This window comes from Vicugna pacos, chromosome 6, assembly GCF_048564905.1.
Source record: "Vicugna pacos chromosome 6, VicPac4, whole genome shotgun sequence".
In the NCBI taxonomy this organism is placed as follows: domain Eukaryota; kingdom Metazoa; phylum Chordata; class Mammalia; order Artiodactyla; family Camelidae; genus Vicugna; species Vicugna pacos.
In genome coordinates, this window is record NC_132992.1 from 81,587,088 (window position 1) to 81,711,436 (window position 124,349).

Below are 124,349 nucleotides of genomic sequence, written 5' to 3' on the forward strand. Positions count from 1 at the left end.
TCCTCTGTGTGATGCCTTCAAAGAATGCGATGACCAACTGCCACAAGGCTTCCTCAGAAATGCACTGTGGCCCCAATAAACACACACGTAATTTGATATTTCTTTGACATTTACTGGCTTCCCAGAGGCTCATGGTATATGAAAGACAGGCCATTTGAATTTTAAAGTGTATCCTCCTGACACAGTTTTGGTTAATGTTTAAAAATCCTTTTATCTACCCACAATTTCCACAATACAAGATGAAAGAAACAGGTATTGAGGAACTATGCACGGATATTGACAGCTGCTTGAAGGCTGGTGGAGGCAGACAGCCATCTCTCCCCCGCAGGATGGAGAAGCAGCACTGTGGAAGGTGATGCGTCTGCCAGGAGTCTGACTGCCCATCTTATGAGAAGGAGCCCATCGCTCTAAGGGTTTAAAGGCATTCACTTTGTTGGGGGTGAATTTAACAAACTGCATTAGCCAATACATAAGGGTCCTCTTTTCATGTAAGTGACAATTGTGCTATGATTGACTAACATCACTTTCGGGCCCAGAGTCAAGTTTCCCCATTGGAACCACCTGCTCCAATAGTTAACAGAAAGTCTCCAGGGAGAAGCACCAGGCCGAGGCGCTGACATACTGGCTTCTGACATCTTGCACCAACATGCTCCTGCCCATCAAGGAAGCCGTTTCTCATCTTCAAATGGCTGAGCTTTTGAAGCTCTTAAGAAACGCTATTTATAATTGTAACCAGATTGCTCCCCCCTCAAAACACCATAGAATCTGGTAATAAAGGGAATGTTCTTCTATAAAACAACAGTTTCACAAAATGATCAGAGCCTGGCCAGTGTCCTAAACACTTACCTATCCTCTGAAAGTGCTGGATTAGATTCGAGTGCCATGGGGACATAACTGATGTCATGTTTCAGAATCATAAATGCAGGGGCAGGGGTTTTAAAGCCGGATAATGGAGAGAATGGGCTAATGCAATAAAAGCTGGCTCAGACGCTGAGCCTGCGATTCTTGATTTATTGTTTTAATATAATGCCTTAAAGGCCATGCTTGGATGTACAGCAGTATTTTATTTGTCTGATAGTCGGGATCCTAACACTGGGTGTTTAACAACGGCTTTCCGCTGGGAACGGGGGCACACAAAGGAAGCTGGTCCCAAGACACTCCCTGAGCAAGGTGTCAGAGCAGCAGGGAGAGGTGGAGAGACTGTGTTTCAGGGTCACCCGAGAGCCCTTCTGAAAGACGTAATTCGTCACTTCTCCAGCCTGGCTCTGTGGCTTTAGAACTGCCACCCAGCCCTGCAGAGCTCAGCAAACTGGACACAAGACAAAGATCCTGGGTACCGATCACAGCCCACAGGACTGGCCTTGAATCTATAGTCCTGGATCCTCCTGAAAACCAGCAGTGGGGGGCGTGCACAGCAGGGGAAGAGGGTCACAGGAAGGTAGGGAGAAAGCAGCACCCCGCCTTCCCCATCTCCCTGAAGACCCAGCTCTGCCCTCTTGGAATGTGCCAGAAAAAATGCCAATGGGGCCAAAGTCCCACCTCATTCCAGGGAGCTTGTCAAGTGTCCTCAGTCAAGAGCTAGGGCATTAGTATTGGCACATTGGCTGACGTTGTTCTTTCTTAAACATTTCAAAACCCACCCCCACTCTGAGCCATTTCCAACAGCTCACTGGCAGACTGTCCGGTGGTGGGGTCTCTGTTGGCTTCCTCCGCAGAGCAGCACAGTGGTTCAGAGAAGCTCTGGGCTCAAACCCCGTGTGACTCCTGACTAGTTTTGTGACCTCATGCTGATCAGTGAAGACTCTCCAAGACTTAACGTCTTCATCTTTCAATGTGGATAGGAAGATGACCCACCTTGGAGAAAGTTAGATAAAATACCGTATCAAACCAGTGATGCTGGAACAGGAGTGGTTCAAAGGTTATCATCCAAGCTCAACACTTTCCTCGAGAATGTATTCAGCGGGGGAGGTTTTTTTTCTTTGCACGTGATGGAAGTCTGTCAAAACGATGGCGCACAATCATTGGGCCTTAGATAATAAAAAACCCTCCAATCACATCTCAAATACAGTCTCAGTTCAGAAGCTGGAAGTTCAAGTTCTAGACTATCATCACATGCCACTTGTCTTCGAAGCTTCTCCCATCCCCAAGCCAGTGTCCATTCCATAAAGAACCTGGTCCGTCTAGATGGTCCTCTTGGGCGAGTCTCTTCTAAATGACCGTAGATCCAGTGTTCCCACCAGTCTGCGCCTCTGGCCAACCATTCATGTAACTTTGACAGACTTCCCTATTTCCCCCTCCCCTCCATCCACTCTCCCACGTCAGACCCACCCAATCTCAATGTGCCCCCAAACTGTCAGCACTGACCCCCTCAAATTCCCCAAGTAATCTCATTGAAGCCCCTAATTGTAGGGGAGGAAGAAAAGGAATTTGGCAACAGCTGTCTCCAAAGAAATTCTTTTTACAAATCCACTCTTTCTATGCTTTTATATCCTCCAGGTGGGGGTCCACACCATCGAGCCCCTCACCCCACTGACAGTCTGCACTTGCTTTGGCTTCTTACTTCGAGCTCCATATCTATGGTATCCTGATGCCTCCGTTGACATTTCTAGTTTACTTCCTGTCACATGTATGCAGAGAGGCTAGCACATGCCTGCCATATAGTAAGTACTTAATAAATTCATATATCCATAGTAATAATACGAATCATAAATTACAGCACTTAGACAGCACAATAACATCAAGTTCGAAACATGATCAGGATCCGTCTCCACTTGACTAAAATCCGCAGGGGCCTCCGTTGCTCTGAGGATAAGCCTCCCCATCACTCACCCTCCAGCCCCGCCCGTCTCCTCTACCTCATCTCCTACAATCACCTCTTGGTGTGTTTCCTCCAGCCACGCTGGGCTCTTTCTGCTGTGGTTCCCCCTGCACCCTAAACTCTTTCCCATCTCAGGACCTTTGCCCTCCTGCTCCCCCTGCCTGAATACTCCTCCCAGATCCTTGCTGTCACACACATCCCAGCCCAAAGAAGCTCACCTTGCCTACCCAGTGGGAGTAGATCTCTCTGTCCCACCACAATCCCAGGAACAAACGAGCACATTCTCTTTTTTTTTTTTTTATTAATGAATGAAAGATTCTTTCAATTCTATAGTGCTTTACAATTTTCTAAAGTTTCACACATGTGATTTCATGCAATCGCATAATAACCCTTTTTTTCTCCCGCCTCTATATTGTCCCTCCCCATTTCCCTCTCCCCACTGGTAACCACTAGTTTGTTCTCTGTATCTGTGAGTCTGCTTCTGTTTTTAAATTATATTCACTAGTTTGTTTTATTTTTTAGACTGTACATGTAAGTAATATCATACAGTATTTGTCTTTCTCTGTCTGACTTATCTCACTAAGCATTATGTCCTCCAAGCCCATCCATGTTGCTACAAATGGCAAAATCTCGTTCTTTTTTATGGCTAAGTAATATTCCATTGTATACATAATGGAATACACACACACACACACACACATATATGTATATATATCCCACATCTTCTTTATCCATTCATCTGTCGATGGACATTTAGTTTGCATCTGTATCTTGGCAATTGTGAATAATGCAGCTATGAACATGGGATGCATGTATCTTTTCAAATTAGTGTTTTGGGGGGCTTTCTGTGGGGGGATATACATCCATGAGTAGAATTGCTGGATCACATGGTGATTCTATTTTTAATTTTTTAGAACTCTCCATCCTGTTTTTCACAGTGGCTGCACCAATTTACATTCCCACCAACAGTGGGTCTCATTTTCTCTACATCCTCATCAACATTCACTATGTGTCTTCTCTTTGATGGTGGCCATCCTGACAGGTGTGAGGTGACATCTCATTGTGGTTTTGATTTGCATTTCTCTGATGATTAGTGATGCTGAGCATCTTTTCATGTGCCTGTTGGCTACCTGCATTTCCTCTTTGGAAAAGAATCTACTCAGTTCTTCTGCTCATTTTTTTAATCAGATGGTTTGTTTTTGTTTTCTTTTTTTTTCTGTTGAGTTATATATATTGGATATTAACTCCTTACCAGCTGCATCATTTACAATGATCTTCTTCATTCAGCAGGCTGTCTTTTCACTTTGTAGATGGCTTCCTTTGCTGTGCAAAAGCTTTATGTTTAATTAGGTCCTATTGGTTTATTTTTGCTTTTGTTTCCTTTGCTTTAGGAGTCAGAACCAAAAAGTTATTGCTGTGCTTTAGGTCAAAGAGTGTTTTGCCTGTGTTTTCCTCTAGGATTTCCTGTTAGGTGTTCCTCTGCAAGCTCATTCTTATGAAACATTTTCTTCCTGGCATTTACCACACTCTGTAAACATCTTAAATTTTCTGTTTGTTAACTGTATGGACTGAATGTCTGTGCTCCCCCAAAATTCATGTGTTGAAGCCCTAACCCCCAGTGTGATGGTATTTGGAGATGGAACCTTCGGGAGAGAATTAGATTTAGAAGAGGTCGTGAGGGTGTGGTCCCTATGATGGGATTGGTGCCCTTGTGAGAAGAGGAAGAAAGAGCAGAGTTGCTGCCTCTGCCATATGAGGACACAGTGAGAAGACGGCCCCTGCAAGCCGGGAAGAGGGCCCTCCGCAGAACCCAACCTTGCTGACACCCTGACCTCGGACTCCAGCTTCCAGGACTGTGAGAAATAAACGTCTGAGTTCAAGCCATCCGGTGTGGTATTTTGTGATAGCAGCTCCCGTCAGCTGAGACAGCTTATTGTCTGTCTCTTTCCCTCCCCTGAATGAGCGACTCCTTTACAATTTCCAGCTAAAGACGAACATCTCCCTCTTGCCAAGTGCATGGTGATCTCCCGAGCCCAGCAGCTATAAGGGGATAATAATGATGAACGTGTGTTGAATACTCATGTGGGAGGCAAATGGCCTTCCAGGTATTAGCCATCACACAAAACCTCATCAGATAGTTACCTTTTTTAGGCTCATTTTCTCCCGAGGAAAGGAAGGCACAGAAAGGTTAAGTATACCTTTCATAGTCAAGGTCACACAGCTAGTAAATGGTGGGGTCAGCATTTGAGCCCAGGCCACCAGACCTCAGAGCCTGGCCTGTGACCCACCATGCAGGCTGCCACCTTGTACTTCTCATCCATCACCTCCATGAGCAGCAGGGAGTTCTGCCTCCCAGAGGGGAGACGGGCGCGATCACCTCTCGCCACCCCACCCGCTCCCTGCCTTTCCAAATTCTCAGCACAGCCACAGGCCCGGGACTGAATTTTCACACAAATGCACAGAGTAGTCGTAAATTTATAGACGTAAGACTCTAAGCTTTTCCCATTCAAATTCCTTTTCACTTAATCATCATTTTACGATGTTTCTCTGAATGTTTTTTCCAACAGCATCTGCTCAGCACTGGCTTGAACGCAGACTACGAAACCTGTCGGTTGCTTGCTCGTGGTGCCACCCACACCCACGTTGCTCGCCCGCGGGATGGACGTGACTCCCAGGTAGCTTCTCTTTCCCTTTCTTTTTTCTTTCTTTCGTTTCTTTCTTTTTGTTCTGAGAGAAAGCAGAGCAGAACTACAGGAGGCAGCCTCCAAAACATTTACTTCTGGGCTCTATCAAAACAGTGACAGAGACCATCTACCGAGGACTTTTATTGCCAAGGGGCAGTGGAGGGCAGTGGTTAGAAATGTCGGCCAGTCATGCTTCGAACACTCACTAGAAACTTTGAGCAAGTTATACCTTCTCTCAATACCTCTGTCCCCTCATATGAAAAATGGGGCTACATCCGTCATAGAATAGTTTGAATATTAAAGGAATTAGTAGATACAAGGTGTTTAGAGCAGAGCTGGTGTAAAAGTGCTATATTAATGTGATAGGCCTATCAGTTTGGGGCAAGGGAGTGCAAAAGCGGAGAGTGTCAGAAGAGAAGGGGGGCCCCAAAAAGAGGAGGAGAGGGGTTCACCTGGCCCATGGATTGGTGCAAATTGGATGAAACATACCCCCAAGAAAATGTATTTACAAAATAAAAGATTTGCCGAGTTGAGATGAAATCTTACAGCACAGGAAAGAGAGAGAAATTCTTTCACTTTGGGGCACTACAATTTTCCCTCCTGTCTTTCATCTATAATTGCAGATTCTAAATGCCCACAAGTCCCCCCCAAGGAAGAGTCCAGCCTGTGCAAGAATCATGCTCTACTGTTCCCAGCTCTCGAGATGTCCATGTCTGAATCCTCAGAATGCCTGAATCATATAGCAAAGAAGGACTTTGCAGATGTGATTAAGTTAAGGGTTTTGGGGGGGGGGAGATTATTCCGGAGCCTATAGGGGGCCCAAGGGTTTGATTCACAAGCATCCTTGCAAGAAGAAGATGTGAACATGGCCGTAGGAGACTTGATGATGGAAGCAAGAGACTGAGTGATAAGAGGAATAGGTCAAAAGCCAAAAACGGCAGGTGGCTTCCAGAAGCTACAAAAAGCAAGAAAATGGGTTCTCCCCAACATTCTCCAGAAGAAACCAGCCCTGCCTACATCTTGGCTTTACCCAGTGAGGCTGATTTCAGACTTCTGGCTTCCAGAACATTAAGAAAGTAACCTGGTGTTGAGTCTGCAGGTTCCTAGTCCTTTGTTATAGCAGCAATAAGAAACTAATGCAGACCAGACCACCATTATGATTACTCTCAACACAGTAGTTCTCCCACCCTCGTGCCTGCGAAACACTATGCCTCTGCATCCTGATATTCCATTGCTAAAGCTGAAAAATAAATAAAGTTAGTAGAGAAAAAAATATAATGTTTATCAGTTTTTGAAAACATAGTACTATTGCCTTAGGACGTTCAGATATGTACAACATACCACAAACGGGTCACTTATAAACAACACAAGTTTATTTCTCATCGTTCTGGAGGCTAGAAAGTCCAGGATCAAGGTGCCAGCTTGGCTGCCTTCTGGTGAGTGACGGCCCCCTTTCTCGTTCACAGCTGGGTCTTTCCACTGTGTCCTCACATGGTGAAAGGGGACAGAAATCTCTCTGAAGCACCTTTTATAAGGGCACTAATCCTGTTCATAAGGGCTCCACCCTCATGACGCAAGTACCTCCCAAAGCCCCACCTCCAAAGGCCATCGCCTCTGGGAGTTAGAATTTCCACATATGACTTCTAAGGGGATGGACTCAGACTGTAGCGTCTGTTAAGGAAAAGCAAGTGCTTCCTGGTATCATTTCATTAAATTTAGTCTTCATGACAATTCTCTTTCTAGATGAGCAAACAGGTATAAAGTGGTTAAGGAATTTGTCCAATGCCGTAAAGCTAATTCATAGTCAAACGGGAATTCAAACCCAGTTTGAGTCCAGAAAGGATTACATTGAATGCAACACAGGAAAATAGGTAAAATTTAAATTTTCTCTCAGTGCTCTTTCTTGCAATTTTGGGGTCTCCTATCATCTGTCCACTGGCCTGGGCTAGCACAAAAAAGAACTAGAAAGAACAAAGATTAACAGCAAAACTCAGGATCATCCACGCCTCAGACGCAATGGCTTATTTAAAAATACTAGGTATTTGGACTAGGTAAGTAAGGGGTACCTTCTGAGATTGCTATGTGTATATTAGTCCCTGTATTATTTTCAGGTGCCAGGCCACGATAAGCATTTAATTCTCACAACTACACTATGGTTTTTATTTTCCTCATTTCACAAGTGGGGACACTAAAGCTTGGAGAGCTCAAATAACTTGCCTGAAGTCGCCTGAACAGCGGAGCCCTGGCTGGAAGCATGGGCAGTCTGCTTCCAAAATCCACGCCCTTTTCTGCAGCCCCACTGAGAGGGGAGAAAACTGTCCAACTTTATCTGCTATTCCCCCCGCCAAAAAAATGCCATCCAGAATAACATTCCACCCCACCCTCAGACCTCGTTTTGCGGGTAGTGTAACAGGAAGCTGGGGCAGAGATGTGGCAGAAAGGCTGGACACAAAGTGAGAACCGCTCCGTGCACGGTTCTGTGATGCTTGACAGAGAACACGGTGACTTGCAGTCAGGAGACACCCAGAGCTGAAAGGGCGCTGGGTTTGTGGAGCCCAGGTCTGTTTGAACGTGACCTCCCCCTCTTCCCTGGATCTCGCCTCTGGGTCACAGAGAGCAAGCCTGCTCCCCGTCCAGCCGAAGGAGCTTTCACGCCTCCTGAAGTTTTTTTGTCTCTGAGCCAAATATACATCTCTTCTTCAACCACCCAGATGAGACAGGGTTTCTGTGTCAGGATCTGTCAAAAGGTGACCCCTACCTGGCTGCTGCCTTGATTTGTGTGCTGTCATCTCAGCAAGAGGGATGCCTCAGGATACGGAGAGAGAGATGGGTCAGGGATTTGGGGTGTGTTTTTGTTCTCCTTCAGTCACCAAAGAGAGCGCAAGGCAGCATTTAGCCCTGCTAGTCGCTGCTTCCAGGCCTTGGTCGAGGGAGCGATGACTTGAAGGGCAGTCGTGGTCCCCTAAGCCGGCACCACTCACTTACACACAGGGGGCGACACCCAGTGGTGGCCCACCTCCCACAGGCAACCCTATCGCATCCGAGGCACTAAGGGGAAGTCCCTCTCCATCTCCAGAGATGCAAATTGGCACAGCTTCCAGGTGTCTTGTCACAGGAAAGCCATAAATATCCCACGGGAAAGGACCCCGAGCACACGGACAAGAGCCTCACTGGGTTAAGCCAGATTGTTCTCACGCAAAAGGGAAGTTACTCCTTTCAGGTGAGCCTCACTGAGCTCTTCAGTTCCCCCGAAGGGAATCTGAGCTGTGCCCTCCTCCAGCAGTTTCCACTTTCACATCCCAGCTCCCCTCTGGATCATTCCACATAGGATGGCCTAACTCACAAAGCCACACGTAAGTGGAGGTGTTTAAAAAACTGACTTAACAGCGCATTCTCCTCTAAGAGACATGGCACCACAGAAAGACCTCACCACCCCCCTCAACCAAAATCCCCTAAAACAGACCTGTACTAAAAGAGACGCGCACAGACTTGATCTGGATTCCACCACAAAACGAGCTATTTAACACCCAGTGACCCAGAATGAAGACGCCACGTTGGGAGCCAGCTGCAAGGCTTCTGCCAAGCAACCCCCGACTTCCCGACAGCACGCGTGGGGACCCGGGGTCCTCGTGGACCTTGGCCCCCTGGCCGTTTGCACGGCATGTGGGCGCTCTGAGGCCTGCAGAGCAAGCGGGGTCAGGAATCCAGGGCCCAGGTCCTGCCCCTGCTCGTGTTTCACGCTGGGGTTTTGCACGAAGCCCTCGTGCTCCTGAGCTCTGAGGACCTCGTCCGGGAATTGTTGTTCCTTCCCGCAGTGCCTGCCCCGCGGGGCTTTTGTGAGGAAGCTGCTGCGCTGCACCAGCGTTACTTGTGAGATTCCCTTCTCTCTCTCTCTGGTTCTACGGGTTGACCTCACAGAACCGGGTTTTTCTTACCCCTGTATCTGATTTAGGGTAAGTCTCATGATTCATCTGAACATTTTAAAGAAATAAATTAACTCTTGGCTGCAAAATTCATAACTTTGGATCCCAATGAATAAGTACAGACGTCTACCCTGTTGGTCTGCTTCACGGCCCCGCCGCGTTCACAGAAGGCCGGGGGCGGGGGGGGGGGGTGCCTGCCTGGGACAAGGCGACGTTGGTCTCCTTCCCACCTCACGCATTCACCCCTTCTCCTCAAATCTGTTAATCGTGGTTTCTGATGTTTCTGGACCAGAGTGTGAGAGAGGGGCAGAAGAAAGGGGGGTCTCGTCTCAGGATGACCTGGTGCGGGCCTCCCTCGCCCCACAGCTGGGGGGTTCTCTCCTGCAGTTCTGTGGACGTGGACGGATGCCCCGAGGTCTCCCTTCCAGCTGACACTTACACATCCTTCTTCAGCCCCTGGAAATCCAGACTCCCCCGCTCCCCTCAGGTGGGAGCCACCTCGCCCCTGCCATTGGCCATCTTGGTCAGGACCTAAGGCAGCCCCGCCGCTCACAAGCATGGGCCCATCTGCTCCATGGGACCCACCTCCTTTGCCTAGAGAAATGCTGGGAGTCAGCCAACGCCAGGGCAGCAGCAATCTCTCCATCACACCGTTGTCTCAGCAGCTAGCCAGGCAGTCGGTCACACTCTGGATCCTGGAGGTGAGACGTGTGCCAACCCATGGCGTCCACCAAACTGCCAGGGACAAGTCATTACATTCTCGGAGTGGACTCCATCCAGCCCCTCTCTCCGGACCTGAAGTGAAGCACCCAACCCTTTTCCTTCATGGTAGTAACTCGCCCCGCCAACAACTCCATCCACAATTCTCTTCCTCATCTCCCACCCTCTCACCCATCTTTCCAACCTCTGTGAAGCTGGAGGTGAGTGGTCAGGAGCGAGTCAGAATGCAAGCTTTGTTCACTTCCTCTCTCAAGTCTTGCTTGTGAGTTTGCACCTCACTGTGGACGGGGGCCTCTGTTGACAATAATAGTAACATGGCAGCCAGTATGGATCAGTCATTGAGATGTGCTGGGCACCAAGTCAAGTGCTGGGTGAGTCTCTGCCCACTGGATCCTCACCACAATCCCTGAGGAAGTGGGGATGTCTGCCTGACTTGACAGATGAGGAAACTGAGGCTCAGAGAGGGCCAGCTGCCTTGGCTGGGATCACAGAGTTCACAAGGGACATTGGTCGGATGAAAAAGCCGTTCGGTCTGATTCTGAGGCCAGTGCCCCCAACTCTCCCCTTACCAGACACTACAAAGCTTGTGTAATCATCAAATCAGTCATTTATTTAAGACTCTATGGGAAAGCCTTTTGTAAAACTAGGAAGTAGTCTTCAATTATTTATATTGTTATTGTAGTCATAAAAACAATCATTTTTATTATTCCATTCTATTGGTAGGGCTTTAGGCTGCTTATATAAGATGCATTAAACACCCCAAAATGATTTAAACTGAGACTGGGATTGGGAAGTGATAGAGCAAGTGTTGCCCACTGAAACATCTTAAACATTAAGGTTCCTAAGAATGGAATATTTAACTATATTCAGATCACCAAATTAAACCGGCTGTTTTCCCAAGCATGCTCTCCAGTAATTGCCACTTGATTGACTAGTGAACTGAATGGACTGACGTGTAGGGAACACATATGCTGTTCAGACCCCACCCCCATCATTAGGTACTTATAGCTTTAGTGATGACTCAGAAGACAGAACACCTATGCTTTGCTCGAGCTTCATACAAACATCGGAAATATTTGCACAGATTGCCCTCCACTCAGAAGGATTTAAGAAGAAAGTTTCCCATGAAACCATTTCGTGGGTGAAAAGGCTAATAATGTCAGCTGCTTGCAGGGGCTAAGTTGACACCCTTTGCCAGGCATTGGCCTGAGTACCTCGCAGGAATGGATTCCTTCAACACTCTTAACAACACTCTGAAGGAAAACCGCAAGGATTCCTGAGTCACAGAGGGGACTTAGGGTAGTCACCACAGTAGGCGGAGTAATTCCCCCCAGAGATGTCCACATCCTCGTCCCTGGAACCTGTGAGGATGCTACCTTACAGGGCAAAATGACTTTGCAGATGAGATTAAGTTCAGGATCTGGACATGGGGAGATTATACAAGATGCTCCAGGTGGTAATCATAAGGATCCTTAAAATTGTGATGGAATCACCTAAAGGACACTTACACTGTGGAGGAGGAAGGCGGAAGGCAGAAGCCAAAGTCAAATTCAAAGAGAGATTCAAAGAGGTTACGTGGCTGGCTTTGAAGACAGAAGAAGGGGCCACAAGCCAAGGAGTTCAGGCAGCTCCTAGGAGCTAGAAAAGGTAAGAAATGGATCCCCCCCAGAACCTCCAGCAGGAACACAGCCCTGCTGACCCCGTGATGTTAGCCCAGTAGGACACATTTTGGACCTCTGAACTCCAGAACTCTGAGATAGTAAATTTGTATTGTTTTAAGCCATTGAATGTGTGTAACTTGTTACAGCTGCAATAGGAAACTAATACAGTCACCTCACATTAGTAATAACTGAGGGAGGCTGGATTTGGACCCTGATGCTGGACTCCAACTTTCATCCTGTGCCTTCTCACTGTTGTGGGTTGAAATGTGTCCTGTTTCCCCTCCCTGAAAAAAAAAAATGTTGCAATCCTAATCTCCAGTATCTATAAATGTGACCTTAATTAGAAATAAGGTCTTTGCAGATAATCCAGTAGAGATGAGGTCACTAGGGTGAGCGCTAATCCAAGGTGACTGGCACCCTTATAAAAGAGGGAAATTCACCCAGAGATGTGCACAGAGGGAAGACGATATGCAGAGAGCCAGGGAGAAGACAGCCGTCTACACGCCAAGGAATGCCTGCGGCCACCGGAAGCTAGGAGAGATGCCTGGGACAGGTTCTCATGCCTTCGGAGGGAACACGGCCCTGCCACCACCTTGGTTTTGAATTTCCAGCCTCCTGAACTGTGAGACAATAAAACAAAACTGTTCTAAGACATCCAGTTTGTGGCACTTTGTTTCAGAAGCCCTGGGGAAATAGGACACCCACGGTGCAGAGCAACTTCATGGCACTTGAGTCTACAGTCTGAGGGAGACACATTCTCCACAGCCAACATTAAGGAGGTAATTCATAACACGTTGAAAACAGCACCACTTAAAATGTGCACCTAAGTTTTTATCTTGTGGACACTTTTCACTAATACGAAGTTATCTGATCATACTATAGGTAAGCAAGGCAAGGATCGTGTCTCCAGCGTGGCTCTCCCATAGTAGCATGTATGTTTCAGACCCCAACCTTAGACTGCAAATCCTGCCCCAGTCACTGACTTGGGAGAGTTAACAGTCTTTGATGTGCCTCAGGTTCTTCATCCATGCAATAGGAATAATCATAATAGTTCCTCCTCAAAATGTTCTTGAGATGGGTAAATTAGATACCACATGTGAAGTTCTCCACCCAGCCCATAAGAAGCCCCCAGAGAACCCTTTGATACAGAGAAGCATGTGGCTAAGGACATTTGGCTCCTAAGTCACAAAACCAAGACTAAAATCCAAGACTTCTAATACTAAGGCAGAATTCTTTGTACCATAATATCCCGCCTCTTTATTACCTTTCATTTTCATTATTCTTTGAGTTTAAATCAATCTGAACCATTTTCTCCTTTGAGCAATTCTCAGTTTCATTCTGCTTCCGAAGCCCACCCCAGTCAGCCAAGGAGGACTACAGATTCCGTAAACCACTAAGTCTTCTCACCCAACTCTTCTATGAGTTGCTCTATCCCAAAAAGTAAGTCATCTTTCTGCTGAACAGCGAAGCAGTTCTTTCAAGATAATGCCTTCCCTAAGTAAAACACCAAGTCATAACAAGATGGAAGGCACCGCAGCCCCCATCGCCAGCCCCCAAACTGCTGACTCCCCTAAACCCACCATATTGTGTTCCTGGGTCACCTCTGCTTGGAGGGGGGGTGGCTTCGATAACCCATGAGTTCTTCTGGTGTTTGTAAATAAACTCAGCACCCTGCAGATTGAAAAGCCGCCTTGGGACCTCACTTCCCCTTTCTTATATTTTCTGGTTGCATTTAGCCAGCCATCTCAGAAAGTGGTTCTCCTTAAAATTATGGGAGGCAGAATGAAAAACCCATCAGGATTTAATGACCATATTTCAGCATCTTGGTGCTTAAAGGAACTTGACTTTTTCAGCACTTTTGCAACTGTGCAGACTGGAAGCAGATCAAAAAGGTAGAGCAAGTGTTCATTTGGTTTTTTTTTTAACCACCACAAACCATCCATCAGAGTGAAATTATTGAAGGAAAAAGGCAGAAGGGAGGAAGAGCCATGAGTGAGGAGGATTGGAGAATATTAAAAAAGACAATCTCTCAGTCTAATAAAATACAATTAACTGAATTTCATCAAGGCTCCTATAAAAAATACACAAAGAATCAATATTAGGCATAAAACCCAAAAGTGGGTTGTTATCTCTAAAGCAGAGAAAACATTTCATTAGGCTGAAGGATTTTATACTCCCATTGGGAAAATTGCTTTTTCCCCGCACCCCTCCTTGGCTTACTACAGAAACTCAATTGAAAAGTCAATCATCAAAATCACTTAGCAAATGTCAAAAGGTGCTGCCACTTTCTGAATATATTTGTTTCTTTACGGAAAATTCGTGCCCTGGGAGCCATGGCACCTTTCCTCCGGACTGACTCACCATCTTCCACCATTTTGCTGTTTTTACTTTTTCTCAGTTTTCTTTTTTCTGTTTGTTTGCTTGTTTTTGTTGTTGTTGGAAACAGAAAGCCTGTTTTATAAGGTTATGGCGAACAGCTTTTCCCTTTAACATTTCGATGTTCTTTAATAGCCACTGCAGCCGTGAGCCCTCCCGTCGCCCTGGGTTACAAGTAAACATCGCTCTCAGGTCTCACTCGCCACAGTGAGGAAAGCCTTTTCCAGCCTAATCGCAGGAGGTAGGGTCTTTTCACATTTCATCTTTGGAAAATCCTGTTGCTTAACTTACCCTCTGCCCAGCAGTAATGCTGGTTTGGTTTACCGTCCTGCCAACCCTAGATGGACAAGGCATGCCCCCTCCATCCCTGACTCACTGAAACACAGGTGGGGCAGATGCACAGAGACCCCAGGAGCAGAGTGTGAAGACCAGGTTCACACACGGTCAGAGCTGGAACTTAGAGAATCACCTGGAGACCTCAAGTCGTAAACTACTGGACCAAGAAGAGCACAGTGTAAGACTACTATGCCTGGGACCAGTCACCTGGCTCCTAGTAAATAGGAGCCTCAATAAAACAGCAGTTTACTGGGTGCCTCCGACGTGCACTCAACACGTGCATCGTTCCGCCTCTGACGTCTCTCCTCACTGGCCAGCTGCAGCAGCTGGGGTAGATTGCTGCATTTTCTGGACTGCACTGTTGTTAAACTTCCAAGTGTGTCTGAACATGCTTTATCAACCATCGTGTGCTTTACGAAAGGGAAGAATTATTTTGCCTAGCACAGTTACTTGTTCTGTTCATCAACCCATCTGTGTGTGTAGTCATTTATTTAGCTAACTAAATTAACCAGACTGTCTGCATATTTCTAACATTTTGCTTCGTCCATGTGGATGTCTCCTAAAGCTGACAGATGGTGACAACAGCGGACAGCTGTAACACGGTCCTGGTCCCTAATGAACACGTCTGGCGTTGGTCTTCTCATAATAATCCTTAAATTTGGAAAGCCACCTCTGATGCTCTCAGCTCCAAACCCTGTTCCCAATTACCCAGCTATTTCCAGAACTATAACTAATGGGAAAAGTATCTAAACCTTAAAAGGACTTGTGAAAAAGAATTTACTTTATACTAAAGGACGTACTTTAATTTACCCAATGTCCTGGTATATTTCATTAGCATGTAAACTCCATGAAAGTCTTATTCTGCACTGCCAACAGCTCACACACGACCCGACACTCGGCAAAAACATAATGACTTAACCTATTGCATCCATGAAATATCAAAAATCGGATTATAGGTAACATTAAATCGCAGCAGAAAAGAAAGCAGTTGACTGCATCATACAACTGAGTAAAAATTACGATCGACCAGCAATTAGCAAGATCCCAGCTGTGTGCAAATGCTGTAGACTAAAGCCATTTAATAAATAAACAGTCTCTGCCCTTTGAAGAAGGTAGTTTCAGCCAGGCAAAAGTTGGGATTAGGCAAGTAAAGGTGATGGTAGCCAACAAAGGACTTCCAGCCATAGCATTACAATCACACATAGCACATAGCATTGAATCACACGTGGATCTAAGTAACGTTAGTAAGATTTACAGTTAAGAATGCCAACATGATATCTCATACAATAATAGTAAGACTTAAATATCATATATATGTAGTAGAGTTTATAATATTTAACAGCATATTCATATCCATAAAACGTTTGAGTTCCAGCCTCTGATCAGAGTAATAAATCTCCTTTTCTAGGCCAAAGCAAGCCAGTATGAGACTTTAACCATAGTCATGCTGCCATCTAGTGGACATCCCTTAGAACTGAGGTTCTTCCATCTAGAAATTGTCAAGAAAGGATTTGAAGTCCTAAGGTTCGCGTCAGACATTTATCTTCCTTTAGGAGACTAATTTGTGGGATTCCCTTAGCGATTTCCTTGAGTGTGTATCAGAGAATTTTTACACTATCCCTTTCTCCTGTCTTAGTAGGACGATATTTTCAAATGTGTCAGTGACACTCAGTGAGCCAGAAGAGAATTTCTGTTTATCTGTTTTTGTCTAAAAATGAGGAGCTTTTCACAAGAGAAAAATGTGTCCCCTGGAAAGAAATGCCATCAGAGGCAATCTCCTGCCTTTCTTTAGCTCCATGGTGTGTGCATCTTTGAGAAACTAGACCTCCAACAGAAACACTAGCTGATCGCATCCTCCTTTTTTTTTTCCCCCTTTTTTGTTTTCCTGAGACATTTATGAACACTGTTGTATGACAAACGTGCTACTGTTTGGAAAGAGACATTTTACTTTAGCCCCTTCCTGTGCATTGCTGCAGGACTGAGGACATGCCAAGGAGGAGAGAGGACGTGGATGAAAAAGCAGAGAGGCTGGGCTCCTCTCTCAGCTGTGCAGCCTGAATGAGTTATCTCGTCTCTCTGAGCCTCAGTTTCTCCTTCTGCCAAATGAGGAGGGACATTAGATGACAAAAGTAACAGCTCCCTCAAAGGCAGGCTCGGATACATCTGTATAGGTGTATGTAAATGCCCTACGATCAATGCAAGTACCATGCCGGGATTCCAAACATATATAAACACAGAAACATGGAATATTTATGAAAACATAACATACACAATGTATTATTGTATATCTTACCTGTTATACATAAATTAGTATATATCACATATAATTATTTATATACATATGTATTTGCCGAAGTGATAAGCTGAAAAATGCTGTCTTTTTAGTGTTTTAATTAACCTGTACATTTTCATAGCATCTCAGACAGATCATCAGAACGCTGGGTGGACTCCATCATTACTTGGGAAGGGCAGCTAAGACGGCTTCCTTACCGCAAACTGCAGAGAAGTCCAGGCTTGGCAGGTCCTGCTGGCTTCGCAGAGACCCACGGAGGAAGAACTGTTTCACATGCGCAGCGCAGGAGTGTGACGCGTCTCTGTTCTGAGACGCGTCACACTCCCAGGACACAATCATCAGCTGCCCTGGCGGCCACCTTACCTCTGTTTGCTCTGCAGTGTCCCCATTCACCCCACAGGAAACGCGAGCTTTTGGGGTTATTTTATTTTATTTTATTTTATTTTTCAGGTTTTTCACTGAAGTATAGTCAGTTTTCAATGTTGTGTCAATTTCTGGTGTACAGCATGTTTCAGTCATATATATACATACATATATTCGTTTTCATATTCTTTTTCATTATCGGTTACTACATGATGTTGACTGTAGTTCCCTGTGCTATACTGTAGAAATGTGTTGTTTATCTATTTTATATGTGTATATATTAGTTAATATCTGCAAGTATCGAACTCCCAGTTTATCCCCTCCCACCCTCTTCCCCACCCCCCCGTAACTGTAAGTTGGTTTCCTAAGTCTGTGAGTCTGTTTCTGTTTTGTAAATAAAGTAAGCCAGAAAGAGAAAGAAAATACTATGTGATATCACTCATTTGCGGAATCTAAAAAAAAATTTTTTTAATAAATAAATTTTAAAAATAAACTTAAAATATAAAAAAATAAAATAATAATAAAGACCCAAACGAGGTTTTGGTTTTAATTTCAGTGCAAAACTGGCCCTTTACTGACCTAAGGCTGTTGACAGGACTCCCAGAGGCACCCAGGTGGGTGCCCCTTCCAGTTCCCTGAAGCTCTCATTTCTGAGAAATCCTGGGCAGCTGGACACGGCCCTGCAAGGTGCTAGCCTGCGGGCCTGGGCCACTTGCCCCGCCACCTCTCTGTGCCTTACTTTCTGCAAAAAGTACATTATAGAATTAAATGAGTTCACAGTTAGAAAGTAGCAGAAGCCGAGTTTGCCTCCGAGATGCTGACTCCGTCTTGTCCCTACTGGAAGGGATTTCTGCCCTGTTCCCTGGTCCTTCCCTTCCTGCTGTAATGCATAGGTCCATCCAGAAGGTAACCAGGTCTCCCTCTGCCTCTCTGCTGGTTCTCCAGAAGCGTGGGAGCCCCAGTCCTCCATCCCCCAAACACCTCAGCTACTAAGCCCTCTTCCCAGCCCCCGTCAAAAAGACTCAGTTCTTGCAGTTTTCCAAATCTAGAATCCCTCGGCTCCGTCTACAGAAGATCCCTGCAATGTATATAAAAACCAGACGCAATCAAAATGACTAAAAACAGGGTCTGCAACCTCAACTGAATGTTAAATGGCCACTAAAATTATAATTATGAAACCATAAAGAAAATACATCCAGAACATTTTGCAAAATGCCAACTATAGAATAATGCTTTGAACACTGATTACGATGTCAAAATGTGTCTATATCTGGGCAAGGGATCCAAAATAAGGAAAATTGCTGTTTTGTTAGGGTGTAAGTATTGTGAGTGAATTATTTTAATTTTTCAATTGTTCTTTCCATTGTTACAATGTGTTCTTTTTTTATTAAAGTATAGATGACTTACAATACTGTGTTAGTTTCTAATGTACAACAAAGTGATTCAGTTATACATATATATATACATATTCTTTTTTATGCTGTTTTCCATTATGGTTCATTATAGGATATTGAATACAGTTCCCTGTGCTACACAGTAGGACCTTGTTGTTTATCTATTTTATATATAGCAGTTTGCATCTGATAAAACCAAACTCCCAATTTATTTCTCCCACCCCCTTTCCCCTTTCATAACCCTAAGTTTGTTCTCTGTCTTTGAGTCTGTTTCTGTTCTGTAAACATGTTCACTTTGAGTCATATTTTAGATTCCACATATAAGTGATATCATATGGTATTTGTCTTTCTCTCTGACTTACTTCGCTTAGCATGATAATCACCAGGTCCATCCATATTGCTGCAAACTGCACTATTTCATTCTTTTTTATGGCTGAGTAGTATTCCATTGCATAGATACACCATAACTTCTCTACCCAGTCATCTGTTGATGGACATTTAGGTTGTTTCCATGTCTTGGCTATTGTAAATAGTACCACCGTGAACATTGGGGTGCATGTACCTTTTTGAATTAGAGCTTCCTCCAGGTATATGCTCAGGAGTAGGATTCCTAGGTCACATGGCAACTCTATTTTTAGTTTTTTAAGGAAGCACCATAATGTTCTCCATAGTGGCTGCACCAATTTACATTCCCATTGACGTGCAGGAGGGTTCCCTTTTCTCCACACCCTCTCCGGCATTTACTATTCATAGACTTCTTGACAATGGCCATTCTGACCAGTATGAGGTGGTACTCCAATGCAGTTTTAATTTGCATTTCTCTAATAATTAGCAACGTTGAGCATCTTTTCATGTGACTGTTGGCCATCTGTATGTCTTCTTTGGAGAAATGTCTATTTAGGTCTTTTCCCCACTTTTTGATTGGGTTGTTCGTTTGTTTGTTTTTGTTATTGAGTTGTATGAGTTGTTTGTATATACAATGTGTTCTTGTAACAAATAAAATTTGACCTAACAGGCAGGAAGAGCAGAATTTATTTAAAATACCCATCTTAAATGGTTAAAATAAATAAAACACTAAAAATAACTGTGCTGAATTAAATATGTATACTACAAGTTTATAGGAATAAAAGCTATCATTTACAGAGTACTTAGTAAATGCCAGACTTAACTAAGTTCATGCATTATCTCACTCAACCTGAATAACAATACTCATAGGAGTAATTAACCTAGTTTCACACATCAGGAGCCTGTAGGCCAAAGAAGGGAAGTGTTGTGCCCAAGATCAGAGAACAAAAGGCAGAGGTGAGGGAGGCTTGTTTGAATTTCAAAACCCCAGATGGATGCAAGGTTTTCACCTTACACTGCATGCTTCATTCTGAACACAGCCAGGCACCTAAGGAGTATTAGCATAAAATTTGGTAAAGTTTTCTGCCTCATTTAGCAGTGCAGGCATGCCCAAATACTTCATTTGGGTAATTTATATGAGTGGAAAATGCTTAAAAGCTGATTACACTTTTCACTTTGCCTATCTCTAAAATGCACTTAATGGGCTACAGGTAAACTATGTGATACTTACAAAAATGGACTTTTGTTGCATCCTAAAGAGCTGTGGTAGCTTTCCTGTGAATTTTAACTTTGCACTGCCTTTATTTCCACTCTGAAAATACAATTTATAGGATTCCTTGCTAATCCAGTTCTTGTCTGATTAGTATTTGATGACCCAAGCTTAGCAGCTGACACATACCAATGAGTCTGTCTGTGACAGCGGAACGGGGGAGGGCAGGGTGACCCGCTCCCAAGAGCACCTGTGATGTTGTAGACTGAGTAACATCTGCAAAGTCGCCTGAGACTTCAAGAAAACACTGTACTCACGTCTTGTCATTTGACCGCTCAGAACTTTGCATGAAAATATAATTCACCTTACACAGCTGGTGTCTTAGATGTCCCAAGTAAAACAAGTTGCTCTTATTGGATTGTACGCTACAGCCTCTGAATGAATACTGTGGAAGGGGTCCTACATTCCAAGCCACTGCGGAAAAGCACACCCTCACCCCCCATAATTTTGTCTGCTAAAATTAAAGTGTCTTTGATAAAGGAGGAGGTGGCAATCTATCATAAGATGACAACTAGAGAGGAAGGTAATAGAGAGGACAATCTGATTATTTGCTTTGTTAAGAGTGGGGGGTAGTTACAGTCAGATTATTTGTCTTTTAGTGTCCAGACTTCATATTCTACCAAAAGTTAACCGAGACTCCGTGACACATGGAGAGCCCATCACTGGTGTCACCACACCTCTGGTAACCTAGACAAGATTGTAATTACCATTTCACTTCAACTATCCACAAGATTTCTGTTTCTTCATGCCTTTAGGTTGCCTCTAATTTACAGTCCTGCTTCTGAAGAATTTGCTAAATTTCTACGTTATCTACGTTAGCACCCAATCCCTGTTCTGCTCTGCACCAGCCTTCCAGGAGTCATCTCAGTTTCTTACATCTGCACAAAACCATTCCATCGCTTTCTCTGTCTCTGTCAATTTTCCTCACACACACACCCATACATGCTTACATACATAAATAATACTTACGTACACACAACCATGCACATGTTCACATGCACACATACACTCATACAAGCACACCATTCAGAAAAAACATACATATGTGTGCACAACATTCTTGACTAAAGATTTCAACAAACTGGGAGCAGGGAGAGTGACATTACTAATGTGTAGCCCCTCCATACTGGGCACCTCTCATCTCTGTGCATAAAATTCCCTTGAGCTCCTCACCAACAGGGGTGCCATGATGGTTAATCGTATGTCAACCTGATAAGACCACAAGATACCCAGATATCTAGTTCAACATTACCTTGGGTGTGTCTGAGAGGCGGTTTCTCAAAGAGATGAGCATTTGAACTGATGGACTGTGAAAAGCGAATGGCCCTCCCCAGTAATGGGGGCAGCACCCAATTTGTGGAGGGCCCGAATAGAAAGAAGAAGGGAAGGGAGGTTGAATTCACTCAGCCTGACTGTTTGAGCTGGGACAATGGTCTTCTGCCTTTGATACCCTTGGTTCCCAGGGCTTCATACCTTGTCTGGAATCTCTGTCTTGCAGACAGCAGATGATAGGATTTTTCAGCTTCCATAATTGTGTGAGCCAAGTCCTTATAACAAATCTCTTTCTAGATCCATAGCCATATCCATATCCATATCCATATGCATCCAGATCCTGTTGGTACTGTTTCTATGGAGAACCCTGACTAAGAATAAAGGCTCTTCATACTCCTTTGTCCTCTGCTCCTTCTCCAGTTCCATCCTCCCTTCTTCCCCCCAAGTCTTGATATCTATGCACAGCACTTTTGAAATTCCTCAGGTTGTCCTGACCCCTGAAAGCCCTCGTTGTTTCCTCCTCCATCCCCAGATGACTTGACAAGATACTTTCCTAAAATAGCTCCCTTCCTGGGAATATTTCTGGGAGCAGGTGTTAAAATAAGACATTCTTCTGTCACCTACATGCTTCTCTCTCCCCTGTCTACTTTTTTCATGCCTGCTTTCCTCCCTAACTACTTTGTCCTGGCAGCCAGGACAATAAACAAATACTGTATTCTGGATTTGATAAAGCCCAGGAACACAAAGAATCATTAAGTACGTTTAAAACCATTCCACCTTTATGGGTATCCCACTAATCTAAAGGACTTCCCTGGCCTAGGCTGTGTTAAACAAGGGGCTTACCTGTATACTTCTTGGCTTGGGATCCAAACCATCCAGAGGCCCATGGATTTCATGGCTCGCAGCTCTATTTAGGGACAGCTGGTCATTCCTCAGCCACAAGATCTGAAGCCTAGAAGACAAATGTTCAATAACTCAAGAAGAAGGATAAATTAAGAAAACAATCCCATTTATAATTGTATCAAAAGGAATAAAATACCTGGGAATACATCTAACCAAGGAGGTAAAAAAACTTGTACTCTGAAAACTATAAGACACTGATGAACTTGAAGAAGATGCAAACAAATGGAAAGATATACTGTGCTCATGGGTTTCAAGAATTAGTATTGTTAAAATGACCATAATACCCAAAGCAATCTACAGATTCATTCAATCCCTATCAAAATATGAATGACAGTTTTCACAGAACTAGAACAAATAATTTTAAAATTTTTATAGAAACACAAAAGACCCCAAATAGCCAAAGCAATCTTGAGAAAGAAGAACAAAGTCAGAGGTATCATACGCCCTAATTTTAAACTATGCTACAAAGCTACAGTAATCAGAACAGTATAGTTACACAAACATAGATACATAAATCAATGGACCAGAATAGAGAGCCTAGAAAATAAACCCACACTTATATGGTCAATTAATCTACAACAAAAGAGGCAAGAATATACAATGGGGAAAAGCAGCTTCAATAAATGGTGTTGGGAAAACTGGACAGCCACATGCTAAAGGATCCAAATGGACTACTTGATCACACTGTATACATCCAAGATGAATTAAAACTCAAAATGGATTAAAGACTTAAATCTAAGACCTAATGCCAAAAATGCCCTCCAAGAAAACACAGGCAGTATGCTCTTTGACATCAATCTAAGCAATACTTCTTTTGGATGGTCTCCTCAGGTAGGGAAAACAAAAGCAAAAATAAACTAATGGGACTACATCAAACTAAAACTCTTTTGCACAGCAAAGGAAACTATCAACAAAACAAAAGGCAGCCTCTAAATGGGAGAAGATAGTTGCAAACCATATATCCAATAAAAGGATAACATGAAATAAAGAATTTACACAAATCAATATAAAAAAATTTTTAATGGGTAGGGGATGTGAATAGACATTTTTTTTCTGAAGAAGACATACAAATGGCCAACAGATACATGAAAAGATGCTCAACATCCCTCATCTGGGAAATGCAAATCAAAATCACAATGAGATACCACTTCATACCTGTCATAATGACTATTATCAAAAAGACAAGAGATAACAAATGTTGGCAAGGATGTAGTCAAAAGGGAGCCCTCATGGACTGGTGGTGGGTATGTAAATTGGTGCAGCCACTATGGGCAACTGTATGGCAGTTCCTCAAAAAGTTAAAAATGGAACTACCATATAATCCGGCAACTCCACTTCTGAGTATTTACCCAAAGAAAACAAAAACGCTAATTTGAAAAGATACATGCACCCCAATGTTCATTATAGCATAATTTACAATAGCCAAGACATGGAAGTAACTTAAGTTTCATCGATAGATGACTGGATAAAGATGTGAGATACATACATATCATGTGAGATACATATATACGAATATTATGTGACATTATATATATATATAATGGAGTATTACTCAGTGATTAAAAAAGGAGAAATCTTGCTATTTATGTCAACATGGATTGATCTAGAGAATATTATACTAAGTGAAATAAGTCATACAGAGAAGGACAAATACTGTATGACCTCAAGTGTATGAGAAGTCTAAGAAACTAAACAAGAAAACCCAAACAAAACAAAATAAAAACAGACTCATAGGTACAGAGAATAAATGGCTGGTTGCCAGAGAGGAGGTGGGTTGTGGGGTAAGTAAAATAAATGAAGGGAATTAAGAGGTACAAACCTCTTATAATAAATAAGTCACAGGGATGTAATAGACAGCATAAGGGATATGTTTAATAATATTGTAATAAGTTTGTATGAGGACAGATGGTTACTAGACTTAAAGTGGTGATCATTTCATAATGTATGTAAATGTCAAATCACTATTCACCAGACCCAAAACTAACATAATATTATATGTCAACTACATTTCAATTAAGAAAAGACTTCGGGTATTGGAAATATTGGGTAGAGAACATAAATTATTTTTGATATATTTCTAAAAGTAGGAGTTGAAACATAAGTAAGAAGTTATAAACTAACAAAATGACCAGTATAAATTTTTAAATAAATTATTAAGAAACTGCTCTGACTATTAAAAATATTATCTTGTGATGATGGATATTTATACATTAGCTTTAAAAATAGTCTGCTCTCCAGAAAACAGCTTAGTTTTTTATTAATTGGGGGGTAGGGGGAAGCATCCCTGTAATAGTCTATTTAATGGTTTAAAACATAAAATTTCAATTTTTATTTGGTTTTTTAATTTGCCAGCCAAGGAAATACATACCTGTTACATCCACGCTTTCATAAGTATGCCAAAAATAAGTGTATTGCATATAAATTGAAGAGCCCCAAAGACTGAATTTAACTGGAAGGGACTTTTAAATAGGAAGACACGTGATTATCTTCTGTGAAGAAGTTTATGCTTTCCTCCTTATTCTGTTCTATTACTGGGAACATTGTTCCCCAATACGTGTGAATTCTACAGCGCTGACTAAAGATCTAAACTATTCTCTGTTTACACAGAAGTCACGCCCTATATCAATGCTTGCAAATTATATTTATTAAATACAAAGAAAAAAAAAGAATCCAGGAAGAGGACTGGGAGGAGGTACCAAGTGCATTGATTCTGCGTCAAAACAGACACCCACCCAAGATGCTGCTTCATGGAAACCAGATGCGGCCGTGCCAAGCGGGAGGGATTTCGGGCTCATTTCACAGAATTGGGCACGGAGGGGCCAGCTAGGGTGTCACTTTCAAACTTTAGTCCATCGTGCCAAACACCCAAACTGAACAGAGTAGGAAAAACTAGAACAAAGCTTTGAGCAGATGTGGGCTCGGAGTACCAGGCATCACCTTCATGCTGATGAAGAAAGAAGAGAGGAAGGAGGGGACCAATTTCCTGGAACCATGACATTAAACATGGTGCCAGTTCTAGGTCAAAGACACTCAAGATGATGCCCAAAAAGCCTGCCGCATCCAGCTCCAGAGTTTCTGCCCGAGTCCTTCTCCTTTCCCCCACCTGCTCAGGCCCTTCTCTCTCTCTTCTGCCCACCCTCCCTCTTGCCCCACATTTGTCCTGTGCACACAACCAGCTGCTCAGAAAAGACCGTTCCTGGTGCTGCTGCCTCCATGGGAAGCCAAGATGCTCCCCGCACCCCCAGGGTAGCTGCATTTTCACTGTGTGAGAGGAGAGCAGCTCTCTTGGCCAGGAGAGCTCATTCTGTCCCAGGGAACAAGGAAAGGGGGCTGGGAGGTACATGATGTGCCTATATTTTTGTTAGAAAATGTTCCTCTCTGTTCCAGAAATCATTCTCCGACTCTGCTGGCTTCCTTTTTCAGTACCAAGGGAGCAGCTTAGCCAAGGATTATGAGCAATTTGGGAGGCACAATTTCCCTGCCAAGTTGCAAAGAAAAGGCAACTGGTCTGGTGATAAAAGGATCAGAAGAGTGATGGTCTGGGAGTTTGCTGAAAGCAGTAGCAGGAACCACAGGGGGACATGAAATGCAGGGTCCAAGAGACAACGCAAAGGACTCTCCGGCTGAGCTCCAGCTTCTGATCACAGGAAGCCCCGGGTGCAGGGCTTAATAAGCAGACGTTCACAGCCTGCATCCTGGTCGCCTCCCCAGCAACATCGGTCTCACCATTCACATGCCCCACCCTGAGCCCATTCTCCCTTGCCCACGTCTATGAAATTAGCCTGAAATCCCTCCTGCTGGCCACTCCTTCTCGGTCTCCTTGGCTGGTCTCTCCTCTCGCAGTTCTTCTCTTCCTGGCCTCCAAACTCAGAACATCCCAGGGCTCCACTCTTGGACCTCTCTTCTGCACAATTCTCAAACCCTAGCTGATCTCATCCATGCTGCAAGGACCATCCACGTGCTGATACTTCTCAAATTTGTAACACCAGATATCTCCCCTTAATCTCAGACTCGTATATCCAACTGCCTACTCAGCATCTTTACTTGGGTGTCTAAACAGGCATCTGAAACTTAGTATGTCCCACACAGAACTCTTGGTCATCTGCCCAAAACCTCCTCCTCCTCTCTTCTTCATCTCAGTGAATAGAAAAGCCATTCCTCCAACTAATCAGACTAAAATCTTAAGAGTCATCCTTGGACCTCCCTCCTTCTCACATACCTTTTATCTAGACCGTCAGCAAAGCCTATCGGTCAACTTCTAAGTCTATCCAGAAAGCAACCACTTCTGCCACCTCCTCACTCCCATCCCGGTACCAGCCACCATCCCTCTGCGCCTGGACCATCACAGTAACCTTCCAACGGGCCTCCACGTCTCCATCCTCCTGCAGTGAGCTCCACTGGGGCTAGGAGTCAGAGCAGCTCATTCCCCTGTTTAAATCTCCCAAGAATTTCCAGTCTCACTCAGCATAAATTCCTACATGATCTGCTCTTCACCATGTCTTATTTTTATCCTTAGCACTCAGTCATACCTGCTGTATTATATATCTGTTTTATTGTCTAGAACAAGAATCAACAAACTGCAGCACCCAGGCCCACCATCCGCTTCATAAATAAAGTCCTATTGCAGACAGCCATGTCCACTCATTCATATTTTATCTGTGGATATTTTAGTGCTAAAATGGCAGAGTTGAGAGTTGTACACAGACACTGCATGGCCCGCAAAGCCTGAAATATTTACTAGCTGACCATTTACAGAAAAAATTTTGCTGATCCCTGATCTAAGAATGTAAACTCCACAGAAATAGGGACTTTGTAAGTGTTCGGTGAATATGGGTTAAATAAATAATAAACAAATTTAAGTGCAAAGCGATGACAGGGTTTCTAACCAAGATATCAGAGCGTGACATCCAAAGCAGGGCTGTCCTGTAACAGTTGTAATGATAAGGTAATGGGGGTAGATCTCGTTGACAATAAATCCAAAACTTTTGATGCTGTAAATGGTTTCTGTCTCCTAAGGGAGGAGCCTTGACTTTACTTTCAGGGAAGACTGTGTTTGGCTTTAGGAAAATCTGTCTTAGCAGGTTCCCACCCGTTGCCCCCGGGGAAGACGTTTGCTGCACAGGGAGTAACCTGAACGCCAGGCTGTTTCCTTTAATCGGGCAAATAGGCTGTGTCTTTCAGCAGAGGTGTGGGCTTTAGCTTAAGGTAAGGCAAAACTGAAAACAAAAACAAACCCCCCTCTTCTCTTCTGATGCTAAGGTAAATTTGTCCTGGGCCCTGAGGGAGGGAGATGCCTGGGGCCTTCCCAGCTGCCCCCTGTGAGCTGCCCCCTGTGACCGGGTGGCCGGCCGGGAGGTGGGCAGGGAAGGGGCTCTGAGAGGAACCCATCTGGGCCCAGAAGGCTGTGGGTGGTTTTAAGTTATTCTCTGTGGTTTCTGGGTCTCTGATGTGCTCCTGGGAATTAGAAGAAGAGCTTGGTCCAGGCCAAGCGGGAAGAGCCAAGGAGAGAAAGCATGCTCCCCTGAAGCCCAAGGGGGCGCCGGAGAGGGGAGCCGTGCTCATGGAGGGCAGTGCTCCGAGGGTCACCAGGAGCTGGGGCAGCAGAATGAGCACATCTCAGAGGAGTGGGTGGGGCTGGGGAACAACAGAGAGAACTGGGGGCAGTTTTCCCTGAGCGCCGTTGAGACACAGCCGGGCAGACCACTCCCAGAATTCCCCCGGGGAAGGGACTCCTACGGCTGAGGCAGTGCCGAGCATTACCGTGTGCACACTTAACAAGGAAAATATGACCTGATTTGGGGTCACACCTTATTGAGACCAAGACATTTAGTTTATGGTAAGATTAGCCACTTAAACAATACTGTTTTAATAACAACCATTGAGTGTTCGTGTATTTATTTGTTCAATAAATACTGATTGAATGCCCTTCATTGGGCTATTATTGGAGATAGAATAGTGAGTCCAACAGACATGGCTGTGCTTTTGGAAGCTTATGGTCTACGGGAGAAGGCAGGCAATAAACAGAAATTTAAAAAATATTTATGTACCTGGTATAAATTCTACAAAGGAGAAGAATAGAGAGGGAAACACAATGAAAAAAAGAGAGAGAGAGGGAGGGAGGGATGGAGGGAGAAGAGGGGAGAAGAGGGGAGGGGAGGGGAGGGAGAAAGGAAGAAACAAGAAAGAAAAAACAGTTTTTCTAACTTCACACTCCTAAGTTCACCAATCCATTGTGATTTTTCTGGTCTAAGGAACATGCCTCATTCAGAGCTAACCGGCTGTGTAACTTGATCTTACATTCAGAATGCACCTCCTTCCTTTGACCAGGAAAGGAACCCCACTCTTTGCAGACCCACAAGCCCTGCACACACACACAGCACGGTGAGAGCCATCTCCCCCCACCACCTTCACCAGACCAAGTGACTTCTAGGTGACTTTTGAAAAATACGAGAATGACCTAGCCTCCCAGGCAGCCTCCATGACGGTGCAGTTCCGTGGATTCATCCACTGTTTTACAAACATGACCAAAGTAGCTGACTCCTGGTGGTCCCTCTCTGGTGGCATAATCATGAAGTGGACTTATTTTGCCCAGTAACTGCCCTGCCCCCAAAGAACCAGCTCTGCCAACATCTCCCTGCTGGCGAGAAGGGGACTGTGGGAATATCTCAACCATCAGTTCGTTCCTTCGCTTTGGGGTCACTTCTAATCATTAGAACAGTGTCATTCCAGTTCCTGAAGACCCCGTCTTCATTTTAACTCTTCAACTCACACTTGAATCAGAGCCCCCACTGCAGGGCAGGCTAGACCCCCGCCCTGAGGCGCCCCCACTCTCCCTGCGTCTCTTTCCCGGCTCCTGCGCGGTGCGGGTGGAGCAGGAAGGCAGGGAGGAGCCCAGGCGCCCAGCGCTTGAGCTGCCTGGGCCAAGAGCCAGCCCTATCCGTCGGCGGCCTCGGCTTCTCTGTCTAACCCTGACGAGGTGCCAGTCCTCGCCATGGGGTGGGGCTGCAACACTGACTCTTGGGAGCACATTTGTGGATCCTTGTGAGGGAGGGTGGTCTCAAGGGCCCCTTCCCACAGGAAGTCCTACTGAGTCTCTCCTTGTCCTTGCTCCCTAGAGGATTTGTCCTGATTTTTGGAGCATAGCTGGATCAAGAGGGAAATGTCAGGGGGAGGTGAGATGAGGAGAGACTGCATCAGCTTTTCAAATGAGACTCTAAAAGAGCGTCTGCTTCACCTTCTCATGCATAGGAGCTGAGGACTCCAGAAATTCCCTACCATAGACTAAACAAATACCACTTTCCAAAACGTCTATGCTACTGACCTTTCTCTATTCGAAGGGCTTTGAAGTGGGACAAGAATTACACTTTCTGGGGGTTGATTCTGACCTAGAATTATAATCAACTGGTGGCAATTCTAGAAAGGTAGATTCGGGGCTGAAAACAAGTGATTGCTAATGACTATAACTCCTACAATGAAGATATCTCTCGATGAGTAGGGACACCTGTCACTCAAGGGGTCAGGCAGAAGCTAAATCATCACAGATCAGAGCTGCAGGGATGAGAGTTCTCCCCTCATTCAGCCTCCAAAGCATCTTCCAAATAACTCGGAGACTTGCTGATTCTGGTTTGAAGAAGGTACCACTCGTTTGGATGCCTCATTTCCAACACATTTATTGAACAGTAATCTCCAGGGTCCATAGGTCATCATAACATGAAGAATCTGCCGAAGAGCACTGTTTATAAAACGAGCTCATGTACTGAATCATCCGTTAGCTGTCTGAACCTCTGGCCAAAGGACTGGAATTCTTGCTCTGGGACTTCGGTGATGGAGGAAAAAAGGTTGCTGTCATAAATATAAATAATATAAGCTTCTTATCTTTATGTCCCTATTGATAAAGAGAGGCGCTTTCTTCCCTCAAAACTGCTTTTTGAAACTTTCCATTGTGGTTGCCATGGTGACCTGAGCTGGTGCCTGACTCCTGCTAGGAGACCCCGGCTCCCTGCTGTTCATTGTCCAGCATGTTCTTCATGGCTAACACTCTGTTTCTCTTCAGGGACCCTGGGGCCCTGTCTGCCAGTCATGGGATGTGCCTTATTTTAGTTAAAATAATAAAAGGAAGGAACTTAAACCCTGGCTTTTGGGGGGTTTTTTAAGCAGGTTATTTTAAAACACTACATGGTACATTATAAACACACATAGATATCCATGCACGAAGACAGTGCAGACGAAGTAAAATCGCCTAAAATTCCATTCAAAGAGGACTTGGTTAATATCACGATCACACTCTGAAAAATTCTCTTATTGCCTCCATTATCTGTGTGTGTGCTCACATGTACACTGCTTTTTAAACAAATGGATCATAATGTACTTGATCTTTTGAAACCTTTATCAGTCCCTTGAAATGTCATGTGATAGTCCCTGATGCTGAGGAACAAACATGACATCTAATATTCACTTAGAGCTCCAAAGGAGGCATCGCATTAACTCCTTTAACTCCCATAAAACCCCAGCCAAGAAGGTTATTATCTATTATTATGTCTACTTCGCTGATATTACCTCTGTTTCCCAAATGGCAAAACTGATAACGTTCGAAGATCTCACAGCTCACAAGGGGTAGAACCGGGGTTCAAATTCAGGCTCTCTAGTTCTAAAGCCTGTACACTTAATTGCCACATGACAAGGTCCCTGAGGCATGCCCTTCTTTTTCAAAGGCTGTTTTGTGGTGTAAATATACCGTCCCTTATTTTCTCAGTCCCCATTTGAAGGGCATTTAGATTGTTTGCAATATTTTGCAACTAAGAGCAATTCTCTGATGGCAACACTGATGCTTGGGTATGCCTCTTGCTACCTTTATGAGATGATTTCCTTCTTTGATGGATGCTCCTCGAAGCAGGACTGCTAGACCAGGGGGTTGACCTGCCCTTGACAAAGGTTTCCTTACTTTACAGCAGCACAAAGGTACCTCTTCCCCCTACCTCCTGGCCAATACCAGGTTTGTCATTGGTGATTTTGGTTGCAGTTTTTGACTATAATAAGACTGACAGCTTTTCATTTTTATTGCCCTCTCAATTTTCTTCTTTTGAGTTACATGTTTTTCCCTTTGAGTTACATGTTTTTCCTGTCTGTTTCTCACTTCAAAACCCGGTTCTAGTGTTTCACCATTAAGCAAAGGCAAAAAGCCTTTGCCTGTTTTTTAAATGAGCACACATACCTTTTCCTGGTTAGCTTCTCAAAGCTCTCACTGTGTATGTGCCAGGATGCATAATTATAGGCAGTAGATTGGTTCCTTCCACATCTGCCCTCACCTCCTCCTGTTCCAGGAGAACTGATAATCACACTTTCCAGACTCCCTCGGAGCTAAGATTTCAAGTGCACTGTCATTCTACAACTGGCACATGCTGGCAGGAACCGTGGCTAAGAAACTGAGTCAGCACTCCGGGCATGTGTGGCATTCATGTTTGCTGCTGTGGGGTCCCTGGGCTCAGTGGGGCTCACGAGTCAACAGTTCAGGCTGCAGCTTCCTGGTCCTGGGCTCACAGCTGTGACCCTGCGACCCAGTGGCCGCAGGAAGAGATGTAGCGTCTTCCTCTGCAGCTTCCTGGAGAACCAGAGCAGCACCTGCCCCGGCAGGCCAGCTCTGAGATCTCCTTCTTCCACCCTTCCGACAGTTCAGTAACCACTTAACTCCTTGTATTAAATCCCTTCCTGCTTAACAAGCCAGAGTGGATTCTGTAATGTGCAGTTGAACCCTGACCACTAAATGCTAAACTATGCTAAACATGTCTCAAAATATTTTCCCAAGTTTGCCATTTGACTTTCAATATAGTTTTGGCAGTTCCCTTGCCATTTAAACAATTTTTTGTTTGTGGTCATATTTTAAAACTCTCTCTTCATCCTCATTTATAGCATCCCTGAAAAAACTTTTTCCATGGCAAGCTGATAAAATCTGTATTTTCTTTCAGTATAATTATTGCTTACTATTTGCAATTTGTATGTGTGTATTGTAGGAGGAAGGGGGCGCAAGAAATATGACAACTGCTGTCGTCAAATAATCCCAGGGACATTTAAATGTCATCTATAGACACTTGAATGTGGACTTTATTCCACTGCCAGGGTTGGCAAACTTTTTCTATAAAGGAACAGACAGCAAATATTTTTTGGCTTTACTGGTCAGTCTCTGTTGCAACAACTCAGCCCTGCCTTTGTACCTGAAAGCAGCCATAGATAACGTGTAGGTGGATGGGCACAGCTGTGTTTGGTCTGCCTGCCTTAGACTGCTGACCTCTGTTCTACATCCTCCATTTGTTTAATCCTGGGCCATCACCATGCTCACTGCATTACAACTTTAAGTTCTTTTTCATTATATTTCTTTGCAGATCTTATCTGGCTCTTCTTGAATATCTATTCCTCTAGAGTGAATTCAGAATTCTTTTCTTCAAGATAAGAAAATCTTGTTGGAATTACAATTGAAGAATGGCTTAATTCATCTATAAATGTAGAGGGATGCCATGCTTACAAAATTATCTTCCAATCTCCACTTATTCAAGACTCCTATTATCAAGAATTTCCTTCCTAGGGGGCACAGTGTAGGCACAGATTCCGATTCCCAGCTCTGTCATTTCCTGGCAGTGTGACTTTGGGCAAGTTACTTCTCTGTGCTTTTATTTTCTCGTTAGTAAAATGTGAATGGTGGCATGTCTCTTGCCGGGTGTTGGGAGGATTAAATGATTTGCCTGGAACATAGACAGCATGGTTCACCTGGTGCTCTAGACTTACTACATCTGTTAAATCAGAGTGGTTGTTGCTGTGGGCATCCTGTCTGTTTCTCACTTCAAAACCCGGTTCTAGTGTTTCACCATTAAGCAAAAGAAAAATAACCTATGGAAATTTTCCTAATATGATCTGTTACTATTATACTGTTTTGTTTATCTAGAATGTACATTGACTTTTGTCAAATGCCTTTGCCACATCTGTTGAAATCAACATACTTTTTCTGCTCCTTTATCCATCAAAATAGAGAATTACATTAAGAGATTTCCATTATTGATCCATTTTGGTTTATTAAAATAAGCCTCTCTTGGCCGTGGTGCTCTCTTTTACACATTGCTAGACTCTTTGCTTAGCTTTATTGGGGCTTTTCATATCAGTATTCTTAGGAAAGACTAGATCTCTTAAATAATTGTAAGAGCTACCCTACCCATTGTTTTATACCAATGGTGTGCTTGCTTCATGAAGATAATTCAGAGGCTTGACTTCTTTCTCTCTGTTCTAGAACACTTTTAAATAGCCTGAGAACCATCTGATCCTCAATAATTTAAAATTCCTCTTGAGTCAGTTTTATTAAAGCCTTTTCTTAGAAATGTATTCATTTAGCCTAATTTTTCCACTTGTTAGAAGATAATCTGTGTTCGGATTTACTGGTGACAGAAAAACCATAAAAATTTTCTAGTTCCCATTTGTTTAGTTTTTGTTATTTATTTCCATAGGTTTACTTATTAATTGTTAATTAAAAAGAAAAATAAGCCTTGGTTATATACAGCTCACTCTGTGCTTTTCATAGACAACTTCCCTGCTCTGCCCTCCCCACCCCAATCAAATGCAGTTTTTGACCGTCCTTATCAGTGTCATCCAATATGAGCAGAAGCCCTCATGCTACATGAGTCAGGGTGCAGGAAGGGGAGAAAGGCGAAGAAAAGCCATTGTCAGTGGGGCAGGAGCCTTGAGAGGCTACGAGAATGACTCTCAACACTAACCACACATCAGAATCACCTGGGATGCTTCTAAAATAAATGATAATACCTGGACTTTTGTCCAAACTAATTAAACCTGACCCTTTGCAGGTAGAACCTGGGTATCAGCATTTTAGGTCTCCTCAGATGACTCTAATGCGCACCCAAGGTCGAGAATAAATATGGAGCAAGAGAAGAACAAAACCTTCCAAGGAATGTGGCCACATCATCTCTATCCCACATTCCCTCAAAGACTTGGGCCCTAGACCCAGTCGGTCCCATGTGTCTGCTCTAGAGACTCTGTTTTCAGACACAATGTTTTAGGTGTCTCTGCAGGGGTCTGAGAAACAGGGTCATGTCCTCACCACCTAACACAGGCTTCTGGCATTAGAAATGCCTCAGGCAAAAAAGAAAAAAATTCCATACACAAAAATACAAAAATTCTGTCCCAACAAGGTGGAAGAGCAGTGCCTGCGGCACAGAAACCGCAGAGAGCCGATTCTTGTAGCTCACTGCTCTCCTCTGCTCCCAGGCAAACGCACCATTTCCTCTCAGATAGATTTAGCATCCTAGGAATAAATCCTGGGAGTAAAATCTCTATGACTCTCATCCATGACCTAGAAGTGATAACAAGGCAGGAAGGCAGTTTCAAACTGGATATATGGCTCAGAAGAAGGTCTCTCGACTCTCAATCAAGATAGGGTTGAAACTTTATTGCATAATTATTTGCCACGCAACCTCATTCCACTCCCCACAAAATAACCCAACCATCTTTAACTAACCCAGCAGGTCAGTCTTTTCCTGTTTTATTCTTCCATTTTTTCCTAAGGCTCAGTCACTTACCTTTAGTGCTGCATGACATGTCAGCTAGTCAGGCTTTTGAAATTCTCCATATTTAATCCAAGAGTAATTTTAAACATTTCACATGACAATCAATGTCAACCCCCCAAACTCCAGCCTCCCTAGTAATTCAGGATGGAGTCAGACAGGGTAGTCCAGGTCCCAGCACTCACTGTGTTTGTATCCCTGGACACATTTTCAAATTTTAGTTTCAAATACTACCTTCCTCATGGGACAGTTATGAAGATGGAATGAGATAACTCATGAAAAGTGCTTAACAGTGCCCGCCACCTCGTAAACACTACGTCCACTCATCCAACAGCTGTTTATCTGCTGTGTTATGCAGTACGCATCAAGGGCTAGGCTGGGCTAGGATATGGTGAAGCGGAAAATCAAACTTGATCCCGGCTTCCATGGAGCTTACTAACTAGTTCTCAATAAATGCCGGCTGTTATTATTTCAAGATGCGAAGAATGGGAACGACCCTTTTGCTGCTAAAAATGAACAGTGTGAGTGGTGCAGCAAGAACTTGCAACCTTTTACCTGGGCTTACTGACTCCCAAATGGCAGGTATTTGTACGGTTAAGTTTCATGGAAAGAAACAAATGCTTCCCTGAAGGGCTGGAGAGCTTTCTGACTTTGATTAAACTTGAAGGGACAGGGATCGGGGAGGTGTAGATACAGGCTGAGATGACTGACCAACTTCCTGCTCCCAAGAAGTCTTCCCAGGGCATTGTAACTTCCACTTAAGTCACTTCGCCTCTCTGGGCTCTGGTTTCTTCCCCTGCAAAGTTCAGAGACTCTGCCAGACTCTGTCTAAGATCCCTGCCAGCTCCAACATTGTCCAGTAATTTTAATTTTTTCCTAAAACAATGATAATCCGGGTCTGCCAGATTTCATACGGCAGTACTGAAAACAACTCGGCAAAATGCTTTTCCGCAGACTGAGATTTTAAGTAACATTAACAAAGATACACACACGGAGGCTTGTAGTTACCTGCTCCAACATTCACTTTCCCTTTCTCCTGAGCAACTGAACCCAGTTTTATCTGGAGTGTCAACGTGCCCAGCTTGCAAGACCTTATTTCTCAGCCTCCCTGGTGATGCTGGCTAGGATGTTACCAAACTCCAGTTAGTGACATGTAAATTGGTCTTTCCAGTACATCTTCTTAAATGGGGAGGGTCAGGCCTTTTTTTTTTCCCTCATGAACAACAAAATGAAAGGAATATGTGGGAAGAAAAATGCTACTGAAATATGCAAAAGAGTTATACTCAAAAGTCAATCTTTTAAATAAGCTTTTTGCTTAAACATCACCATAACCCAGCAAGCCATATGCATTCTCTCTAGAGGATAAGATGAATGGTTCTTACACCCACCACACTGCTAGGGGGAAAAAAATGTCATAACAGACTAATTGCATGCTTTTCATCCAACATCCATTCACAAATGTTTATGATCATTGAAGATTTCCCATGCACTCTTCTGTCGTCTATAAAGAACAGCCAAAAATCCTTATGTTCTAAGTTCCATTTTTATTAGAAAATGTAATGCAGTTACTCCAAATGGAAGATTTTATCTACTTTCATTTAAGAATTCTAAAATGCACTTCTAGGATAAAGGCAGCTGCATTAGTCAGAGTTCTCCAGAGAAAAAGGACCACCAGGATGTATATGTCTAGAAAAAGAGATTTATTTTAAGGAATTGGCTCACACAACTAGAGAGGCTCTGCAAGTCCAAAATCTGCCAGGTAGGCAGGTCAGCAGGCTGGAGACCCAGGGAAGAGTTGAAGTTCAAGTCCAAAGACCGTCCTCTGGCAGATCTCCCTCTTCTCCCAGGGAGGTCAGTCTCTTTTTTAATCAATAAGGTCTTCAACTGACTGGATGAGGCCCACCCACATTATGGAGGGTAATTTGCTTTACTTAAAGTCTATTAATTTCCAAGTTAATCTCGTCTAAAAACCACCTTCACAGAAACATCTAGAATAATATTTGCCCAAATATCTGGGTACCATGGCTTAGCCAAGCTAACACATAAAATTAACCACTACAGCATCTTAGGTAGTTTTATTTGCAAACCTTACTAATTTGTAAAGATAATCACAGTTTATGCAAATCTGTCGTAGAAGGTACGCAGGAAGGGACCTCAGTGGGGTCTGTGGCCATACTGGTCAGGGGCGGCTGTACCTGACCTTCCACTTACCCAGTCTGGCAGTAAACTCTCAGATGAGTCTGAGGTTGTTACCAGTTACACATAAGGAGTAGCCACGCACGTATCTAGTCTCCCAAGCAGTTGGAAAGAGACAGGAGGGTAGAGGCACCCTGAATCCTTCCATCTGTCAACAACCTAACCAGATCCCCACCCACATCAGACGGTATCACAAGCAGCTGAGAAACCTCATGAGCCTTCAGGGCCAGAAACTGCACCAGCCCACCTGGGAGGACGCCACGGCATCCCCGACACTGAAGAGCCATTCACAGGTAAGTTTAGTATCACCTTCTTACTTTAAAGGAAGAAGTATCTTCTGCCTGTGTCGAGCAGGGTCTTGCAATTGATTGGCTGATAGCCTGTTTGGAACCAAATAGAGCAGTGAATCCATGGCAGCAAAGTCACAGGTGCCAAAGTCCACACTGAGTGCCACAGCACCTGGCACCACCCTGCATAAAGTCTTTATCATGGGCTTAAAAACTCTCCCTGCATCGTGCTCAGTACATACCACACAATTCAAAAACGTTCATCCCAGTGCAATCTGTTAAACAGGTGGAGAAAGTAATAAACTGTCTTTTCAGTATAATTTTCAAATCGCTCAATTTCATAACGTTTCCCTCCCCCAGTGAATGTGAAAATTATAAATATCCTGTTGGAACAAAATCACTTCAGATTTCTTGTCCAACATTCCCCACAGTTTCTAAAAGTATCTGCATTTTTTTCCAGTTGAGTAACAAGTATCAATTATATGGATATCCAGTTGTTTTATTGGAGAAGGAAGGAAAAAGGCAGGAGGTAAAAAGAAGGAAAAAGAAGACAGAAAAGGAAGAGAATGTGGAGGAGGAGGTGGAGGTGAAGGAGAACATGTATTAAATGTTTCAAATTATCCATGGGCTTGAATTAAGCAAAAAGGCTATTTTCAGATTAGTAGGATCAAATTATAATACTTCTGACATACAAAGAAAACAAGCGTTTCTTTCAAGTGAGAGTAAAATATTAATAAAAGAAAAATTAAGTGTTAGGAGGAATCCACCCATGAACAAAGCTGTGGTGTTTAAATCATGCCTCTTGACTACTGCTTGACTCCACAAGGTGTGGACCCCATGACAGTCTGAAAGATTACTCATGGTTCTGTGAGACTGATAAAGTGGGCTTCTTTAAGCAGGTCACGTATCTAGAAGAATGGAGTCTGCCACTGCAGTGTCTGATCAGCTTCAGTATGGAGACAATGGCAAACCATATGGACTTAAGGAAAAAGAAGTTACCTCTTCAGGTAAGTAAGATTTGAATTAAATAAAGAAACACAGATTTACAGGTCACAGAATTATAGGGTAAGAGCTGGAATTTGTCTCAGTGACCAGCCTCGTTTCTTTGTTTTCTAGAAATTGCGGCTTCAGTCCAGAAGGCGTAAGTGATTCCACCGGTCAGATAAGCAATAGAGCTGGCATTTAACCCAGACCTCAGGGCTCCAGTTCAGTCCTTTAAGTGGTGCCCCCCAAGCTGATACTTCCAGGTGGGTGCTATGATCTGAATGCTCATGTCTCCCCCAAATTCATACGCTGAAATCCTAATGCCCAATATGAAGTTATTATAACACGGGGAAGTGATTAGGTCATGAGGTTAAGGGGTTGTTACTTTTCATAAAATTGCCCCAGAGTGATCCCTAGCCCCTTCCATGGTGTGAGGACACAGAAGGAGCCGCTATGAGCCAGTAAGGGGGCCCTCACTGGAAGGCGAGCATGCTGGTGCCTGATCTTGGACTCCCCAGCCTCCAGAACTGTGAGAAATACAAGTCTGCGGTTTATAAGCTACTCAGTGTATGGTGTTTTGTCACAGCAGCCCAAGACAGTACGTGAAGTAACTCTGGCCATTTACAAAGTGTTTTCATCGAAAAGTTTAGCTTCTCTGCTTCAGTAAATACAATTCATGGTTACCAGTGGCCTCATAAAAATTGAGCATATCAAATCAAGTCTTTGCTGACAACTCTTCAAAAGTGTGCACCAATACAGGGGATGTCAGAGCTTGAGACACATTCTTTACCCAAAGAATTAAAAGTTACTTGAGAAGATCAAGCTATACCTGAAACAGCATCGAAGTCATGATATGTGGTTCCAATTATTAGTGTTAAAAGATTTCAGAAAAGGTCATGAAAGTTAAGTCTTAAATGAGTAGAGAGTTCCACTTTCAGCCATGAAAGAATAGTAACTGGAACTGGACCAGTCCTTTCACTATAAGCAAATGTTTCAGAGAGTGGACAACACACCTCAGGACTGTGATCCCTGAAAGACGGAAAGTAAATGAGGTGAGCCGTAGGAGCACAGGTTTCTATGACGTGGAGGCATTCACCAGATTCTGGTACACAGAGGGCAAACACAAAGTCTGGAGGAAGCAACGGTCTCGGAGAGCTTCAGAGAAAAGGATCAGAGTTCACGGAGGCTGAGACATCTGAAACCTGCACTGCAGGGCACCTGAGAGGAGGGAGCTATGCAGGAAGAGAGGTCCAGAAACCTACAAAGGGGTCCATTTGCATCTTCGGCTCTAGACTAAGCTGCATATTCATGGTGTGAAACTCCATGAGCCAGGCAAAGAATTACCAGGGAAAACAGTTTCCAAGGACCCGTTAGCTGAACAACTATCAAAATTCTCACAGGGCTGGGAGACGTCCAAGATCTGAACTATAGCGGAGTTATATGGTGAAGCCGTTGAACTCCCAGAGAATTCCATGCCTTACAAACAGGGCCACTCCAGACCTGGAGTAAAGGCTCCTCTGGACCTGCCCTGATGAAGCTTTAAAAGCTCCAAAAGAATCAAACTGTTGGGACTGAAAGGAGAAACAGGAAACACACAACTGTATGCGGACACTTGAACACTCCCCTCTCAGTAAGTGACAGAACAAGCAGACAGAAGATCAGTAAGGACACAGAATTCTGAAACAACACCATCAACCAACACAACTTAATTACTATTTTTAAATGTTACAGCGAATCACTGCAGAAACTGTATTCTTTTCAAGAGACATTGGCTAAGATAAACTGGATCCTAAAACAGGTTTAGGTACATTTTAATTGAAACCAGAGCGTCTTCTCTGACCACAACAAAATGAAGCTAAACATGAATAACAAAAAAGAAATCTGAAACATCCTCAAATAATTGGAAATTAAACACCATGCTTCTAATCAGCACAAAGATCAAAAACACAAGGGAAATTAAAAAAAAAAACATTTTGAACTCAATGAAAATAAAAACATGATCTATCAAAATATGTGAGGCAGTTAAATTAATCTTTGGAGAAAATTTTAGTATTAAAAGCCTACATTTAAGAAAAAGAAGACCCAAAATCAAAATTAAGCTGACATCTTAAGAGGCTAGGAAAAGAGGAAATTAAACCCAAAGTTGAAGAAGCTAAATAGCAAAGGTATAAACAGCAATCAATAAAACAGAAAGCAAAGAAATAAAAGGAAAAAAATCAAAGTAACCAAAAGCTGGTTCATTGAAAGATAAATAAAATTGACAAAACTCTTAACTATACTAGTAAAGAGAAAAAGCACAAATTGGCCATTTCAGGAATGTCTTACAGATGTTGAAATAAGTAAATATCATAAACCGGTTTATGCCAACAAATAACTTACAAGAAATAGAAAATTCCTTGAAAAACACAAACTGCCAAAATTGACATAAAAAATTTTAAAGCTCTCACAGTGAAAAGAAAAATGTGACATTGAATATATGTATGTTCATGTATAACTGAAAATTTGTGTTCTACACTGGAAATTGACACATTGTAAATTGACTATAATTCAATAAAAAAAATTTTTTTAAAAACTTTTTAACTGAAGAACCCTGTTTCTGTCAGTTTCTCAGCCCCCAGTCCCTCTTCTTTGATCTGCTTTGTGACTGTGGATCTGGGCTCATAAACACTTCTCTTTTGCCGCCAGCATGGAGGGTACTGCAGGGACATGGAGAAGGAAGGCGACTTCACCCTTGAGACAGCGTGCTTTCTTCTTACTCCTGTGGTGTGTGGCTGCTGGCAGCACTGGGGACATCCTGTGATGCACCCCTTCCAGCGAGAGCGGGGACAGCCAGTGGTACTTACCCTCCAGTGATTGTCATCAACACTCCGGGTGCTTTCCCAGGAAGTTTCACCAGCATCACAAAGGAGAAGTTTCCAGAGTTTCAGCAGCAGCTGAGGAGGCAGCTTTCCAGGGAGTCTCAAACACACCCCAGAAGACAGTTTCCTGCTTGCCAGGATCAGCATGCGCCATCTCAGCAAACTTCTACGCCATCCACAGTGTCACAGCCACACCCTTTCCAACGAGACCTGAATCTCAGTCTTGCAGGAAAGCCCTCTTCCAAATTTGCTCCTTCCTTGAGTCCTCTGCCCCAGCCAAGGAAGCAGCTGATCTCTGTATCCACCATTTCTGTATTCTTCAGGGTTCTCTTTACCCCTTCGTAGTTAATCATGCTATTAGTTAATAAGTCTTTAAGGTTTTTCCTAGTGTGGCTTCTGTCTCCTAACTCTACCCTGACTGACAACTGATGTAAGATTTAAGAAACTCACAAAACCTTTCAGAAAACAAAGGAGAGGAGGGAATACTTCCCAACTGATTTTACAAATCATCATCCTGTTACCAAAACCAAACAAAGATACTGAAAAAAAAAAGTTAGATCAGTATTCTGCATAAACATAGACAAAAAGAACCCTTAACCAAATACAGGCAAATCAAATTCACTACTATATAAACAGGGTAATAAGCCCCACGTGGTCATGATATATAGCTCAGGAATACAAAGTTATTTTAATATTTAAAACTCAAACAATGTGATATACCACCTTAATAAAATATAGGAGAAATATCTTATTAGGTGTAGAAAAAGTATTTAATAAAGTCAACCTCTAGTCATAAAAAATTCTCAACAAATTGGAAATAGAAGGTAACCTTCCCTAGACAATGGGAATCAACAAAAACAACAAACCCTCTATAAGCTAACATCACACTTGATGATGAAAGACACTTTTACCCTAAGATCAGAAATACGGCAAGGACATCTGCTCTCATCCCTGCTTCCCTACCTTGTACTGGAACTCTCAACCAGTTCAATAAGGCAACAATATCAGAAACAAAGCAGATGCACAGGAAAGGAAGAAGTAAAACTAACTGTATTCACAGGTGACATTACTGTATATGTAGAAAATCCTGAAGAGTTTATTTTTAAAAAAAGCTACTGGATACATCAGAAATTGACACAGCATACTATACTTCAATAGAAAGAAAAGAAAAGAAAAGAAGAAAGAAAGAAAGAAAGAAAGAAAGAAGGAAGGAAGGAAGGAAGGAAGGAAGGAAAGAAAGAAAGGTAGAAAGAAAGAAAGAAAGAAAGAAAGAAAGAAAGAAAGAAAGAAAGAAAGAAAGAAAGAAAGAAAGAAAGAGAAAGAGGGAGAGAAAGAGAAAGAAGAAAGAAAGAAGGAAGAAAAAGAAAGAAAGAGAGAAAGAGAGAAAGAAAGAAAGGAAAAGGAAGGAAGGAAGGAAGGAAGGAAGGAAGGAAGGAAGGAAGGAAAAAAGAAAGAAAGAAAGAAAGAAAGAAAGAAAGAAAGAAAGAAAGAAAGAAAGAAAGAAAGAAAGAAAGAGAGAGAAAGGAAGGAAGGAAGGAAGGAAGGAAGGAAGAAAGAAAAGAAAGAATGAAAAGAAAGAAAGGAAGAAAGAAATATCTACTGGAATAAGTGAATTTAGTAATGCAGTAGGATTGCAGGTCAACATAAGAAAATCAACTGTATTTCAATGTATGCACAAAAAACTGAAAAATGAAATAAGGAAAAAAAACCCATTTACAATAGCATTGAAAAACCTAAAATATTTAACGATAAATCTAATAAAATATGTACAAGACCTGCTCACTGAAAACTATAGAAATAGCTAAGAGGTATTATGGGAAGCCTAAAAACATGGAGATGTAACATGTTCATGGATTGAAGGGTCAATATCATTAAGCTATCCATGCTCCCCATCTATAATTTCAATGTGCTCCCAGTCAAAATTCCAGAAAGCTGTTTACAGAAATACATGAGTCTAAAATTTATGGAAATGTAAAGGACCTAGATTATCCAAAGCAATTTTGAAGAACAAAGTTGGATAAACTGAGTTCAATATTTACTACAAAGCTACAGTAATGAAGACAGTGTGGTATTTGCCTAAAGATAGACACATAGATCAGTAGAATGGAATACGGAGTTTATTACTGGCTGTACAGTCAATTGATTTTTGACAAAGGAAGGTCTTTTCAGCAAATGGTGCCGGAAAAACTAAATATCCATACAGGAAAAATGAACCTCAATCCTCACCTCTCATCATGTACAAAAAGTAATACAAAGTGGATCACAGAGCTGAATGTAAAAGCTAAATATATTACACTTCTAGGAGAAAATTCCCGTGAACTTGGGGTAAACAAAGATGTCTGAGGATACCAAAAAAACACCTACCATAAAAGAAAAAAATGATAAACTGGACTTACAAATTAAAATTTTATACTCTTCAAAAGATATAGACTTGGAGAAAAAAAATCTCCTCGAAATGTATAAAGAGCTCTTATAACTCAATATGAAGACAGAGAACAAAATTTTTTAAATGAGCAAAAGATTTGAACAGACATTTCACAAAAATATATGAATGACACATAAGCCCTGGAAAAGATGCTCAGTATCTAGTGCACATATTACGAAGCCACAAGAAAGGATTAAAATTGGAAAGAGTAACAATAGGAAGCCTTGACAAGAATGTGCAGCAACAAAAACTCTCAAACATTGCTAATGGGATTGTAAAATCACATAATTATTTTGGAAAACAGTTTGACAATTTCTTATAAAGTTAAACACACACTTCCAAAAGATTGAGCAGTTTCACTCCTTGGTATTTACCCAGAAAATATGAAAACATATGTCCACACAAAGACTTGTACACAAATGTTTGTAACAGCTTTATTTGCAATACCAAAAACCGGGGGACAAATTGTGTTATACTCATACCACGGAATAATCTTTGAAATAAGGAGCAAACCGTCGATATACATGGCACATAGACAAATTTCAAAAGCTTTATGTTGAATGAAAGAAACCATTCACAAAAGAATACCAAGTGCATGATGTCACTTTTATAATGTTTTGGAACAAAGAAAACTTACCAATAGTGATGGAGATCAGATCAGTGGTTGCCTGACATCGGGGTCGGGGGTGAGGGAAATGACTGCACAGGTGTACAAGAGAGCTTTCTAGGGTGATGGAAATGTTCAATATCTTGGTTGGGGTGTTGGTTACCTGGGTGTATCCATTTATCAGGACTCACTGAACTGTACACTTAAAATGGGAATATTTTATTGTATGTAAATTATACCTCAATAAAGTTAATTTTTAAAAATATGTAGGGACCTAAACTGGAAATCACTTAGACTTGAGTTTAAACTTTAAAATTTTCTCCGTAATCTAATTTATTCTAATATTTAGTTTCTTGTCTCTAACAGTAATACAAAATTTCATGTCAGTTTAGTCTACGTTAAACCACTACAAACTCAAAAATTGTAGAATTCATTCAACAAAGCTTTAAGCTTTCATTATAAAGAATTCCAGAATTTACTTTATCCACATGAATAACTGAGCTGTTTCTACGAGATACACTAATGCTTTGACGTAAATTACACTGCATTAGAAATCTGCTCACCCGTGCTTAAACATATTTGTACTTCAACGAAATAAATGCATCTAACCAAACAAAATGTTAGAGGATGATCCAATTCTGTGAACTAGCTAAAGGCTAAGGGTTCTTCTTCCAAGCACAAGGTGATAAATGTATTCATTCACCATTTTAGTCTGTCTCCAGCGCCACAAGAGAAGACAGATCATTAAAGGCACAATGAAATGAAACACAAAAAAACTGCTACAATTTACCTCTGGACTCGCTTCCAGCATTGGCTATGTGGGGGTTCCGTCCTCCTTTCAGCCGCAGAGAGTTACAAGGGTCACAAGACCAAAAGTTGGATTCAAAAGAAATAAAATTGCAGATGACTCAATTAATCCACTGATATTTATTAGTGTAGAAATAGCTTTGGAGGTAGTTTATTAATGAGGCATTTTTCAAATCATCCCACTCATCATGTCTATAATTCAAAAGCATCATCTTAAAAAGGAAAAGACAAATACTTGTTAGTGTGTAAGCATAACACGTTGAAGTGGTTTTCAAAAAGCAGAACTTCCAGTGTCCTTCAGCTTCCTGGTGCGGCAGCGTCACCTGCGAGGAGGTCGCCAGCTCCCTTGGACACGCGGTCAGCATGAGGAAGTGCATCACAGTGATGATCACATTGCTGCCATCTGCATGGTCACTTGCAAGTAAGATGATGAGAGCTCCCTCAGCTTAACACGAGGCTTTGAGGTCTGAACACCCAAGCCACTCCTAAGGACAGGACCGACGTACCCAGGGTCCTGTCTGCAGGACATTACCAGGTCACGTCAGAGGTTCATCCGTTTCCCCTTGGAATTAGTTAAAAAAAAAATCTTCCAGGGGGTCTAGCAAAAATATGTTTTTCTCCCCATTTCTCTTCATTATTTTTAGCCTCCAAAAGGCTCATCTATCGATCCATCAAAACAAGAATTGGCTCTGAACCAAAACCAAAAAAAAAAAGAAAATCCCTGCAGGGTTCCGTGGCACTTCATGAGTATCAGTGTGCGGCTTCCACGTGGAAGTTGTCAAACTGTGCGAACTCAAAGGAGTGCGTTCCTATCGCGGCCCAGCCGTGCTTCGGGAAGGTCACGGACACGTTCTTCCAGAGAGGCCGGCCATTCAGCAGGCCAGAGGAGAAGCCACCCTGGAGCAGGGAGAAACACAGCCCGTGAAGACACATGAGAATGATCCTCTGGAGTCTGTCCCTTAATGGATGGCCCACCTACTTAGTGCAGCAAACCAAAATGAAATCTACTCTTAAGTCAGAGAATTATCATGGGATGGGCCTTCATTTAATTCTTTTACTTAATATATGGAGCCATTGCCAAAGTAACAAGATTAAAAATCAAAGTCACAGGTTTACCAGCAGAGCTAGGGCTGGACTTGGAGTTGCCCAACTCCGCGTTCAGAGCCACACGCCCTTCTGTTACTACACACCTGCAGCGGTCTTCGGCCCTCAAAGTGCGAGCTGAATATCTTCTTCCACTTAGTGAATGGTGAATATTAACACTGAGCCAAGGGACTCAAGCATACAAATCATATTAAGCACGAAGCCTGTGTCGAACGGCACCTCATCCCATCCGCCCCTGGCCCTCGCTCCCCAGGCTTCGGCCATCCTGGCCTCCCAGCTGCTCCTCTCCCGAGGCCGGTCACAGAAGTGCCCTCTGCACGGCTGCTCCTCCCACCGGTCACATCTCAGTACAAACATCACCAACTCTAAACAGTTTTCCCGGACCTCTCACTAGAGAATCTGGCAGGGGAGCTTCTTTATCTCATTGTCCCATTTTTCTTTCATAATTGTATTTACTTGTTCATTCAGAGCAGGAGTCAGCCAACTACAGCCCCCAGGTCAGCCACCTATTTTCATAAATTAAATGTTATTGGAACACAGCCACCCTATTCACCTACTCACTGTCTGTGGCTGCTTTCCCACCGCAAGAGCAGAGCTGGATAACTGCAACACAGACCACATGGGTCACAAAGCCTGAAACACGCGCTTTCTGGCCCTTTACAGAAAGAGTCTACTAGCTCCCATCCTCGAAGAAAACGGGCGCCGAGAGAGCAGGAACCTCATCCGTCTTGCTCACGGCTGCATCCGCAGCCACAGGAACAGTGCACATAATAGATGCTCGATAACAAGGTGTCCAATGAAAAAATAAAAACCACTTGACTCTAAAACAACCTACTTCCGTTTTACAGATAAAGAAACAGAAGGTTAAAAAGTGAAATAACTTGCCGGAAGTTTCTGAATATGCCAGTAAGGAAAGATGAACGCTGTCTGGTTCCAAACACACCCACTCCTAAGAGTATTAATTTGACTCATGAAGTGCTTACCACGTATCAGGTACTGTACCAAACTTGCAAATATTTACTCATATATACATATATATGATTCCATTCATCATGCACAAGAAGGGTGTGTCTTCATGATATTATGATGAAAAAACGGAGGCTGAGCAACAAAATATTTGCAAGTGGAACATAATGGGCTTCAAGTCTATTGCTCTAACCACCAAGCAGCAGTGCTGAGATAAAGCATCTGGTGTGTGCTAAGAAAAATTCAAAAATGGCCAACGTTAAAATGATAAAATCCTAATACTGGCAATAAACTGGAAAATGAACATCATAAGAGATGTTTTGTTTTTCATTTATGCAGTGAATTTTTATACGCCAAATGTTTCTTAATGCACTGAGAATCTAGGATGAATGAGAAAGACAAGGTCCCTGCTCTTAGGGAGCTTACATTCCAGCAGACGGAGACATACAAACACACACATGACAAATAACAGCTTAGTAATAAGAAGCATGTGAAGAATTAAAACAGGTTGATGTTACGATGAGTGCCTGGGGGACCACTTTAGATTGGAGAGTTGCAGAAAGATTCTCGGAGTGCGTGCGCAGAGTTGAAATGCAAGGGAGAAGCAGAATTGCCCAGAGTTGATGGAGCAAGAAATAATGGGGTAGTGGGTGGAGCAGGTGTAAGTCAGCAAAATCCCTATGTATCCCAGTAGCAAGATGGGAACTAATTTCTAAAAGCAGTAAATCCCACTGTATTAGAGAGATACCCGAAGAAACAGCGAACATCGTTCAAAGGGGCTGTGTCGGAGGAACAGAACAGAGTGGGGTGAGGAGGAAGGGACAAGCGGAGAGGCAATAAGCCCCTTTGATTCTGTTAACTATGTATGCAAAGTATCTTTAGAAAATTAGGAAATTTATCTTTTCAGTCTCATTCATGATTTCAAAAAATTCATAGTTACTAAAAATAAGCCTAACAAGAAATGTGCAAAAACTACAAAAAATAAAACTGAAGGACATAGTGGGAGATCTTAATAAATGGTGAGATGCGGCATGTTCCTGTGACCGTGTTCTTGAGAGGGAAACACATTATTCTAAACAAATACATTATTTTTACCCAAATTGATGTATAAATTCAGTGTAATACTAGCAACATTTTTCATGGAACTGAAAAGATGTCTTAAAAATTCCAATAGGAGAGTAAATATTCTATAATAGAAAAGGTAATTTTGAAAAAGAAATAATGAAGAACTTGCCTCACCAGATAACCACTCATTCATTCAACAAGGATGCACCGGGCTCCGGCTGTGTGTGTGTACCAGGCACTTTTCTAGGTGCCGGAGAGCCGGCAGTGACTAAAACAGAGAGGTGCCTGTCGTTAAAGGAGCAGGTCCTAGTGAAGGGAGCAGGACAAACACACAAGCGATCAACAGAACATGCATGATGCCAGGAGGTAGTAAGAGCTTTGGAGAAAAACGAAGGAAGGAAAGTGGGGCAGCGAGGGACATGGGTACTATGCTACATAAGGTGGTCAGGAAAGACTCTGAAGGAAGGAAGGGAGTAAACCACATAATCAAAGATTTTCTAAAGTAGACACAATTTAAAATGTGATACTGGATAGTAACAGACAAAGCAATTAAAGAACAGAAAAAAGTTCAGAAATAAGCCTCTGCACATGTGATGAGTTGTTATATCAAAAAGGTGGTCTTTAAATCAAAAGCAAAGGACAGTTTATATAATAAATGATGATGGCTATCCATTTGTTTTAAAAAAAAATACATATAGGGCTTTTCTCCTTATGATTCACAGATAAATTCCAGGTGGATTAAAAACTTAAACACACACAAAAAAATCCTAACCTTTGTTTAGCTGGAGGGAGAAAAACGTTTCTAACCTTAAGAAAATGGAAGGCCTTCTTAAATAAAGCAAAAAAGCAATGAAAAAAAGTGAAATATGTGACAGCACCAAAATTTAAAATTTCTATTCATGAAAAAACCATAAGCAAAACTGAAGCACACGAGACAGAATGGAAGTAAGTATTTGTGACATACACAGCAGACAATAGGTTACTACCTGGAATATATAATAAATTCATACAAATTCGTCAGAAAAAGACAACACAATAGGAAAATGAGGAAAGAATGTGAACGGGTAACTTCAGAGAAGAAAAAAAAACACAAATAGCCAATAAACATAAGAAGATGTGTGACCTTCTTAATTATCTAGAAAATAAAAATCATGTCTATTAGTTTGAAAAAAAATCTTTAAAATCGATAATATCAAATATGTTATATACTGCTATAAAAATTGATACAGTTTGGCTAGCAATAGGGCAGTACCTGTTAAAATTTAAAATCCAATTCCAAGACCTAGTATCTTCCTAAACAAACAACAGCACGTGGGTACCCCAAGAGGCAAGTAAAAGATCCCCTCCTTCTGCCTGCAAGTAAGCCAGCCCTTACTGCCTCAGTTCACTGCAAAAGGGGAGAACCGGGAACCAGGTTATGTCCATCAAGTGTGACACAGTTAAATAAACTATGTTACACCCAAACCCGACATTCAGTGCATGTTACTGCTACTGCCAGAAAAGTCAGTATTGTCACTTTTGCTGGTTGAGTAAGAGAACAAGTTCAAAGCTATTTGAATTCCATTTTTAACCGCTACTGTAACCTAGACAAACTTACGACAGGACTCTCTTAGCCGAGGGCAGTATATCATATAGAGGACTTTCTCCACACAGCATCCCTTGGAAGCATGTCAGTCAATTACCGATGATCAACCAGTAAAATGACACGTATTTTTAGATTCCCATGATACTAGTTAATCTGGTGTCAATCTTCTCTGACAAAAAAAGAGTCATGGAAACCAACTTCTAAAAAAAGTTGTCTTTATAGTTGAAGACCAAATCATTCTTAACCATCAAAAATAAACTTATGTGGCTTTGCTTTTATACCTGTTAGCTCCAATCAGAATCTTGGTTTAAGAAAACTTGAAAAAAATAGTTCAATTATTAAATTTATCTATTAATTACTCTTGAGTTTAAAAAACAGAAACAAAATTTGAAAAAATAGTGGGGGTGATAAAGTCAGCTGTCGATGGTTCTCACGTGGGCTTACCCAGACACACACTATCATCCCAGGGACGGTGGTTTGCTGGTATCGTGGCAGATTCTCTGCCTATTTCCACTATTTATCACCCTTTCCCCCTCCCATCTGATAACAGAACATGCTAAAAAGTCACAAGAAAAGAGCAGTTTACCTCCAGGCATTCTGATCAGCAATACTCACCTTAATAGTTAAAGTGAGCGTATACCATTTTTTTGCTGTAATGTCAGCATGTCCTACAGTATATATGGTCCATCCAGCTGTAACACAAAAAGATTATCCTGATACATCTTTAAAATCTAAATCACAGAATCACAGAACTCAGTGGGGGTTCTCAGGTGCATTTGTATGCAGTAAAATCAGCCTTAATAAAATTGACATTTCCATAACTATAACTGATTCTAAAACAAAACATCCTTCACTCAGGCATGCATTCAACATGCAGAGAGATCCAACCCCAAGCCATATATTATATATGAGCTCACAAAAGAAGTAGAGAATAAACTTACAAACCAACTATGGTACAACAGTGTATTAGCATGTACAGTTCAGGTATATATATGTACACCCGATTGGATTAAATACAGAGGATAAGAAGGAACAGTCAAAAAGTACCATAAGCATTGCAGCTAGTGTAACTGGCCACATGGTAACAGCATTCACTGAGAATTAGGCAGAGAAAATAACCATTTTTGAATGCATTATATTTGAATGCCCGAGAGAAACCCAGAATGAGACGTCCGATGGGCAATTTAAAACACAGAGCAGTGGGGACTGAAGACACAGATTTAAATTCCTAGTCCCAGTTCCGCCACTAACTCATTCTGAGACCTTGGGCCAATCAACTGTCCTCTCTGGCACTCCGTTTTGGATTGGAAAATGCGAGGTACCTTCTTGACTGGTCATGCTATGATTATGCAATTCCTATTCTAATGTTTTTTACCCACTTCCTTTCTAATTATTGTTTTATAATTGAAGCCCTTTTCACCTCAGGAAGAGGCAAAGAGGAGTAAACTTTAAGACAGAAGAGTTTTTATTAATGCAGGATAAAATTCAAGAGACTGTGAATCAAGAAGAGTCACCAGCAATAAAGACTAGTTTCAACAAAGCAGTGTGTGCACAAACCAAAGTGAACTGGATGGAATTCAACCTGAACAGACTCTAAAAGCGCTCATTCTGGATAAAATACTATTTTACTAAGACAAGGACTATTCAGATGAATGAGAAAAGTCAAGCTGTTTTCAAGTTACTGACAAAGCCAAGAAGTAGGATTTCTCCATTGTAAGCAAATCAGTCCTTCCCTTTACATTTCCATAAGCACACCTGCAACATTCTTACAGTCTTGCTTTTATTTATAGTGTTTCCTAGGCATCCTCTCGGTACTGTTACCACCTCACCCCCAGCCTACAGTAGTCCTACCCTGACAGCCTAGTTCTACTCTACAATAGCCGAAAAGCTTTGCACAATTTTCTCTTTCACTGCGCTGCCTCTCTCTGTACCAATTAATTAACACTATAATTTTGAATTGTTTGGTATTTGCTTACTTGTGTTAAATCTCTGCCCAATTAAATGTCCAGCACACTGGGGTATAAAGCTCTTTTGTTACTCCCTTAAATAGTAAACAGATACAGCAACGTATCACATAGTGAGTCATGTGCTATAGGGGAAGCTACTTACCTAGATCACCTGTAACTCTGTAGGTTCCATCTGCAAAAATCCAGAAGAAAACTCCTCTGGCACTTCTAATCAAAATGCCACCTTTATTCACTCTTCCAGCAATGAACACACCCCCCTTCTCAGGGGTCTCTATATAGACATCACACTTTATAGTCAGATTGGACCTGCAGAAGGGAGTGTTAGTGCTTTTAATTATGTCATTTCCAATGTAGCACAAATGGCTCATTTCACAGCCACGTGCTTCCAAACTTCTCATTGAGGTGAGTACGTGATTTGCTAAGTCTACACTTATGGCAGGGATGGCCTTCAAGGATCTTCACTGATAATGGTTTTAAGCTTTACAGGATTAAAGTCAAGTCATTTCATCGCTCTTTTAATGACTTACTATTGGAAAATAATATTTACTGTTTTCAAGTTTACTAAGAACATATTTCCTATCTCTCTCTAATAAAATAATTTCTCATTCTCATATAATAAAAGCCATTTTCTCTAGGAATACATAAAAAGTAAGTTTTCACATAATTTTGAGCAAAGAGGTTTATTAAATTTCCATCAGCAGAGAGAAGCAAGAAGACTACTAGGAGCCTTTGGGAGAACATAAGCTACATTGGGGCTAATTTTTACATTTAATCCTAACAAGACTTAGAAACTCCAGAAGAAAGATCTAAAATTATTTCTCTGCAAAGACACAGTCAACTCTACCCTGACTCTATAGGCAGGGGTTTTCAAATTTGAGCAGCATTTAAATCACCCTGGAGGGCTTCTTCGATTCAGTCTGCTGCCCACCCCACCCCCCACAGGCTCTGATTCAGTAGGTCTCTGGTAGGCCCCTTGACCTTGCATGTCTAACAAACTGCCAGGTGATGCTGATGCTGCTGATTGGGGAATTCCACTCTGAGAACCACTTCCCCCTGTAGAGCATCTCTATGTACACAGAGGCAGGCAAACTTTTGGTCCAGGGACCTCTGGTTGACACCAGTATATCAAAGGAGGGGAAAGGTTCAGCCAGCCAGGAACTATCAGAGCTTTAACAGTGAGCTCTCCTCCAGGCTTCCTTCTAGAAACGCTACTAGACACCTTCTGCAGCGATGCACCACCCCGACCCAACACAAGCAAGGAAAATAATTCCCCTCCTACTCAAATTCTAACTGCAAATGGGAAAGAGTCAGAAAGCCTGCACACAGCCAAGCAATACAGCAGGCAATTTATCTAAAATAAAACTAAGAATGCCAAGAAATATATTTTAGAAATGGGGGAAAACTGAATCTTGAATTATGTGACTTTTTACATTTCTCAGAGTTTCTAGTCAGTGAATTTTGCACAGTGCAATTTTAGTACGTAAAGGAAAATATAAAACAGAAGCACCTACAACAGGCACACAGCAATCAGGAAAGTTCACATTTAGTCATTTAACCAAAGCTGGACTACTTTATGGGAAAATCAAATGCTACATAACTAAAGCCCAGTCTCTCTCGTGTGTCCTCCCACAGCCGAGCGGGCTTTCCTCTCTGCAGAGCATCCCCAGCACGAAACCACTGCGGATCAGCCTCGTCCAGCACATCCCCACCTACCTGCTGGTTCGACCGAAGTCTGAAAGTGTACAGGTCCTGTCAGCACCACAAACTTATTCTATTTAGAGTTAAAGTAAGAGAAGATCAAACGTTTTCCTTTTTTTTTTAACCTTACATTCCAAAATAAGTGATTCTTGCATCAGAATTTACAGGCAATTTTACAGATAATGAAGGAAATTGAATAAAAGTCTGGTCTTCCACAGCCATAATCTCTCAGAGTGCTGAGAGAGCAAAAACCAGCCAATATATTAAAGCAAATTTGATCAAAAGGATGCAGAGTTCAGATGTGTGCAGCAAAAGATAGTTTTGTGATTGTCTTCAGATCTCAACCAAGGCTCACTAACAAGGTGGGAGTCTTAAGGAGCTTCGGTAAAGTCCACCTTTTATAGTCCAATTACTGTGCTGATACTTAACTAAATCTAAATATGAGAGAGGAAGTTCTGCCATAAACACAGTTCTGAGAACTGACGGCACTGTGCACGCATGGCACTGACTTACTCAAATAGCACCTGACTTTCCCTCTCCTACTCTCAGGAAGAAGACAGTGATTAAAACAAGGCTGTGAGGTGTATTCGAAAGAGCATGGGCTACAGCACCAGACAGACTTGGCCTTGTGTTCGGGTTCTGGAACTTAAAAGAATGGGATCTTGAGTAAATCTAGCCCTGAAGCCTCAGTTTCCCGATCTGTAAGGTAAAAAGGATGCTACCTCTGCCATAAGGTGGCTGTGGAAAGCTCACAGCAGCGTTTAGCGTTGCCCAGTTTTCAGTCCCTCCTTCCCCTGCGATAAAGAGGCATCACAGCCAGAAAACAGAAATGACCGTGGGATGTCTGTGCCTCTCGGAACAGATCCGGCTGCCTCAAATCCAGAACAAGGTAACAGCAAACAACACACAGTAAATAGCATGAGACCAGATTTTAAAGGGTCTTGGAAGTCAGGCATAGAAGACTAGACTTCTCAAGACTAATATTAGAGCTTGGGACTAGAGTTGGGGTTTATAATAGGGAGGAAGGCAATACGGAGGGATAAAGACTTTCTGCAGCATCCCACAGGCGAACAATTCATGGTTCTTTTCTGAATTATCTTCCCTTTCCTGTCCAATTCCTAAGCTATGACTTGACTGGTCAAGATAAGACTGGTGATTCGGCATTAATAGTTACTATCACCAAACCTGGAATGCTTGTGTTTTATGTTTCACGGTGGAATTACACTAGTTAAAAGAAAAGGTAGAAAAGATACACCTGTAACAGTTATAGTAAGTCAATACATTGGCATTTCATAACTGACTTAAAGGGGAAGGTGAAGTTTTGGTTCGGCCATTATATTTTGAGTGAAGAATAAATACATCTTCTTTCTTTGTCAAATGCTCAAAGACAAGAGTGGCGTGCACCAGCCAACTAAAAGCTGATTTGCTTTTCACTGTTGCCATCTACTGTCACCTGGTAAATAGATTTTCCATCAAGGCTCAAACAGTGCAATTCAAGTATGGATCCAGCAGGTGGCAACACCATATCAACAAATCAATTCACCAGCAAAAACAAAAACTTAAAAGCTTAACAGGCAAATCACAAAGTCTGCTTATAAATAAATTTTAAGTTATAATTAGTCCCCAAATCCTCAATTTTTATACTAAGATCAGTCTTATCCTGCAATAATTATTATTAAATTGGGCAAGGTCACTGAGGCAACAAAATAATTGGCTGGTTTGTGACCAGATATTCAGCAATTACCACAAACCTGTTAGGTTCTTAGACAAGGAAGAACATTAAAAAGTCCTGGCTTCAGAATGTGCCTGACAACGTCACAAGGTTATTCCAGCCAGAGCAACATGAAGGACGTCAATTTTACATACCATTGGTAATCTCCTATAACACTGATCGTGTTGAACGCATCAGCAGCCCAAGTAATGGGTCTTTGATTGAGAACCTGGCGCAGTGTGAAGCGATGCTCTCCGGGGTCTTCAATATTCATGAAGTATTCAAATACGCCAGTCTGATCAGCAAAATTTGGAGCTTCACTAAAAAATGGGTAATCTGTTCAGGACACAATAAATTCTGTTCAGTATCAAATCCTCACAGAGTCTCTCCTCTCTGACATTTTCTGGTACATTTGGAAATACTTTGAAGTTTTAAATAAGTAAATGATACTTATAACCAGTAAAAGTTTAGGGTTTTGGCTAATAAAGAGCGACTGACTTTTATATCATCATTATTAAATATCAGTATGGTCAGTTTGACATCAAACTTTACATATTTACCATGCAACTGCCTAAGAGGGAAGATGATGAGTTCTGGAATAAGGCAGACCTACATTCAAATTCCAACTCAGTTGGTTCCATGGGCAAATTTCTTAACTGCCCTATGTCTCAAGTTTCCTCATTTTCAAGGGCCAGAGGACAAGAAAATTAAATAAAAGAATGTATATAAAGTGTGTATAAAAGCTAGCACCTAGCAAGGGTTCAATATGAGATAGTTTTGTTGTTTCTAATATGTGTCAAACAAGGTTCTAAATCACTGGTCACAGTCAGCAGCTGAGAGAATGTCAGAAAAGGCTGACTGCCAAGTTCAGAATTTACAAATGGCAACTTCTCTTCTCTTTCCAAAATGGAGCAAAAACCAGTTTGGGGTCTAAATTAGTTTTATTAAATTATAGTCCTACAATGATGAAGGCTATAGAAGATCAATTTGAGTCGTAATACCTTATAGCCACTTTGCACTTCATGCTTTTTCAAATGTTTTCAGACTCGCCACAACATTTCAGACATCAAAAACCCTATAAAGAACCTTGAACAACATGAGGACTAATCCGCACATAACTCACAGCTGGCCCCTCCCCATCCGAGGTTCCTCTGCATCCTTGGATTCAACCCACCACAGACAAGGGAGAGCTGCGGTATCTACCACTGAAAACTGCCCACACGTAAGGGGACCTGTACACGTCAGACCTGTGCCGTTCGAGGGTCAACTGTAGCTCTAAGGTCTGGCATATAGTTTTTTAACTTTAGTTTTTAGTTTATTTTGCAGCCAATAAAGCATTACATTTTGGATTTGAAGATTTAGTTGCCTTTCAGTTTTCAGGTCACAGAATACACGGTTTTGGTGTTGGCAGAAGTTCTTTAGTCATTAATTAGGCATATCCCAAATCCCACACAGACTCCTCGCCTACTGAAGGTAAGAAGCGTTCCCTTTGCCAACAGAGAGCTGAGCAACAGCCTGCTGCCCCTCTCGAGGTTAGCATTAATGGGTCATCTACGAGGCCACTTCAGAGTTGCAAGGGAACAAAGCAGCAGGCTCCCCTGAGGCTCACGGTGTGTCCAGGACACAGTCCGCAGGGCCTTGTATTCCAATCAACCAGGAGATCATTTCCTAGGAAAGGAAGGTGAGACCCTGTGGCAGGGACTGGAGCGGGAGGGAGGAGTCTCCAACCTCGTGGAACAAGCGGCCAGGCAGCAACGGGAAGTTCAAGTTGCCCTCCAGCAACGGCAGTCTCCCTCCCGACCTCTCTCCTACAGCTACAGGTTTTAGGAGCAGAGAACAGGGCACCTGGCCCCTGTCTGTGAGGTCAAGGGTGCCAGATAACATCATCTACCAGTCAACAAGTTCATCACTTACTGAGTGATCTGGGAATGTAACCACAATGACCGTGCCTTCAAACTTCTCACACAGTTCTCCTAAGTGACCTATAATCAAAAGCTTTTCTACTAGCTTTAGGACAGATCTTCAGAGAAAACCAGGAGAGCACAAATATCAAGCTCCCAGGCACAGCCAGAGGGTAGAAAGTGAGCTGGGTTACCCAAGAACAGCTTCACTGCCCGTGGCGCTCAGTCTGCGAGCACTGTGGGAAGACAGGCATTTAAGCGCTTTAGTCTCCTCACATGCGGAAGATGTCAATAACGGCTTTCATGAAATATGGATGATGGGACAGTAGCAATGTTACAAATCTTAACTTTCACCCAGAAAAGGTTATTAGAGTTACAGATGGTCCCCAACTTCCGAGTTTTCGACTTTTTGATGGTGTGAAAGCAGTGTGATTCTGTAGAATTGTACCTCGAATTCTGAATTTTGATCTTTTCCCAGGCTCGCGATACACAGTACAGTCCCTCTTGTGATGCTGGGCAGTGGCAGCGGCAATGAGCGGCAGTGAACACAGCTCTGCCTCCCACACGATCACGAGGGGAAACAGCCGACACGGTTAGAGTCTAGAACCGCTCTGGACCCAGACTATTATTGTTTTTCACTTTCAGTAGAGTATCAGTAAAGGACATGAGACATGCCACACTTTATTATAAAATAGGCTTCGTGTGAGATGATTTTGCCCAGCTGTAGGCTCGTGTAAGTGTCCCGAGCATGTTTAAGGTAGGCTGGGCTGAGTTACGAGGTTCGGTGGGTTAGGTGTATTTAATTGTATTTTTGACTTACGATATTTTCAACTTACAATGCATTTATCAGGACATAACCCCATTGTAAGTCAAGTAAGATCTGTATAACTTTCATTCTGACAATAACCTCTACGGTTTTTTTTTTTTTTTGGCACTGAAAATTACAGGGCCCTCAACTTGCAATTTATCTTGGAGTAACCCAAGAATAACATCTGTTCACCATGCAGAGACTTACACCTAAGTCAACGTACCTCTCACAGCCACTCCATCATGCATGGGCGGGACAGGTAGAAATCCCTCTACTATTACTGAAGATGAACACCAAGTTACGTCTGAGTACCAAAACTTACCAACATTGAAGTCATCGTTGTAGACACAGGGGAAGGGCTGGGACTTGGGGGGCAGCGGGTAGCTGCCTTTCCTTCCAGTGGTGAGGGTGGTGAGTGTGAACAGCTCGTCCTCCTGCAGTTCCAGCGTGAAGCTGCCGCCGCTGTTGATCTGAGAAACGAACAACACCGTGTTCAAGCCAGCTGCTTTGGCTCATCTCGTCTGGACCAAATGACTCTTGAAAAAATAAGCTTAAAGAAAAGCCAAACTCATTTCTGTTAGAACTTCCTAACTACTTGGGAAGGACACACTCAGTATCAAGGCTCTCGGAATCTTTTTTAAGTTATTTTAAAGACTTCATACAATTAAACTTTATAGAAAGGAGCTTGAAAGAATTTACTTCATGGAAGGAAGACTAAAGGATCCCCAAATCTATTTCTATGAGTCTCTTCTTTTCCATTAGGCTGTCAGATTTCTCAAGCTGGTGCATAATTCAACACATGTAACTAAGAGCTCTGCTTATTTACTTTTTAGAACTTAACTAAGGTAGAAAAATTCATAAAATCTTACTGTTGACTCAGCTGTTAAACACAGAAGATCCTTTACTACTAAGAAAAAAAGTCCCACTCATGATATGTTCAATATATATTTCAATTGTAAGTTAGGTTTATGTCCCATTTATGATCTTGGCAATTTAATCTCTTTAAGCCATAATCTCCTCATCTTTAAAATGAGGGGGTAATGCATACCTCACGGGACTGTGAGGATTAAATGAGATAATGTTTATAAAGTTCTGAGCTCACTAGGGGAGGGTGTAGCTCGAGTGGTAGAGCACATGCTTAGCATGCACAAGGTCCTGGGTTCAATCCCCAGTACCTCCTCTAAAAATAAATAAACCCATTACCTCTTCCCCTGCTAAAATAAAATAATTAAGTAATATGGTAAATAGATAAAATATTTTTAAAAACATAAATAAAGTTCTAAGCTCAGTGTGTGTGACCTACGAGAAACACTCCCTGCATCACAGCTGTCCTATGGTAAATGTAGACACTGAATGCTTTGCATAAGTGATGTAGGTATTAAACGTATGTCCACTATATGGAATTTGAGGTTTTCTTCTACTCTGAATTAAAAGGGTTTATATCATACCTTTGCTTTAATAAATTATTGGTCAGATCTATGAAATATCTAACACCATGTTCTGACTTACGAAGAATATTTTTCCTATGGGGAAATTCAGCTTTATTGATCTATTTCTAGTAATGTATTGTGCAAAAAGTTGAACTACTCTTTTTTTTTTTTTAGAATTTAATATATACTTTTTTAATAGAGTTCTTGTCAGTGGGGAGGGGGGTGGCGTTCCCATGGTGGGGATACAGCCGTGCTGCTCAGCCCCCAGAGGGCAGGGCCAGGCGCCATGCTTCTGCACACAGCCCATCGGCTACATGTCCCACCAGGAATAGCGTGTAATCATTGACCTTGAGTAGGGGAGTCACAGAGCGTTCATTACCAGAAAGAGTAGCAGCTTTGTGTCAATCAGGTGAAGTGATGTGCTTCATTCTTTGAAACATTTCCTGAGAAACCTCTGTGTGCTAACAATCTCTCTAGGAGGCACCTGGGACAGAAAGCTAAATAAAGCAGAGGCCCAGTCCTGAGGCACCCAGTGTGATGGGAAAAGTGTCTGCTAGGTAAGCAGTGGCCACGACCTAAGACTGGTGGGGAGGGTTCCAGAGGAAGCAATACATGTGAAGAGTCTCGAAGGCTGACAAAGATATGAGCAGAAGGTATTCTAGGGAGAAGAAAAAGCATGTGCAGAGTCACAGAAGTCATTAACTTGGCACGCCATGCTCTGAAAAAGGCAAGAAGTTCAGTCTGTGAAGAGCGGCCAGTTTGGCAGGACATGCATCTAGAAGGGAAATCAGTCTTTTACCTCATGAGGTGGTAACGAGGGTCACATACTACACTAACAGATGTGAACCTAGAGGGAAAACTGCTGAGGCGTTTTGAGCATGGGACTGAGAAAAATCAGATGTGCATTCTAGACACATCATTCTGGTAGCAGTGTGGCATGGAGAGAGTCAGATTAGAGTCTGAGAATACAAAAGGTAGTTTCCGAAATCCAAGAGAGACAGAATGAGGAACTGAAACAAGTGGGAATGGAGAATAAGGAACGGGTAGGAGAAATATGTGGGTGGTGTTGTCTGTACTTGGTCACTGAAGGTACACAAAGGGTGAGTCGGAAAGACAGTCTCAAATAAGACTCAGATTTCTACCCTGGGCTACCAAGTGATGATGCACCAAGACAAACTAAATACCAGGAGCAAACACACCTACCAAACTTCTATACTGCCTTCAAAAAAATTGGGAACAACTTTATCTCTATTATGCTTCAGTCATAAAATCAATTATGAAATTAAAAATTAATTCATTAACCAAATATCTATTTCCTTTTACTGTTGCAATGCTCAAATTATAGGAATTTATTCAAAACTACCCATAGAGAATCCAGTTGTTTGAAAAGAAATCTCTCAGATGGTTTTCCAAGTTTGGTATACCACACCTGTAGCTCTGGTATTTCACTCTAAGGAGAAAACACACACAAAAGGCACAGTTGAGTAATTCATCATCTCCTCTTTGAGGATTTCCAAAATCAGTACCAGTAAGAATGAGCCAATGACAAGTGTATTCTATTTCAATTTCCAAAAGACCCACCTCAAATCTTACATAGTAAACATTTTGAAAGTAGGAAGACATTATTCAAGCAAATACTTTATTTCCTATAAACACTACAGACTTTTGTCAAATGTTTCCAATTTTAGTGCCTTTGCTTCAAAAGTACTCCTATATCTGTATAAAGAGCTTTTCAAGAATCTTCCTGCATTAAAAACAATTCTTATGCAATTAATAGACAGAAAGGGCCCTATATTTTCTGTATTCAAAACTAACAATAGGTAGAAATAACATGAATCTTGTGTCTCTTTTTTTTTTTTTTTGGTACAAAGTACTGCAAAGATCAATGTTTGAAAGTTCCCTCGATTACACAAATGATGCTCTACCAACAAGAACAACTTTCCTGCAAGTAACCTTTGTTAAGGTTCTTCACAGCCACAGAGAGCTTTACCTCCTAGCGACTTCTGTACTGTTTGACTAAAACCAGTCAGCAGAGAGAAGACACCAAGGCATTTTTCTATTCATATTAATAGTTTATAATATAAGACTTCACATAAGAACTGCTAGTCTGTGATAAAATATAGAAATTCCCAAATCAAAACCAGAGTGAAAGTTCCATACATTTACTTACAAAAGAACCCTTAAGGACGAAGGTAGCAAATTGTTGTGACACATTGAAATAGGGAAGAAATGGCCGTATACACATGGAATGTTTATGACTCTGAGGAGAAAAAAAAAATCATGTAAGTTATCCAAATGTTATACATGCCATATTAGGGGGAAAAAAATCAAACATTTAATGCCCCAGATTAACAGAAATGGTACACATTAGGTGATAAATACAAGTACATTTCAAATTTTTAAGGCTCTTTTTTAACAACTTTCATTGAATGTCTATTGTGTGTGCCTAGTCAAAGTAAAACTCAATGGCATTTTGACTGAATTGAACTTTGAATTCCAGAATCACTTGGTGGCACAGACAGATTAATTCTTATAACTGTTTTTCAAGTAAAATACATCAATACAATCTGGGATGTTTTCACTGAAAAGACATCTAAATACACCTTCAGATACACAACTGAGGTAAGCTAAGTGCATACAACAAATCTCATTGCCAACATCATCTTTTACAAAAATAGTCGCTACATCACTACTATGGGCTGGGATCAAAAGAAATCTGAGACATAATCCTTACTTTACGGGATTCAACAATCACAGAGCACTTACAATATAAGGTTCTGGGCCAAGCTTTGTGGGAAATCTTAAAAGTACAATTATAATTAGAGATTCCGATACCGTACCCTCAGGAATTGATAGCAACCAGACAGAAAATCAACAAGGATATAGGTATTTGAAGAACACTACCAAGTAATGTGCCTGGATTGACACCTACAGATCACTTCATCCAGCAACTGCAGAATGCACATTGTTTTCAAGTGCACAAGGAACATTTACCAAAGTACACCACATTCTTAGTCATAAAAGATGTCTCAATAAATTCAAAAAGATTCAAGTTACACAAAGTATGTTCTCTGACTACAATAGAATTATATCAGAAATGAACAACAGAAAAACCTCTGGGAAAATTCCAAAATATTTAGAAAATAAATAACAAATTTCTAAATAATTCTTGGCTCAAAGGAAAAGTAAAAATAAAAGAAGAAATTAGAAAGAACTTTGAGCTGCACAAAAATAAAAACACAACACATCAGGATTTGTGGGATGCCACTAAAGCAGTAGTTAGAAGAAACTAGCAATTAACACCTAGATTAGAAAAGATGAGAGGATCTGAGACTTCAGCTTAAGTTTCTAGGAAAAGAAGAGCAAATTAAAACTAAAATAAGCATGGGGTATGGGATTAAGAGATACAAACTACTAATATGAAATAGATAAGCAACAAGAATACAGCACAGAGAAATATAGCCATTATTTTATAATAACTTTAAAGGGATAATAATCTATAAAAATATTGAATCACTATGCTATACAACTGAAACTAATATAATATCATAAATCAATTATATTTCAATTAGAAAATTAATTTTAAAATAAAACCAAAGTAAGCAGAGGAAAGAAAATAATAACAATGAAAGGATACATCAATTAAACAAAACCCAGAAAAACAAGAGAGAATAAACAAGAAACCAAAAGCTAGTTCTTTGAGAAGATCAATAGAACTGAATAAACTTCTAGCCAGACTAATCAGAAAATCAGTATAAAAAGAAAGAAAACACAAATTGCAATTATCAACAATAAGAAAGGTGACTTCAATACAGAGTATATAGATATCCAAAAGAACAATGGGGAATAATATCAATAACTTTGTGCCCAGAAATTTAACAACGTGAATGAAATGGACAAATTTCTTGAATGACACAAAAACCCAAAGCTCACTGAAGAAGATATGGACAATCTGAATATCCCTGTATCTGTAAAGAAAGTTGAAGTTGTACTTAACAACCTTCCCCCAAAGAAAATTGCAGCCCCAGACAGCTTTACTGGGAAATTCAAGTCAATCTTGGAGCTTTGCTCAAATAGGAAGTAAACGCTAAGGCAGTGTTGTAAACTGCCTGCCTCAGCATTGAGAAACACCCCAACGATGCATACAGAGCCCATCAGCAAAGGCTGGGACACTTGCCAGTTCCAAACATGAGGAAATCTGCACAGTAATGATCTGACCACTAAAAAAACTGAGCAGACGCTTCAGTGGTCACATATGATAAAGCTTAAAATCTACAGAATTTGTTCAGGAAACTCACTAAGCAAATAAACAGCAACAACCATGACAAAGAGCAATAATCAGGAATGCTAGAGAGTGAAAAGAATCTGATCTCAGAGCCGCCATATTATTTTATGTAATATATCTAGTTTTCAACAAATCATCATGAGATTTGCAAAGAAACAGGAAGGAATGGTCCATATATAGGAATAAAAACAGTTGAAAGAAACGGTGTCTGAGAAAGCCCAGGCATTACTTTCTAGACAGGAGACTTACAGATAAAGACTTTAAATCAAGTATTTACATATGTTCAAAGAACTGAAGGAAACCACATCTAAAGAATGAAGGAGAGATCTGCTTCCATAATGGCAATGTGAGGAGCTCCATGAAACTGCTCCCAGCAAAACTGGTGAAAATTATTTAAATAATAATAATAAAGTCTCTGGAAATGATCCTAAGGGCATGCAGCAAGTATAGAAACATTCAAGAAAATCTACCAAAACTCAGTAAGAATATCAAGAGTTTATGGCATTTGCAGCAACATGGATGAACCTACACATGATCATACTAAGTGAAGTCAGAGAGAGAAAGACAAATATCATATGATATCACTTAAATGTGTAATCTAAAAAAATGATACAAATGAACTATTTACAAAACAGAAACAGACTTACAGACATAGAAAACAAACATGGCTACCAAAGAGTAGGGCTTGGGGGATAAATTAGGGGTTTGGGATTAGCAGATACAAACTACTGTATACAGAACAGATAAACAACAAGGTCCTACTGTTATGGCACAGGGAACTATATATATTCAATAGTTTGTAATAACCTATAATGAAAAAGAATATATATATGTATGTATAACTGAATCACTATGCTGTACACCAGAAAAAAACAAGATATTGTAAACAAACTAGGCTTCAATTAAAAGAAAAGAGTCTATAGCATTTAATCCTCAATCTACGCCTTCCCTGTCCCTCTTAGCCAGAGAGACAGAAACTCCATGCCACGTAGGTGCAGCCCAGAACACAGTGCTCCCTCCCTCCCACCTCCCAACTTAAGGTGACAGTATCTTCCTGGGAGAAGCAGAATGTCAGCATTTCTCACCCCGCTTCCCCTCAGTTACTTGATGCCAAGGCTAAGCACCTGAAAGTGTGGCCAAGAGGCTGGGAGTTCCCTTCCTCTACCCAGCTCCTATTCATGGACTCACTTTAAGCATGGCACACTGAGAATACAGGGATCCCAGACCTTCACCCAGCAGCCTGCTCCTAAATCAGAGATGTCACAAGGAGAGAAACACACCCTTGCACCATTCCCAGCTTCAAGTCTGAGCTCAGGGATTTTGTCCAGGGGGAGAGAAAGGTCATAAAACAAAGAGCTCAGAAAGTCTCCCCAAAGAAACTGATTGTACTTAACAGAGCATGGAGAAGTTCAAGAGTAGGGGTGCTTTCAAAAATAATGGAGGTTTTGGTGAAATGCAAATAAAAAGATGATTAGCTTCATTAGATGCATCAGCTAAACTCCTGCCCAGCTAGTTTGACAAGAAGAACCACAAAAAGAGACGGCTTGGAAGAACCCACTGGAGGTCAGAATAAACCTAAAACACCGATGTCAAAATCCACCTCTGCAAATAAGTTGGATACAAGCTAGTATACATAAAATGGATAAGCAACAAGGATTTACTGTATAGCACAGCGAATTATACACAGTATCTTGTAATAACCTATAATGGAATATGATCTGCAAAAAAAAGAATCACTATGCTGTATGACTGAAACTAACACAATATTGTAAATCAACCATATACCAATTAATTAATTAATTAAAACAAAGCTACAAATAGACTGAAAGTAAAAGGAGGGGAAAAGATATATTAACAGAACCCACAAGAAAACTAGAATGTCCAGAGTAGTAATAGACAAAACATATCTTAAAACAAGAAAAAAAATGTCTCCAGAGAAAGACATTTCATAGTGACAAAGGTCAGTCCAGCAGAAAAATGTAAGAACTATAAACATATATGCACCTAAGAAGAAAGTATGATATTAATAAAACAATTCAGAGTTGTATCAAAATATACTTAAGAATAACTAACAAAAAGAAGTGCAAGACTAGTACACTGAAAACTACAAACATCTTTGAAAGAAATTATATAAGACATAAATGAATGGAAAGATATCCCACATTCATGGACTGGAAGATTTGAAACTGTTATAATGGCTATACTCCCCAAATTGATCTACAGATTAAACATGATCCCTATCAAAATCTGAGCTGGTCTCACTACAGAAATTGACAAGCTGATCCTAAAATTCATATGGAAACACAAGGGACCAAGAATAGCCAATGTGAAAAAGTAACAAAGTTGGAGGACACATGTTTCCTGATGCCACAATATACTACAGAGCTACAGTAATTAAGACAATGTGATGCTCACAGGAGGACAGATATATAAGCCAATGGAATGGAATTGAGTGTCCAATGGGGGAAAAAAAACCTTACAGTTATTGCCAGTTGATTATCAACAAAGGAGCCAAGACAATTTAATAGGGAATGAATAGTCAACAAATGGTGCAGGGACAATTAGATACCCACATGCAAAAGGATAAAGTTAGACACATATCTAACTCTATATTTTTAAAAAATGGATCAAAGATGTAAATATAAGAGCTAAAACTATAAAACTCTTAGAAGAAAGGATAGGTATAAACTTTAATGACCTTGGTTTGGGCAATAATTTCTTAGATATGACACCAAAAGCCCAAGAAATAAAAGAACAAATAGATCTATTGGACTTCATCAAACTTTTGTACTTCAAAGGACACCATTAAGAAAGTAAAAAAAAGTCAAAGAATGGGAGAAAATGTCTGCAAATTATATAGAGAACTCTTATAATTCAATAATAAAAAGACATACATCCCAATTTTTAAATGGACAAAAGGTTTAAATGGACATTTCTCCAGAGAAGATATGTAGATGGCCAATACACACATGAAAAGATGCCCAATATCATTAATCACTAGGAAAATACAAATCAAAACTAAAATAAGATACAATTTCACACCCACTAGGGTGGCTATAATCAAAGAGACACATGGTAACAGCTGTTGGTGAGGCTGAGGAGAAATTAGAAGCTTCACACAGTGCTGACAGAAATATAAAATGGTACAGCACCTTTGAAAATCAACTTGGCAGTTTGTCCCTCAAAACGTTAAACATAGAGCTACCATTCCACCCAGTAACTCCACTGCTAGATATATACCCAAGAGAAATAAAAACACAGTCCACAGAAGAACTTACACACCAATCAATCTCAGCCTTATTCATAATTGTGACACACTGGAAACAACCCACATGAAAATAAACTGAAAAATGAAGAAACAAAATGTGGCATATTCATACAACTGAATATCATACAGACATAAAAATAATGAAGAACTGACACAGAACCATGAAAACATTAAGCTAAGTGGAGGAAGCCAGACACAAAAGGCCACATATTCTATGATTCCATTCATACGAAATGTCAAAAATAGGCAAATCCACAGAGACAAAATATAGAATAGTGGTTGCCAGGGGATGTGGGAGGAGGGAAAATGGAGTAATTACTAATGAGTACGGGGTTACTTTGGGGGAAATGAAATTCCCCAAATGTTCTGGAATTAGACAGTAGTAATGGTTGCATAACTCAGTGGATATACTAAAAAAAAAAACACTGAATTATACACTTCAAAGACTGCATTTTATACTATGTGAACTAAATTTCAATTAAAAATCAATTCATATAATTCATCATTTTAATAAAGAAAAACCACATGATGCTTTCCATAAATACATAAAAACCATTTGACAAAATCCAACATCTATTCCTGGCTTCAAAAATAGCTAGGAAGGGAAGTAAACTTCATCCTGATAAAGGTTATCTATGAATAACATCATATTTAGTGGTAAATGAATCAATGCTTTCCTCCTAAGTTCAAAGACAAGACAGGGATATCTGCTCTCACTGCTTCTATTCAACATTGTCTCAGAAATTCTAGCCAGTCCAATAAGGCAAGAAAAGGAAATAAAAGATATCCAAATTGAAAAGAAAGAATACAATTATTTTTATTTTCAGATTATATACAAAAATAATCTAATGGAAATTACAAAAAAGCAACTAGAACTATAGATGAGTTTAGCAAAGCTGCAGAAAACAAGATTATACAAAACTCTACTGTATTACTAAATACTAGCAACTAAAACAATTACAATTCTTTAAAATATAATTTTATAATAGAATTGAAAATGTCAAATTTAACCAAAAATTTTGACAAAAGATAGGAAAGACCTGTGCACTGAAAACTGTAAAATATGGTTATGAGAAATTAAAGAAAACCTAAACGAATTTGAGGATATGCTTTTGTTAGTGGTTTGGAAGACTCAGTGTTGTTCATATATCAATTGTCTCCATATTAAGCTATAGATCCGAGGCAATCTCAAATCAAAATTTGAACAGGTTTTGTTTGTTTGTTTTGGTAGAAACTGACAAGCTGATTCTAAAGTTCAGGTAAAAATGCAAATGACCTAGAAGGGCCAAACATCTTTGAAAAAGAACATAGTTCAAGGGCTAATACTATCTGTTTCTAAGAATTATTTTACACACACATACACACACACACAGAAATCACGGTGTTGGTGTAAAGATATGTAAATACAGAATAGAGTCCACAAACAATCTTACCTATATACGGACAACTGATTTTTTTTTACAAAGGTACAAAGTCAATATAGTAGAGGAAAATACAGCCTTTTCAACAAATGGTGCTAGAACAAATGGATACTCATATGCAAAAATGGATATTCACTTCTCAGATACCACACCAAGAGCATGTTCCATGACAATAAAATGAATAAATTGGATTTCATAAAAATTTTGAATTCCTGCTCTTTCAAAGACACTATTAACTATTAATAAATGAAAACAAAAGCTACAGACTGGTAGAAAATCTATACAAAGCACATAGCTATAAAGGACTTGTATCCATAATATATAAAGAATTTTCAAAACTCAACAATAAGAAAGCAATCCAATAAAAAATAGGCAAAAGATGTGAATAGACACTTTGCCAAAGAAGATATATGAATGACAAATCAGCACATGAAAATCTCAACGTCATTAGTCATTAGGGAAATGCAAACTAGAACCAAAATGAAATACTACATCATATCTATTAATAGCTAAAATTTAAAACTGATCACATCAAGTGTTGGCAATGATAAAGAAAAACTGGGACTCTTATTATGCTGCTGATGGGAATTTAAAATGATACAATCACTTAGGAGAACAGTTTGGTGACTTCCTAAAAAGATAAACATAAACATATCTTATTATCTAGCCATCCCACTCCTGTGTATTTACCCAAGAAAAGAAAAACATGTTCATATAAAAATTGGACACAAATGTTCATAGTTTTAAGTATAATAACCAAAAAACTAGAAACAACACAAATGTACATCTACAAACTGAATGGATAAACTGTGGTATGTCCTTACAGTGGAATACTACTCAGCAATGACAAGAGTCATGCCACATGGATGAATCTCAAAAATAAGGTTGAGTAAAAGCAGCGAGACAAAAAAAAAAAAAAAGCATACACTGTATGATTCCATTGATATAAAACTCTAGAAAATGCAAACTAATCTATAGTAACAGGAAGCAATGATCAGGGAAGTCACACTATATGGGCAGGAGTGGCATAGAAGGAATGTGTATAAAGAAACATGAGTACTCTTTTGTGAGGTGATAGATATGTTCACTGTCTTGATTGTGATGATGGTTTATTGTGTATGTATATATATATATATATATATGCTAAAAGTTATAAAATTGTGTATTTTTAGTATGTTTGAAGGGGATTAGAATATGCCACCCCTAAATATGCCACTTTGGTATAAAGATTATTTTAAGTTGAAGATATTTGAGACTCAATAGATGCAGAAGACGTCTTCTCTGAGCTTCCCTTATCTGACTAAAAGCAGCAACTTCTGGGAAATAAGGCTGCCATAAATTCCTCTTCAGGGTGGATCTACTCCAGATAGGAGGAACGGGAATAAAACCTACCCCAAATCTCCCACGGGTGTCTATGGTCCTGAAGGAGAGGGAAGAGTACTTATACCAGTATAGACAAACATTATCCACAAACTTTCTTATCTCCTATTTGTTCTCCTGAAAACCCATTTATCATTCCAAAAAGTCATTTACTTTTCCATAAGGGTCCTTTTCCCCTCTGCCCACTAAGCTAGGTATATAAACCAAAACTCTAATCGTTTTGAGTTACTCATCACTGAGTTTCTCCCACAGGTATGCATATTGCAAGCACAAATTAACTGTTTTCTTTCCTGTTAATCTGTTTTTTGTCAGTTTAATTTGTGGGGTCCCAGCTACTGAACCCAAGAGGGTATAAGAAAAGGTTTCTTCCTCCCTTCCATGTTTTTTATTATATGTTAATTAAATTTTAGTAAAGCTGTTTTTTTTTTAAGAAAGGTGTTCAGTTGTGTTTTATGCCATTTTTCCAACACTGACAAAGTGAATTAATCCAATAAAAACAACAAAGAATTACCATAGTTTCAATGATGATGGTAAGGTTACCTAAGCCATCTGTCAGAGCTACGTAGCTTCCTCCTTTCTCTAAATGGCCAACTGTCTTCAGGTAATACCAACCTGGTTGAGTAAACTGTGTGGTATGAGCTACAGAAAAGCAGAGAAAGACCAAAATAAGATTACAGTAGGTGATAATAGAATTTCTTCAAAAAATAAAAAGCTGTCTACTGATCTGAGTCTGAAAAAGAACAGAATATGCCACCCCAAAATGTGCCACTTTAGCATGTAGATTATTTTGAGCTGATGACAATCAAGGCCCAGCAGTCCAAAGGAAAACTTTTATCTCTCCCTTAACTGCCTAAAAGAATTTAGATAGGAAACCCGGCCTAGGAAGAGAGCTATTACAAGAGATAACTTTCTCACAGACTTACCTTCATGGCAAGGCAAACATCTGCTCTTCTCTTCCTGTGAACCATCTTCTTCCCCTTGGAAGCCCTAGGCCTTGATCCCATTCAATAGCTCAGAAGGCTATAAGCCTCAATTGCCTGACTGCCTTTGAGTCTTAGCTTTTTATGAAAGTTCCATACATACAAAATCATATTTGTTTTTCTCCTGTTGCTCTTTATGTCAATTTAATTATTAGATAAGCCAAGGAACCTAGAAGGGTAGAAGGACAAATTTTCCACCCCAGATCTGATTGAGTCTAACAGCTATTTTCTATTTTGGAGAAAAATACTTGCCAACCTCATGTTTCAACTTTTGAATAATTAGTCCAGTTAAATGGTTCAATTATGGGAAGAGTCTTAGAATGACCAATAAAAATAAATGAACCATACTCTACCAGTTCAAGAATATTGATTAAACCTTTTTTTCATGATTTAACTTTTTTCCCAAGATTAAAATAAAGTTATACCACCCCAATCCTTGTTCATCTCTATTTAACCTATCCTAATTTAACTACAAAAAAATAGAGCTTAAAAATGTTAACAAAGCATTTCAAAAATGCTTTCTGGTTTCAAACAAGTTTATTTCCACAATATGTATTTATCACACACCTCCAAAGCTGGCCCTGGAAATGTACTGAGCAACATTCCATGTCCCATTTTGAGAAGTGACAAAATTAACCCCCAAAACCAGTGAACTACAAAAGCACCTTAGTTCATCTAACAATGTGGGACCAACTATTGCAACATTTAAGGATACATAGGTCCATAGGATACATAAGTCCAACTTAATATTTCCATATTTTTCAAGGAACAATTTAAGGAGTTTAGAATAATGATTAAATGTCATGACTACAAATCTCTGAGAAAAACACATCAACTAAAAAAGAGCCTGGTCTTAGAATAATCAAGAATGGAATACGGAAAGTATTCTAGTTACCCAAAATATTCTTACAAAACACTATGAAAAATCTTGCTTAGAGACACACTTTAAACACATACCCCACCACAAACACAAAGAAACAAACAAACACACACACACACACACACATACTGTTTGTATAATCCCCTCTAAGTGTTTTCTGCTTTGTCTCTTAGAGAGGAATTCAGGGAGTGAGAGATGGAATCCTAACCATACCTGATATCCAGATAGGAGCTTCTACAGCATAGTGCCCGCTCCATGGCTCCTGTGCAGTCATCAGTCCGCAACGTCCATATGGCAACTGCTCATAGTAACTAGCCACCAAATTCCAAGCAATTGTGCTAAAAGATTCATATGATAAAAGAGAAACACCAAAGCAGCTTGTAATAAAAATGTAAATGTCTAGAAGCCTATAGTAAAAAAGACCTTATCAGAGTCTATACAAATATAGATGGATGGATAGATAGATAGATAGATAACCAAAAAATGAACACCCAAAACTGCTGGATGCATCTAAATATTTTTAATGGTAAATTATATAAGTACAGTACAAATGTATATGAACTGTACAATTTGCACTGAGGAATGGTGCAACCAGAAGACAAATCATGCCTGAGCAGTACCAGACATGTCACAAAGGTTAGTCAAATACAAATAAAGGCTTTATCCACACCTGCTTCCCTTTTGATGGTCAGCCTCTTAATGCTCCAGTTTCATGACATAATTTTATGAACCTGACTCTGAGAAGTTGCAAAGTTTTAAAATTGAGAACTCTTAGAGTCTGACTGCCTGGATTCGAATAATGGTGTAGGCAGATAGGGTAGGAGGGTAGGGGCTCCCCAGAGGAAGAGAACCAGACATAACTTTCTTGACATAAGAGAAGCCATTTTAGGCCTAAGCCATTTTGTGACCTACACTTGGCCACAATGCTGCCCTTGCAGAACAGGTCTCAGCAGTTACTGATTTTCAGGGAATAGAGGAATGTAAGAACAAACAGCTATCATCAGGCCAGGGACATAACTGTATCAGAGATAATATACTAGTTGTGAAGACTCCCAGTTCTGTTTCCAAGGTAAAGCTTATCCTGAAGCACATTCTTGAGCTGTTTTGCAAGATCCAAACTCTCTCGTAAACTCAACCACCAGACTAACTGGAACCTAAGAAATTATGATGCTGACCTTTGCTGACCCTTAGGACTTTAATTAACTAAAACCTGGACTCTGTCAATTGTCCCCAGTTCTATGCTAAATTCTCCTCTGCTCAAGCCCCTTCATGAATATGCAGGAACTCTTGCCCCTTTATGAATATGCATGAACCTTTAGTTTAAACTTCCCCAATTTTGCTGTTTGGGGAGACACTGCCTTGGAAAAGATCCCTGGTGTTCTCCATACTTGCTAAAAGTAATAAATCCTCCTTTCTCCCACTCTTTGGCTTGGCTTGGTTGTGTCTTGTGGCTTGACACCCACCAAGAGGCTAATCCAGTTTTCGGGTAACAGTGGTTCCACCACTTAACCTCTCTGGACCTCAGTTTCCTCACCTGTAAAATGAGAGTAGTAACTGTACCTATCTCATGTGACTGCTGTAAGGATGAAATGTACTATGCCCATGAAGAGGGCAGAACAAGGTCTGGGCTGTAGCACTGCTGTGATTCTGTTTCACCTACAAGTGCTAATTGGATCAGCCTGCTGCTCTGAATTTTGGTCCATTCTTTCAAGTGTGCACAGCTGGTGCTGAACCCTAAGATTATGACTCTCCGGTTCTCAGGAAAATCCAAGGGCAAAAGGTAAGCTCTGGATCCTGGTACTGCAGAGTTCCTCAAAGTTTGAAGAAAAAACAAAAAACAGAGTTTACCTATAGAATTTTATTTTTCTTATCTTATAAGTCCTCACCCAGCATAAAATGACAGACCGGCATTCTTAGAAAATCAAAGCCTTCTAATTCTGTCAACACAAAACATAAACCCAATTTTCAAAAATCCTTCCTACCAGTGAAAAATTTTAAAGTTCTCATGATTTTAGCCATGGATTGGAAGATGCATGGAGTCTACTCTGGCTATTGATAGAAGTATAAATTAAAACAAAATATCTAGAGAGCATTTTGCAGTAATACAAAAGCCTTTCAAGTCTATATACCTATAGACAAGAGGGAAGGGTATAGCTGAAATGGTAGAGCGCATGCTTAGCATGCACGAGGTCCTGGGTTCAACCCCCAGTATCTCCATTCAAAAAAAAAAGAAAGAAAACTAGTAATAAATAATTAAATAGACCTAATGATTTCCCCCATAAAGTCTATATACTCCTGACCCAGACATTCATTCTATTTCTGAGAATGTACCCTAAGGAAATAATCATAGATGTACTCAGAGATATTTGTATATAATCCATCATTTCAGGGTATGCAAAGCTGTTCATTAAAACAGAACAACTTCCATCTCCAGGAAGAGGAGGATATCAGCGAGGTATGGTGTAATGTCTACATCAGCGTTTCCCAAATTCGTGTGGCGTCAGCATCACTGCGGGCACTGACTAAACAGAGTCCAAGCATCCTTCCCTGGAGGTTCAGATTCGATAGGTCTGGGCAGTTGCCAAGGAATCAATATACACAGGTATCTCAGGTACTTCTTAAAACAAGGCAAACTGTGAAATTCTGCTTTAAGTAATGAAATACATATAAGCATTCAAAATGATGAAATAGAGGAAGTATACATATTTATCTATAAAATAAGAGGAGAAAAGTTCATAATACCTTGTTAAGTGAAAAACAGCTTACTAACTAAACATTATGTAGTACAGGGTCAATTATGAATTAAGATTTTACACATAGCAATATAAATGGGAGGACATACACCAAAATTTTTTAGGACTACTACTTCACACATGGCAAGATTTTCGGTGACATTGTTTCCTTTTTTGCACCTATACACAGTTACTAAATTCTCTGCCATGAGTGTGTATTACTCTTAATACCAAATTAAATGATGAGAACCAAACTCTCCACAATAAGCATCTTTTCTTTAAAAAAAGAAAAAAAAAAGACCAAAGGCTGTAAGAAGACTGTGTCAGCTCACATTAGCATCACAAAAGTATGTATTGGCTGCTTTTGTTCTATTTATCATTGTTTTAGAAAGGTAATTTGAATCTAATTACAACTAAAGCTTCTCAAAGCATTTAAAAAATGCTTTCCTGAGAAAGAGTGTGTTCTCCCTTAAAACCTCTGTTTTGTAAACAGACAGTAACACAAATGAAGTGATGCTGTGAGGAGTTAATCAGGCAGCTTGGGAAGTAGATAATCCACAAGACAATTTGCCTGTCTTTTCAAAAGGTCACTGTCGTAAAGAAAGAAGAAAGGCAATTATTCTAGATTAAAAGAGATTTGTGGGGCATGACATCTAAATGCAATGCATGGTGCTGTACTGGTTCTTAGCTTTAAAAAAAAAAACTATAAATGACATTTTTGGAGACATTTAGGAAAATTTAAATATAGACTGAGTATTGGAAATATTTTTTAAATGCTCCTATGCTTTTAAATTTCAAGCGATATTGTGATCATGTAGGTGAATATCCTTTTGGATAATCTAAAATCGGAGACACATGCTAAAATATTTAGAGGTGAAGGGTCAAATTATCTATAATTTACTTTATAATTATTCACTAAAATAAATATATATACAGCTTGTCTAAAATAACAGAACTACATGAATTTTACTCTACATAAGTAATATCTCAAAAGTAGGACTTCATTCAATACAGACTATATTGAAATATAGAAGAATAGATAGATACAGCTGTGAAAGAAAAGTCAAAATGGAGTTGGTGTTGCCAAGAGGACTCCCTAAAATGGAGCCAGAAGGTTACTAAGGAAGTGTGACTTATACACGTATAGGCCTGGATGGGATCTGACCTTTTGACCTGTGAAATCATCCAGAACACCTGCCAGAAACTCAAGATACTTACTGGGCATTTACCCTAAAATAACCATGACAGTCCATCTACTACTTATGGGACCCCTGTCCTAAAACCTGTGATTCCTTAAGGACAGATTTTTTCTGACTCATATCAGAGTCAATCACAATTATTGCCAAGCAACGTTAAACAGCCTCATGGCTTTTTGTCCTTATAAGCCCCTGACTCTCTCTTCCTTGAAACACTCTTTCAAGGTTACCGGAATCTGTGTCTCCCAAATTGCAAGTCTTTACACCCCAAATAAGCTCTATTCTTACTTGCGCTGCTTAATTTTTTTTTTTTTTTGGTTGATACAGCTTAGGTGTCAATACCAGGATAGATGAAGAAAATAAGACAAATGTTTATAATCACTGAATCTAGGTTGTGAGAATATGGAAATCCATTGTATTCTTTTTCTACTTACTGTCTTTTGAAATTTTTCAAAATAAAAACCTTTAAGAGTTTTTAAAAACTTACGCAGTCATGTAACCATTGATATAATTCTGATTCAGTATGCGACCCCAGCAGCCAGCACCCACATCATTATTTGAAGTGCTAAAATCTTCAGAAGACCAAAGCTTCTTCTTAGTCAGCCTCGCATCCTTTACTGTATGGGTTCCAGGGTAGTGAGCTCTAGAAAAGAAAGGGTGAGAGGAAATGTCAAAAGGTCAGAACATGGCACTTACATCTATTTGTTGAGTGAATAAAAAATGCATGTTTTCTTTTTAAAACAATAGGCAGCTTCCAGATGGATGTCAGACTGACTTTAAGCCTCTGCTCCCCGTCCTTGTGTCTCAGGATGCCCTTAGAATGAGATAAGCCTATAACAACACACAGAACAGGAAGGAAGATCATCAGTGGATGAGAATTTGCTTCTGGAAACAATACGGAGGGAAGAAGTGACGGGGGAGGCAGCAGAGGAGGCCACAACCTAGAACATTCCAAGATGAATGAAGTGGAGACAAAATTCAGACTTCCCAGAGGAAGCAGAGAGCTTGGGACAGTAGGAAAGAAGGAGTAAGAAGGAAGCCAAAAATAAGACAAGGAGTCTTTTATATAAAGTAGTGTCTCGTCCCCTGTTCCCACCCCTAGTAGACAGAGAGAAAGAGAGCTTGGCATTTATTCCCAGGCAAAAACAAAAACACTAAAACAAAAACAACAAAAACCCCCAGAGAATTCTTCCTTAACTGAAAAGAATAAACCACTTTGGGAAAAAACTAGAAGTTATTATCCCAGAGCAGTGGTGGTTCTCAACCTGGGCGAGTCTGCCTGGAGGAGAAGACAGGGCAGGACAGGATTTGCTACCGGCACCCAGTGAGCAAAGGCCAGAAGACACTGCTAAACATCCTACAACGCCGAGGACAGGTCCTCACAACAAAGAATGACCCAGCGAAAATATCAACAGAGCAGAGGCTGAGAAACCTCGCCCCAGAGTAATGAGCCCCTCCCTTATTCTAGCATTTGTGGGAAGTCAGTCAGTTGAAGTATAAATGTACATTTATTATTCCAAGAGTAAAATACTGCTGTAATGATGATTGTGGAGGCTGATTATTGACTAAAAACAATTATGAGATTTCAAATGTAAAACAGAAAATAGACTGACAGTTAACACAAGAGTAAGACGGCACATTAGCTAAGCAACTTTAGGGACAAGAGCGTATACCATTTAGGCCAAGAATTATTTACAAAAATTATATTTAATGATAATATATGCAGAATAATGGAGATTGCATTATATTACAATTCTAATCTTCCTAGTTCGGTGTAGCAGTATTCACAACATTAGAAGAAAGACTGTAAAGGCCTGTTTTAGTTTTTAGTTATTTAATTTTATTTAGGTCATGAACATTTTAAGAAAAAGCCCTGTTTGGGAATTCATCATACCTGGTAAACATGAAGAAGGTACGTTAGTCTGGCATTCCAGGATTTCATGAGGAAGAAAAGAATGTACAATAAACAAAATAAAATGAAGCATTAGAGAAAAATGAGGTTCCATTAAGATTCTGTTGAGTAACTACACTCATTTGAAAATAGGCATCTTTTCAGTAATATAAAAATACACCACAGAGACCTCAAGAGCAAGCTAGCACCTAACAGAATTAAGAAATTATTCTTCCAGCACTATAATTCTCAACTAGGAAACTCTGACTACTAATTTTTGTAATTATATAATTTCAATAAATTTTTACATTTTAGATTCATTCATATATCCCAGAACTTCATTCCATAATCATGATATGAAGCTTTGATGCCTCAAGCAAATACTAATTTTCAAATTCATCTTGTCACTCACCTAAATATACGTTCAGTATGTCTATGGCTAAAATACATTTGTTTTAAAAAAATAAATAAAACCCTCGAAAGTAATATGCTATTATGTTCCCAATGATCTCTAGATGTTAGGGGTATGAGTAGGTTCTGTAACTTGCCTTCACTAATCAAGGTCATTTTAATTTTTGCTACCAAAGACTTGCATGTCCTCCACGCAGCAAGTGGCCTGAATAATAGATGTATGTCCAAGTTGTTTTCCAGGCACTCGGAGTTGGCTACATCTTTTTTGAGCTGAGCCAAGAGTCAGCTGTGTCTAATCTGAACTGAGCTGGTTAAGAATGGATGGGACTACCACTCGGCATTCATGAGTGTCCCCTTGATGACCTTTGGAACGTGCAAAGGTCTATACCGTAGTTACACCTAGGCAGAGCGACAATTACTGCACCTTTTTCTAATCTCCTTCCCTCACACTCCCCACACCTCAAACCGCCTTGCTTCTTTATTCTCTACCCCTTAAATATCCTAAGTCCCTTGTCTTTAGGAAGGTGGATCTGAGATTTGTTTTCCCATCTTCTCACTTGGCTGCCTTGCAAATAAACCCTCTCTTTGCAACAAACCTCAGTATCTCAGCATTTTTGCTTGCTGTATACTGTGCAAAACAAACCTGGTTCAGTAACAAGTATCTATGTATATGTGTATGTATAATATTCAATTAAAATTTTTAACAAATCGAAATTATTAGACAACAGAGGTACGTGAAACTAAAATATGAGACTTACAGAATATTTATTAAAAAAGAAGAAAAAGCTTTTTAGAAATGAAGACTAAAGTAGAAGGAACACAAAACAGAATAAACACTGTAGAAAGCACAATAAAGGAAACAGAGGACAGTAAGGATAAAATTATGTAAAAGCAACCAGAAATAAGGAGATAAAAAAGAATTGAGAAAAATACAGAATAAAGACAACATGCAAAGGAGATCCAACATGTGTAACTAGGGCTTCTAAAAAGAAAATCAAAGTAATGGAGCAGGATAATTATTTAAATTAAAATTTAACTAAAACTTATTGAAATAATATTTAAATATAGATATTAAAAGGGCATATACCATGTACCAGGAAATGGTAAATAATGTAAAACTACTAGCCTTTGAAGTTAAGAAAAAAACATCTGTTGGCCATACAGGAATTATGCCAAGTCATTTATAAGCAAAGGAAAGTAAGTCTGGTATCAGAATTCTCAACAGCAACATTTTATGTAAGAAATCAGTGGAGCAAATTTTATGATACTCAAGAATTAAGAAAATGTGAGTTAAGGATTTTATATCGAGCCAAACTGTCCTTCAAGTATAAAGGCCACAGATAAACAGTAATAAACATGTGAAAGATCAAGAAATACTGTTTTCATAAGCACTTCCTGATAAACATAGTAGATAGTAAGCTTTCTGGGACCCAAGAAACTAAGGGAGATACTTCAGCAAAAGACTTGAAGGTGAGCATTGAATACACTTAATGGTAGAACTGGACTAAAAGAGCAATTAAATAGTACATAAATATTATATATTCTGACAATGTGTAACTAATAGAGCTGAAACAAAATAAAAGGAGGAAAGTGAAAGGTGAGTTTGCCAATTGGCTGGGAGTAAAAGGTTACATCTTGTAGCTGACAAATCAAGATAGTTCAAGCTTAAGCTCATGTTAAGAGTACAAAGATTAAGAAACTCTGGTAATTAAAATTACATTGTAGGAGAGAGAAGGGGAGGAATAAGACATTATAAAATAATTTTAGTATTAATTATAGTAAACCAACAGACAATATGTAGAGAGGGAAACGAAAGTCCCAGCATAAAGCGGATCTCAACTTCAGCACTATCGACATTTTGGCTGGATAATTCCTTGTTGTGGGGGAGTTGTCCTGTGCACTGGAGGATGTTCAGAAGCATCCCTGGCCTCCGTCCATCAGGTGCCAGTAGCACCTACACCAGTGACAATCATAAATATCTTCCGACATTGCCAAATGTCTTATAGGAGGCAAAATTCTCCCCAGCTGGGAACCACTGGCATAAAGGTATCAAAATAAATGTAATCAACAGAACCAAAATCAAATCTTGCTAAATAACAAAAAAAGTATCTCCTTTAAAAAGAGCAAAGAAAATAAATCACATAGCGAAGGATTTTGTATTTGTGTATATATAGCACAAATCTTTAAACAACATAAGACAGTATAGCAGAATAGAAAACAAATCCTTCACTTACATCAATAAATATAAATGGTTTGCATAAGATACCCACATCAATAAAGATAAAATGAATTAAGCATCTAACTTATTACTGAAGATATAGTAAAACCTGTACTTTCATTTAAATATTTTTCCTAGTCATATATATTCAAGATCAACACAATTTTTTTCCCTTCAAGATTTGAGCTATTTATGAAAGTTTTAACAATAAGGGCAAAAATTATACACTAATTTCAATGTATGAGATGTTTAAATATATTTTATTTTTCTTGCAAAAAAAAAAAAAAAAGTTAAGCCTGAATCTAGTCTAACCATGCTTTTATCAATTTTCAAAAAGAAACAGGAGAGAGAGGCATGTTAAACTAAACTACAAGGATGAAATCTGTAAAATGCAGACTGTGAGAAGCTTTACATGACAGACAATCCAGTTTCTTCAACAAATAAAAGAGAAAAAAATGGAGCAAGAATCAAAAAATTAGAAGAGACTTAAGTATCAACTAATCAGTGTATGACTCCAAATTGGATCCAAATTGAATCAAATAAAAGCATAAAATAACAACAGATATTTGATGATATCAAGAAAATATCTCATTTTTAGATTAATAATGGTTTTGTTATTGTAAAAAGAAAGAGTTCTTGTCTTTAGAGATTCGTGGTAAAAATTTTTATGGAAGAAATAATATAAAGTCTGGGATTTGCTTCAGAAATCATGTGGGGAGGAAGAATAGAGGACTAGACAGACGTGTAGATGGAGAACTGTCTTCAGGCTCACAGTTACGGAGGTTGAGTGATGGGAACATGGATATCCACCATGTTGCTCTGCCTACTTTGTGAATGTTCAAAATTCTTCATAAAAATAAATGTACACATAGATCAAGCAGTCTTCACACAAAATAAAGAACAAACTCCACATACACATGTCTTCTATTTTTCAAATGTTTATATATGCTGTCTGTTTATGTATGTTGTCATGATAGATAAAATTCAAACTCATTCAAAAAATAATAACAATACTGGAACTCAATAAGGTCAAGGCCTAGAGGGCTGAACGGCAGGATTAGACTAAGCAGCAGTGTCAGAGCCATACTGCCAAGGATATGTGACAGAAGCCCTGGTCAGGGATCACACCATACCATGTACATAAGTGTTCACGAGAGAACTCCCAAGCACAGGGAAGTCTGAGGGTTGGGAACTAATTTCACGACACTGCCTTTATCATTTCTAAAATGTCAATGCTACTCTATCCCTTGATCTAAGCAAAGCCATGTTTTTATTACTCCAAACATTAACACAGTATTTTAAAAGTTACCAATACATTACACTGTCATAGAAAGATACCAAAATGCATAACAGTTCCAAGGAAAATGAATGACATATAATTTATACATGCTTTAGTTAAGTAAATACGAGAAAGCCACCTTCTAAAAATACAATCAAATGGGGACAAGTCAAAAACCAAGGAACAGTCGGTATCCAGAGCAAGCAATCAGAAACTGTTAGTTTCAAAGCAAGTTACTCCTTACCCTATAACATCAATCACCTCCAAGAGCTCGGGGTCATGCAGCATAGAAGCAGAAATGGGCTCCCAGAGGTTATCGCTCGCTATGATTTTCACTTGCTGGAGGCCTTGATAGTTCAGCATTCTTCTTAACACCTTTCAGAGAGATAAGCAGAACACAGGGAAGTTTGCAAATGAGTTTTTAGCTGCTGAATTATGACCAAGAGAGCTAAAGCGTCTTCAAAATCAGCACCCTGGATAATAGCGTCCATATTATTTCTCAATAGAAACGTGCTTTCAGTGGGGGCGGGTGGGGTGGGCCTCATCACTAAAATAACCAACTTCACAGGAATGGAAAAAGAAAAAAATACTCAAGAGGTAAAAATGTTTTATATGGATTTTCCCTCTGACTTTAATACCATGTTTAGTCGTAGAAATTTGGGTGGCAGGGTGGAAATTTTTTTAAAATAACCACTATTATTTTGGCATGCATTCTTTCAGAATTTTCTTATGCAGATACAATAAATTGGGATCAAATTAAACATACCATTTGGTAAAATGCTTTAACCTGCTGTCTCATTTTGAGTATTTTCCAATGTCTTTAAATAAGCTGCATTACTGAAATATTCAAGTTCTTAATATTTTGTACCATATTAGAAATAGAATAAGAAATATCAAATCTTTCATAGGTGTAGACAGGACCGGCAATAAAATCTGTGCATAGGACTATCCACCCACACAATTAAAAGTAACAAGCTAAGCTCTAATACGAGATAAACCAACAAAGCTCAGAATACCTCCTCTGGTATTTATATTTAGCTCTGTACTTGGGCCCCATGAGGACTCTAAAGGAAGCACAAGATGGGGTCCTTATCCTCAGGTGAAAAACACACTCACCAGGACATTAAAACTAACAGGATGAACTAAAAAATCAGAGAATAGTATATACTAAAATGTACGGACTGCCAATATGTAAAACAAGAGCAGAGAAAAGTAAACATCATTTCACCCAGAAGCAGAAGGATTAGATTTCAAAACAAAAGTAGTTTCTGATGAATGAACCCACTGCTATACCTCTAAGCACTTGGAACTGTCTGGATCATAGCAGTAGGTGCTCAAATGAATATTGGTTGAATTAATTAAAATAAGAAAGAACAAAAAAACTCACAAGCTCTCTTTCACATTCTAACTTTTCTAAACTAAAGAAATTTCCAACAAATGTGCTCTTTTAGGAGGCAAATAATATAAGTGCTAAATCAATTCTACTCTGGAAGCAATATGAACTGATCTTTAATAGTAAATCGAGGCCAATTCTCAAGATTCAGTAGGACTGAGAATCCCTATTCCTCTATTAGGAGACCAGCTTTCAGTTTCCTCATCCTGAAATTCTTATTCTTACAGAAAGGAGGGACAGTGCCTTAGTCACAGTTGGATTTATCACTATATCTAGTTTTTCTAGGGCTATTCCTAGACCATAACCTCTAAGACTGTTTACTTTTTTATATGGTATATTCAAACACACTCCAAAATATATAAGTCTGTAAGTTGTGTTTTATAAATAAGTTACCATCCCAAACTCATTAATGAGTTAGCGTCATTCTTTGAGCAAAGTTTCATCTAATATATTTCAAATGTTTTTGCTGAGGAACCTTTCCCTTTCCTCTCAAAAACATGTTAGATAGAAATCCAACTTATAAGACACACTGAAGGGACGCTGTTCTGATTGAACTGACTAGGGGATCCAGAGACTCACACATCCATTTCCACCCACAACCCTCACATACTACATGGGATCTTTCAGATACAATTTTCAAACCATATCTCTGAAATACAGAGTAAACCATAAATATAATGTAAATAGCAAAAATAAAGGAGACAGCAGCCTTGCTATCTTTTCATAAATTGTTTATTTGCACTGTATTTATCCCTACTCTTAAAAACAAATCCTTATTATTCCCAGGGCCACCTTATTACAGTATGTGAAATATATATTCTTTAATCTTAGCAAATCTGAATAACGACGCATTTGCCATTACTTAACTCTTCCCAATAGGTATTTTAATAAATAGAATACAGATTCTAATAAATCTTGCATGGACCTGGAGATTATCATACTAAGTGAAGAAAGTCAGACACAGAAAGACAAATATTATATGACATCACTTATATGTGGAATCTAAAAAAAAAAATGACACAAATTAACTTATTTACAAAACAGAAACACATTCACAGACATTGAAAACAAACCTATGATTACCAAAGGGGAAAGGGGGAGGAAGGATAAATTAGGAGTTTAGAATTAGCAGATCCAAACTACTATATATAAAGTAGATAAACAAGGTCCTACTGTACAGCACAGGGAACTATATTCAATATCTTATAATAACCTATAATGAAAAACTATATATTAAATAACTGAATCACTCTGCTGTACATCAGAAATTAACACAACATTGTAAATCAACTATACTTCAATAAAATAAATAAGTATATAAATAAATAAATAAATAAATAAATAAATAAATAAATAAATAATAAAGTCTTGCTACAAAAATGGCAAATGCGAACTAAAAGTTTTTATATCTATCCTGAGATATTTACTGCTGGAAACTAAGGATTAAAAGAAAACGAAAAGAAGTCTAAATTGTTTAAAACACTGATGATTAGTCTTAGTACAGCAATTAGTCTTTAAAATCAGGTAAGATGAATTAGAAAGCAATGGAATCAGCAACAGTGTCTTAATAGTAAAAAATAAATAGTAAAAAAATAATTAGTAAATAATATAAAACCAACTTAGTTGCGTATCATTACTTTAAAAGGAAAAGGAAACCAAATTCTAATGCTTCTAATGTTTCCTTCAAATGAAATAAACACAACCAAAGAGAGACAGATATATAATCCCAAAGGGGAAAAAAACGGAAATGTCAAATTTGGGAAGATATAAAGTTCATCACTTTTCACAAGTAAGACCCTGCAGTGACATAGTCCACAGGCACGAACTTGGCTCCTGCTCTGTCCTCTTGCTGCTCTCACCAGACCTGTACTGACAGCACTCAGGACTTCCCAGTAACAACTCTTGTGCATCAGTCTCATACGAGCTCCACTGCCCTACCTCCCATAACCATGCACCCCACCACCACCACCACACTCCTACCACTTCCCTGGGAATGCCTGGAGTCTGGGGTTGCCTTTGAGTTGGCTCTGGCTCTGCCTACAACCAATCCTCTCAAATTTATGCTCTCTCTGCCCCACAGCTGGTGATTAAATTGTGCCATTACTCCAGTGAACATACTGGCCTACTAATGACTCAGAGCCCACTTGTCTAATCCATCTTTCATCACTTGCTCTTCTCCCAAATCACTTTTCTCAGTCTTCACTTCTTCCCAATGTCACACCCCTGCCTTTGCAACCTGGGGCGTTCCCATCCATCCCACCTTGAAGATTCCGACTACATGTCACCTCTTCTAATAGACTCCCCTCACTCATTCAGGCAGAGGTGTCATCTCCTCTCTGCACCTTCTGACAGCCCTGAATGCGCTTTATTCTGCTAGAGAAATTGTGGCTGATACTTTAGTTGTCCAGATGGGACTCTCTAGGCCCCAAATGTGAAACTCCTTTGGGGCAGAAACAGTACTTTTTAGCCTTATATTCCAAGCATGTGTACACAATGTCCGACAAACTAGGTGTTGAGTGAATGCTTCCTGGTTGACTGAATGAATAAATAAATGAAAGAAATTTAGCAGCTCTTAGCTGCTTAAAAAACATAAGACACTCAATTTTAAAGAAAAAATTTTCAAACTGAAAGAAAATATAACCACGAAATTATATTTCTTGGAGAAAAGACACATAAAACAAGACAAATATAACTAAAAAGTAAACTAGAGAATATTTCCACCTGAAAAGGTCAACTGTCATTTGTGTTCCAATGAAAGGGATCAAGGAAAATGCAACACAACTCCAGACAAAGGCAATTCAGGGCTTACAGGGAATTGCATATGCTTTAATCAGGAATAAAAATATTATTAAAATTTTGCTTGAATTTTATGCCACAAACAGCAAAACAAGTAACTGCGCTGTAAAAAAAAAAAAATACGGTGTTCCTACTACTAACTCCCATGGAACCATAAAGGAATTATTCACTAATAACTTAAAGATAAAAAGATTTTAAAGTTATACAGACCTTGATATAATTGACGTCAAATGACCTCTCATTCCAAATCTGCAGAACAGAAAGTCAAAAAGTCAGAATGGAAAGTTCTGTGTCAGAAAGTGAACATTATCATTAAGATGCCTCTTCTTTCACCATCTTTCATATCATCTGAAAAGCCACTTTTCTTACCTTACAGAATTTCCTGTTATTAAATTTATAGATATTTATAAGACAACACAATTTTAATTAAAAGATTATTTTTAAAAACCTTAAAATATTTGGTGGGTAGTTTTCAAAAAGCTACTTATTTCAGAGATTTCTAAAAATGAAATATCCATTCAATCATTCAACAAAGATTGACAAGGCAGTGTGTGCCAGGGGCTACAGCAGGCACTGAATAGTTAACAGACACAGAATAGTTAGCAAAGTACCACAGAGCCAAATTACTTTTTAAAAATTTCAAATAAATGTCCAAAAGTTAATCATGTTCTAAATATATTACTAACCCCAATATAATCGATGTCCAGGTCATGATAATGCTTGGCACCCACAATCCAGGTCATGACATAGTAGGCAGTCAGCTGACAATTTACATAAGGCCAGTTGAAACCTTTCCCCAGCCATCCTGGGAAGGACCACGGGAGCCCTGCAGAAAGGAAGAGGCAAAGCTGGAGTGGGTAGAACAGTGCTGGCACTATTAGAAACAAAGGAAAATAAGCCAAAAGGAATGAACACAGGCTAAGCCAAAAGCCAGTACAGATCTGACTAAAGGAAAGACTGTAAACCATGCACAAATTCTCAAATTCTCTCCCAGTCTATGAACACAGCAACTCCTGATTGATCCCTAGAGTCAGGTTCCACAATTCCAAATGCTCTTTCAAGAAAAATACATAAATAAAAACAAACAGCAACAAAAACAAACACCTCCCCAATAATACTCACTTACCAATAAAAGGAAATGTAACATACAATGTAACTTAACCACCCCACCTCCTGCTAAAAGGATGTTCAATATTCACTTTCTGTGCTCTAAGGTCAAATCAAAGTTTTAAAAGGCTTATGCTTAACTACTTCGAGGAGGTAAGTATAATACAAATTCTTCTTTCACTAGCGCATCATCTTACAACTTGAGGCTACTTAAAATGCTCATCAGTCAGGTTATCAAAGTTAGCAAAATAAACGCCAATGACTCAATAGGGAAACATACATTATATGATATAGAACCACATCCACATTCTCATAATGCCCTAGTTATTATTTTTAAGTTTAAAAAACTAAGGAGAATAGAGAAGTACTAATTAGAACCCTAGTTCTGTTACAAATATATTAAAATGAGTTCAACATTAAATTCCTTAACTGTTAACATATATTACCAATCTAGTTCACCACTGAAAAAAGTACAAAATCAAAATGACAAAATTATTTTTCTAAACTCAGGAGGAATGCCTAAGTGTTTCTACATAAGAAATGTGACATTAAAATAATGGAAACTTTTAAAACAATGAAATGTCAAATACATTCTGAAGGCCTACCATGTGTAAGTGTCTGTCAGGACGGGGCTCAGCATGCCAGATTTTCTGCATTTAAAATAAGAACTGACCTGGACAACTGCACAGTGGGCGAGTATGTGCTGAAGTCAATGATGCTTTTGATTGCTCAAAACAGTTCAGGAATCTCTTACAAAAGTCCATTTAGAAAGAACACACTGACCCCTCATTTTTTTTTTTAATTTAGAAAAACTCAAGCTTGCCTTTTAAGTTAATGATTGAAAATGACTTTTAAAATAACTTGAAATCAAGTCTATAGAATGAATCTCATTAATCTCACTTTAACTTGGGCTGACTGTGTAAACTTGTCTGAAAAAAAATCAGATCAGATTTCAAAATCTCATTTTTCAAAAAAAAAACTCATCAGATTTCAAATGATGAGAGTATGCCACCACTGTGTGTGTCTGAAATCTTTAACAGATGTGTATGCTGCTACAGGAGAGCAGTGAAAGGAATGCAGTCCCATTTGAGAAACCATCCAGTGATTCTGCCACTGGAACCTAAGTTCCAAGAGGGCAGGAATTGGGGCTGAATCGTTCCACATCCCCAGTGCCTAGAACAGTGACCACCACATCCTTGAGGTTCGAAACAAATCAACAAACAAACACTTTCATATGTACTGCTTCTAGAATCGGGGTCTACTACTGCAGGTAACATACAATTTTGCAAATAGTTGGGATACACTACTGCATATACCATACACTTTTATAAGTAGAATTGCTCTTTTAACAAATTTTGATAAGAAATTTTGTTGAGAAAATTAGTTTAGCATCACACACACAAAAACTAGAATAGAATTAGGTTCTAAATCTGATTTTGCCATTTACTAATTCTCCGACCTCATGTCAGTGGTATAACCTCTCTAAGCCTCCACTGCTGCAGCAAAATGGCACAAGAAATGCCTTACTCCAGAGGTATGATAAAGATCAGACATAATATACATGAACAAAGAAAGAATCATGCCTGGCACATGCTTTGCTTCTGGTACCGCAATGGTAGTATTAATAGCATTACTAGTGCTTCAGGATTAATAGACACTCCACATACATGATTCAGAATTTAAAAGTTAAAGGAAAACAGACTGCAAAAGTGTAGCAAACATCACTTCTTACCCATGAGTGTAATATTAGAGTTCCGCTTCTTCGCTTCCTTCATTAACCACCACTCGTATCCTCGGAAATAATCCTCATCTAATGCATAGTGCATGTGGGAGGGCTCGGTGCCATCTGAATGGGAGACAGCAAAAGAGAAAGCAAACTATCATTGGAGCATCGGAGGACCACCCTCCCCCACGCACATCCACACATTTCACGGAAGTCGTGTTCCAGATCCAATCCTAAAGTAGGGCAAATAAGAATAATCTTAAATAACTTGAGGATGGATGATCAAAGCATATTATTTCATCTTTCATTACCCTAAGCATCATAAAGGTCTTAAATAACAAAACTACAACTTTCTATTACAAGCAGTGTTAAGAGAAATGTGATCAACTCATACACTTGAAAATTCCTAGGACTACATTCTGTCGGGATTTAGTCTCACTGGGGTTTTCAAATCCCCGTGTCCAGCTTTAAGTTCAGATCACCTCAGCTTCCAGCTTCTAAATCCTAGATGTGAATCCTGGGCTCCTAAGCCCCAGTTCCCATACCCTATGCCTTGAGCCTATAACGTACCTTGTTATATCAAGACAACAGAATTTTGAGAAAAAAGGAATAAATACACACTCCCACTGTAAGAAAATTCTATACTAACCTCCACAGGGTGCCAAGGTAGGTAACTGACGTCAGTCCCCACGTGTTACCACATTTCACAAACTTCTGCCCTTGTTAAGAAGGGCCTCACAAGGAGAGGGGCCCTAGCCCTCTTCTTAAAGGTAAACGTCAGAATTTCTAAGAACTCCCTGCTTCTGTTTCTCTACCTCTAATTTAGCTTCAGCAAATGAAGATGACCAGTCATTATCAATTCTGCATAAAAGTTTGACAATAAAATGTATGACTTCTTATAATAGCTTGGGGATAGTTTTTGTTATGGGGTTTTGTTTTGTTTTTGATTTGAATTTTTCTTTCAGTGTAAATTAAATACCAGTACCACTATACAGACATATCTAGTGACTTGCAAGTCACTAACAGAACACAGGCATACAGATAATACTCTAAAGTTCACTATAATGGAATCTGGCCTATAAATAACAAATCATGTACAATCATTGAGAGAATTTTCTTCTTCCTGAAAACTAGAGGCCCATCAATTTTGAATTGACTCCACAAAGCCAATCAAAATGATGACAATGAAGACTGAAAATTTAGTGGTTAAAAATAATTTTATTTTTAAAAGACAAAAAAGCTATATCTCTGAAATACTGATTACTTATATTTTTGTCACATATTTTATTTAAAGCGAGTAACACCTTACATGTTTTATACATTAAATGCTTTCTTTTTTTACCTTCTCAGTAAAATTCCAAACTGTCCCTAAATGATGTCTAGTGAGGATTTGTTCATAAAAAATTGCAGATGTGTTTACTACTGATTACTTCAACTAAATAGGTAATCTAAAGTCCAAATCCTGTTTTGTATAGAAAAATGAATATTTTGACATAATATGTTAATAATTAGAATGAAAAAGGAACAATAAGGAATAATCTAAACAAAAATCAAAATCAAAAGTGCCGGTATCATTTATATACTGAAACCACAGTCCATAAGTTAAGGTACAGATTCAAAGGTTGGGGGAGAAACAATCCCGTTCCCCGAATACTCCTACCTGTTGTCTGCCCATCACCACCTATTTCAACTTTTAGAATATGCAAAGAGGCACCGAAGTTCGGCTGGGGAAAGAAGTAACAGTATTAACACTGTGATTCATTGTATGAAGGACAAAACACTTCAAGACAATTGCTAATCACTGCCTTTGGTTTTACAGATGAGAAAACCAAAGCAAAACTTCAAATAAATAGTAACTTATTCCAAAAGTAGTTTGTCAATTTTTTAAAGACCAGAATGCTGAAGGTGATTGAGGTCTATTGGTGAAATTCACCACAGTTTCTAAAAAAAATCACAGGTACCATTAAATAATTATTTTTTCTTTACCTTAAAGAGATAATCCAATATTTGAGAACGATAGGGCTCTGGGTAATTTACTAGAAGTCGAGAGGTTGCCTAAAAAAAAAAGTTTTCAAAAGAATGAATAAAACAAATCCAATCATGAATGCTTTTTCACAGTGCTTATGCACACCATCTAGCATGCCCATACTCAGCCAGCTCTTGGGCAGAGCTGAGCTGTGGAAAGTCATTTCCCAGGTTATTTGTTTGTCTGCCTTTGTTTTGCGCATTTTTGGGCAAACAGGGCTGTTGTTTGTCCAACGGCTAAAACATGGGTTCCAAGCAACAACCAAGTTACTCCTCTACTGAGATGAGGGTTGGCTGGGAGGTAAGCTTGCTAAGACTATTGATGAATCTCATGATTACAAGTTGATCTTAAGGACCTTGACCCAGATAGTGGTTATTAGAGGAAATGAAACTTAGCTTCTCTATGTTAAGGCTGTTTGTCAAATACAGCATCTTGAAGGATGGCAAGGATATTCATTAATGTCAGGTAATTTCCCCCCTCAGCATCTTGAAGGGAAGTATTGCAGTCAGTAATGCTGAAAGAAACCTTCTCTCTCCTCATCCTTATTAGAGCTTTATGGGTGCTATCTGTTGTTATTCACAATGACCACACAACGACCCCCCAGGTCAAGCTGTCCTAAGGAAACCTCACACAAGACTGGCATCAGAATGTATGAACAGGGAGTAATAGAAGAGCCAGGCAACAACACTTGATCACACCCAAACCATGACTGATGACTGCTTGAACAAAGAAATCACCAAAACCAACAACTGACCAATTATGGATACTTTAGGGAGCAATACAGGTAAGGGGAATAAAAGAGATAGGTTTTAATATGACACAATGGCACGTCCCTACGCTTGGAAGCCAGACAAGTTCAAACCACTGACACCTCGCCAGGTGCAATGGCAAGGGCCAGACCTGGTGCTCACGGGGCTGCCGTTCAGTGTTACACTCTCATACATGCTACCACTGACGTGCTGGTGGTACCCATGTTCTCTCCCTCACACCCAGACCCTCCCAGCCCCTGGCACTGACGCAGGCCCATGGAGCTACTTCCAGCCACCTCAAGCTCAGCAGAGCCCCAGCCATAGCATTTTCCCCTAAATCTGTTTCCTTCTAATGTATCTGCTATCTTAGTAAAAGAGCATCTGCCCGAATCAAAAACATAGGTCACCCTTTCGCCGAACTTTCCATCCATCTTCAGTCACCAAGACCTCCTTAATCTCTCTCAAATCCACCCACTCATCTTCAAGCCCACTACCTCCATCTAGGCCCTCCTCAATTATTAGAACAGCCTAAACGGTTTCAGGGTCTCCCGCCTGCCTCCCAGCATGCTATCCTCCAAACTACTTACCAGATTAATCTTCCCAAAACACAAATCTAACCATGAAACTACTCTGTTTAAACCTGCCAAGGCCTCCTCTCCCCCAAGAGCTTTCAGGATAAAGTTCAGATTGTTCAGTTTTATACTCAAATCCCTTAATTATTTGGATTCTAACTTTGACATTTTATCCCTTATTACGCTCACACCTTCTATCTAGTTATAGCAAACTAGTTTTCTTTCTTCTGTCTGGAATGCATTCCACACCCTCATTTGGCCAATTCCAATTCATCTTTCACCTTTTGGGTCAAACTCCATCTCTTCAAGGAAGGATCCCTCCTGTTCCTCCCCACTGCAGGAGCCTCTCCTGCGGACTGTGGACTCCCTCGGCACCAGGTGCACATCTCTACCATAACTCTTCTAACCCTGCAGCCTGATCACTGCTTTACTTCCCTGTCTCTCCTCTAAGTTCTTCGAGGACAGGGACTGTGTCTTATTCAAGTTCATAACACGACTTACTCCCTTATTCAGTAAGTATTTAATATCTTTTATGTTATCATTTGTTGCACTGGTACAGGCAATATAATACAGGCTTTGAGTCAGATGGCGCTTGCATCATGATTACGTAAAATGAGCAATGTGACCAAGAGCAAATTATCATAAAGTGGGTTATGTTACTCATTCAGCTGTCCTAAGGCTAAAATAAGAAATACGTAAAGGACTTATCACAGTAGCTGGCACACGGTAAGTTCTCAAGAAATGACAGGCACTGTACACACAAATGGTTTTTTAAAATACAGTCACTGTTTACAGACCAACAGAGGCTCAGATACTGAAGTCGGCACTCTTAAGTGAATGAATGCTGTATGTGCACACTAACCTACCCTTGACCCAAGGTAAACAACGCTTCCTTCCCCACATTATGTTAACAATATATATTATTGTTACAACAGTGTGTTTTGCTGTTTTGGAGTTACTTCATCCTCTATGCTTTCCTATCCTTAACATTGAAAGTGCCAACTTTCAGCAAACACACCACATCATTATGCTATCATAAGCCTATGTCATCCCTAATGCAAAAGCATGAGTCAATGGCAATAATCAGTTAGGAATAGTATAGCAAAACGTTGAAATGTACCATGAAGCAATAACAAATTACCAAATTGCTCATCATGCTCCCTGAATGAGGCCTGGAGCTGTTTACAAGCAGCCCAAGAAGTCTTAGCACAGTAGCAGGAAAACAGTAAGCTCTCAATAAATGGCAGGCATTGTATACCCAAACTGGAACAAGTTTTTCATCTAAAGTCCTTGGGATAACTTCCTCTCCCCTAATCTATGAAACAGAATGATATTAACCAAAATTAATCACGTGGCAGATGCCATCCTATGTGTCTTGACATCTATCCTCACAATGTTCCTACCAGGCAGGTGTCACCATATCTCAGAAAAATACCTGAGATGCAGAAAGGTTAAATAACCTGCCCAAGGCCATACAGTGAATAGGAGGACCTGGAAAAGCTCCCTAGCAATCTGCTCTAAGTCTGCGTGCAACATGCTGCCTTCCATATCAGGTATGAAAATTAAGTGAGGACATTCCAAAATTTACTACCACAAACTATGCTAGGTACCAGGGACTCCAGAAAGAAGTTAAAAATGGTGTGCAAATACAGTGCTGAGTCATTTTCATTCAATCAGCATTTACTGAACTTCTAGGATGAATAATGTGTTTCACATACAGACACTATCATAACAGATAAGAGTTTCCCACTCTGAGTTACAAAACAATTCTTCTCATTTTAATAATTTAAAAACTGAGTTAATAAACATAAAATAACGAAAGGTTTCCATTTTTCAGCAAGTTAAACAATGGATTTAATATCAAAGTAAAGATACTAGGACACATGGGTCCTCATTTTATGAAATACTGGCAATTCCAGGTTTAAACTACAAAAATAAAAAGGAGAAAGGGTGTAGTAAGAAATTAATACATTAGCCCATTAGTCTACTGTTTACCTTGAAATATACAACAGCACCTATGAGTGAGGTTGCAACATTAGGAAATAAAAGTTTAAAAATCAAGAAGAATCAGTTGGGTTAGGGAATAGGTTTTTTTTTTTCCCCCACTGCAGGTCAGATCTGTGATCAGACTACAGACCAAGTTACCCACTGGCTTTTTCATTCTGTAATGCAAGTGCCTAACTTAAGTTCTGATGGCTGTGGTATCCACTTTTATAATTATGTTTTAGGGTATGTCTATTTAAAAATATTCACCCCAGTCTCTTTGGTAACTTGCAATATTAGAGTATTACTAAGTTAAATGATGGACATTCATTATCTATATAGATCATTTCCAAATAATATAAAATGCTGAAACATTAATTACTGAACATAGGTTTACCTACTTTTGGTTTCTTATTACAGAGAAACTAAAGATATTTAGATCTGTTAGTAAACATGTCCTGTGCTATACTGGAAAACTGTACTACAGAAAAAGAAGCATATGCTTCTAGAAATTATAAAATATATTCATAAATTTGCCAATCTATAGATGCTGGTATAACACAGTTCACAACTGCTTACTTCCTAATCTTCAGTACAAATTAAGGTTTCTAAGAGTTAAGCAATCTCATTAATATATGTAATTAAAAATACTGGAAATAATATGAGAAGCAATTCTACGCAATGAAAGCAGGATGCATTTTGGGTAAGAAAACGTATGAGGTATGGAGATATATTTTTGTTAATGGAAATTAAAGTAATTTTGCCCGAAAGTAGGCAAGATGAGTGGGTATAGAAAGCTGGGAAAAGAAAGGGGGAGAGAGAATTTTACTTTGTGTAGTCAACCTAGTTGAAATAAATTTATCATAAGGAGCTCTTAAAATAAATTTTAATAAATAGTGTACTTATGTAAAACTAAAACTTAATCTTCTTTCAACTGCTAAAAAGAAATTTTTATTGGACTATTGGTATATCTTGATAAGATTGTGAAAGGTTTCTCTTCACCTTTCAAGTAATCTGCCTAAGAAACAAAGATTCTGTGTTTTATCAAAATAATAGTCTATGCTTCACATTATCTTTATCAGATCTTTAATTACTTAAAAACCTAAGTCTTCTCTATTAAAAGAGCAAAAGCTGTGGGTAGGGGGAGAGGGGTTAAGTTGGGTTAAAATAGGTAACTTTCTGTACTTGCCTACAAAATTCTTGTCATTTTGGTTAAATGGATAACCAAGTATTATTTTACAGTGACCTGTGATCCTATTTAATCAAGTGTTTAAACATCTTTTGATATTCTTGACAAAATTCCCAAAGTAAAATTCTAAATGAAGTCTTTTGACCTCAAACTAATTTGGAGATTTTCCAGAGGGGCCCTGAAACACCCAAAAGATTTGTTCTTTCTCCTTATAAAAAGCGAGACATTAAACTAATTAGGCCTATTTGGTATGTTAAATTTCATGGGAAGCATTGTCAAATAAGATGTAATGCTAAACTTGCTCTAGGCTATACTTGTATGGACATACGTAGTTATACATATTTCAGAAATTATATGAAATTCGTAGATACCTGCTATGTTCTGTATGTTATCACTTGTAAATCTAGTTATTATCTTAAAATGTTGAATGTCAAAGAAATAACCAAATTTCCTTGTCAATTGCATTACCATAAACTTCCAATCTTTAACATGGTGGTTTTTAAGTCTTTTTGTCATTTACAGTGATTTTACTCTGATGTTTTTGCAAAAGTGTTCTTCCAAAAGTGCTTCATCTTCAAGGAGACTTGTAGAAAGGACTCTAACAAGTACAGGTTCTGATACCTCTCAGATCATACCGCTGAACTGGATAATTTACAGAACTCTGTAAAGGTAAAACAAGATTCATAAAGCTGCTATCAAAAGATCAAGATTAACAGGAATTAATTACACTGGACTGAATGAACTGATGAGGATCATTATAATTTCTTACGACTTTTTACTTGAAACATTGTGGTTCTTTAATGTTTTATTTTTTCCAAACTTAAGGAAATCTTTTTTCCTAAGTTGACTATGATTTACAGCAATTTGGTAAAGTGTATCCTTGTAAACAAAAATAAAAAATCTCCCCCACCACCACCCTGATCCCTCCAGAACTCAGAAACTCTTAGTGAGAATTCTTATTTTCATAGTAATATAGTTATTTGCATAAGTTCAGCAAGAATCTGTCCTCCCTGCAACAGGACACAACTGGAAACACTGGAACGTCTACTTGAGAGAAATGTACACAGATTCAATATGACCAGACAGATCTAAGGAACTAAGGTTGACTAATGGAGTCAATAAAGCCCCTTGGAAAAAATCAGCCTGGTAACTTGCTTACAGGGTTCCCAGAAACCTTACCAGATAAGTAAGGAAGGTCACTTCCTGGCAGATGCAGGAATCTCAGGATATTTTGGGGACCTCGAGAAGAAAGGAATTCACCAAGATCTATCAGTATTGCAGGTGAAATCTGATGGTAAGTTCATGGCTTGGCTTCCTTGCCTTCAGAGAGACTTTTATTTAAGAGCCCAATCTGAGATTCCTTGCTCAAAGGTCTAGCAGAGCACACTCAAGAGAGCCCATTTGGTCAATCACTATTCTTGCTGTACTTATAACCGGGCCAGGCTGAATGAGACTAGACTTACTTTGCGAGCAAATTAGCTTTATTTTGATTATCTCTGATGAAAATTGGGGCAAAGGGGTGACTGTAGAGAGAAAAATTATGCTTCAATAGAAAACTATGGTAAATCCTATGGATATCAGATTTTTGTTCTGTTAATTGTCTTTACAGTTTGTTTCCTACCTATAAACTGACTCAATACTGAATTCTTCTCACTTCCTATATCTGGCTACAACTCTACAAACTAACGTTTTCATTTTCTCACTTTTCTGACTTGGAATTATTAGGAACTAAAACTGCCCTTTTCCTGAAGCCATGCAAGCTGAAGTGAGACAACCTGATATAAACGCCAGAGAAATCACCACAGCAGTTCACGCATGAACAATCTTCATGTCTATTGCTGTGTGAGACACTCAGAAAAACCCCTCCCCGGAGATACTCAAACTGCAAATTAGGAAAATCTTTGATTGTCACCATCTATCTCCACACTGGCTGAAGATGCTTTAAGCCCTACAACTATAAATCTCAACTAGCTACCCTCAGGATTCAGACTAGGTTTATAATCTGCCACACAACCTAACCATTGTTTTTCTTTTCTTTCCATAGAAATGCCTCTTATTAAATAGCCTGAATCAGACATCTGCACCATATAGGCCTAATTTTATAAGCACACCCACATCACTGCCTCTTGAAACACAACCCTTAAATTGAACTGACCTATTCTAAGAGAGTAGTTAAATGAGATACGATGCAATCCACCAGCTCAGGATAGGTTCACACCTACTGGCCCAAGATGTTAATCACAGTATTACGCTAACCTCTGAACAGATTCTTAGGGCCCCAAGATCACTGACCTGGTTTCAAGGTGGGGCCCTTTAAGCTTGGAACAATGTCTACAAATTGGATTTCAGACTACTGCTTGTGTAATTATTATAAGGGTGCTACTATAATCCTATTTAGATGTGTACTTCTAGGTTGTAACATGCCTTATCCCTGACTTTTAGCAAATCAGCTACTCAGGCAGTTAATGTCCTCACCATTGACTCCAATGCCTAGCCATCAAGGGTGGTTTGTTGTGTAATCCCTGGCAGGTGGTTTCTCCTTTTTTTTGTAATGTAAGTGCAAGACTTAAGCCTTGATTTCGAGGCATCCACTTCAAAGAGGTACCCCACTTCAGAGCCGGCTATCACAAACATGTTGATAGCCACAGAACTAGGTAAAGACCCAGATGAGGAGAGACCTCTGTTTTTTGGTTGATCTGGCTAACTGACCATCATTTGGGCCACTTATTTTTTCTCTCCCTCCACTTTAAATTTCCACTCTTAAGTTTTAACTTACCAATAAAAAGTAAGCCCACAAAACCCTAGGCCCTCACTGTGGACCCTAATGAAAGCAGAACTTCAGACTCCCCCACCCTGCAATCTCCCTATGTGGCCTCAGGTGTGCCATGTGCATTCCAGAATCTGTGAGTAACAAATTTTTTTTCCCAAAGTTTTCTGATGATTATGGCTGAGGGCATCTTGCAATCATAACAAGAATCACAAGGGCGGGTGCAGTCACAACACTGGTTATTGATAAGCTGAGATCAGCCCGAACCACCTACCCAGCAAAGCAAGCACTCAAGCTAATTTTGAACTGCACCTAAGGATACAAGCTGCATCTGACTCAACCCAACGAACAACCCATTCAAGAGCTCAGCCTTACCACTGTCAAATAAAATCAGCTTTAGCTATGATTTGTGCTACAAAATGGAAAACCCCTCTCGCCCAAAGGTCAGCCACCATAAACCCCATGGATCCAAAGGCAATAAACAGAAGAGGATAAAACAGAGACAAGACAAAGGTCAAATAGGAAGGGACAGGACCAAGTAAACTGTTAAGAGCCAAGAATAATCACGCTACTGTAGCAAGCTCCCAGGCCTAGGAGCCACCTGTCCTCATGACTAGAGAACCAAGGAAATTACTAGCTGTGCCGATAAAAATTTTGCATTAAGCCGGAACAACCTTCCTGTCTCCCTTAACGTAAGTGTTTTAGAATACCCACATAACAGGAACTAATCCCAAATGACACAGCCTAGAAAAGACTGAGACATGTCAATTAAATGTAATTAGTATCCTGGACAGGATCCTGCAACAGAAAAAGAGCAATAGGTAACAACAAAGGAAATATGAAAGGAAGTATGGACTTTCATTAATGTTAACAATATTGGTTGGGACCAATGTATCTTACTAATGTGGGATGCTGATAATAGGGAAAAACTGGCTGCAGGGTATATGAGAACTCTGTACTGTCTTGGCAACTTCTCTGTTAATGTGAAACTCTAAAATCAAAAATTTATCACATACAAACACACACCGAGCTCATCCCTACCTCCAGAGATCCTTGAATCAGGGAAAAAAGTTCTCTCAATAGTTAGTATGCAAATTAACTGGTGCACCTGTTAAAAAGCAGATTCTCAGACCCTACTCCGGAACCACAGTCAGGGGGCTGGAGGGAGCCCAGAGTCTATATTTATACAAGCACACCACGTGATTCTTATGCCCTCTAATGGTGGTGAGTCACTGTTTTGGTTGGTGACCCAACATTTCCCTCTCCTCGCATACAGAAATCCACCAATGAGGCACTGACCCTTCCAGATGGCAACTCACCCTTTTGGGCCTTGATCATCAAAGAGAAAAAGTCCCCCAACAGTAAACAATCCCAGACTATCAGCTGATACTAGTGTAGCCTGCCGGAAGGAAGGAAGGTCAGAAAGAAAGAAAAGGGAGGGAGGGAGGATCCTAGTTTCAGTCCTCTCACCTTCCTACAGAGGCCTTGGGGGCAACTGCTGTGCCTCCAAACATAAACCTATCCACCACTTGCCCTTTTGAAAGCGCGCAACCGCACCCTGACCTCCTTTCCTAAAAAGAGGCACAGCCAAAGCATCCCACTGGGACATCCTCTAGGCAAACAGGTGCTCCCCGGCTCCCTGGCCATCTCTGGAGCGACCCTCCCAAAATTGCCCTCTCCGCGGCGAAAAGGCCCCAGGCCCCAGGCCCCGTCGCCCAGGGTAAGGGAGGATCTGAGCCCCAGCCTTGTCACTATCTAGACCTAAGACGTACTCGGTGGACCTCCGGATCCTCATCTGGTAAACCTAACTGCCTCTACAGGTTCATTTAAGCGAACAACCGCAGGTCCCAGCCCCACAGCCGGCGCGTCCTGACAGCCGGGAGCGCGGCCGCGACGGGAGTGCGTCGAAACGCGGGGGCTGCGCCGCGGGGGCTTGTGGGGCGGGAGGGGGCGGACCCCCGGCGCCCCCCGCGCGCCCCGCTGCCCTCAGCTCACCCCCCCGCCGCTGACTGCGCCGATGCCGTCGAACTCCCGGCCCAGCCCGTCGGAGTCGTCGAGCACGTACGCGCCGCCGGGCGCCAGCAGCGCGCACAGAAGCAGGGGCACCGCGGCTTGGCGCGCCGAGCCCGCGGCGGCCGTCATGGCTTTCACTCGGCGTTGCCGGGAAGCCTGGAGTAGGCGCTCAGCCATTGTGTGGGTCACATGACTCCGGCGCCCAGGGAGGCGGGTCCGGCCGCCGCCATGATGGAGAAGGGCAGGAGGCCGCTGGCGCTTCGGCCGCCATGTTGAGTGAGGGCTGCGGGTCACTGACGCAGCCGCTGTAGTGTTGTGGGAGGGCCGAGCGAGCCTTTTCTAGACGCCCCCACGTCAGGCTCTGACTCCAGCGTTCACGGGTATCACTTCGCTGCTTCTCTTACCGCTTCACCTACTGGAGCACTTTAGCGAAGAGAAAGTGACTGTCCAAGGCCTGCCCAGCGTGGACCTCCCCCAGCATCTCCGTGCGCTTCTGCCACGTGCCGGCAGGTGGCAGAGCAAGAAGGAGGACCAGGCGTGCAGCCCTTATCCAAGCCCTAGTTCACCTGTCAACTTGGGGGAGTCATTTAGCCTTCTGAGCCTGAGTTTTGCTTATGTAAGGGGAAACAGGAAGAGCACCCGCGTGGAGGCCGTATGGCTAAGTGAAGTACAAATAAGGTAATCGGCACGCAGTAAATCTTAGCTGGGTGCGTAACACAAATAGCAAGCGTCAACTGACAAGGGTCTTCATCCTGGTAACTGCTGTTTGAATTTAGCATTTTGCTTCTTAAGCTACCTTCCACTGCCAGTTGAAATGGTTCCAGGCAGATAACCCTAAATTGGTAGGGAAGTTGTGAATTGTCCCGGGATTCCTGCCACATCCGGTGTTGGTCTGGGATTTCTGATTTTCTTGGTATTGAAGCTAATTGGAGAGACTCTTGAGAGGCTGCGGAGAAAGCATTTCTGATCCCCAAATCTCCCTTGGCAGAGTCATGGAGTTGGTTATCAGTGTCCGCACAAACCCTGGAGACATCAAAATGACAAGAAGACCCAAAGTCTGTAGGAACCTTTGTCTTCAGGGTCCTTATTTGGAACCTGATTCTTTTGCTCCTTAATTGCAAACCTAAATTTAAATGTCAAGACCACAAGAAAGATGAGAGATCTTGCCATTTGAAGAAAAGCTATTGGTAAAGTCTGATAGCAGTCTCTTACCTTATACTAGGAGGGAAAGTGTCTAACTGGGCAGTCCCAAAACACTCATCAGGCCCTTCTGATGTCTCTAGGTTCTTAATGAACAGTATGCTTGCTCTTTCCACCTTCTTAAATCCATTGTGCTTTACCAAGGATAGTCCCAGCTTGTTGCTGTTGCCCTAACTTAATTATTAGTAGTCCCTCTTTCACTCTCAAAAGTGTCCTGGCTTGGATAGTAAGTTAGGTGTAGTCCCCAGTATATTGGCCACCTGTTTTCTTGCATTTCTTCTTTTCTCTGTACAGCACATGTCTGAACTACCTTTACGACAACTACCATGCTATGGTTCAAGTCAGTGACTGTTCAACTTCCATAAATCCACCTTCCCAGAACTCATTCTAATCCATTTGTTCTGACACAGTATTTTAAGCGTGAGCTGGAGCACCAGTGGATGTAAGACACAGCTGATAAATCAACTAAATGCTAAGCTTCCCACCAGCCCTGAGATTTTATGTCTGTGATACATATATAACATATGCATAATTATGTAACTAGAAGGGAAATACCAAGGTGAAATAGAGGAAAATATTCAAGCAAAATTGGGAAGTTGAAACCAGTACCCAGCATACGTCATCCATTTACCTGGTATTTGGAAGGCACACCACAAGTATTTGTGCAATGTGTGATATTCATAAAAGAGGAAACAACATATTTAACAGAAAATGTGTCCTCACTTCCAGGACATACCACTAGTTCCCATTACTTCATAACCAAAGTAATTCCTTACCAGGGAAAGTATCTCTTGTTTCAGATTTCCAATGTATGTTCATGAAACCATTAGACAAGAGCATTTCTAATAAAAAAGCAATAAATACAAGCTGAGAAAGAGATCCTTGGACTTCAGGCACAGCACTCAAATTTGCTGAGAAATGGCAGTTATCAGCCAAGTGATTGTGTATTCAGCCTCCTGTGCTTCTGTGGTTTCAGGGTCCCTGAAACAAACAAGACAGTAGGAATGGCATGTCTCTCAGTTCTCAAATTTCAGATGAGTTTAGAAAGAAAGGACTTCTGAGTATCACAACTGTACTTCAGCCACATCAAATCTCTTAGTTTTCTAAAAGGAAAAATGTGATCAAAGTCAGATGGTCTCTTGAGAAAGATGAGATATTTTGCCATTTAAATAAAAGCTATTGATAAAGTCTGATAGCAGTCTCTTATCACACTTTAGGAAATGGTTTTAATAGTTTTAGAAGTCTGAATTAGGCTGCCAGAAATTCAAAGGCAGAAGCCAAGTCTGCTTCCTCTTTGTACTTCTCAAGTGCAGTATCCAACCCATAGTAGGTACTCAATGAATATATATATATTAGTTAAATTGAACTTAAACAAAAATCACTGTAACGATGAAGCCTCAAAGCACTGGGAAAGGATGGGCTTTTAAAAAATATGTTATTAAGACAACTGGATAACTATTTGGTAAAAGATCAAATTTTAGATCTATGCCTCCCGCCACACATAAGAATAACCTCCAAGTGGATAAAGCTCTAAATGTAAAATATGAAACCTTAAAAGTTCTGTTAGAAAATGGGTAAATTCCTGTACAACCAGGGGTCTGTATAGGACTGGGTATCTCAATACAACAAAATAAAATTTGATTTTTATAAAATCACTGAATAATCATATAAGGGGATAACAAAAAATAATTATTTACAGAAGAAGTTGGAAACATCCCTTAAAGCAAGAGCCCCTAGGACAGAAAGTATGAAGTACTTTCTTTTCATGAACTATCCTGTAATACCTACTGTTTCTCTGATCTTTCCAACATTTACATAAGTTGCTTGATTGCAGTTGTTAATTACATCACCCCGTGTTTACTGGCTTCTCTCTGTTAATTCTGACCCCATGGAAGACTCAAATGCTGTGTGGGTTCCTTTCCCCTCTCACAACCCCTCTCCCCAAAATCAGGAGAAGATAATTTAGACAATAACATGCTTTCCCACCCCCATCTCAGACTTTAATTATTGCCTTATGCTATGGACTGAATTTTTTCCCTTCAAAATTCACATGTTGAAGCCCTAATCCCTGATGTGTATTTGGAGATACGCACTATAAAGAAGTAATTAAGGTTCAATGAGATCATAAGGGTGGGGCCCTGATACAATAAGATTAGTGTCCTTATAAGGAGAGACATCAGAGTGCCCGTGTGCTCGTTCACTCACTCACTCTCTCTCTCTTCACCCCCTCCATCTCTCTCTCTCACCCTCCACCCTTTCTACCCCCAACTCCTGCCATGTGAGGACACAGTGAGAAGACAGCTGACTGTAAGACAGGAAAAGAGCCCCTACCAGACACCTTGATCTTGGAATGCCAGCCTCCAGAACTATGAGAAAATCCATTTCTGCTGTTGAAGCCTCCCAGGCTGTGGTATTTTGTTATGGCAGCCTGAGCTGGCTAGTACACCTACTATCTGTCTGTACTGCTTGCATGTGCAAACCATAGGATTAAGATTTTTTCTCAGACAACATTTTTTAAACATTTTTTATTGATTTATAATCATTTTACAATGTTGTGTCAAATTCCAGTGTAGAGCACAATTTTTCAGTTATACATGAACATATATATATTCATTGTCACATTTTTTCTCTGTGAGCTACCATAAGATCTTGTGTATATTTCCCTGTGCTATACAGTATAATCTTGTTTATCTAGTCTACAATTTTAAAATCCCATCTATCCCTTCCCACTGTCCACCCCCTTGGCAACCACAAGTTTGTCTATGAGTCTATTTCTGTTTTGTATTTATGCTTTGTTTTTTTGTTTTTGTTTTTTAGATTCCACATATGAGTGATCTTATATGGTATTTTTCTTTCTCTTTCCGGCTTACTTCACTTAGAATGACATTCTCTAGGAGCATACATGTTGCTGCAAATGGTGTTATGTTGTCAGTTTTTATGGCTGAATAGTATTCCATTGTATAAATATACCACATCTTCCTTATCCAGTCATCCATTGATGGACATTTAGGCTGTTTCCATGTCTTGGCTATTGTAAATAGTGCCGCTATGAACATTGGCGTGCAGGTGTCAGACAACATTTTTTAATCAACAATAAGTAACCACAATTATTAGACACTTTTGTTTAAAATGAGTTAAGAACAGGCCATAAACCCAGAGAGTTAGCAGAGTATTTTGGTTATAAAAAGGGAAATTTTCTTGAATATTGACACTTGCCTGAATTAATCCTGTGTTCATGATTTACTTCTACATGGAACCACTGCCACATTTACATCAACTCAACAATGTATATACTTAATTAGTTGTCTGTTGCCGTGTAACAAATTGTCCAAAGTTCAGTAGCTTAAAGCAACAAATATTTAGTACATCTTAGTTTCTGTGGGTCAGGAATTCAGGATCGCCTTCACTGGATGATGCCAGCTTAGGATCTCTCATGAGGTGGCAGTCATGACGTTAGCAGGAACCATAGTCATCTGAAGGCTTGCAGATTTGCTTCCAAGATGGCTACTCATATACTGTTGGCTCGGTCAGATCCCCACCATGTGGACCTTTTCTCACCACATGACAGCTGGTTTCCCTCAGACCAAAGGAACAGAGAGAGAGAGAGGAAGAGGAGAAATTCACAGGGTTATTCTGTCCTCGTCTCCAAAATAGCACACCATCACTTCTACTTTATTCTCTTTGCTGAGAGTGAGTCACTAGGTCTAGCCCCAACTCCAGGGGAGTGAGGAGGGAAATTGGGCTTTGCCTCTTGAAAGGAGGCGTGTCAAAGAATTTGTGAACATATTTTTAAAATCATCACATGTACCCATGTCGCATTTCAGCAAACTCCTCATATGATTATTACGTATGCAGTAATTAATATTTTGTGGGCTTATTTATAGAAATGGGTATTATAAAACAACATAAGGAATTTACTCAATCACTACAAAGATGTGCAAAGATATTTCAGCATCCTCTAAGAAAAGCGCTGAGGAGAATAAAGACGTTAGCATTATTTTCTATAAAATGACAAGTATTCCTATCATTCTTGGATTTTCACTATAATCTGAGCTCTGCTCACTCTGTGGATTCTGGTATGATCCCCAGCTTTGGGTAACAGAACCTGCTTTCACCAGCCCTGATGCCATAGAACCCACAGCAATTAAGCTGACTTCAGATCCTCCCTCCCATCTGTCGCTAGTCCCTCTGCCCCAGGTGACTCCGTTTTTTGCCAGTCATCTCTACTTCTTCTCTGCTCTAGCCTTTGAGTTGAACCTCCATAAGTATCAAATATTAGTGCGTGTCTTGTCTAAATCTGAATTAATGAATTTTTGGATCTTAAATCTTTAACTCTTAGCTGGTTACCCCTACCACAAGCAAATTCAACAGAACAGATAATTCCACAAGGATTTACACTTATTATCCTGACTTCAAAAATTAAGCTAATCAGCAGCCTACACTAACCACAACACATCAGAGGAAGCTATTTGGAGTTCATCTTCTTAACATATGGTTAAGTTATTTCAATAAATGGGCATAGCAAAGGCATTGAAAGTTATGTATGTAATTTACAGACATCAAGAAATACATATTAAATCTTCTAAAAAGATATTTAGGATATTAAAGTCTAGTCTTTAGTTTGATAACATATCTCCATTTTAATTATTACTATACTTATGTTCTGACTTAAGCTTTATGTTAAAAACATTTATAAGTCTGAAACGAGAGGCTGTATTAGCTCAACTTTTTTTTAAGAGTAGAGCCAAATGAACTAATGGTACAATGATGAGATTTAATGACTGATGCAGGGGTAATAGGGCTGTAGGGGAACAAAATTTGCCGCCCAAAATGTGTCACTTTGGCATGAGGATTAATTTAGGCTGGTTATTTTTAAAAGACAGACGACTTGGGAAGTTTTTCTTGTTACCTCCCCCTTAAATGCCTAAACGAATGTGGATAAAGGGCCTATTCCCAGAATAGAGCTATCCCCAGAGAGATCTATAAATACAGACTAGGTGTGCTGGGGGAAACTTGGCAGGGCCTTTTTTTCCCTCTGAATTCACCTATTTAAAGATAGAACACAGCCATTCAAAATCACAGAACACATTATTAACACAGAATAAACTTGGAGAATTGAATTGTTATATTTCATTCACATTAATAAATACCTTCAAAGAAGCAAACATAGATTTTTGAGATTCACTAAGACACCATGACACCAGTAACTAAGAGTTTCTAAGTTAACGGTGATATTGCCTGATTTTCAGGTTGAAAGATAATAATAACCTATACATTTAAATTAGATGGCAGCAAACGCAAAGGCATCTTTTGAACTGTATAGTGTGCTGTAAGCAGGAGTTTACTGTACAGCATTCCATCACTCTCCTGGCCTCAGGGTATACATAGAAGGCATGCTGGACACCAGCAATTCACATCACATGAATTATCCACCACTCACAAGGTGTAAAATCTATCATGCATAGAGTCCACTCAGTGTCCCACATTTTCTGCACAGCCCAGCAAACAGTGGTTCACCAAACATTTGTTTTTCCATCTCCATGTGAATAGCCCTCCTCCCCTTTGAAGGCCCAGACCACTACCCCCAATATCCTCTTTTGTCTTTAGCTGAAGATAATAACTAAGGTGAGGAGTTCAGCCATTTTGGTGGGTTACTCAGTTTTCCCGGGCCGCTCCCTTGCATACATTAAAGTTTTGCTTTATTTTCTCCTGTTAATCTGTTTCATGGCAATTTCATTCTTGGGCCAGCCAGAAGAACCTAGATGGGTAGGAAAAAATTTCTTCCTTCCCAACAGGGTTAAAGTACCCAAACCAAGCAAAAATTTGAACAGAAAGTATTTCTACCCTCTTCCCTTTTCAGAGGTTCTATTCTCCCTGCTTCCCCACCTCCCAACGTCTTACCCAGGCAACCACCCTGTACACCAGTTATTCTCAAACTTTGGGCCGTCAGAACCACTTGCAAGGCTTTTTATAATACACATCATTGAACTCCAACCCCCGAGTTTCTGGCTCCCTGGGCCTGCGGTGAGACTGAGAATAGTAGCTCTCAGGTGAGTCTGCATGTCTAAATACTGAAGACCAGAAGGGAAAGAGTGTATCTCAAGAGAGGCCAGCATTGACAGAGGGCAGCCTCGGGAACTGAGGGCTGAGCTACAGCCCTCCAGCCTTAGCAACATACAAACTCCCTGGACCCTAGATGTTGTGATGGGCTGAACTACGGTCACCTAACTCTCTGCCAAAATCCGTATGTAACTGTCAACCCATCCCCACCTCTAGGCTTGCAGGGAAGGGTACACCAGCAGTGAGGATGCAGGTGTTAGAGCAGGCAGATAGCTAGATCTGATAAGAGAAAGGAGATTGCTGGCCAAATGGCAGGAAACCACACATCATGTGAACAACAGAGGTCCTTGGGCAGACTAAGAAAAGCAGGGACATTAGGACTGATAAGAAACCACACATTTTGGAGAGAGAAGTGTCCTAGAGGCAGGCAAAGAAACGATGGGAAAAGGCACAAATCTCCAGTGTCCTAGTGTAACCTTTTGCTTACTATGCCCTGATTACCATAAAATTAGCCTTGCAAATTAGAAGTACCCACCATGCACGACACCATGGCTGTCCAGACTAAATAAGGACGAAAATCCTTCCTCCCCTTAGGAAGGTGGATCTGGAATGAAAATCAGGGAATGCAACCTCAAACCCTTCTCTCCCCCATTAATATTTCAACTATTTATCTTTGCACCCTGTGTAACCAACTTGCCAAAGACACTTAGCACAGCTGCTCACCTGAGCCTGCCTGCTCTCCCCTCGAGAGCTTTATTAGCTAGCGCTTAATAAATCCTCACTTTACTTTCTTGACCTCTGTGTCTCATGTCTTGTCTCTGAATTCTTTCTGCAATGAGACAAGAGCCTAATCTCAGCAACACAAGGTCCTTGTCTCAAGCAACCACATCTGAGCTCTTACGACTTCCTCTTTCACAACCCTAAGCCCCAGCCCCACCAGGCAGGAAAAACCTTTATCTATTTTGGGGGGCAGGAAGCTTTGCTTTATGTCAACAAGTACTCTTCCAAGCAGATTCTCTGCACCTCAGTCCTTTTCAATCTCCTGAGTTGCCTAAATCTTTTGAAACTCAAAACCTAGGTGTTTCATACTTTTCTGCCAAGAATTTCTTCTCTGAGGCAACAAATGCAAAATGGCTAATTGAAAGGTGGGGGGAAGGCTGTACAGGGATGGGTAAAAGGAACTTTGGCTAGGGAAACAAGTCAGTATTTCAGAACATACCCTGCCATGTTTACTTGCTGCTTTTGTGAACACTTTAACCAATGAAATTGCGCCAAAAGGAAAATGTGGCCACAAAGGACCCTTCATCAGCAGATTAGGCTCTTGCCCTGTCTGCCCCATGGAGAAGTTGGAACTGGGCAGAACCACATTCTCTTCCCCTTTTTCCCCATGGGCAGCCCAAGTCCCCCTCCAAGGGCCAGTGTTGAGAGTCCATTTTGTGACCTCAGGAGACCAGATACCCACACACCAGGAATGCCAACTCCCTTGAGGCAGTACCCTGAATAACTGCTAACTGGCTTTTCTCACGTTGGAGTTGTTCAAATGTCAGACACTCTGAATGCTCTGAAATTTTCCTCCTCATTAGCTAGCCCTGTGGTTGAAAATACAGTACTGCCAAATATTCTGGACTAAAGAAGCAAATTTATTAAAAGTTAAGTGTCTTGATGTGTAGAAATGATAAAGCTTCAGCACACATCGGCCACATTTTTTTCTCCTATTGAATCAGAAGGGAAAGTTTGACTGTGATTCTTGTGTTTTTTAAACAACATTCTTTTTTTTCTTTTGAAGAGCAAAATACATAAGTATTTGATGTGGATATGAAAATACCATTTCCCTAAAAGCAGAAGTATTGTCTACTTAGGTAAAGTAAGAGATTTTGAGAGTCATGAGATAACCTGTGTATAGAAGCCACAGCTAAGTGGATGGGCAAAACCAAGCAAAAATGAGAATTTTGGATTAGAGTCACAAGTACACTGAGATCATTGCTTTCATCTTTGTAAAGGCTTAAGTTTCTCACTATTAATTTTCTACATGGTCCTTAAATTTTTCATTATTTCAGTAAAAATAGAAAGTATTCTGAATTTTTAAGTTACTGTATGCTAAATTAGTTTGCAAATGTACTTTATAAATCTGAATTATGACTTTTATCATTCTCAGTGTAAGAACTCCAGAGGAAGTATAAGAAACCTATTACATTCCTGTTTCATCCTGAATAACCCCAAGGTTAAAAGTCTTGGTTATATCATAAGATCATCTTTTCCATCTCTGGGAAGAAATGAAAGAAAAAAGAAAAAAACTACCAACAGGGATCTGCAATGTCCTTTTATAAAAACAGACTCAAATTGCTATGATTACAGTTTTTTAAATTAAGTTAAATGTTTCCATCCCAAATTAATTCTGTCCTTATAAAGTAAAATTTCCTCCTCCATTTGTAATAAAAGTTTAGGAAGGCAAGATTCAAAAGTGATATCTCTGACTTATTTATATGTCAGAAGTTCTAGAAGCTAATTTCACTTCCTATTATGCCACTTACAGATTTGGCAACAACTGTCAACATGTTAATATGCTACATGAGTTTTCATTATAACAACCCATGTCTTTCTCAGATAAAATTTCAAGTTTCACAAAATTATTGATTCACCTAAGCCAGTTAGTTCAACTGGTTTTAGCACTGTCTGGCAATCTCTGAATTCTCCAAGAGGCGAATCAAAGGAGAAAATGGTTCTACAATAAAACACTATATAGATAATCCCAATGGTCCCTTTAAAAAAAAAAAAAACTTTACCACGTTGGCTACCTTGGCCCCAGGGCAGTGAACATGCTTGTAATACACCCAACCGCCATTCTCCCCTGCCATTTTTCTCCCAGGATGTTCACCACCCTGATTCCTTCTACAGCATCCTCGTCTATCTCACATATCCAATGACTGAGCCTATCTCTTTAGTATTTCTCTTGGAGTGCCTACCCATTTTTACCATTGATTTGTGATCATTATTGCTTTCTCCTTCACTCGGTGATAAACTCCTTACAGGCTATAGCTAGGTCCTATATATCTCCCAGCACAGTGAGGACACTGTGAGGACACGAGTATAATCGTTGTCTGTGTTGACCAAATAAATAAATGAGTGACTGAGGGAATGAATGAAATTCTAGAACACATTCTATTAAATAAAGCAATATAATATTGATATACAATTGTAATTAAGATGCAGAGAGAAAAGTGAGTTATAAAAATTATACTGCAGTAAATAATAAATAAAACATCTTCTAAAATATTTAAGAGGTTTCTTCTGCTCAAACTTGGATAATGTACATCTTTCTCATTAAGATGCTGCTTCCTCATTGGTTTGTGGTGAAATGTGAGTGCAATTTCCTGTCCCCTCAACAACGTTGGTTTCTTTACTGGATGCAAGCAGATTGATCGGGCTCCTCGGTGGACAAAACCATCATCTCAAGAAACATGGGTAAGTGTAAGATTAAAAAATAAACCAAGACTTTAAGTGGATAACATACTTTTAAACAGTTGTCAGTAATATTTACAACGTTTTATCTAGCTTAGGCTGTATCAGTGTGGTAATGAAAATCATTATAGGACAAAGAGAACTGGGGATGACATGTGGTTTCTACTTTGAGCAGTGGTAAGGGATGTCAAAATTTACATTTAGAAATCCTTAGGTAAAACTATCGAAATACAAAGAAAAGTGTTTATGTTCCATTTCCTCTTCAGGAAACAGTATATTAGCAAACTGAAGTAACTGGTTAAGAAGAAATCTAACAGCTGTAGAGCTATCTGGCACCACTTCCTCTTCAACACAGTGGTCGTCTAGGGATAATTTCCATACCGTCAGAAACAATGTGAAATTTGAAAATAACATTTCCATACTAATAAATATTTGTTAATAATTCTTAATAGGTGACCATCACAGTGTCTGACACACGGCAGAGTCTTAGTAAGTAGCTATTCAACTGATAAATGAATGTTTCCTGTAACACTTTTTATCTTCTGATCGTTGTTATCAGTAATTTGTACTATTTGTTTTAGGGACCTATGGGTTATCTTCTTTAGGCATTTGTTAAAAATTAAAATCAGAATTAAAAATTTATCCAAGTTTCTCAGTTCTAAAAATAATTTACTCAAATATTTCTAAAAACAATTTTCTCAAAATTTGATTAAAGTTAGAAAAAATCCCTTGGATTCACACAAATTAATTTAACAACTCTTATCTGCAGAGTTTGGTACCATATGTGAAGTGTTACTGTACCAATTATACTCTGAGTGCCTTTGAGTTCTTTGTTGTGCTCTGGATAGATGATCAAAGTTGATCTCCTTTCAGGACATGTAGGGGAAAACACAAAACTACTAGTGTTGTCATTAAAATAATATCCATTAGGGAGGAGAGTGGGAAGGGACAGACTGGGAGTTCAAGATTTGTAGATACTGATGTGTATATATAGAATAGATAAACAGTTTATACTGTACAGCACAGGGAAATATATACAAGTTCTTGTAGTAGCTCACGGTGAAAAAGAATATGAAAATGAATGTATGTATATTCATGTATGACTGAAAAATTGTGCTCTACACCAGAAATTGACACAACATTGTCAACTGACTATAACTCAATTGAAAAAAAAAAAGCTAAAGGGAATCTCTAAAAAAGAAACAGTATCAGTTAACAGTGAAGGCTACCATGTGCTTGGTACTTGGCTGCATGTGTCACCTCCTTTAATCCTCACAAGAATTCTATGAAGTGGTCGCCATCTTACACCTGTGAAAACTGAAACTTAAAAAGATGAAGAAACGCACATGGTGAAAAATTTCCCAGGAGCTGTGGAGAGCCTTTCAGTCCCCAGAGCCCACACACATAGCCACAAGCCCCCAAAGCCACTGCCTCTGTTGCCCAACCTGGAAGACGCCCAGTATCTGCTTCATCAAAGCTTTCAGTCCTATGGTCGTTTCAGTCAAGGCAGGAAATGTTTTTACAGAGAAAGAAATCTATTCCACCGAGAATTTTGTAAATCCGTCCCAAACTGTTTTTTTTCCTTTTTATCTATCTTATCTTTTTTAAGAGAAAAGATGTCTATCTGTTGAATAACATGGACCAAGGAGGAGGGGGCAGTTCCTGCCCGTCAGCCACTTCTCCCAGTCCTGCTTCTAAGGAAGGCTATTTTCATTGTTTAAGCGTTGTACCCCAGACACATGAGCCCAGGGATGGATATGATGTTGTATGTCCTCAGCGTTCCATCCATCTGCTTATTCAGTTTTTCACGAACCTCAGATGTTTTTCTAGTGTCATTTTCCTTCTTTGCTTATATTCTTTAGAAGTCTCTTTAATGAAGATTTGGGGGGGGGTCAATGTTCTCTGTGGTAGTTTATCTTAAAATGTCCTTATGTGTGCTCTCATTTTGATATTTAATTCTGTTGACTTAGTTCTGTTGAGTATACAGTTATAAGATGAGATATATTTTCATAGCAATTTGATAGTATCAGTCCACTGTTTTCTGGATTCTGGTATTACTGCTGTTGAAAAGTCCTTTGTCGGTTGAAATTCCATCCTTTGTAGGCAGTCCATCTTTTCTCTCTGACTCTTTTTTCTTCGTCTGGTGATCTGCAGCTTAATCGCGATATGTCTAAGTATAGACTTCCATCTCTGCTGGTGAGTTTGTTTTTCATCTTACTAGGGTTTGCCAAGCTTTATAAATCTGAGGTCACCGTGTCCTTCATCAGTTTTAGACCACTCTCAGCCAGCATCTTTTCTAATCTCCCGCCCGACTTTCTCTCTTTTGTCCTTATGGAACTTCAATTATACGTATGCTGACCTTTTACCTTTATCCTCCGTGTCTCTGTGGTATTTTCCTATCTCTTTAGCACTCTGATAATTTTGTTTTATTTCTTTAGCTTTATCTTGCAGGAGACTAATTCTCTCCTCAGCTGGAGCTAATCAGTTGGTTAGTCCCTGTGTTGACTTTTAATTTTAAATTATATATTTTTTATTTCTGAGAAGTCTGTTTCAATGTTTTTAAAAATATGCCCAGTCATCTTTTATAGTCTCTTGCTCCTTACTGATGTGTTCAAATTCCTTCTTTTATTTCTGCAACCATATTAACGTACTTGTTTTGTGTTATATATTGATTAATTTTATCTCTAACGTTTTCGTGGATCTGATGCTCTTCTTGTTTCTACTGAATCTCACTCATAATAGCTAATTTCTGTATGTGTGTATGTGTGTGTGTTGTCTTTTAGTGTGGTAGCACTTTTTATACATCTAATTTTAAAATCAAGGGTGTCCCTATTTGTGTGTTTATGTGTGTTTTAATCAGCTCATATTTGCTAGAACTCTATCTGAGAATATTTTAAAGCCTGGGTGGAGGGAGCTTTCCTCAAGGAATGATTTGTATTTATTTCTTCCAGGTGCCTAGACTATTTCTTTCTTTCATATAGTAAGCTTTTATTTTTTGGTGAATTCATTTTCATATTATTTAAATTATTTATTATTTGTTTCATTGTGTTTCTATGAATTACCTGTTAATATGAGAAGAAAGAAGTAAAATCATGTCATTCCTTAGGAAGGCATATATGCTCCATTTGTAGGTTATTTAGATGTTACTTGTCAAGACTTTGTTTGTTTGTTTGTTTGTTTTGGCAGGGGGGAGGCAATTAAGTTTATGTAATTAGTTTTTTTTTTTGATAGATCTACTGGAGATTGAACCCAGAACCTCGTGTGTGCTAAGCATGTGCTCTACCACTTGAGCTATACCCTCCCCACCCCCGTCAAGACTTTTTATATTTCATCTCACATAGCTTTTTTATTCCACTTTTTAACTTTAATTGCAACATAACCTGCATGCAGGAAAAAATACACATATCCTAAATGTACAGCTTGGTGCATTTTTACAAACTGAACTTGTTCATGGAATCAACACTCATATGAAGAAATACTACATTATCAAATTCTCAGAAGTCACCCTGGTGCCCTCCTCCTGTCCCTACCCAGCCCCTCCCCAAAGGTTACCACTACCTGACTCCTCTCTCCCTCTCCTTTTTATAACAATTAAATGTTTAATATGACACTCTACACGGCTGTTTGCAACAATGCAGACTGGCTTTGTCGGGCAGGAAGAAAGATGCACAATGGTTCTTCTTGTCATAAGGTGTCATATGGAAACATAACACCACATTGTCACTGAGCATGAGACATAACGTGAGATGATAATTCTCACAAGTTTTTTTGAAGCCCACATAGTTTAACACAGAGCTTAAAAGTGATGTCTTTTAGGAAGTGGAGGGTTGTTTATTTTATATCTAATTTGCACAAATGATTATTCATGTCATTCCCTTTCATTAGAAGGGGGCTTGTACTAATCCACTGATGCTACAATTTGGGTGGAAAATAGAAAACACTCTCTTCCTTCTCAACAAAGCCAGTCTGCACTGTTGCAAAAATACCTCAGATTTCCAAGGTATATTTATATAAAAGTAAGAAGACAAAATTGTTAAAAGAGTCAGGAGGCTTTAGAGTTGCCACCTAGGATTGTAGCCAAATTCTACCATGATTAGACAGGTAATTTGGGGCTGATTGCCTGACATGTATCTCAGTTCTTCATTAGAAATATAGAGTTATAATAAATAGCACAGAGTTGCCATGAAACGTGAAGTATAAGATATATGCATGCCATTTAACATGGTGTCCAGTACGCAGAAAGCCCTTCATAAATGGACCGCTACCCTGATTTCTGAAAGCCTAGATTAACTCGACCTGATCGTTCATCAGACAAGATGTACCCTTCATGCCTGCCATTTTCTACCCCTCTGCATTGCTTCTGAGCTTCACCCACGTTATTGCACATAGCAATAAATTGTTCATTTTCATTGATATATAGCTATTGTGTTAATAGACCCCAATTGGTTTATCTCCTCTACTGCTAACAGGCATTCCAGTCGGGGGATATCACAAACAGGGCTACTGTGAACATTCTAATTCTACCGCATGTCTTTTGTTAACTATATGTATGTATTTCTGTTGAGCATATACCTAGAAGGAGGGTTGTTAAGCCATATGATTTGCATAAGACCCAGTTTTCCAGCCAACAGTATGTAAACGTTCCAGGTACTCAGCATCTTCACCAACACTTGGTACTGTCTTTTTCATTTCGTTTATTCTGGTGGGTGTGTAGTTGTATCTCATTAAGGCTTTAGTGTGTAGTTCCCTGATGACTAGTAAAGTTGAGCACGTAGACCCAGTATTAATTCACTGTTGGCCTAAAGTCTGCAGGATGAAACATAGTGTAGACTTCGACCCTATTCGCAAGTGAGAACCCGCCAGAGGCCGTGAATACTCAGGGATTTTATTGTAACTCCTCGTAGAAACAAAGCTAAGACTGGAAATTTGCCAACTCCCCTGCTGTCTGTCTGCAAATATTTGTAAAGTTTGGTATTTTGCTTATTTTGAGGGCAGAGGCTCCTGGATCCCAGCACGTGTGGGATGTCTGAGACCACTGCCTGTTGCTCGTTCTCTGCAGTCAAAGGCTCTAGTGAATTCCTCCAGACCTACATATGCCTTAGGGTATCCGGAGCTTTACGACTCACTTACCTCCCTGATCTCAGCTCCTGCTTCCCCATCCCCTGCTTTTTTTTTTCTCTCTGGAAGGTTTACCTATTGATTTAAAAGGCTGGTTTTCACATTTTATTCATAATTTTAGGTGCAGTAAAGACTAGGCGATTTCAGGAATTTTCATTCTCCATTTTGTGTTAAGAGTGACATAAACTAAGGACCCTGGGTATGGTTAACTCTTCCAGCAGAATCCTGGCGTCTTGTGGTGGCTGGTCTCTTGCACGAAGGGCTCACTGATGCTTGGAAAGGGGTGGTTTTGAGGTCCTGTAGACCCCACAGCACACAAGAAGGCACGTCTTCCTTCCCCTGCGTAATGACTTTACAAAGCTTCGTGTGAAGAACCCCATCAGATAAATCATCCGGAGAACAAACAGGCCTCACTAGCACAGGAATAAAGACAGAAGTAATTCTCTAGTCTGTATGGAGAGAAAGATGGATTCTCTGTTCCCATGTGAATCTATAACATCAGACCGTTAAAAAAAAAAAACACACAACTAACCTAGTAAATAATCAGGTATAAAGGTAGGAACTAATGGTCACAGGATTTTACCCAGAACTGAGAACATTCTGCCCTCGCTTCTGCAAGAGTATGAGAAAGATAAAATAAGTCTGCCCACAAAGGAAGTAACAGAAAAACAAATGAGGGAGTATTCTCTAATTATTTATGAAGGTTCAGCAAGCTGCTATATTTTTAAATACTTCATTTTATCAAACTTCTTGGGACAGCTTTTTCTTAGCTAATAAGCTGATTTTGAAAGTGCCTTATACCTAGATTGCATATGAAATTAAAAAGTTGAAATCCTGTAATTGTACAGTTTATCATATGCTCAAAAGCATTTACTGATTACAAATCATTGAATTTGCCATCTTTTTTTATTAGCTCCTAAAATGAGTTTTTAACTTCAGTTTTGTGTTCTTAGATTACGTCCAGTGAGAGGTAGTCTAGCATCCCTGGCATAATTCTCATTTGAAATAGATCAGATATCTCAGCCTGATTTCATTCGCTGAAGTCAACTAGACAATTTTCCATTTTTAAACACCTTCAATGTAATTTAAAGCATTTTGATATCTTTGAATTAAAAGGAAATCGTTTCAAAAGTCCTGATGTCTCTTTTAAACATCTAAACTACTCTAGTTTACTTTTCATTACAGAAACAAAGGCCTTTTAAAAAGAGATAATCTCTGTGAAAACAAAGCCTTACCTATTCATGTTTGCACCAATCTCCTCTGAGTTTCAAGAAGAAAACCAAACTGAAGACAGCAGTCTGTAAAAGCTTGTGGATAACCCGGTTAATCCTCCGGGGTCCTTCACCAGCATTCCGTGATAAGAAGCACATGAACTTCTGCTCATTAAAAAAAAAACAAAATTGATCACCTTAGTAACTGCCAGGAGCCTGGATCCTGACTTCCAGCCATTGATATCTGTGTCAAAATTGATTTGCACCCATCCTTTGAAACCACTGGTGACTTAATCAGAACTTTGGAAAGCAAAGAAAAATGGAAGAAATCTTGGTGAAAGAGAATTAGATGTTGAAAACAAACTACCAGGAGGGAAACTTACCTTGCTATTTACCGTCCAAGAGCAAATGTAACAGGCATCGTAAGTAGAAAAAATGAACAGCACATGTACTGAGGACCAGCATGATCTGGATCACTATTTGTTTCCAGTGGTTTACATCTTCGTGCTAATAGTCAGTGTCCCAGCCAACATTGGCTCTCTGTGTGTGTCTTTTCTGCAAGCAAAGAAGGAAAATGAATTAGGCATTTACCTCTTCAGTTTATCACTATCAGATCTGCTGTATGCATTGACTCTCCCTCAATGGATCGATTATACTTGGAACAAAGACAACTGGAGGTTCTCTCCGGCTTTGTGCAAAGGAAGTGCTTTCTTCATGTACCTGAACTTCTACAGCAGCACAGCATTCCTCACCTGCATCGCCATTGATCGCTATTTAGCAGTTGTCTACCCTCTGAGGTTTTCTTTTCTAAGGTCCAGAAGATGTGCATTCATGGTCAGCCTGTTCATCTGGGTATTGGAGACCATCATCAATGCCGTCATTCTGTTGAAAGATGAAACAGCTGTCGAATATTGCGATGCCAAAAAGTCTAACTTTACTTTATGCTACGACAAATATCCATTGGAGAAATGGCAAATCAGGTTCAACTTTATTAGGATGTGTGTAGGCTATGCGATACCTTTGATCATCATCCTGATTTGCAACCAGAAAGTCTACCGAGCTGTGCGACAAAATCAAGCCACGGAAAACAATGAAAAGAAGAGAATCATAAAACTACTTATTAGTATCTCGTTGACTTTTGTCTTGTGTTTTACTCCCTTTCATGTGATGTTGCTGATTCGCAGCATTTTAGAGCGTGATGTGAAATTAAATGAACATGTATTTGACCACAACAAGTCTGGGAAGCAGGCTTACAAAATCTATAGAATCACAGTTGCATTAACAAGTTTAAATTGTGTTGCTGATCCATTTCTGTACTGTTTTGTAACTGAAACAGGAAGATCGGATATGTGGAATATATTAAAATTCTTTGCAGGGAAGCCTAATAAATCAGAAAGACAAAGAAAAAGCTTACTTTCTCTATCTACCAAAGATACCGTGGAATTAGACATCCTGGAATAGAACCAAGGAATTTTTTTTAAGATACACAATATTGTATCATCAAGATTATATTCTGAAAAGGAAATCTAAGCATGAAAGGGGACTAAGGTCTTCCAGTTGAGAGATTGTTTTAATCCTCTCCAATGGAAATGTTTTTTAAAGTGCACTGTATAGCACCCTGATTTTTATTAAATGAGAATTAAACAAAATTTAATGTTTTCCTAATGACTCAGGAGTGTGATTGTTGGTGGCAATTGTTTTTGTACTGTGCTCTAATCTCTCCGAGGTGAGTGAGGTGTATGGCACTGTGTGTCTTGAAACTGGTGACCTTTGTGTCTGGTTGGTGTGATTTTCTCACTCTTTCCATGGATTTCCAGCTATTGACTGTCCCTCTTCCCAGCCGCAGTACGTGCCTGTCTCCAACAACCCCAACTACTAAATACTGCTTCTGATCTTCTCGTTGGTTAACAAATACTTACAGAGCCGGCTCTAGGTACTAGATTTTGTGTTAAGTATTGGGGTTACCAAACGAATGATCTCAGGAAGGCTTCTGAAGCAAAGTTGAAGCTTTGGAAACCCAGTCACCGAGTTTGTCGGAGTTCTTTAGTAAATAGGCTCTGAATGAGAGTCTGAAGGCCTCTTCCATGAAATAAAGTACACGAGCTTTGTGAAAGTTCTTTCAGCTACTCAGAGAACCTCTTCGCTTTCTTTAAAATCACAACATTTTAAAAATTTTGATTCCTTCTAAATTTGCAGTTGAGTAAAGTATAGTTGAAATTACCAGATGTCCAATGTCCGGACAAAAAGACATTTATTATATGAAATTTTACATTCAGACACTTCTCTTGGGGCTTAGAGTATTTAGATAATCTTGATATAATATTTCCATTGTTTAATGTTATGATTGAATAAACAATTAATTGCCGCTTGTTCCTGTTAACTTTGAGAGCTTGATTTATTTTTTAAATTCGTACCAATTTTAAAATAGAATTTGTGACATACAGCACGCGGACGTTTCTGATTATCACATTTTTATCTTGTCCTGGACTTCTTTTTGCCCAGTCATCACTGTCATCATTTGTCATTTATACATGGGGCCTCTGTTCTTTTCTAGTGAAACCCATCCACAAGTTGCTATGGAAACACAAGAGCTACTATAACTCCCTGACCCGGGGAAGCCTTTGTGATAAGAAGCTGCTTTGTCTAGGTCCATCGGGTGACCCTGCATGAATCAGAAATCTGCTCCTCCAACAGGCACAGCCACACACAGATAACACATACTCACAGACACACACAAACAACCCACCTCATCACACAAAAACAAACAAAATTTCCCTGGAGCCCTTTAGCCCATGTTTGTACTGTTTCATGAGGCGTGTAACACCAACAAGAACACATATGACCTCCTTCCTTCTCAAATAATGCGCATGAGAGTGTTTTCATTTTCTTGTTTACGGAGTCAGCAGCTGGGGAGATTGTTAAGATTCTCCCTCCTCTTCCCTCCTCCCTTCTTTATCCCTCAGCCAGAAGTGACTGCCAAGGAAGCCGTGGTCAGAAAACTGGTGTCTGCATTGTTTCCATCGCTCTACTATTCTGGAAAAATCCAGATCTGACGGAGATGTTCTATTTACATCTCCTGGGCAGACAACTTTGGCAGGGGCTGGCGGGGTGGGGACACAAGAGTAGCCTCTTTTATTCTTTCTTCATAGTGTAAACACCTGATTCAACTCAAGTTAAAAAAAATATTTTGACCACTATTATTTCCTTGATTCTTTGGCATTTCATACAGCTCACTTATGGAGCACAACAGGATTAAAGTCATGTGTTTTAGTTGCATTAGCTGAATGCTCCTTTTTTGCAGGAGTAAGTTGACAACAGCAACATCAGGTCAAACTTGGGTGAGGGAGAAATGATGTAGGAGTTCAGATTCCTTGTCTCCAGAGAGCCTTTTCTTACTACATCGTTTGTTGCTGGCCAAGAAAAATCACACAGGGGCCCCGTCTACAGCCACTAGGTGTCGATCATGTTCTACTGAGGACCTTACCGTTCTTGGCTAGCTGCCACTCCCAAAGAGCAAAGACGGGCTTAGGATGACATTTTCCATCCATGAAACAAGAAATATCCCCTCTGAATTGGAAATAAATGAGGGTAAATGCTGAAATTCTGTTTGCATCTATTATTTTTCTGCTTTCTAGAAAGCTGAGTAACCATCCAATCACTTGGTTTAAACTCCATTTATCATTTTAGTATTTTTTTTCCCCATCCAGTTAAATTGGTCTGTCTACACGTGAGAGAATATGGGCTAAATTGTATAATTTCTGGAGGATTGTGGCTATAACATTGATGACTTGTGCTAATTTAGCTCTCTTACCCACTTAAGAAAATACTGGTCACCTTTCATACACAGGAAAACAGAAAACACATGAGCTATAAGCAGTCTGCAATTTTGTCTACTGTCATGAAATCATTTATTTATGAAGTCAAGATGTAATTCAGTGTATGTATGATTTCAATTTCTAATTTGTTATTGTTGGATCTCAGGACTAAAAACTTACATCTATTATTTTGAATTGTTTAAATCTGTTCTTCCCCAAGGAACAGTAATACAATCATGTTCTAATGCAACAGCATTTGCATATCATTAAGCATATAATGGCCTATAAGCTACTTTTCCTAATCTCTTTATGAAGCACCAGTGGATTTTTATACATTTAAAAAATAGGTCATGATTCCTCCAATAGTGTTGTAATTAGGTGTTCAAAAAGCAAGCCAGTGAAGGAATAGGCTAAGGAAATGTCCATGTCAGTGTTCATGCAAGCTTTAGAATAACAATATAAATTTCGTTATCTAGGAAGTATGTGCTCGATTAATTTCAAAATCAAATACAATCAAGAAATCTTGCTCTGCACTGACTGGACGCACCCCTGCTATGAAAAATATTAACTTCAGTTCTCAGTATTTCATTGATCTTTCTTGGAAATGTGATCAAACCTGTAAACACACTTCTAAAAGAATCCTTTCCAAAATGATGGCGATATTTCTAGTCTTGACCCAAGACTGTTGGTACTTACTAACAAATAGGTTCACTTGTAAACCTTGATTTCTTTTGACAGTTAAAGGCATCAAATCAAAGAATCGCAATAATGGACTTCCAAGTGCCTCTGTAGAAATGCCACAGAGAGGTACACCGGCAACCTTTAGAAGCATGTGCGTAAAAAGTGCCAGCTCTATTAAGGTTTATTTGTGCTTTTTAAATATTGTAACAATAAAAAATAATCTCTCATACTGCTCATCCACTCATGGAAATGACACTTGCTGCTGCTAAGGAAAGCTATTTTGGGTCTTTAGGGCAATGCTTTCCCTGCTTCTCTGGCAGCTCACTCAAGAAGAGAGAGTGATACCCTGTGTTCAGAAGGACTATGGGACAGAAAAGCCTAATACTTTTGTCCAGTCCTCCTTGGATGAAAGAATTGCCAAAGCAAAGCAGGGTCTGGAAGAAGCAGAGATTCTTCCTCTTGCTCTACAAATCTTGTTCTGATCCCTAAAAGGACTGCTGTTAAGGGTCTTGTTCTCATTGGTAACCAGAATTGTCTGTTGAGTGATTAAATAATTAGTTAATTAATGTAAAGAACTAAAAATAGTGCAATTGTGCTCTTTGTCCTAAGCCCAGAGTTCAGTTTCTGAAACCCTTTGAAACTATTTGTATTTTCGATTGAAAAATGTTAAGGTTATATGGGGAAATAAGGTTAAGGAGAAATAGTTTTCTTTTAAGAAAGCTTTTTATGAATATTTGTATTAATATTTTTGTATTTTTCAAAGTAAAACAAAAACAGATACTATCTACTATGACTTTTTTTTCATCTTAAGTTGGTAAAAACAGGAATTGTCACATTGACTTCCATCTATCATTCCTTACTCAAGAGAAATTTTTTAAGCTATCCTTTAGTAAAATGTCCATAAATTGACTTAATTTTGCTGCACACTATATACAATGGCATGAGTCTCTCTATTCTCTATAAAGAACGTTGCTGCCTTTTCTTTAAGTCAACGCAATTGTAACTTCCAGCCCACATAACCACCAAGCTATAGGAAATTCCATCTCAGTCATTGCTGGGCTGTCTCCTTTCAAGTTCACACCAGATCACAGAGATTTACATGATGCTAAGAAAATGGAGGAGGGGCCTTTGATTTCCCATCTCTAAGCATCACCAGTGGCAATGACATCAGCTAAGCTTTCAGCGATTCTTTGAACCTTGGTTATTCTTTGCTGCCTCCCTGACTATCCTGGGACAAAGTTGTGAATGAAAAAATACTGCAAACCATATCAGTAAACAAAGAATGCTGAAGCCATCAAGTCACCCCTCAGTGAAGACAAGCCTGTATCCCAGCCTCGGCAGCCACTCACAATGGTGCACCCTGAGGGGACTCAGAATAAGAAAGGGCAGGGTAATGGCCCTAGATAGCTAGGTGCTTGTCAAAGGAATGAAGTCAGTGAGCCCAAATGTTTGCTTCCTCCCATACATAGAAAAGCCTAAATTCTTTAATTTGAGATTCCTGGTTTTCTTTAGATAACAAGCAATCTTTTATTGTTCCCACTACCTGGTCTTTGTTGTAAAGCTCCTATATATCCTGGCTCCTCCCCTACCTCTTCGGAGCAGTCTCTCAGAGCGACCTGAATGGTTGTCATCCCAGCTTGAGTCCTCCCACCAAATGAAAAATAATTCTCAACTTTTAGGCTGTGCATTGATTTCAGTCAACACAGTGTTCATTGACAAGAACTGAGTAGAAGCCAGCTAATGACCCAGACTCTTATGCATCAGGGAGATGCAGGGAGATGCAGGATTCCCTTCAAAATCCATGTGGTTCTCGACTTCAGGAGTGGAGCAAGTACCTAAGTTAAGCCAATCAAAGTGTGAAGGAAAAGCCGGGCTGGGCTAACAAGCTAACTCACAAATCTAAGTGTAACAAGTGTCGGATTACTGATCTGAATTCTGCTGGGCTAACTCGTAAATCTAAGTTAATTAGTGTTGGTTTGCTGATTCCCTGTTCATGTTTTTTTTGCTAGCCAGCTGGATTTTCAGAGACATATCTGGCCTTGAAATGTTGATTTGCTGCCTCCCTGCCTCTACTTTTGTGACAATGATGCTGCTAAAGCTGTTCCATGCCTATTGACCGAATACCCCACCCTTGTAATTAACCCTATAAAACCTCATGCACACGTCTTGAAGGTGCTCAGAGCTTCAGAGCAGAAGCCCCTCTGAGCCCGCCGGTGTAATAAATCTGAGTACTCCAACCCTCCGAGTGGTGCTTGTTGGCTGGCCTGTCATTTCCGTAACAAAAGTAGTTCAATCCTCTGGAATAATGATGGCCATGTTGTGAAGAAAAAGCCCAGCTGGGCTAACAAGCTAAGTCACAAATCTAAGTGTAACAAGTGTCAGATTACTGATCTGAGTTCTGTTGGGCTAACTCATGAATCTGAAGTTTAGTGTCAGTCTATTGGGCTAACGAGCTCAGTCGCAAATCTAAGTGTGATAAGTGTCGGTTTACTGATATAAGTTCTGCCGGGCTAACTTGTAAATCTAAAGTTTAGTGTCAGTTTACTGGGCTAACAAGCTAACTCGTAAATCCAAGCTCAACAAGTGTCAGTAACGTGATCTGTTCCAAATTGATAAGCTCCAATGTACTGATTCCTTGGTTTTTGTTGTTTGAGCCTTATTGGCTAATAGCCCATACTTGTAATTAACCCTATAAAACCTCATGTGCACGTCTTGGAGGCGCTCAGATCTTCGGAGCAGAAGCCCCTTTGAGCCCACCGGAGTAATAAATCTGAGTACTCCAACCCTCCGAGTGGTGCTTGTTTCTTGGCTGGCCTGTCATTTCCATAACAATGTGACTTAACCTGCTTAGAATGCTGGGACAAAGGCTCTTTCTTTCGCTCGGGATGATGTCACATGCAGATGAGATTCCTGAAGTCTCTGTGATCATGAAGGAGCCAATACATGGAAGAAAGGGGAGCTCAGGGAATCAGAGCACTGGAGCTGGGTCCTCTGATACAGTGGTTCTCTGCGCACTGCAGTTACCAGAACTGTATAAGCCTCCTTTTTCTTCAAATCAGTCTGAGTCAGGTTTTTTTCCTTCCTTGAACCCTAAAGAGTCCTAATGGAATGTGGATTGTGGAAGTGAGAGTGATGTAAGTTCCAGGCTAAGATCATTGAGTAAACAGGGCTGAAGAGGTGTGGTGGAGAGGGCCATGGGGACAGCTTGAGCTTGGGAAGTTAACAGCCCTTG

At 40.0% G+C, this 124,349-nt stretch overlaps 2 protein-coding genes across 5 annotated transcripts; one reads left to right on the top strand and one right to left on the bottom strand.

Annotated features, from left to right (window-relative positions):
- Positions 1–44,085: 44,085 nt before the first annotated feature.
- GALC (galactosylceramidase) lies at positions 44,086–99,772 on the bottom strand. 4 transcript variants are annotated; one of them, XM_031679305.2, is made up of 17 exons: positions 99,556–99,772; positions 90,261–90,329; positions 89,935–89,998; positions 88,284–88,397; positions 86,131–86,270; positions 85,655–85,693; positions 81,500–81,630; positions 75,944–76,099; positions 71,742–71,866; positions 70,180–70,307; positions 61,485–61,574; positions 60,678–60,764; positions 58,207–58,354; positions 55,331–55,511; positions 51,909–52,072; positions 50,415–50,491; positions 44,086–45,976 (listed from the first exon to the last, which is right to left on the bottom strand). In XM_031679305.2, exons 1-17 carry the CDS (start codon positions 99,748–99,750, stop codon positions 45,830–45,832), a joined length of 2,055 nt encoding a protein of 684 aa, XP_031535165.2. In that variant the 5' UTR covers positions 99,751–99,772; the 3' UTR covers positions 44,086–45,829. The 4 variants fall into 4 exon arrangements, with proteins under 4 accessions (XP_031535165.2, XP_072819650.1, XP_031535167.2 ...); XM_072963549.1 differs by lacking the exon at positions 99,556–99,772 and adding an exon at positions 99,333–99,441; XM_031679307.2 differs by lacking the exon at positions 99,556–99,772 and adding an exon at positions 98,602–98,620.
- A 300-nt stretch (positions 99,773–100,072) lies between these two features.
- Positions 100,073–118,862, top strand: GPR65 (G protein-coupled receptor 65). The gene is made up of 4 exons (XM_031679313.2): positions 100,073–100,251; positions 110,160–110,295; positions 110,745–110,781; positions 116,596–118,862. Exon 4 carries the CDS (start codon positions 117,057–117,059, stop codon positions 118,080–118,082), a length of 1,026 nt encoding a protein of 341 aa, XP_031535173.2. The 5' UTR covers positions 100,073–100,251; positions 110,160–110,295; positions 110,745–110,781; positions 116,596–117,056; the 3' UTR covers positions 118,083–118,862.
- The last annotated feature ends 5,487 nt before the right edge of the window (positions 118,863–124,349 follow it).

Excerpts from the sequence above, each read along its gene's own strand:
- GALC (XM_031679305.2), bottom strand. The coding sequence starts at position 99,750 with ATGGCTGAGCGCCTACTCCAGGCTTCCCGGCAACGCCGAGTGAAAGCC. Across the intron at positions 89,999-90,260 it reads TATTGGATTATCTCTTTAAG|CCGAACTTCGGTGCCTCTTT; the intron begins GTAAAGAAAAAA and ends TTCTTTCCCCAG. Across the intron at positions 50,492-51,908 it reads CAGAGTTACAGGTGATCTAG|CTGGATGGACCATATATACT; the intron begins GTAAGTAGCTTC and ends TTTGTGTTACAG.
- GPR65 (XM_031679313.2), top strand. The coding sequence starts at position 117,057 with ATGAACAGCACATGTACTGAGGACCAGCATGATCTGGATCACTATTTG.